At 49.6% G+C, this 142,799-nt stretch overlaps 1 protein-coding gene across 1 annotated transcript; it reads left to right on the top strand.

The window, feature by feature from the left end:
- Positions 1 to 46,554: 46,554 nt before the first annotated feature.
- Positions 46,555 to 129,510, top strand: RTN4R (reticulon 4 receptor). The gene is made up of 2 exons (XM_074844062.1): positions 46,555 to 46,815; positions 127,470 to 129,510. The coding sequence occupies exons 1-2, from the start codon at positions 46,794 to 46,796 to the stop codon at positions 128,897 to 128,899; spliced, it is 1,452 nt and encodes a 483-aa protein (XP_074700163.1). The 5' UTR covers positions 46,555 to 46,793; the 3' UTR covers positions 128,900 to 129,510.
- The last annotated feature ends 13,289 nt before the right edge of the window (positions 129,511 to 142,799 follow it).

The following is a 142,799-nucleotide window of genomic DNA, read 5'->3' as shown; positions in this document are numbered from 1 at the left end:
TGGGAACACAGTCTTGTACGGCTCCTCTCTTTTCTTCAGATTTTCTTCCTCTGCCCTAATTCCTTCCTCTCCCTCTTATCTTTTCCTTATTTCTCTCTGTGTAGCGAGATGCTGGCTTACCTGGGTGTAATTGCATCTTTTACAGTATTGCTGGAAGTACTCAACTGATGAGCCCACTGAAAGGGTTAAGCAACTTCATGGGTGATGTAAGTTTGCCAGTTCGCAGAAGAATGGATCATTGAATGTACTGAAACCATGTTCCTCCAACAGTGACTTGCAATTTGATCTCTCACCGGAGACATATTTTCTGGTTTGCTGTTCTTTTTGGCCATGTTAATGTATTTTGAGCCTTGTTTTTCCTTATAGAAAGCAGAATCAAATTCCAGACATGACAGCACCTTAGCCTAGTATCATTCAATTGATTTATTCCCCCACCCCAGAAAGCACAGTTATTACTTTCTTTAATAATGTCAAAAAAGCTCTCAGACAAGGGACCTTTCTCTATTAAGCTTTTCTATTGCTAAAGAAAAGTGAGTAAGAGATGCTGTTACAAGGGAAGACTTACTTAATACATTGCAAATGCTTTAACTACTCTTCCTTACCCGTCCCCGCTCCCTGAACTCCTCATTAAAGTTTACATAGGCTCTTGATGGTGCTCATTGCCCTGACTGCTGAGAGCCCCACAAAAAGTCCCAGTCTGGACTGTGGCACGGTCTTATTTGTACTCAGTGGTGCTTAGATCCCAATTACTCCATCAGGAGAAGTTTGTAGGAAGCAAAGACCCTGGAGAGGGCATGGGAAAGGTTTCAGTAGCCAAGGGAAATCAGCAAGTGTAGCAGGACTGTGGCAGAGAGGCAGGACAGAAAAGAGAAGGTGGGACAGAATGGCTGAGGAAGAATCAGGAGCCATAGGAAGGTGCATGGCCACCAGATGAAGTTATCTGGGAGTGGGGATTTCTAGGTCTTCCCACCCCTGAGTTCTCAGATAGCTGCATTCAGTGGCCTTCTGAACTTCTTTCCATTTCCTCAAAGAGCAGCCCTTGAGCAGACTAGAAAAGTCACCCCATGTCCCTCAGCTTCTTCTTACTGTCTTCTTCATCCTAGCCTGGACTAGCAGGACTGTCTGATTGCTCTCACACCTGATGCTTAGCCAGCCCTGCAAACATGTCCTCTGGAAATCATGACGTATGAGCATCCCTGCCAGAGATCAGTCACTGTGTTCCTGTCGGTAATACCACAGGCTGAGAGCAGGGCTGGTGTCTTTTGTGTGTGAATCTTCTCAGAAGATGAAAAACCAAAGGAGGGGGATTTATTAAATGAGCAATGGATAAGGGCTTCAGATTGATCTGTCACAGGCAGGAGTGAAACTGATAGAACTGGCCACGCTGCACCAGGGAGCAGATTGTGGTGCCTTTGCTGCGTTTCCTCATCCTGCCACAGCTCCCCAACTCAGCCACCCCGTGTCCCAGGTCCCCCTGCTCATCCCTTCGACACAGCTCATCTGGCAAGGTCAGGACCAGTTCCCATGTTTTGTGGGGACTATGGGTGTGTTTAGCTGGTAGACCTGCACTTTCTCAGGGACAAATTCTCTTTTGCTTGTCCACCTGCCACACTACACCTCCAATTGTTGTGTCTTCCCTCTGAAATGGTCTCACTTTGAGTTAAATGAGCAGCCATGTCAGGGAGGAAGCAAGGCAGTGGGTCTCTTGGTCCAAGATTTTGGGACACCTGGGGTAAAGGGGCAGCATGAGCTCCCAACCCTGCTCTAAGAAATAATTGCAAAATATTTTTTTTCTGCAGTCTCTCCGGTGCTTACTTCAAGGGAAGAAAGAAGCCCAAGGAGAGGGCAGAGCCTTCAGATAGACACCTTGGCTTGCCCCTCACCAATATGTAACTATGATGTAAATGGTTCATGTCTCTTGACCTGGGACAAACATGGTGATCACAGGCCACATAAAAGAAGACTATTATTGCAATGTACCAAGACTCCAAGTCCCTCACAGTCTCCATTGCTTTTCTTTCCTCCCTGGAGGATGTGAGGAAAGAAAATCAATTGAGACAATGTCACTACAGGGACCAGGCCTTTATTTCCTCCAAGGACAATACACAGGTCTCTGCAGGTTGCCTCACGACAAGATAGGTGTAGAGGAGACCAGCAGCAGACCTCCTCTCTGAGGAACTGCTGATTTTTTCCCCAGAGATTGATGCTGAGTCCAATTTCTCAAGCTGGACTGGTGCCTGGCCTTGGAGGTCTCTGGTGTTGCTCAGCTAGTCACTCTCTTCCAGCAGCTCTACTACCTGTTTCCTCAGCAATTCCACCATCAGGCATGCTCCAGACTGAATGTCATCTCTATCCCGGCCATCAGTGGCAGGAAAATACAGACCAGAACCTTAGAAAATCCATGCAAGGTTCTGGGAAGAGACAGGCAGGTCTGGGATCCCACCTTGGCATACCTTGCATGCTAAAGGTACATGGGATCTTTCTGAAGCCCCCAAGGGACCATACCTTCTCTTCTCCCCTTCCTCCTACTTAATGTCCCCCGTAGTAGGGACTGGTTGGGATTTCCTACAGCCCTTTCAGGCAGCTCAGGCAGGAGGATGAGCAGCTACATCCCCACCTCTCCATAAGGTACAGAAAGAGAAATCACAGCCTTCTGCACGTGTACACCAGAGACCTGCTGCAGCCAGGAGTCAAACATCGTTAGCATTATTGCACATTAGAGACGGTAATTTTCTATCAGAAAAGGTATTGCACCCAACATGAGGTAATTTATTTTGGATCTTGTTATGATGGATAAAGATGAATTAATCACCATGCTGGAAGTTAGTGGTTGCCTAGGGACCCATGATCATGACCTGATTATATTTAATATAGGCAAAGAGAGAACAGTCCCAACCAATTCTATATATCTATAGACACACACACTCACATGGTGCTTTAAAAAGACTCATTTCCCAAAGCTGGGGAAAATTATGAGTGGAATTAATTTGGAGGGAAATTTTAATCAAAAAAAATGTGAATGAAGATGGGAAGTTCTTTAATGAGAGCTTATTAGGTCATAATTTCACCTCAAAGAAAGAAGATAATTTTGCCTAAAGTCCACACTGATTTAGTGGCAAAATGAAGGAGGCTGTTAGAAATAAAAATGCAACATGGAAAGAGTGGAGAAAGGGAAAGAATCATGATTGCTGGTATGAATTGCAGCAGGGAAAGGTAGGAAATTGATAAGAAGAACTGAAGACCACAAAAAAAGTCCATGGCTGGCAGGTTGGTGAACAATAAGAAGTTTCTGAAGTTGTGTACTGGGTTTGTGTGGCAAAGTTTTGGCAGTGGTGGGGCTACAGGGGTGGCTTCTGTAAGAAGCTACTAGAAGCTTCCCCCATGTCCGATGGAGCCAATGCTAGCCGGCTCCAAGACCGACTTGTTGCTGGCCAAGGCCAAGCCCATCAGTGACAGTGGTAGCACCTCTGGGATAATGTATTTAAGAAAAGGGAAGAAAAAAACCTGTGCAACTGCAGCTGGAGAGAGGAGTGAGAATATGTGAGAGAAACAGCCCTGCAGACACCAAGGCCAGTGAAGGAGGAGGGGCAAGAGGTGCTCCAGGTGCTGGAGCAGAGATTCCCCTGCAGCCCGTGGTGCAGCCCATGGTGAGGCAGCTGTGCCCTGCACCCAGGGAGGTCCATGGTGGAGCAGATCTCCACCTGCAGACCGTGGAGGACCCCACACCAGAGCAGGGGGATGCCCAAAGGACATTGTAACCCTGTGGGAAGCCTGTGCTGGAGCAGGCTCCTGGCAGGACCTGTGGCCCCACAGGGGACCCACGCTGGAGCAGCCTGTGCCTGAAGGACTGCACCCCTGGAAGGGACCACACTGGAGCAGTTCATGAAGAACTGTAGCCTGTGGGAAGGACTCACATTGAAGAAGCTTGTGGAGGACTGTCTCTTGTGGGAGGCACCCCATGCCGGAGCAGAGGAAGAGTGTGAGGAGTCCTCCCCTGAGGACAAAGGAACGGCAGAGACAACGGGTGATGGACTGACTGCAACCCCCATTCCCTGTCCCTCTGTGCTGCTGGCAGGAAGGAGGTAGAGAAAATTGGGAATAAAGGAGACTGGGAAGAAGGGAGGGGTTTTAAGAAGTGAAGGTGTTTTAAGATTTAGGTTTGATTCTCATTATCCTACTCTGGTAATAAATTAAACTAATTTCCCCAAGTCTTTTTTGCTTGTGATGTTGAGTGATCTCTCCCTGTCCTTATCTCGGCCCACAAGCCTTTTGTTGTATTTTCTCTCCCCTGTCAGCTGAGGAGGAGGAGTGATAGAGTGGCTTTGGTGGGCACCTGGCATCAAGTCAGGGTCAACCCACCACAAGTAGTTTGGGAAGATGGGAAACCACAAGCAAAAGTAGGGTCTTTCCTTAAAGGAGCCATTTCAACCTGTAACTGGTAATGCAGCAAAGCAGAGCTCAGTCAACAGGATGCCTCTTCACAGGAGTCCCACACAAGCTGCCTTGAGAGGTCTTGGCCCAGTGGTGGTAACTTTTCACTGGACCTAGCAAACAAGAGCATCCTGGACATGTGGTGAATGTTCATGCTGGACAGCCAGGAAAGCAAAGCAAAGTTACAAAGGGGACTCCAGGCCAGCAACTTCACTTCCAATGGAAATAATGGAGATGACCACATGGGATCTGAGTGCTCAAGGAATAGAGATAAAACCATATCCATAACTTGTTCTTGGTGAAGACACAGGCTTAATTGATGAGTAGGGCTTCACTTAGAAGTGGCATAAGCCAACACTGCTGCTAAAACAGTCAGTCCTGCCTACCCCATACCAGCCTGTATGTTGCAGGCTAGTGGCATCCTTTCACTGTTGACACCAGGATTTGAGGCAAACTGGGCCAGTGAACTCACACTGCATGAAGCTGACCTGAGAGCTACAGCTGAATGGTTTGTTTTAAGCCAGTTTAATTTCCCAGCCCCGAAAACTGCCATTTATTTATTTATTTATTTACTTATTATTTTCCAGGAGTAGAACTTAGGTACATGATCTTAGTCTGTTTCTCAAACTGAGAGGCTTTGACATTTTCTTGGGTGTTTGATTTACTGTCACAGAGTATTCTGTTTAAAAAGTAGCTCTACAGGCAGCAGAAATGATCATGCTTGGTTTCCTGTGGCTGCCTCCTGTGTGTTTCCTCATGTGTCTAGCAATTTTGTTGAAAAGAAACCTTTCTCAGCAGAGCACTAATTTGGGTCTCTTTCCTCTAGCCTGGTTACATTCATGGTATTCGTAAGAACACGGTATCTCTGAGAGCTCTGCCTCTCAGCTGAACTTGACGGAAGGTGGCAACAGTGAGATACCACATAATTCCTGCTTCTTTAGGAAATCTGGCTGAAATTAACACCAAACTGCATCAGTCAAGCACCTGATAAATGGACTAAGAACTGGCTAACAGATCTCACAAAAAGAGTTCCTGGAAAATCAGACTTTCTGCAGATCATGATATGGATCAGTCCTTATTCAACAGTTTCCCTCAAGATCTGGGGGCAAATAAAAACTATTTCCAGGTAGGTGGATGACAAAGACTGTCCAAGAAATAGGCCACATTAGGATCAGTACAGGGTGATGAGAACTTCTTATTGTTTGTACCTTATAAAGAATAAACGTGTTTTACTGTGGCCAAAGTTCCCAGTAGCCAAGAGATCAGATCAGCCCACTGCACCTTGGAAGGGTGGTGGTGGGCTGATGGTGAAGATGTCATGCCAGAGAGCTCCCATGTTCATGGCCAAGCGATGAAGGATGCTCAGGGGGACCAGGGAGGACACATCTTCTCTGCCTATGCCACTGGGGATACTGGAACTGAAATACCCTCTTCTGGTGCCCTGTTCTGACAACCATGTGCCCTTTGGTGGGTAACAGGATGCATAAACCTGCCTCAAGCCCTCAGGGAGTTATGGTATCAAGAACACTTCTGATTCCTGCTTGCTCTATTTGGTTGGTTGTAATGACATATTTGGACATCATCTACATTTCTGTGCTTGCCAGAGTGGCAGCACCATTTGTACCAGGGACACTTCCCAGCTGGTGTACCACAGTAGTTTCAGGCTACGGTCCTGTAAAACAAGGAGCCTCACCCAGCACTTCTGCCAATTCCTTCTTCTCATACCCTGTACATGGTCTCATTCAGTCAACTGACCCATCACAAAGTCTCTTATCTATTTTATTAGTATCTCCTCTGTGCTGAAGGCAAACTTTTTCTGCTTCCATTCTGCCAATCTGCAAGTTTCTAACCACTCAGGGCTTGTGCAACCACATGTCTTTTCCTTCGTGCCCTCCTGAAATGGCTCATCTCCCTCCTACAGTCAAACCACCATGAGCCATGGGACATGACAGAAGCCTGGTTCTTCAGCTGTTTGTATTCTATAGATAATCGCCAACCCTTACATGCTGGGATCTACATGGTTTATCATGCTCCTGCCAGAGACATGTGGATCAGGTAATTCCTGACAGGTCCAACCACTGCCTTTCCCTCCAGGAGCCTGTGAACTGGTGCCATGTGGCTATCAGATTGCTGCCAGCTCTGGCAGCAGCCATGGGTAGCCTGTGACAGCCAGGTCAGAATCCTCACTGCTGGACCATTGCTAGTGAGGAGAGACCAGGATTGGAGCAGGTGAGTGCTGGCAGGGCAAAGGGTGTGTGGCAGAGGAGCAGTGTTGGAGAATGGTGAGACAAGGTCTAAAACACACACCTTGATTATTGTGTCCAGTTTTGGGCACCTCAATACGAGAGAGATCTCAAGGTGCTGGAGCGAGTGCAGAGGAGGGCAATGAGGCTGGTGAAGGGCCTGGAGAATAAATCTGTGAGGAGCGATTGAAAGAGCTGGGACTGTTCAGTGTGAGGAGGAGAAGGGGAGGGGAGACCTCATCACTCTCTACAGCTCCCTGAAAGGACGTTGTGGAGAGGTTGGTGCTGGTCTCTTCTCACAGGTGATTAGTGACAGAACAAGAGGGAACGGCTTTAAACTGCAACAGGGGAGGTTCAGACTGGACATTAGGAAAAAATTTTTCACAGAAAGAGTGGTCAGAGAGTGGAATAGGCTGCCCAGGCAGGGGGTGGAGTCACCATCCCTGGGTGTGTTTAAGGGTCGTTTAGATGAGACGTTGGGGGATGTGGTGTAGGGGAGAACTTTGTAGAGTAGTGCTGAGGGTTGGACTCGATGATCCCAAGGGTCTTTTCCAATCTGAATGATTCTGTGTGATTCTGTGATTCTATGAAAACCACTGCCAGCAAGTACAACTGACTCTGTGTGCTGTGGACATGGGGGTACATGCAAGCAAAGGTGTGAGCCACCAAGTCTTGGTACCCTGGGTACCAGGTGGTTTGGTACCTGGGGAGGGGCATGGGGTGGGAAGGTCATTACTGCAGTGGGGCTCAAGAATGATGCTTTTTCCCGGTGAGGTTTATTCCTTTGTATCATGCTGGTGGTAGAAGGTGAAGGTCAGGCACCCAGCAGGACCACAGCATGATTTAACCCTCTGGGCAAGGGATCGTCACTCTGCTCCACTTTCCCACTAATTCCATCTTGGCCCCAGGGGAGGGGGACAATCTTTGTTGGGGGGATTTCCTGAGAGTTGCAGCAGACAGTCTCCTTCTCTGCCAACTGCCTCTCCTGGGGTTTGGGTAGCCTCAACACCTCAATTCATCCTCCCACTAGAGCCCACAGTCCCGATCTCAGAGAATGGATACTCTGCCTCCTTTCCCTTCCAGGGCTGACGAGGACAAGCTGTGGTGGTAGCACTGCCCAGCTCTGGGAAGGGCAATTAGGGAGGCATGGGGTGAAAATAAAGGCACAATCGAGAAAAGATAAACCAGTGGAAGCAAGATGGGAACTAGTAGCAAATACTCACAGCCTGTTTTTGTACTGGATACACTAAATCACAGTCCTGTCACAGTCTCAGTGTATCAGTCAACCACCCCAATGATGTTCATCCTTCCCATGATGGGAAGTGGAGTGTGGGACAGGGATACTCAAAGAGGAGATGTTTTGATCCCGCCCCAGCTTTTCAGTGGAGCCATGATTTCTGCTGGAGTGTTTCCAGGCACTTACTGCAGGAAACCCTGGGAGTTCCTGCACACAACCAACTCTAGGCCTGCCCTGCAAACACTGGTGTTTCCATGCTCCGTAAGCAGCAGCCCCAGGATGTTTCAAGGCAAACAGTGCTTCATTCATGACCTTGTTGGCTTGAGCCAACAACTTTCTCCCTCTACCAGCTGCAGCATGGGCTCTGTTGCCAGCCCTGGGCACAGACCCAGATCAGTCATTCAGAGCCAATTTATTCTAGAAGTGAGAGAAAGGCACAGGGAGGAGTTAGGTTGGAGCTCAGAGAGCTGAAAAATGCTTGAGATGACCCTGTTCTCAGCTCATGCTGTGGGTTGAGTGGGGAAGGGGCAAGGGCTGTGCCAAGGGTGGAGTTTTCCCAAAGCACATTAGTGACTTGTGCTGAGCAGAGGTGGTGGAAACTTAGTCCTTGCAGCCAAAGCTGCAACCTGCTATGATGTCCAGGGTGAGACATGGGAGTTCCTGGGAGAGATGAGAGCCCTGGGTGCAGCCTGTACATTTACTGGGCCAGCCAGTCACACTCATCTTGGCTGATGCATTCAAGCACACAACTGGATGCTCGTGGACTCAACACAAAGGGCTCTCCTGTCCAGTCTGGACCCATTCACTTCCAGATGTGGGCGTCTGGAATGACCCAGAGAAGCTAAGTCGCAAGCTAAGTCCCAAAACTGGTTGAGACTAATCCCAAAACTGGTTGAGACTAATCCCAAAGGTTCTGAAACCATCTCCAGACTGCCAGGTTCATTCAGCAGATGGTGATCATAGCCACTGACTAAGCAGGAGCAGCAGAGCTGGTCAGGTTGGGGTTGTTCCTGGCAGTTCTGCAATATTATCTTAGTCAATAGCTGACAAGATGCTACGGGCTGTGAATTGCCAATACAACATTAATGAGTATGTCAAAAAACACAGGGCTGAATTATTCAAAGTGTGTGGCTGGAGAGACAGCACCCAAGATGTGCAGATACCCACCTGCACCAGGACAGCTTGAGAGATGTTAGGGCTCAGTCCTGGCAGCTGGAGAACAGACCTCAGGGGACAAACCTCATAATTCTCCCAGAGCTCAGGATCTGCCTGCCTCCTCCAGGCTACTCTTACGCATAAAGTGTCATTATGGACAAAAGGGAAGACACCATACATATGCAGCTAAGTCCGGTTAATGTTTTGTCAATCTAATAGTCCAAGTCATCTAATTCATACAGAAAACCCTATTTAGTAATGTAATCAAAATTGTTATACAAAAAACTCCCAATGACTGTCCTTTTCTCTGGTGCTGTGCTCACCGTTTCAATGTCCCTCTGGGTCTATGTGTACTTAACCTGGCCCCGGGTGCCAAGCTTTCTCAGGCAGAGAGGTGGTGGGGAGTCACAGAGATCCACCAGCATCCTCAGTCCTTTGCTGGGAGAAGTCTGAAGTTCCTGATGGGGTTTCTTCTGCCTCAATTTGGGAAACTCCAGTGTTATTCTTTTACGTTCCCTTTTCATCAACTCCCAGCTAAAGTTTGAAAGCTGCACAGTAGCCTCCCACAGCCCCACTTAACATGAAGGGCTCTTTTCATTATGCACAACAACCTGGATTCGTTATACAATTAACATATGCAGTGCGCACAGAGCTTAGCTAGAACAGTGATACTTCCTTAATTGTTAGGCAGTTGTTAAAACAAGCTAAAAGCAGCTCAGACCAAGGCAAGACCAGACCAGTCCTGAGACTCCACTCCGTCAGGTCAATAAAGCACCTTTGGCTTTCAGCTAGGAATGACAAAAATGATATATACTGGGCTACACTGCCATCACGATCAAAGGCACATGCATGTTACTATGACCTGGCTGCTAAATTTCATACCACAAATAGAGTAACGCTTTTCAGCCTGAGGTTATCCGGAGTGCCTATTTGCTGGTGTTATATACCCCATACTGCCATGGGCTGCCTGTGTTTCCCTGCAGGCACAGGACGAGGGTGATCAGCACCAGGTCAGGACAGGATGCTGCTGAGCCCATTTTCCTGACCAGTACAGGAGTGGTGGGCAGGGATCTATGCTCTTCTGGTTGCACCAGGTGCTGGCAGGCTGCTGGGCACAAAGATGCAGGTGTGAGATGTGCACCTTTTTCTGTCTTCCCATCTCCACACCTTTCTTTCAGAAATTACCTATAAGTCAATCTTGGCTCCCTGCTCAAATAGTTAATGCTCACTTCAAACACTTTTTTTTTTTTTTTTAAATTGTACAATGCTCCACATCTCTTATGTGATAATCTCCAGTTCGTTTTCACCCCTCACTGAAGACCATTCACCTCTCCCTTTGACGTATTAGAAAGACTGTCTTATAAAAGCTTGCACCTTGTATCCTGAATAATCCTCTCCAGCAAAACATCCCAACCCATCTGTGAGCAATGGGCTTCAGCATGACACAGGAGAGCTCAGACTACACCAGTCCTGAGGGCAATTCCTACTGAAGAGGCCCCTCATATTCCTGATTGTTCATACCAGGGCATGAGTTTCAGAGGGGAGATAGAGGTTGCAGAATAAGCTCATTTCATGTCAGCATGGCAATCTCTGAGTCATCCCACTCATTGTTGTCACCTGAAGACATTCACCTACAAGCTCTGTTAGCTCAAGAGCTCTCAGGGATGCTCTGAGTGAGGTGAGTGAAGGGATGCACTTCCATTTCACCATGCTGCATTTGAACAGGCCACGGTACCGTGTCTGTGCAGCTGCTCTGTTGAGCTGCTCAAGGTCTTCTTCAGATGCTGGTGGCATTGGTTCACCATGTGTCCTGGCAAGTAGAGCTGGCAGACAGCATCAGGGGCAGAGGAGGGGGGCAGATGAGGAAGCCCACCGCGTGTCCTTGTGAACAAGTCGCAGATGGGGAGTGCATCAGCTCACCACTCTGCTGCTCTACCTCCACACTGTGCTCAGCCAAGCTCACACTGTGGCTGTGCCAGGCTGGGGTCTACCTCAGCTCTGACAGGTCCTGTCCTGAACCGCTCCCTGACAAGGCTCGGGCAGAGGGGGAGATGGGGGACTGCACAGCTGGCCACTGAGGGCCAACAATTTCATTTTTCCAAGACTTAATTCCAGCTTCTTGGATGCTGAGGTGAGTGTGTGGATGTGCTTCTTGATTTAATTCCTTCCACAACCTCTTCTTGGAGATCAAGCACACTATCCCACTAAAAAATAATATGCACCAGCAACATATCAGAAACACTTTCAGGGAAGACACTGTGGATGGTGGCTTTGAGACAAGCCTGTCTATAGCTCATTATCTGATTGCAATGAATGTGGGCAGCAGAGCACTGAGACACTCCACAGCTCCCTCACCAACTCCCAGCATTCAAAACACTTGACTCAGGTCTTAGAAAACATTATGCTGTCCAAAAATAATGAGATTTTAAAAATTAATAAACTCCAGCTCTGTTTATTTGCCTTCTATTTTTTGGAGCTGTTAGGAATCATGTTTCCAGCTTTTCTCTGCAGTCACAAGTTTGGCTCTGATATGATTTTCATTCAAGACCAAGTGTCTCATGTAATCCCCTGACTCTTGCAGCTGGGGCTGTAAGAAAAATAACATCTCTCTGAGGACTGAATCATCAGAGCTGCCAACCCTGGTCAATCTTTTCAGGTTGGTAAAGTAAGGATGGGGATACTCTTAAAAACACTAATGATTTTGACTTGGGAACCAGTGAATTACTTTACCTGTAAATGCTTCACCTCTGGATTTCATGATCCTTCCTGTGACACAGGAGTCGTCTTCTGTTCCTCAGCAAAATTCCAGGGCATGCCTCCTCATGGTGGGAATGGTTCAGAGCATGAGCACTGTACCGACTTGCTGAGCGGTGTTTGAAGCTCTCATGGGGATGTCAGGAGGACCTGGCTGGTCCCACCTACCTGCTGGTGCCATAGCTGTCCTTGCAGAGAGGGAACTGGCTTCTCTGCCTGGATGGCAAAGCATGGTAATCTGTGCTGGCTTCTTTGCTGTGATGTAGGGCTTGGGCTGGGTAGGTGCTTGGGAACAGCCCAAACAATCACAGATACATGAAGCTTGACGAATTTCAGCAAGTTCAAACATTTGCCCAGAACATCAAATTCACGCTCGTTGTTTGTCCTTTGCTCTTTTTCCACTGACAGTTCATTTTCTCACCATGCCAGTAATGCTGCTGTAAAAACTCTGTATTTCCCCAAAGAAGCAGGGCAGGACTGGCTCCATAGCTGTCCTTCTGGTTGCCCTTATGTCATGCGTTGTGTCCAGATCCAATATCTTCCAGAGTGTGCACCAACTCAAATGATGTAATTTAGTCGTGTGCTTCTCATTCAGCCCCACATAAGACAGATTTGCTGAAAAGACCAACAAGAGAATGGATATTTTTTTCTGAAAGCTTAGGAAAATGAGATCAAGGGCTTGATATTCTTCAGTGATAAATTTGTGTGGGCTGACACTCCCCAGTGTCCAGCTCTCTTTGTTTATAGTCAAGAAACAAACCGGCTTGGGGAAAGGAGAGAGGCTGTTTCTGTCATTGGAGAGCCCTGCTTTTCTGAGGTGTTAATAAGGGTGTCCAGCAAGGCTTCAGGGCTCCTGTCCAGCGAGAGGACCACTGCAGACATGCACATTCCCTGGGAGCAGGTCTGACTCATCCTGGTCTGGATCAATTCCACAATCTCTCTGCAGTCACTAGAGGAGAGACCTTAAAGAAAAGGATCTTCAGTAAATGTGAACATTTGTGCACATATTGGTTTCCCATTTTGTATCCCTGACAAACTGCGCAACTGAGGTTTGATCCATGCTTTCATTGCATGAAGTAATTTTTATTCATCTTTTACTTTGCCACACTGTCAGAAAAAATTCCAGGTAATACAGATTCCCACATGGCAGCCTGTCCCTCTGGGAGAACAAAACCCCGACATCAGATAGACTGACTGACTTTCAAGGAGCCTGGCAACCCATTGCAAGGCAGGCAGCTCTCCAGAGCTGGAGCACTCGGTCTGGGGACTTCTGCAAAGTGGTGTTGGAAAACCAAGGGTTTATAAACTCCCTAAATCTTGCTCCTTTACACTGAGGCCAGCTGTGGTGGATGAGCAATGGTCAGCCTCTCACCAGCTGACAGGCACCTTGCAGAAGGATAGGAAACACTCATAAAAAAAGCAGCTGAATCTTCAGTGGGTGCACCTCTGGGCATCAGCAGGTTGGAGGGCAGAGTTCATGCAGACAGCTTCCCTACCGTATGCTGCAGCACACAATGTAGGAACAGGTAAATGTCTTTCAGATCAATGTTGCACATGAAAAACCCTGCAATTTATATCACTGCTCAAGTCACAGTCTTAGAGGCCATATAGGTACATAGGTATACAATACATAAATATATATATGCACACCATAAATTATATATAAGTCTAAATAATAACTGTATTTCAGATTTATGTTTTTTCAGTGAGGGTGGAAAAAAACTTTCCCTTCACCTTCTTGATCAAGGAAGTGAGGAGGGACCCTGTGCAGCACAGCCACTTTCACTCAATAATGAGCATAGTGTATGGGGCAAGACCAGGCTAGCACTGCACACAGGACGCTGCGTAGGTCTCAGCTGGCAGCTTGGGGTATAAAAAAGCAGGATTCAGTGTGCTGGATTTTGACCTGACAGGACTGATTTGTCTCTGTCCTAGCATGTCCCCCCACACACCACAGACCTATGCAAGCTTTTCCTATTCCCTTCAATGCTGACCATTCTTTAGGTGAAGAAACTGAGGGTACACAAGAGCAATATGCTGACACCGGGCAAGGTGAAATAATTATTGCTTAGTTATTTAGATAGGTCTTCTTTTTGAGACTGTTGGGGGAAGGGGAAGCAGCTTTTTTTAGTCTTTTTTTTTGTTCCCACCAGCATTTTTTTTGGGTATTTTTCATGTGTTTTTATTCATTTAGGTAAGGGGGGTTTGATATTTTTCTGTTTTGTCTTTCTTCTCCCACATCTCACATGTTTTGGTTGATAGATTTATCTGTCTGTCTGTCCATCTACCTCTTCTTTTATCTCTATTTTTCTATCTGTTTTGTTTTTCTTAAATGTAGATTGTTGTTTCTGTTTTCTTCCAGTATCATCTAGATGTTTCTCCAGCTAACTGCTTCTGTTGGCTGTTTCCCAGTTGTTGGGTCCCTCATTAAAAGGGCTTGCACCAGTGGTCTGTAACTGCAGGGAGAGGCTGATGCCTCTCCAGGGGACTGGGGGCGACGGTGGGCTCCCAAGTGGGAGGCGAACGCCAGTTGAGATGCTGATTTGGCAGATGAAGGAGCTGTAGGGGCAAGGAGCAGACTGCACTTGCAGGGAGGATGAACATAAGAGTGACAGGGTCTGCAGAGGTCTTGAAGAGACAAAAAAGCTTGAACTCTGTGATGCAAAGGAGGAGGGACAGCAAAAAATGGGTCTAGAAGGACTTCTGGATGAAGACTTCCATGATGGGAGAGACTGGACACTTGTGACTTCGGGCAGCATGATGTTTCTCTTCTTGCTGATCTGTGTTAGCAAATTGGTGCAGACCCTTCCATAGCCAAGGAAGGGGACCAAGCCCCGTGAAGGCAGGTTTCAGCCAGACCTGAACAAAGCATTAGGAGCAGGAGGCAGCAGCTGGTGCTGGTCATCACAGGTTCCCTCCTGTGCAGGATGGAAGCACATATCTTCTGACCTGAGCTACGACACAAGGGGTTTGTAGATTGCCAGTGACCTGGATCTTGGATGTTCTGGAGATGCTGCTGAGGATTTTTTGGCCTTCAGACTGTTATGCCTTGTTGCATATCAGGATGAACACAATGCTGCTGCCAAGGCATACCTGTAAGAAATCAAGAATGACTGTAGGGCTGCAGGGATGAGAGAAGGATTTAGAAGCCCAGATATTGTTGTCTTCAATCCTGCAAGGGAAACCAGAAAGACTTGGGTAGGAAAGGACTCACCCCATGAATTAACACTTGGCTGGTGTCATAGGCAGTGTTTTGGCTCATATGTGTCCCTCTGTGGTGAGCAAGGACTGCTGAGCAAGGGTGGGATCTACCTGAAAAAGTGGGACAAGATCATTTTTACCAACAGGCTTACCAAGCTGGTGAGGAGGAGGTTTAAACTGAGTATGCAGTGGGATGGTGATAACAGCTGGGAGTTGAGTAAGAGTTGTCTGGGACAAGTTCTTAACACAACTTCTTGGATGCACAAAGCAGACATAATGCCCTCCTGGATGTGCTACTCAAACAAAGAAGAGCTGACTGGATAATGATATCGGTATTGCTTGCAGTGACCACAGGATAGGGGAAGTCTGGGGAGGAGAGCAGACTTCTGGCTTTTCAGGGAACAGATAGGTGGGATCGCATGGGTGATCTGTTACTCTCTGAAAGGTGAAGTATCTGGAAAACTGGCAGGTGTTTCAGGACTATTTCCCACAAGCATGAGAACAATTCTTTCCAACATTCAAGAAAGATTAGTTTGGCTAAAGGGAACTCTTTACTGAACTTCAACATAAGAAGGACACATTAACAAGGTGGAAGGGATGGGAAACGCTACACAGGAGGAATACAGAAACATGGTTCCAGCATGCAGGTAGGGTGTTAGGAAACTTAAGGGATGTCAAGCATTACTGTTAAAAGGGAGGGAATAAATAAGGGTTGTGTGGGTACGCTGCTGGACAGGATGGGTGTATATGAGGCTGATGAAATCAATGTCTCCTTTGCATCTGTTTCTACTGACAAGGTCTCCCCGACCTTTGCACTTAGAGAAGGGGTTCAAAGAGAACAAATGCCAGTAGTGGGAAGGGGATCAAGTCAGGGATGTCTTGAGAAATCTCAACCCACTGGAGTCTATGGGACAATGGTGCCAGGGTGCTCAGAGAGACAGCTAATGACAATGTCAGACTGTCTTCTACCTTCTTTAAAAGATGAAGGAGATCACAGGAAGTCCCCAACAACTGTAGAAAGCCTATTGTCACAGCCAGTCTCAGAAGAGAGGGTGAAGGGGGACCCAGGAACTGCAGGCTGGTCAGATTCACTTTGATCCCTGGGACAAGCAAAGCAGGTTGTGTAGAAGGTGGCAGGGCCTGGTGAAGCTTGCACCAGCTGCTTTCGTCTCTGATCTGAGCCATATCTTCCAAAACTCACGTTAAGGAGGTGGGGGAGGACTGAAGAAGGGCAGTGTAGAGACAGAAGTAAGAGGGGGTAAATGGCGTCACTGGCTCAGCCTGGCTTTGATATCAGAAAGAAGAAAGAACAAAGTACAAAGCCTTCAGTTTATAAGTACATATGATATCTCTAGGTGATGAAAAAGAACCATCTGGGATTTGTCAGAAACAAATAATTTCAAATCAAACCAATTCTTTTGACAGTAACTGGCCCAGTGGATAAAGAGAAGCAATAGATGTGAAATATATTGACTTTAAGGCTTTTAACACAGTGCAGCAGGATGTTCTCTGAGCAAATTGGGGAAATATACTCTAGATTTCTTAAGATGAAGGGGGTGCAAGTAGGTGAAGGGCTGATCTCAGACAGCTCCTGACAAGCTCTCTGTCAAATCAGGACGGTTGTTCAGATAGGTCTGTCCTGAGACTGATCATCTTTTGAGTTTTGACTCCTGATTTACAGGACAGAATTGAGAGGATGCTTCCACCCCAGTCAATAACGAATTCATCCCAGCTGGAGTGAACGGCAGAATCAAAACTAGACTATGATAAAATGCAGAAATGGTCTGAAAACAGTTTCCAAAAGGGGTGGGGGTTATGGAGAGGATGGAGCCAAACTCTTCCCAGAGGTGCATAGTGAGAATTAAGATACATTGGGCATGAGCTGTCACTGGGAAAATTCCCACTGAACATAAGGAAAATATTTCTCATCTTCAGGACCAGGGAGATGGGGAGGATCTCCATTCCTGGAAATTTTTAAAACACACCTGGGTGAGGCACTGAGAAACCTGGTCCAGGTTTAGAGTTAGACCTGCTTGGAGCAGAAGAGGCAAGTAGAGACCTACAGAGGTCCCTTGCAACCTGAATCTTTCTATTAGGCTGTGACAGTGGCTTAGATGGTTGTTTCCCAGTATCAGCCATTTTGAGCCAAAATACCACACAAACACAGAGTCATCTAGGTTGGAAAAGACCTTGAAGATCATCTAGTCCAACCATAACTGATTGAAGTTCTGAGAAACTCAGGGGAGAAAGAGAAGATGGGATGTGTAAAAGCCAAAGAAACTTCAGAGAAGCTAAGAGAGAAAAAACCAGTGCACCTGGAAAGGGACAATCCCTCAGTCCAAGCTGATTGGCTGCAGGTTTTAATTTCCATCCCAATGGCTGTGATCCATGTCACTGCTCTTTAACTGACCTTATACAACATGTCTATAGCACCCCTCATTTGGAAGGCAGTGGGTGACTGTAAATGAATTTGTTAACCCATTAGGAGACATTTTCTAGGCCACTGTTCCTGGTTTTCACACCTGTGACTTTTTAAGCTCTTTGGCCTATTTGCATGAGAAATATCATAAAGGTTTTTGAGATGCCCAGCTGTAGCCCTAGATTCCTCTTTTCTCAGGCTGTACATGGCTGCATAGCAAAAATTCTCTCCCCAGTTCTGCTGGGGATTAAGCAAAGAAATGATCAGTAATGGACAGGTATCTTTCAGGTATCTTTTTTTTTTCCTCAGTGCCCAGGATTGTCCACAGGGACAATTTAAGAGGAGAGAGGGCTCCTCGATGGGCTGGACCACAGGCAGCAGCTGGCGTTGGAAAGGCTTCCTGGATAGCTCCTTTGGACACAGGACGTTGTGATGTGACATCTGTGCAAGGTGACCTCAGAGATTAGGTTAGTGAAACACAGACTGAACAAGCTGCATTTGTCTTTGGTCTAGAGAGCACGAGAGAGGCTCTGGAGATGGGATAAATGGGCTGAGGGGGACGTAGGATGTGGTGGGTGAGTCTTGTGTTCAACACATTAGACATGGCAGATCTGGATGGGCAGCCAGACCTGCTCCTCCCAGTGCTCTACGTGCCACCACCATATTTTTGTTAATATTTGCCCGAAGTAGAGGGCATATAAATTCCTGGTCAGCTCTCATGAGAGAAAGTAATCTACATTAGGACACAAGGACACCTGGCACTGCAGGGCATGCCATCTTTTAGTAGTAGGATTGGACATTAATGCTCGAGTCTATGACATCACTGAGTTGATGTCAGAGTCAGGCTGTCTGTGATCTCCTTGACCCCCTCATGTGGAGGGCTGACATAAAGGAGCAACTGCTCTGACATGCCCTCCCAAGTGGCAAATAGCCTTGATCCCTTCAGGAACCCATCCTTCCTTCCCACTCTGTACATGGGGCTCCAGGTAGCCGTTATAGACTGCCTGCCCCATCAGTTAACACATCCCTATTGAAGGTCTTTGCTCTTTATCATCTTCTGTCTTGCATTTGCCTAAAAGGACAATAGATAGTGAACTCACCAAGTCTCAAGTCAAATCCTGGCTGATGGCTTATCTCCATTTCTTCCCCCCACTTAACAGCAGTGAGACAAATCCTAGACTTGCACAGCATCTCCCATATTCTCTAAGAGCAGCAGAGATGCAGCACGACTCCATAGCCAGCATGGTCTGAGGCGAGTTTGTGCAACATGCCCCTCACTAGTACTCTCTCAAAGACAGCTCAGCTGGGCCAGAGTATAGCAGCATTTGTTTCCGAACTGCAGATTACAAAAGAGTCTTAGGAAGGCTTTGCTATGGGAGTTTTTCTAAAGCTTTCGTATTCTGCTCAAGTGGTGCTTTTCTCCGAGCAGATCAAGCTTCCCCCCACCCCCAAAAAAAAAAAAAAAAAAAAGGAAAGGAAAGGTCAAGCCAAGCCTCTGCGCACATGAGATCCCTGAAAGAGCCGGTTTCATTGTGCAGCTCAAATGTTGCATTTGCCTGACTAAGACACAACTGCTGCTGCCGGCCTTTTGCACCGGTCCCAGGAGCTTACAGAGGATTGTCACTAAGGGCAGGTGCTGTAAGAGAGCCCAAAGTCCTTGAAAGGAGCATTTCACCAGGGCTGCAGACCAGCAGACACCTCCTTTGCCTTAATTGCTTAATTAATACTCTGCGCAGGCATCCAGCAGCATGAAAGCAAGCAGGTGTGAGGTTGTGAGCCGCCCTGCAGAGCTACTTCCCATTAACATTCACTTGGCTTTCTGCAGCGGGAAGCAAAAGAGCAGGGCAGATAAAGCATAATTAAAGGGCCATTCATTCAAATGTTACATTTCCATCTACTTGAGTGCTATCAGGAAGGCTCTGGTCTGGTGCGGGGTGCCAGTGATTTGATTAAATTTTCAGCTGTGCCTGCATGGACACGCCGGCAGGGACTGAGTCTGGGAATGATGCTGACCAGGATGGCTGGGTCCCGGGGTGTCCCAGTAAGTGCTGGGACTTGGACAGTGTGGGAGCAGCCTCCTCCAAACCAGCCACAGAGGGGGAATTAGGGAACTTGGGCAGGAAATGTGCATTTAGAGGGGGAAGTTTAAGATGATTTTGTTCATAGGTGGACAAAAGCTGCAGCTGGGCTTCATCCCTAATGAAATCAGTGTTGATGAGAGGAGTCACGACAGCAGCCTGGCTGTGCACAAGCTCCTTGCCTGAGCTGGAGCTGTGGTGGGCAGCGTGAGCTCCCCAGCTCTCCCTTGGCTGCCTGCTCAGCACAGGGTCCTTTGTGGGGATGGTGAGGGGGCACCCTGTCTCTGCGCAGAGCATCACAGTGATGCCGGAGGGGGCTGATAAAATAAGGGAGTACACACCAGGGTGGGGTTGTCTCTACTGCTGACTCGCACATATGCACCCCACAAGCCTGGCAAAGAGAGGGGTGCAACACCCCCATCCACCACAGGGCAGAGAGGGGGCTGGCTGCTGGCCCACTCTGTCATGCCCCTGCAGTCCGTTCATGCTGCCTGCTGGCCCAATTTCACCTCTCATAAGTAAGCTCCAGAAATGCCTGCTGATTGCTGTTGCTGAAATAACTGTGGGCATCGCAGTGTCCTGGTGGCATCAGGCCCTGGGTTGCTGGAAAGCAAGTCTGAATTTCTCTGGAGTTGATCTGTCAGGGCATGTTCATGCTGACTGTGTGCCATGTGTTCTTTCAGATGTGATGGCTCTTGCTCAGGGTCATAGCCTAGAAGACATCTTTGTGGACACAGGTGGCAACTGCCAGTGAATCTTCCCAGCTATCAAATTGGAAAGAGGTCCGAAAACAAGCAGGCACCTGCATGACTGTGTCAGGAGGCAGAAGAGCTGCAGTTGTTAATGTTTTCTGCTGAATAAAAGACACTGTGGGAGTTTTCCTACTTACAGAACATGTTTTCCCACCTACAGGCTAAATCGCAGAGATGCAGGCAATGACACATTACTCCCTTGAGTCTCTGCTGCTCCAAGAGAAGGAGCCCCATGCAGAGCTGGGTTAGCAGGAAACACCCTGTTGGCTTCTACCCTGCTGTCATCCTCAAGAGAGACAATTTCTGCTTGGAAGTGGCAGAAAGGCATTGGGTCTCTGCCCTGGAGCTGTCTGCCATGGGAAAATGATGCCTGTCTTTTCCATTCCCCACCTTCTGGGGACCAGAGTGCCCCAGAACTGCCACTGGAGAATCTGTGTGTACAAGCCTCCAGGAGGAGATGGGCAGCTTTCTTCTCCCTGCCCACAGAGATAGCTGCTTGTGAGTCAGAACCCCAACTAAAACTGATGGGACTGGGAGTCCACTGCCAACAGCAAGGAAAATCAACCTCTTTCTTGACAGGGGTCAAGACTGTGCTGCTTGCCCGCTCTCAAAAGGGGCTGGGATGGGGCAGACTTTGAGAAGCATAGAAAAAGACCCCCAAAACTCTGTTTTGAAAACATTTTCCATTGATGCTTTGTCTCATGAAACCTTGTTTAGTCGCGCCTGTCTACTGTGGGAGCACTGGATGGACAATGGAGATTTTCTTGGAGCTACCAAAGCTGTTGAGACCTTCAGCAGCATGGGCTGTCCTGCTTTCTGCTCCAAGCACAAGGCACGTTTCTGTGCTTCAGTCCCTCTGAGGAAGGCGTACACATAGCCTGGAAGGGCAGACAGTTTCTCCTTGAAATACCAGGCTGCACACACTTCTGCTTTGGGACAGGATGACAAGACCAAACCTGATGCATTTCACATTGCTTAGTGCACTGCTGGAAGGCACACAGTCATGGTGGGAAGGTTTAGGATCCAACAGAAACCAGACACAATGGCTGCAGTGCCATTTCACAGCTTCAGCCACTTCTAGTTGCAGCAGCCAAGCAGAGAAAGACAGAACAGCGAGTTTCTGTTTTGAAAAGGTGGGGAGTGCTTCCATTCCTTCCTCAGCACGGGCCCATTAGCATAAGGCTAGGACTGAGGCAGCCTTCACAGAACACTGTCAAAGGGAGGAATAAAACAAACAGGCACTGTCTGAAATCCAGGTTGCCCGCCTGCAGTGGTGGGGGGTTTCCACAGGTGTTTGCAGATCCATAAGTTACATCTTCTCACACACGCGCACAAATGCACACAGAGATCAAACGCTCCCAAAGACCCATCAGGCAGCTTTGCAGTCACTTTAATCGCCATCTAGGACTGGGAATCCCAGTTGCTGTAAAATGAGAAGAAAACAAATCAAAACCTTTGAAGGAAGAGGGGAGGGGGTGGCAGCGAGACAGAGAGTGGCAGCTCGCACAAATGGTATCTCAGAGCTCACATCATATCTCGCCTGCAGAATTGGCCTCTTGCAGCAAAGCAGATGGTTGTGCTTTGCTTTTGGACATGCTGGGGGAATAGGTAACCTGGGGCTAGACTGGGGGTACTGGTTCATCCCTCACTTGCGGTCATGCTTTCATTGATAACTTCATTTTGGTGATGACCAGCAAGGTGCTTGGACAGCTCCTGCACCGTACCAGCTCCAGCACCCACTGCAGGGAAACACTTCCCGTGACCCCCCTCCATGTCCCTCAATCCAACTCAGGGAAGATGTTGGAGCCTGACTGCAGAGGAAGGCGTGTTGATGCCAGTGAGCAGCTATATGGTGCAGAGGCACTTTAAGCTTTGCAAAGGCTTGCCAGCTTCCAGGAAAGTCTTGGGATCATAACGCGAAAGACATGCCAAGGGGTATTCACCAATACCAATGCCTTGTTGAGGATGTGAGCACCTGCTGAGGATGAGCTGGTGCCTCAAAACACTTCTACGTGTAGAAACATATTTCGTTCAAGGACAGAGAAGAGAAGAAAGGTGCAGAGGGGAATGGGACCATTTTCAAAAGCATCTAACTCCCATTGCTCTAGGTGAAAAGCTTTATTGATGGTCTCACATCTAGCAGGTCAGTGTTCTGCAGAGCCCTCGGACCACAGACAAAATATGTGGTGGTGGCTTTAGATGGTGAAGAGTCTGGGTGTCATCTCCAGAGCTAGCTGAACTTCTGCCAAAGTTTGCTGGTTCTCTCATGTCCAACTTTCACTCAAACCAGCTGGCTTCTCTCTGGGTCTCTTCCCTGCTAAACTCTCCAGTCTTATGTCTTGGAAATGTCATATTAAGGACAAACATCCCCTGGTGCTGGTACAGAAGAAAGTCAGCACAGCCACATTGGGTAGCTGTGAGCTCAGAGCAGCATAAAACCCCCAGGCCTGTGATCCAGTTGCAGAGTGCTCGTGGCCACATGTTTGTTCCTCTCTGGATGGACAAACACTCACACTTCTGCTCCCTCCTTTGACTGTTGCCTTTGGATCTGAGGCAGCAGGTGAGCATGATCAAAGCCCTCTCCTCATGTTTGGGAGCAGGTGGGGATCAACCCTCCAAGGTACACACCAGCATGGTGATCTCCATCAGTGCCTCCTGATTCACAGACCTGAATTCTAGGCAAATTGGTAACAGATGTAGCAGAGAGAAAATATCCCTCCTCTCTCTTGTCAGCCTTTCCACCTCCCCTGTCCTGTCACCGAATATCACAGCAGCCTCCTTTTTTTTGCCCCCTGCATTCCCCACCACCTCTGCTTTGCCTCTTCCATTGCCCCTGTGCAGACTCAGGAGCACTGTATAGACACCATGTAGACCTGGGACCTGCCCTGCCAGTAATACTTGAAGAAAACAAATACCAAATCTTTACAAATTCTCTGTCTTCATGAAGGAGAAAAATGAGTACGTGCAATGCTCTTTCCTCCTGTTTCCTAAGTCCAGCTGCATCATATTGATTGAAGCCATGACCCTCCCACCCCGAACACCACTTATAATAAATGCACAAGTGCTTCAAGTGTAAACGTATTCCCTCGAAGACCAAAGCTCTCAACTCGCTCAAGTGATCCCCAAATAAAAAGCATCACAATAATGGGATGGATGAGTTTGCATCAGGCACAGTCAGCTTCGTAATGAACACCCAGGGAAGCATGAGCATGTTAAACAGTGCTTGCTTATGCTATATGGGGTCACTATTACATGCCCTTCATTATCAGAAAGTTGTAACAGGCAGATGCCTCTGCCTAGTGTGAATTAGGAAAAAAAAGCCATGACATTTATGCTTCTCACGACACTATCATTTGCTACCTAAAGAAGCATTCTTTCAGCAAGAACTTATAAAAATAATGAGCAGGTGACTCTCCTTCCAATTTCTTGACATTTATTCTGAATGTCCTTAACTGCCTCATTTCCCAGAGTGCTGACGGTAGCACTCACCTGTTCCAAGCGGGTGTATTTCTGTAGCTTTTCTTCCCAGGATCAGACATCCTATGGAAACCCTCCAAGAATTAATCTGAATGGGCCAAAAATTTCTGTTTTGCATTACAAAATGGCTGTGAGCACCCAATGTACTGAGTCTAGCCAGGAGGGAAAGGTTAATGCCAGAGACACCTGAGGGATTTAATGGTGAAAAGTGACTTGGCTTTAAAGCCTGGGTTTTCAGCAACGTTTAGGTTTGGTTTTGCAGAACATCATACTGTAGATGGCCAAGACAGAGAACCTCCAGCAACATCATTCTCTTTCTACACCCGCTACCAACACTCAACACAGCCTGGCAACTGCATGGCCTCCAAACCCTGTCTTTGCTCTTGTATTGTGGCAGTCATTGACACAAGACCTTAATCACTGGCAATGTGCTCTTGCTATTCCCACAGTGTCCCTAGGACCTTCCTCTTGTCTTTAAGTGGAGCCAGATGTCACACAGCTTGTTCAACTGACCCCGAAGGGAGTTCTCAAGTGAGACTATCCTCTTCAGCCACCCTACTGCCCTGCTCGGCAGGGCTTCATTTAATCTTCCTCCCCACAAGCACTTGCCCTGGACTAGTTTCTTGCTGGATTATATATCAGATCATGTCTCCAAATTCACTGACTGTTGCCCCCTAGGCAGTGACAGTGAATGACTTGGGTCCCTAAGAAGATTCTTCCTGGTGGTGGAATCAGCTCAGATCCCTGTTGATGTCAATGAACCTCTACTGCTATTATACACAGAGGAGTCACCCTAAAATACACTTTTGCGGTAGCCACCCAAGTCCCAGATGTGCAAACTCTGAAGTGCTTTCCAGCCTGCAGGACTGCCGAGGCTGTTTGCCAGGTGGGTGCATTAAAACTTCCAACCCAAGAACTCACCCCAAGACATTGGGCTGACTCACCATCAGATATTCCTATGAAAGCCTGGGCCACTCTCAGACCTGCTTCAAGCTCACTCCAACCCACTTCACCATCATGGCTCACCCTAAACCTTAATGCTCCCTGAACTGAGCCCAAAGCTTCCCCATCCTGCTCCCCCAGGAGAGCTCAGATCCAGATCCTCTGCGGTCAGTCTACTGCTGCCCATCCTCTGCTAACTTCAAACTCATGTCCTGTACTGCTGCCCCTGAGTGCTCATGCTCAGTCATGCCCCAGACCACATCTCCTAGATAATCATAATCTATTCCTTGCTGAATTCTCTCTTTACACTGCAGCTTAGTGAACTGCCCTGGAGTGCTCATGCCAGGATGATCCCCACAGATCGCTTTTAAATTTTTTTTTTTAAAAAATGCTCTCCCCACCCCATCAAGTACATTTGGGTCCCTCTGAGTGAGAAGAGCTCAGCAGCCTCAGCACAGAGCTGGCCTAAGGGGAGAGAAAGCTGAGAAGAGGAAATTAAACATGATAAGAAATAGAAAGAAAAGGAGGAAAGGAGGAGATAGACTTGTCAGCCTGAAAGCTGAATCAGCGACAACACAGCAGAGGAACAGGAAATATTAAAAGAAGGAAAAACCAAGAAGAAATGCAAAAGGGGAACAAAGTAATTTGTGAAACATTTTTTAAAAAAGATCAATTGACAATGACGAAAATTTAGAAAATAATGCAAGAGAATAGGAAATATAAATAATGAAACACAAAGCAGTGCTTTGCAGTTGAGAGTCATGAGGTATCTCTGAAACTTGTTTTCTGGAGGCCAGAGTTTATCTTTTCAATCACGTTTGTCTCTGCTTCTTGAGTGGCTTCAGTGCTCAAAATTTTCTATTTCCACAGCAAACACTGACAACATCACAGAGAAGGGATCTCCATCTTCCTCCTTCTGCCCTTCCTATACTATGTGGGAACAAGAGGAAAGTGGTGCAGCTTTAGGAGATGTTTGCTGTATTATATTAGATGATGAGGAACAACAGCAATGAAAATGTTCTGTGTCAATTTTCTCTTGGGTTTGCACAGACGCAGCAGGTGTTTGATTTTAGAAATTATGGATTTTCCTTTCTCTCCTCATTCCCTGGACAAATAGTACAGGGCGGTCAGTGTACTCTGTAGGTGGGTGGGTGTGCAACCCTGGGGTGAGGTGGATGTGAAGGTCCTTCCAAGTTCTGGCAGGGTGCTGGTCACTCTTCTCCAGTGACCAGGATTCCTGTGTCGACCCAAATCCTGTGTCCTGTTGACAGAGAACATCTTTGTTCCCCGAAACCAGAGTTAACCACATGGGAAATGTTTTTTCTAATGTCTCTGGGGGATGGTTGCCCTTCTCTGGTGCTCCTCAGCCCAGTTCTCATGGATTGAGCTGCTTTGCTGTATGTGGCTGCTGACAGTCCAGCAAATTGACCGGCTGCTCAGCTGGCCATGCTGCTCCCTAACAAGAAATGTGGGTGTTTAGCTGTTTCAGTGTCATTTGTTTCACTTTGGTCGCTGCCAGGCTCGGTCACGTAGCGGGATCCCTCCCAGGGAGGAGCAGGGCAAATCGGGTGGCCCTGCCAGAGTGTAGGGACTCCAGTTTGCATCAGAATTTCCAAACTTACTATATGCTTGTAAAAATGAAATAGTCCTCTAGTGCTTACACACCTGTTTTTTGTCAAGTTTAACATTGTCCTGAATATTTCATTAGTATTTAGGATAGTAGGATTAGTAGGATCGATTTGCTGTGGAATCTACCTTCAGATGCTTGCACAGAGATAGAAGATGCATAGATTTTCATAGGTAAATCCCATTTTTCTTTGCTACTTGTCAGAATACCAAGGGGTTTTCTGTCTCGCCTGTGAAAGCCTGGGCAACCTGAGAGCTCAAAAATTATTATTTAAAAAAAAAAGTCCTCAAAAATGAGGAAACTGACTTAAAAATCATAAGATTTTTTTCAGAGACTGTTCCAAATATCCTTGAATTTTACAGATTTTTTTTTCTTCTGTCCTCTTTTCCTCCTTCCTTTCCTGTGACTGAGCCCTGCCCAGCCTTGAAGAAAAATAAAGCAACTCCCCAGTAGCCAAAAACATTTGTAAATTTAACTCCAAGCTGTTTGGACTATTTGTAGGACTTTTATTGACCCTCCTGATGGCAGCAACCAGGGCCCCTGAAACAGAAAATGAGCAGTGTGTCTGCACCACGCACCAGCTGGGGACTAGCTTCTGCGTAAGCCTGTGGAGGTCCTGAGTCCATCTGGGATGATGAGGCCAGAACGTAAAAGCTTCCTATTTGGAGACCATCCTGGATGCTGCTCAGCTCCCCTCTTGCCAGACAACTGGTTGCTTTGTCTTACATCTAAGAAGTCCCCTAAGTGCAAGAGATGGGGCTGGGCCTATATTTACAAATTTGTTTCAGTTAATATTGGTTCAATTAGCTTTAAACACAGAGGTTTGGGTTTTTTTCTGTCATTTTATGAATTTTCAATGATATTTCCAGTGGCATAGTTTGCTCACAACCCTGTTAAATACTGGCAGGCGTCTGGGGCAACGTAGTCAGTGCTTCTTTCTCCTGAACTGCGCAGTAAACAGCCCATTAGAGTCACAGCTCAAATCAGTGCAAGGGAAAATCCTTCCAATGCTTGCTATGCCAGCCTTGGGCACTTGCTCAGGTGACAGCCAGCAGATGATGCCTGCTGGCAACAAGGGTGCCAGCCTCTGAGCAGGGCTATTTCAGAGGAGCCTGAGGGTCACCCAGGAGAGCAGGACACCCCAGCAGAGAAGACACGTCCCCTCGGCTCCTTGCTCTGTCCCCTGCAGACTGACTGCTCTGCTCTCCGCTGCTGTCTCAGCCCAGCCAGGTGCTTCCCCCTCCTTGGGTGCCTGGTCTGAGCTGGATGGGTACGTGCTGTCCATGTCTGACAAACAACAGTGGTGGTAGCACCGGCTTTTCTTGGCTTTGACTCTTCCTGAAGCTCTCTGCTCCTAGCACCAAGCCGTCAGATGCCAGCTGTCCAAAGGGCCCTCAAAATCATGTGCTCAGGTGGAGGCGATCCTTGCTTTTGCTCATTTGGGGCTCTGCCTTTGCCTCCTGCCATTAGAACATTCGACAGCCAGGTCTTCAGGGTTTTAATCCTTGTTCTACAGACCAAACCACCAGAAGTTTTAGAAGACAGGTGAGATACAGGTGGCATCCCTTGATTCCAGTCTCTGGAACTGCCCCAAACCCGCTGCTGTTCCTGCTATGTGCTCTGGATGCTGCTGGAGACTCTGAGTGACCTCACCTGATTTGGCTGGGTGGTTTATTCTCAGAGCCATCCTGGTCCCTCCTTTTCCCCTGCTCAGGATGTCGCAGCTGGTCTGCAACTGTGGTGCAGAATTGATTGCCAGTGCAGGGCTGGTGCCTGGTGAAGGGGGGAGACGAGTAGGGAAAGGGAGGATGCTTTCCTATCTGGGAATCCAGTCTCACAAGGCATCCCTGAAACGCAGAAGGGAAAATGCAGACATCTGATCCACTGCTGGTGGAAATGATAGCACAGGAGAAGCCTTTAGACAATGGGGTGTGCAGAGACACTCTTCTGCTGGGCACCGTGGGGAGAGACAAGCCTCTGGTCAGAGAAGGTTAAAAACCACATACATGGAGATCCCAGAGCAGTTTCTAACCTCTCTCCACTCCAGTGGAGGGACCATGCTGTACTGGGAACTGCTCTTCCATGGAAAGATGATCAGCTATTGTAGGCAAATTAAATCCGTTAATCCCTTAAATGTTTCCAGTTTTTATTGCAACATGCCGTGTAGTAAATGTGTGCAATTTAGATCCCCAGTGAGCTTCTCTTTGTCAGTACCAGGGGTGATGCTGCAAGTGAAATGCAGATGCCCAGTGTGACAACGACTCAGCTGCTGTGACCCAGAGAGGACATGCCGCGTGGTGCTGTCAAACCTACGAGCCAGCATGTGAACGGCACATGGCACTGTAACACATTTTGCACCATTGCATGTGACGTGAGATTGTGGTTAAGCGTAGAGAGTTTGTAGCTACAGATTAGATTAAGATTATCTGTAAAGACTTTTTTACATATGTTTTCCCTTGTGCCAGACAGCTGTGGGCAAAAGCCTCACTAAGTCTGCTTATCCTCTCTAACAGCTGTTTGTGCCAGTGTGCTGCTTCTGCCACTCGGTGTATCTATGGCAGTTCGTTCTCTCTGCTCAAGTCGTTGTTCCCTGGGCACGGCTGCTCAGAGCATTTGCCTTCCCACATTTCAGCTCCAACTGAAGTGAGCAGAGCCTCCTGCTGAGCTTTCACTGCTTTCATGACCTTAAGTACTCTCTCATGGTCTTGAACTCCAGGTGCACTCTGGATGAGTTGGGTCCTGGGTGTCACTCTGCAACCTGACTCTGAAGGGAATTGATAGGAGATATCCTGTGCTGCGCTGTGAATGCTCATGTTGAGTTGGTTACCTCTTGTCTCTTGCTTTGGTGATTGGCCGTCTCTTCAACTAAGTTTGTCATGATTTCTTGGTGATGCTTTATTAGTTCGTAAACAGCTGCTTCAAATAAAAAAAAAATGCTGAATGCTTGGGATTAGACCAACCAGTTTTTGGGTGGTGGTGGTGAGTTATGTTCTGGTTTAAATATCAGGGGAAAGAAGAGTAATTCTGACATACAAAAGGTAAGTAAGACTACTTTCCCTAGCCAAATTCCTATACCCATTTCTCTTTCCTGAAGCAGCTGAGAACTCTCCAGAGGAATCACAAGCTCTTGTTAAAAAAAAAAACAGGTGACTTTGTCCAGTCCTTGCCCAGCAAGTCCCGAGCCTGGAGTTCTCCTTAGGCAGCATAGCCTTGAAGGAAAGGTGGTTTTCGTCCCAAGGATTCTCAACATGAGCTGTCTATGAGGATCAGAAGAGCAGCAGAAACATGGGTGATGGTACCATGCTGGGAATGGGGTGCCACCAGGAGCCTTGGGGTGCTACCAGCTCCAGTGCCCTGCCCAGAGGCAGTTCACCAGGAGGGCTTTGGGCAGGCCAGCACAGGGCTAAGCAGCCTGCAGCAATACACCCTCCTTGGCTCCTCTCTCCCAGCCTGCTTGTTCTCTGGTCTGCTGCATGGGAAATGTACCTTTTAATAGCTAAGAAGCCTTGTTGACTCTCTGCCCAAAACTTCAGTGAAAGAGGCTCTATCTTTCCACTATACCATCTTTGATAAATCAATACTGTCTAGGCATTGGAGATCCTGGGTAAATGAAGCACTAATTATTAATTTAATAGTCAGAATAAAAATCTCTCAGGTCATAAAAGAGTAAAGGCCACTCCCCCTCAACGGTGAACACAGCAGTAAGTAGAAAGATAGATAGATTGATAGAGTTAATAGATCATTGAAGAGCTGTACCATCTTAACAGATTTTTCTGAAAAGGCTGAAGGCGCCTCTCAGCTCTTTCTGTGCTTTGGGTACTGTCTGCATTTGGTTTCTTAGATCCAGCATCTTCCTTGTGAAGCAAAAATTTATTGCGAGGGAGAACGTTAACAGCAAAAGTTCAAGTACTATAGTCAAAATCTGTTTCCTCTCTTCTTGGAAAGCCCATGCAAAAAAATACACACACACGTAGAAATAAAGCTAAGAAATACACCACTTGGAGACAGAAAATTAAAGTTAAAAGCTGTGGTTGCTCTGCATCTTAATCTAGATGCCCTGGCTAAGGTTTCCTTTTCCATTAGTGCATTATTTAGCAGCTAAAACGTAATAGAGGATGTAAGCTGCAATGCCTAACACAGCCTCAGAGAGGCCCTTTCTGGTAGCAGTTACAGCACTGTGCATACAGACCTGCCACCTGGAGAGCTTACTCCAGATTTAATGAATCACCAAGAAATAAGGGCACGCCTGTGCATGCGTTAGAGATTTTGAACATATGAATGAGGTGGGAACGGAGAGGCCAGACCTACACGGGTATTTTGGCTGTGTAAGATCTTAGCTACAGATGGTACAAAACCCCTGGTGGAATCAAATCAGCATTGTCTGTCTGTCCTTCCTGTGTCTGAAACTCCCCCCGTAGAAGAAACTCATCCTGCTGGCACCTGAGGTCCTTCTGAGGTCCTTCTCATACACCTGTAGGAGTTTCAATAAGGCCAAATGCCGGGTGCTGCACTTGGGTCACAACAACCCCCAGCAGCGCTACAGGCTTGGGGAGCAGTGGCTGGAGAGCTGCCAGTCAGAGAGGGACCTGGGGGTGTTGATTGACAGCTGGCTGAACAGGAGCCAGCAGTGTGCCCAGGTGGCCAAGAAGGCCAATGGCATCCTGGCTTGTATCAGCACTAGCGTGGCCAGCAGGGACAGGGAAGGGATCTTGCCCCTGTGCTCAGCACTGGTGAGGCCGCCCCTCGATGAGTGGGTTCAGTTTTGGGCCCCTCACTCCAAAAAGGCCATTGAATGACTCGAGCGTGTCCAGAGAAGGGCAACGGAGCTGGTGCAGGGTCTGGAGCACATGTCGTACGAGGAGCGGCTGAGGGAACTGGGGGGGTCTAGTATGGAGAAGAGGAGGCTGAGGGGAGACCTCATCGCCCTCTACAGCTGTCTGAAAGGAGGGTGCAGAGAGCTGGGGATGAGTCTTTTGAACCAAGTGATAGGACAAGAGGGAATGGCCTCAAGTTGCGCCAGGGAAGGTTTAGGCTAGATATTAGGAAGTATTTCTTCACAAAATGTGTTGTTAGGCATTGGAATGGGCTGCCCAGGGAGGTGGTGGAGTCCCCATCCCTGGAGGTGTTCAAGACGTGGGTTGACATAGCGCTGAGGGATCTGGTGTAGCTAGGATCTGTCAATGTTAGATTAATGGTTGGACTAGATGATCTTCAAGGTCCTTTCCAACCTAGATGATTCTGTGATTCTCTCCATGCTGTTTCCCTTAGGAGCCGAGGGCTTCTGGAAAATGATCCCAGAGGAAAGTAACACTTGCCAATCAGGAGAACAAATAACAGTGCTTGGACATGTCCTCTCCGTGCTCACCTGGAAGCACCACAAACAGCGTCCATCCCTACATGCTCCATCTAGCACCCTAACTGTGACTGTAGAGGAAGACTAGAGCCCCTGAACTTGTTTTTTGGCACTCGGTAGCTTCCCGGCCAGCCCAAGAGCATCAGTGTTCCTGCAACGTCTAGATGTGCTGGTAAACTGAGCCACCAAAGCAAGACTGTCTGCACAACGGCTTTTCAGAGAGGAGGCACTACTGAGCTCTACACCCAGGAGGTGAAAGGCACCGAGAGCTCTTCCTTTGCGTATTTATCCCCTGAAACCTCTGTTCCCTCTCCTCTGGGCTTCAGGACTGCCTGGGCTCTCCCAGCACTGTCAGGCAAAAGAAACAGCACTGGCTGCAGTTGTGGATATTGATGTGTGCCTATATTCATAGCTCCATAAAGCTATTTTATAGTGATATAATAACCCTAAATATGGGACGTATTGGCAACAGAGAGTTAGCAATTCTAAGTGGACTATCCATAGTGAAATAAATGCCTCCCAGTTATCAATAGAGGAGCTTGATGGAGTCAAGTAAACAGCCGCTTTTCAATATCTCTCTGTTGCAGATTCACAAGGTATCAATATATCTATTGGAGTCCTTTGTGAGTAAGACATAAATCTGGGTGTTTGTTTCCTGGGAACAAATGCTTTATTATTAGCAAATTGTAAAGCAGGGTCTAGGCACTTTGCTAACAAGTGCACGATCTGCAATTCTAATGGCATTTCATCTCCCATCTCACATACAGACGCACGCACACACATACGCCCCTCCAGTAAACACCTCCGTGGGAGTGATTAGTATCTCCTGATGACTGATAGCCAAGCTTTCTCCTCCTGCTTACACTGCCAGTTCAGCTGCTGAAAATAAGATCTGCAATTGCTCCAGGCCTGGCAAAGGAGCACACGAAAGAGCTGGGCAACACTTTCCACGCACAGAGTGGCAGCGGAACGTTTTGACATCTTGCCAGTTTTTCTGAAAAAGGAAGGGAAAAAAAATCCATTTTCATCAGTCCTTTTCTGCGTGTTGTTATTAAAAGTGAATGTTTTTCAGGACCTGTGAGCCAAACAGGCTGCTCATCACCCATGTGGTACAGAGAACAGACAAAGCCTGGCTGCGAGGTGGCTGCAGACATCCCTCAGGGCTCTGCAAATGCCCAGGTTAACAGAGACCACTTGCATTACCTGCCCTGCAGTCTGGACACCCAGACCAGCCTGCCTAGGGAACCCCACTGGGTGATACTCCCCATCTGGGTGGTAACCACCATGAGTTGCAGCAGTTTTGTGAACTTCTCCCAGCCCCTCTCATCTTTCACATGTGCTTTCATCTCTGCCTGAGCCCTGTTTCAAAACGGACCAACCAGAGGCAACAGGCAAACCCACTCCATCCTTCTTACCTCCCTGTAAAGTGGAACTGGCCCAGGAGGCTGCCACAAGATCCTGACAGTGGATGCTGAGGGAGATCCCCTCTCCTGGTTTTCTATTTTCCCAAGGCATCACCATTCCTGGTCTGGGGAGCAACCCAGCGGTGAGCTGTGCAGCAGCTCATCAGATACTCTATGCCATTTAAAGGGGAAAAAAATGCTCTTGTGACCATGAGTTGAAGGGCTGGTGGGATGATATTCAGTCTGACATGAAAAGACTCTCCTGTCCTCCTGGAGATCATCTTCCCTCTCCAGCGACGTGCTGGCTGCGGGGCTGTCATTTCAGGGATACTTCAGAAGTGTGGTTTGCAAAGCTCTAATATTCACAGCAGCTCCTTGGGAGCACTGCAGAAAGGCACCTACCACCCACTCCTCTCGGAGAACAGCAAACACATCCAGATATTTGCAAGCTACATTTGTAATGCTTTGAAACAGCTTTTAAAGTAGATTTTGGTAAACCTATGAGTGATCTTCCTCACTCTGAAACTATTTTATATATTTCCGAGCACATTATCACACATACACAGCCCTTCAGAGATGGCTTCTCCATTGCTTTAGCATGACATCAAGTTTTCTGTGTGATTCACAGACCCTCTGGAGCCTGAGGAAGAGAGCAGCCCCAAGGTCTGTCCAGACATCAAAGGTCCTTCCACACCCAAGAAGTGGGACAAGAACTTCCCAGCCTGCAGTTTTCCAGTGCACATGACTGACAGCCCTTCTCCACAAGGCATCTGTTAGGCCAGATCAGAGATGCCTGCCATGAAAACAGGAAGATAGAGGAGTGTTCACATGAGGCCTTCCCCTTATTCTTTGGTGGCAACTCAGCCAGGGTTAGTATAGGCAAGACAACCAACAAGACACACAGACCAGCTGCTGGGGGACCTGCTTAGTCCTATGGACCTGTTGTCTTCCAGTTTTGATGTGATTAACTGCACAAGAGGAGATGGATGGGATGCATCCTCATACGGGCTCCTTCATGGATACGATTACTGTTCTTGGCTGCTTGCAGCTACGGGACTGCAGCAGAGGTGAAAACGGAACCAAGTACCACAAAAGGCAGAGGCAGGACTGTGAAGTGTGGGAAAGGCATTATGATGAGTGCATTAGCCAAAGGGGCCAGATGGAACAACCTGAGGAGGAGGAACAAGGAACCAGCAGTGAGTCCTGCCCTGCTCCCAGGGCACTGGGCAATAGCAGGGGTAAGACCTCCATCACCATGGTCCCCCATGTGTCCAGTTACAAGGGCTTGTGCCCCAAGGGCAGCTCCTCTCACCAGATGCGATGTGCAGGAGCAGAGGTAGCTCATCTCCCCACCACCCAGGGAAGGAGCTTCCTTCTGTGCTGAAATGCTGAGGCTTTCCACAGAGGCTGTCCCTTCCCTCACTGCTCTCCTCTGCATGCCAGCATCTGCAGGGGTGGCCAGGGGCTGACAGGGGCTGGTCTCCTCCACACCTACCCTGTTCCTGCACTGTTCCCTGAGCATTACTCCTGCTCGCTGTCAGAGATGCAGCTCTGGCCGTGGACAGCCTTGGCACCATGCTTCCTCCGCTCCACACCAATTCATGGGGAAGGCCCCTTCAGCTGTGCCCATCATCCCAGAGATGCCCAGGACAGCAGCGCATTTTTAACACTGCCTTCTGCCTCCAGCCCGTCTACTGCTTGTGCCCAAGCCAAAGCTGTAAATATGCCAAAAGCGGTTATTTCCACCAGACTGTGGGCAAAGCCCCTTTTCCTCAAGGTACCACTCATGGAGAAAAGAAGCCAAACTCACAACTCCTGCAGCATGAAGATGCTCAGGGGTCTCTTGGTGGCACCTGCAGCTGCCTCTCAGCCTTGTGCCCTGTGGCTGATGCTTTACCTGATGTATCCAACATCGCATGGGTCAACACACACACACGGTCTGTGCCAGGCACCTGGCAGCACCATGCCAAGCTACTGAAAATGCTGCGTTTGTTTGAAGGAACAGAGGCAAACAGCGGAGCAGAAAGCAATGTCATCCCCTCATCCTGCTGTCCCTTCCGCTCCGGGAAGGCCTAATGCAATTCCTCTTCTCACCGCACAGATGGCGTTAAGCCGTGCTCTGCAGTTTGCTGTGTACCAGTGCTGAGCAGCACGCTCGCGCGTGCATGGGTTTGTAAGGCCAGATATATATACATATATAAATACATATCTGAAAATGTTGTGTTTTGATAGTGATCAGCTATTGGTGACTTGAGTGATTTCTCTCTGTTTCATGCTCAGCTCTGTTATGCTTAAGATTCACTTCACCACTGTGACCATCATCTCCTGCCTCACCTCTCTCCTTTATAGTCCCTAATAAGGGCACTATCATTTGTACCTCCGTACCCTGCTTGAGATAAGTGCAGAGATGTATCTCGCCTTTGTGTTACTCAAACAATGTGCCCGCATTGATGCTCTCTTGCTTCCTCTGGGGCAGCATGGTCGGATTACCAACACCCTGCCAGGCTCAATTTTCTCTGCCAGCTCCCCCCAGGTCTGGCCCGCTGTTTCCTTGAAACTTGTCCTGTACTTTACTTTGAATGCAGCAGGGAGTCAGAATTACGCCCACTGTTCCCTTCTATTCTTGGCCCTCCGCTTCCCTCACCTCCCAACCAAAATCTGTTCGCCTTCTGAAAATGGCTTATATTTTCTGACTGCGAGAAAGCATCTCTCCCACAGGGGTTGCGGTGCCATTGGCTGTCACACTTCAGAGCCGAGCAGCCTGGGGCAGGGGTCTGCCCCCTTCCCCTCCCTGACCCCTCTCTCCAGCCATGCTCAAGTGGCAAGTGGCTGATCTGCCCTGTGGCAGCAGGTTTTGTGGCTCCTCCAAGCACTGTTTGTTGCATTTATTGCTTGTTTTATGCCAGCATTGCTAAATTTACTGGAGACATCACTGGGAATTATTGGTGTGTCCGTATTTTTCTCCTTTAATGCTTGTGATTGCTGGGTGAGGCGGAACATGCTATTTGTCCCCTTTCCAAACAACGTCTCTGTCGAATCAACAAGAACAGATTATTCATCTGCTGCAGGAGGCTAATTGCAAACAATCGTAAAACAAAATATTATTTCATTGCAAAGTAATGGACAGCACTGTCTCTGTACCATATGGCACCCTAGTTCAAACACGGCCTGGTCTGGCCACCTGAACACGGCCCTTGTGCAAGCACTCTTCCACTTGCTTTAGGGGTATTGATCTAATGGGACATTTTCCTCAGCAAGGCAGCAGCAGAGAGCCATTATTCACAGCCCAAGGAGAGCACCTGCAATGTCAGAGCAGGGCGACTTACATCTGAGGAAAAGCGAGAAGCCCCAAGCTCACACTAAGGCACAGCTGTAACACCTGCACCAGCTCCCCAGAGCTTCTGAACCTCTGCCTGCAGCATGGGAAATTGTGAGGTGCTCTCTGGTGTTTTGAGATCCCTGGAACAAAACCCAGGTGGAAAAAAACCCAAATCAGCATCCTTGACTTGACCGTTTTACAATCGTTAGCCAAGGGGTGGCACAAACATCAGCACCCAGGAGTCAGGGCAAGGAGGAATATCATGGAGGCAGCTGTGGGGACCCTTCAGTTCAAAAACGTTGTGGCAGGGTTTTGCTGGAGATTTGTGTATCTCTTGCTCACCACATCCTCCAGCGTTCATGGTTGGACCTCACCTCTTATGATGCACTGTGGCATTTACCCTTGATGAGTGGCTAGCATGGTGTGCGTGTCCCTGCGTGTCTCCACCTGGTCAAGAACTGGTCAGCACGGCCTCAAGGAGTCCTGGTTTTATAGGAGATGGGAACAAGAGACATCGGGCTCACAATTCTTACAGCCGCTGATAGGTCTCTAAATCTAGCAGCTGGTTTCCAGATAGTCAAATTTTCAATGAGAAGAACTGATTTCCATGGGACGCTGAGTCTTCCCACAGAGAAGCATTATGTTTACCTCCAGCCTTCTGTCTCTTCCTGAAAACCACTTTCTTTAGGAAACTACGTGGGCACTTCATTTTTCCTGGGGACACACTATGTAAGAACAGGCTTTTAGTCATATCTCCATCCTCTTAACTGAAATATGAAAGGGTGGGTGACTGAGTGGCCACCAGATCAGTGGGGTTCACGAGGTGGTCTAACCCAGGAGGTCTTCTAGGCTCAGGCCACTGCCAAGACCACCACCCCCCTCTCACTATACATGGCAGTCTTTTTTGCCAAAAGCTCACTTCCATGGGTTCTTCTCACCACTTCCTACTTTACTCCTGTGAATCAGGTGCCCAAATGTTCACCTGCCTTTTGTCAACAGAGCAAAGCCATTGCCCTGACAGCAACATTTGTAAAGTCTTCATTAAGAGCTGGTTGAGCAACATTGCCAGCATTTTCTTTGGGTTATTTCTTAAAGCTGACATGGTCTTTGTAAAGCCTCAATAGTTTCATCACACATCTCCCTGAAAAATCATTGTGGTCCAGAGCAGCAATAATGCAACAGTAATCCTGTGGCTTGGTGATTAGTGTTAGCTGTGCTGTAAGACAGACAGCTCCAAAAGACCAAACACTGGCATTTGGGGAGATCATGGTAGTTTGGGACAATAATTGCCAAAATGGATCAAGAACAAATCCACCAGATTTGAGCTCAACGTTCAAGTATTACTGAATATAGAGCAAGTTTTAGGACAGAAAATAAGGTGTGAGAAAGTCCAACTTGCCACAGATTCTCTCCAGGTGATGTCTGGGGTCACATTTAATCTAAAACCTTCTTATATTGTGAGAAATACATTGTTGGCATGATCAGGGATGGAAAATTCTGCTCTGAATTTTGCACTTCCATATATCAGCTCAACATCCCCCACACTATGCTTTCAGGTAAACATGCACAAGAATTTTAATTGTTTAATTCTAAGAAAAGAAGACAATAGTGCCTCACACATTTCTGTGAAACACCTTAACACATTCCAGTCCAGTCTGCTCATTTACATGTTGAGGTTTGAAGACTTGTGACTGCACTACGGTTTTTAGAAAACAAAAGAGCCAGACTGTAGCATCTGGAGATCCATGGGGCACCAACAGCCAAAATCACAAAGCTGATCTGACCCAGCTGAAGGTCCTGCATAGGAGGACCCATACACAGCTCAAGCCACTTCAGAGGGAGCAAACTTTGCAGATGACTGAACAAATAATCACTGCCATATCCCAGATTCCTATCTTGCACCTTCCTCCAGCTCCATATGTTTCTCTTTACCATGTACAGTTTTTCTGCTCTTTAGCCAGTTTCTCATGCATCAAGCCATGCCAAGTCCTACACTCATCAGAAAGAGTGCATGGGCATGGGACACTGAATCCCTCACATCATTCAGACACAGCCTGCTCATAGTCCCCATCATCTAGACTGCCCGAGTTCAGTAGTGTTCATCCAGTCAGATGTGCCCTCAGGAAACCTCAAGCTACTCTTAGGGAACTCATTTTTCTTGAGGGCCAACTTCGTCTCCTAAGAAGATTTCCAAAGGATGGCTGGGCGCAGTTCCTGGTTCATCACACAGGTGGGCTCCAGCATCCAGCTCACATGCCCTTATTCAGGAATGCCATGTCATGACAGGGCACATCTGTATGTCCCACATGTTTTGGTCCAGCTGGCAGGTCTCCCTTGCCTCCAGCCTGCGCTGCTCCTCTATCCCTTAGCTGTGTGCTCTCTGTTCCCTCCCATTCCGCATCCCACCTCTGTTCGGGTTCCTGCTCCAGGGTGGTTCCCTTTCCTCCATCTCTCTCTGATGATGGCAGCAGAGAGAGGGGAAGAATCCAATTTTTGGCCTGAAATAGCCTTACCTTCACTGTCTTTGGACAACCCATGCAGCTGGTTCATATTTGGTAATAAATCCACATCAGTTGGGAGTGTTGGCCAAGTGGTGATAGGACACCCTTATCTGCCTCACTGTCATTGTGCCTGCCCCCAACACAGCACTGCTTAAGGTATAGGAGCGTCCCTGGAAATCTCTGCAGGCTCTGGAGGGTTTCAAGTTAAGACATGAGCTAGGAGAGTAATCTGAAATGAATAATTTATTTTGGTGAATTTTCCTTCCCTCTGTTTACAGATTGTCTAGGAGCAGATTGCAGCTTTCGCACCTCAATTCATTATTGGAAACTATTTGCAGATAGTTCCTGGTCTGCAACTCATTTGCTAACTCTGTTGGGAGTACTGCAGATCTGAAATCAGAGCTGTTTTGATTGGTCATGTGGTACTGCCATGCTCTCATTCCTCCATGAGATATATGTGACGTTCAGAATCAGGCTGTAAGGGCAGATGCTCCTAGTCACGAATTAGATGTTCATTTTCTGCCAGCGCTCTCCAGTAGCCCTTCTGCATGTCCCTACAACTGCCCCTGCCAGGACATCCATCAACATTAAGAGAGTAGGAGTCAGCCTTAAAACATAAATGAGTAACCCTTTCTCATCTTAAACTGGAAAACAAACAAACAAACAAACAAACAAAACCCAAACCAATTAGGAGAAACCATCTCTCAGTAACTCAAGGCAGAGAACCAATATGCAGCAACGTCCATCCAGGATTGGCACCATCACAGTGGAGACACTGTTGGCTTGGAGGAAAACAAAAAGCTGACCCTTTTAAGGATCACATGAGCTACAGCCCACGCCACCAGTATGCGGTACCTGGGAACTGCAGAGCTCCTGAAAGGCAGAACTGTGAGCAGTTACAGGACCTGGAAGGTGACCCCAACTGAATCATACTGGTGTGGTTGTGATGGAGCGGCCATTCTTCAACTGCTTCTCTCAGGAGTCTTCTCACTCCTTGGGCACTGACTGTGTCCTGGTGGTCTAGGGATAGCCACGGAGTATATGCAGGATCTGGTCACCAAGTCTTACTTGAAGGGGCACAGGGAGGGATTTCCACTCCAAATACCTGCTTGTTTTGGATGCTTTATTCTTCTGGAGGTTTGGCATTCACACGGCTGTGGATGAGAGCTGCTGGAGAGCAGCAGTGCAGAAAGGGAGAGGCCATGACTCTGTTGGGCTCCTCTGGACCAGGTCACTGGGTGGGCCTGCGAGATGCACAGCCATGCCAGTTCAACCCAGCCCTCATTCACTCTGCGGGCAACGCATATGGAGTGCACAGGTGTCCCCTGGTTCAGCTCCATGGAGGAGAAGGTTTTACCCTTGGTCCATGTTTGGACTTTTGCTCCCCTTCTACCCACTCCCCTTGGCACTCTCTGCACACGCTGATGAGAATCCTCCACCCTCATACGGTCCATGCAGTCATGAATCCTATCCAGTCCATCATTTGGAAGGAAAAAAACCCATTCTGCCCAGAAATCCAGGGGACCAACCTACTCGAGCCTCTGATAAGGCCAGACACTCAGGATGTGGAGACATTCTCAGCAGAGCCTACAAGTACCCCAATCCACCATGTAGGACCCTACTCTGAATCAAGAATCTGGCCAGGAAGTCACTGAATAAACCTCTTAGGGATTTGTGTTCCTTCTTCAAAGTCCACTTAGCATTTTTGCCTGTTCCTCGTTGCTTCACAGTCAGTGCAGAGCGAGCTCAGGGCAGCTCCATGCAACGTGCGAGCTCTCATCCAGCTAAGTTCCCCTAAGGCTTGAAACAAAGCAGCTTTCTGCAAGAGATGCCTGAATAAATCTGTGGCCCCTCCTGCATGGCCCTATGATGCTCTGAAGGATTCTTGGCGCATCCCAATCTCAGCAGCACCGCCAGGACCAGGTGGGAACCTTTTACTGCATGACGAGAGGGGATTAATGTGTCAGGCTGAAGCGAGTGCTGAGATGATTTGCAGGAATAACTCGTCCAAGCCGACCCTATTGCTCAGACAGAAGAGGCCTGAAATCTGAGAGAAATCACGAAGTAGAAGCTATGAGGCTCATAATTCACCTTCCTGGGAGAGGTAGCATCCGTGGGGAATCACTGGCTGTGCAGGGGGTGGATGCACTGAAAGAGGGGAAGCTTTTCTCACTCTGACTTCCCCATCCAGGCTCTGCAAGGCTCTGGCGCAGTTTTTCATGGCAATAGGAGCAAAACAGCACATAAGAACAACACAGATATGCAGTGCCTTTTCCTGAACTGACGCAATATGGTAATGAGCTGAGACAGTTGACAGAGATGGAGTGTTGTGCCCGCTATAGGGGGTGGATGGTTCAAGCCAGGCAAAGCTCACGCCAGGGCCCAGGACTCAATCAGCATGTCTCTGGCGTGACATCTCTCACTGCAAAGGAGTCTAGGAGTGGCCAGCCATGCTTCAGTCTTCTGGTTACTGGGCTCTCCCTGCAGTGTGCTGTTTGCTCATACAGCCATCGGAGGCATTCTGGTACCCAGGACACATTGCTCAGTGGGGTATCCTACTGCAGGAAACAAATCAGACCTAATGTGTAACCTGGGACTGTTTATATATATGTATGGCTCTATACATATGTATATGTGCTCATACATATATATATATATATTTGTTGTGCAGGTGGGATGATCCAATATTCCATTCTTGGTAGTCTAGTCTGCTGGAAGAGTCACTCTGTCAGCACACACCTTATCTGCCCACTGGTGTGCATCAGTTCAAATCTCAGAAGTGGAGCGGTAACTACACTGAGCATCTGGATAAAGCGTGTCAGCACAGTTCATCCTCATGTGTGCAAATCTGGCCAAGGAGCCTTAATGATGTAGAGCCTCCCTGTGCCTCCATGTTTGGCAGTCTGCGGGGTATGTGTTTCAGCTGCAGAAAATGTCCAGGAGAGAGCCATGATCTATGTGCCCTTCATATAAGACATCAGGTAGATGATATAATACATAAACTATGTCAATAGTCCCAGTGTTGGTGGGTCCGGGGAGCCCTTTCAAATTGGTATTTGAGAGTCTGATCTGCTGTCTGCCTATGCCTGTCCTCAGAGCAGATGAAAACTACTTCAAGACAAGGTCTTCCTGGATGTCCACAAGGATGACTTGTCCAGGGGTTCAAGGGGATCCTTATCTAGTGGAGAAGGTAATATTCCCTGACCTGCTGATTGCCCATGCTGCGTTATGCACCATGTGCTCATGGCTGTTCCTGTCTCCTGCAAGCACAGGCAGACACACCTAGGCACAACACCAGACAAACTGGCCTTTTATTGCCCTTTTTCTGCTTCCTTGTTCCTCCAAGAGATGTTTTCAGGTGCTCACATCCACATCAGACACAGGACAGGTGCAGCCACAAGGCAGTGGGGAAGAAATGTAAAAAGCCATTACTGGATCAGCGCAAGGGTAAAAGCCACACTTTATTTAATATTGGGATTCAGGAATCAACTCCATTAGGTCCTATTCAAAAAAAGAGGTGGGTGTGAGCATGGCAAAGGGCAATGGCTTCCCATTTTACGTGCCCTCTCTATTTCTTCACATGCACCTTTCTTCCACCTTCTCCTCAGCACCCTTAGACCCAGGAATGTGCCCTAAACACATGTTAGAGCCGCTCTGCTCACAAACAGAGGTTAAAGAGAGCAAGTGAACGGCTGACACTTTGCAAACAAGACTCGCAATCCAAAGGAAGAGAATTGATCTAAGTGTGATTAAGCATTAGGTAAAGACGAACATGTAATTATCCAGTCAAAGCAAGGTGTCTCTTGATCTCGGTGAATGCTGGCTCCTTGCCAAGCTGCAAACGAGCTGCACAGAATTACTCGTGCTGTAACTGCAAGCCACCTTAGTTCCCCTAGGAGATCTCCTGCTTGGGAGACTCCTTCTCCTTTACGCAGTCCTTGCTAGGCAACGCTTAGACATCTTGGGAAATGGAGAGCGCAAATGTCCAACATGCAGGCACGGAGGGAGAGTCAGGCTCCTGTACCTTGTAACATGAGCTCGGAAAGCAAGTTGGCATCATACTGCACTTTGCATACCAAGGTCACAGCCACCATGTTACTTCATCGTGACCTGTGTGTAACAAACTGTTGAGTCTCAAACCAGCCCAAAGCGGTTCAGGAATCTGCAAGAAAAGTCAGCTGCAGCCCTCTACAGATGTGCTTTCTCCATTTCAAGATTAACCTTTCAGAAATGTCAGCCAAACAGCCACATGCAGCCAGCTGCCTTCCTGGTAGAACATGTAATTTTCGGCCTTGTGACTATAGCTTCAGTTAACTCCTTCATTGCTCGTGTTCACCTTCCAGCCCTCTCCCAGACAATTCCAGCTCCAGGGTCCTTTTATCTGCAGCGATCTTGATGCTCTGCACGTAGGTGACCTCTCTCTCCTGATGGACCACTTGGGATGGCAAAGTCAGAGGGCACTATTGAAACATGAGTGCTTGAAGGTGTGTTTAAAAGCAAGGAGCAGCATATTCCTAACCTGTGGTACCTGGACTGTCACTGCAGAAATAGCAGGGCAGGGTAGGATCATGCTCCCTCCCCAGAAGATGTCCACAAATCAACAACAAGGCACGCTGCCAGCAGATTGCATAGATTTCTCCTTGTCTCTTCCTCAGACCTCACTTTTCTATTATCCCTGACACCCCCAGACATCCCTTCTGTTCCTTCAGAGCAGACCTGCCACAGACTGGCCCAAGCACCCAAAGGACACAGCTGTGTTGAAGGCCACAGTCCCATCTGAGGGTCCCAGCCTTTGGCCTCGTGGGCACAGTGCTCCCTCAGCAGCATGTTCATTAAGTGCTGCCTTGGGCTGTGTGTAGTAGGACTCACAGAGAAGAAAGGGGCCGTACGATGCCCAGCTGTAGTATGTGCAGGTAGGGCAGGGGTGCAGCACACACTGGTTAGGGTGTGGGCATGGATACAGAAGGGGCAGGGATACAGCTGGAGATCGCCCTTATGCACAGCAAGTAGAGGGAACAGCGCATGCAAGGCAAAAGGAGTAGGGAAGGTAAGTGTATGCCTAAGCTGGGATGCAATTCAGGTATGCAGGCTAGAGGTGTAGGAAGGAAGAGAACTAGGAAACATCCCTGCACCCTTGCACTCTGGAGGGGCAGAAAGAGAGTGCTCAGAGGGCCAGGCAGCCCCCTGCCCTCCCCAGGTGTCATCTCCCATCTCCAGGGGAATGGAGGAGAGAGGCTCAAGACATTAGGACCATTTTAGAGGGTGTCTGGGTGGCTACAGTTCTCCTGGATCATTTTTAGGTGGGATTTCAAAAGCTAGAAAACTGCAAGTGAAAACTAGCAGGAGAAGTGGGAACTGGAACGGTTGGTGGCTGAGGAGTCTGATGTAGGCACACTGTCTGCTCTGCAAGGTTTGCAAGGCAAGGTAACAAGGTGATGCATAATTGGGCAGGCTTATTTGCGCTCCTCTTTGTGATCTGAACCCAAAGAGCTTAGCTGAGAAGAAGACTGTACCCCACAGCCCTCATAACTCCTCCTTTATGCTTCTTCCCCAGCCTGGCTCCTGGTGCCACGCCTCTGAGCCAAGCTCTGGAGGCAGCTGCCCCCAGACTCTCCACACACCTAGTCCTGGCACCAGCACTGGTGCATGGGCATTCCTCAAAGCACATCCTGCTTCCAGCTGCTTCTCAGCAAGTTCCCAAAATGCAGGCCTTGAAAGAGGAGTACTACTGCATATGAGAACGTGGCTGCATTTGGCAGGCTTTGCCCTGTCCTGGGAAAAGCCAGATTCATCTTTATTCTGATGGTGGTGCTGAAGGTCCTGAAAGATCTGCAGGTGAGGTAGGTCCTGCTCTGACTCCCAGATCCCAACTTGGGGCCCATTCCAGAGCTTTGCCAGTCACAGTCCTCCTGCTCTGGTCCTGGAAGCCCTGCATCCCAGCATGCGCTGCTTCTATTGACCTGCCCATATATCCTGATGGCAACCTTTCCCCTGCTTTGCTCTTAACACTTTGGTTGCAGATAAAATGTCAGCAAAAGATATCTAGAAGACATCTGGAAGCCATACCTCCCCAGCACCTTTGGACAGCTGAGGCTGGCTGCATAATTAAAGCCACGCTTGGTAAACTACCTCCATCTGGCTCAAATGTCCAGTTAGTTCTTCCTTTGGTTGTACTTTTTTTTTTTTTTTTTTTTTCCCCATAGATGATTGTGGTGTCAGCATGAAGTACCGCACAGATCTTTGGGTGAGATGAGATGGATTACTGTACACAGGAGAAACAGTTTCCTGGCTCATCTTGGAACAATGCCTACACAGAAAGATGCAAACTGGGTAGGCCTTCAGGAGACGTGGTTATGGCACGAGCCCTGAGCGCGAGCTGCTTTAGAGATGGACAATATTAGGGTGACAAGCTGTAAGAGAGGAATGAATATTCAACAGCATACATATACCTCTGTGCACATCGATAGATACACATTCACGTATCTGGTCGTGCTTTGAAACCTGTCACTAGCAGGGACAGAGCCCCCATGTCTTCATGTTCAAGATATTCTGCTTTTCTCTGGCACCATCCTTCCCTCCTCCTTTCCCCACCGAGCAAATGAGTTCACTTAATAAAAATTCGTCTTTCTGCTTCCCAGGACAACTGCAGATGGGAGCCGCCTATGCAGCAGGCACTTGTCCGCTCCAGGACAGGGAAGGAGGGAAGCCTGCAGGAGGGCTGAGGAGGATGGGAAAGCCAGCTGCACCCTGCCTCATCTAGCGCCAGTGTAAACCTCCTGCTTTTTGGGTAAACTGAGGTAAGCTGTTGTCCTTCCTGTACACAGGAGAGTGATCCCAAAAGAGCAGGGATGTGGCGAGAGGGCTCAGACACGCCGGAGGGGAGGAAGAGCTCTCCTTTTCGGACTCTCCCCAAGGGCCTGTCTTTACCCTCCGGGGGAGGCAGCAGCTCCGCACCCGCAGCAGCAGCACGGCCTGGCCTGGCCAGCGCCGCGGGGAGGGGTGATGCTGCGCCTGCAGGGCTCTCCCGCCGCCTCCCCAGAGCGCAGCCCGGCTCCAGGGGACCGCAGCGGGGGAAAGACCGTCCGCCGAGCCCCCCAGCGCTCCGCTGCCTCCCGGCGGGACTGCCCGGGGCCGGCACCCCCGGGGACCCCGGGCCGGGCCGTGCGGGCGCGGCTGCGGCGGGAGGCGGCGGGGAGCGGGCCGGGGCGTCCCTCTCCGCGGCTTCCTTTAGGTGGCACCTCTCCTCCAGGAATGAGCCGCCCGCAGCCGCCCGGCCCCTCGCAGCCCTGCCCGGGCCGCGGCCGCGCACCGCGGGGGCTCCGCCGCGGAGCCGCCGCCGTCGGAGCGGCCCCTGCGCGCTCCGTCTGCCCCCGGAGCGGCCCCTCCCTCCCTCCATCCCGTGCCCGTCTCCCCCGTCCTCCCTCTCACTCCTCCAGCCAGTAAATCCGATCTAGGCTGATTCCTCTCACGTCAAACCACATGATCCCATAAAACATTCATCGCCTCTCCATCCCTGCGCCCCGCTCGCTCGCTCCCGGGATACAGTGCAGCAGGCTCCGCGCTCCCCGCCGCCGCCGCCGGCTCTGCCGCCGCGGGATCCGCCGCAGCCCCGGCCCCGTGCGTGCGGCGGGCGGGAGGGAGGAAGGAAGGACGGAGGGAGGAGGCAGGCAGGCAGGCAGGCAGGCAGGGAGGGGGAGCCTCGCCTGGATGCTGACTCCAGCTCGGGGGCTGCTCATTCCCCCGATGAGCGAGGGCGCCGGCACAGGGAGAGCCCCCTCCCCGTGCGCCGCCGCTGCGCGCTCGGGCTGAAGTTTTGTACGAGGATCTGCCCCGCTTTCGCAAGGATTGTACCGCGGCCGCTCGACTTTGCGCCTCCAGACGTGCCTTCCCCGACCCCTAAGATGAAGAGGGCGATAGCTGAAGGTACGTGCGTCCCCGTCGGCGTCCCCGTCCCCTCCCCCGCCGGGGCTCCCCCGCTCCCCGGGGGGCGGCAGGGCAGGGCGAGGCGGCCACGTCCCCAACTTCGTACCGCACCGGGAACTTCCCTCGCTGCAACTTTTTTTCTTTTTTTTTTTTTTTTTTTGTTTTCCCTCTTCTCTCCCCGCGGAGTCGGCGGGAGCGGCCAGGTCCCGCCGCGGGGGAGAGGGGCCGGACCCGGGGGGGCCGGGCCGGGCTGGGCTGGCGGGGTACGGCGGGAGCCGGGCGCTCGGCCCGGGAGAAGCGGCGGGGAGGGCGCGGGGGGAGCGGGAGCGGCGCGTCTGCAGGAGCGGAGGAGAGGCGAGGCCGGAGGGGAGCGAGCACCGGGCTGCGCCCCGGCACGGCTCCAGCCGCGGAGCAAGGCGGCGGGATGGGAGAGCAGCGGGATGAGCCCCCCCCTCCAGCCCCAGCCCCGCGAGGTGGGATGGAGGGGGGGTGTGGTACGGTCGGCCGCCCCCTGCCTCGGCTCGGCCTTGGGGCGCCCGGGCTCCCCCCGAAGTTGGAGCAGGCAAAGTGCCGCCGGGGGGGAGCGGCATCCCGCGCTCTCCAGCCCGCACCCCGCGGGGGCACGGAGCCGCTGCCCCGGCGGAGGGGGCCGTAACGGCAGCGCCCGCGGGCCGGGAGAGGGGATGGTGCCGGCGGGGGAGCAGCGGCTCCGCTCCCCGAGCCCGGCCGAGGAGCCGCGGGCCGCGCCGGGCCCGGCCGCCTGCGGGTGCCCCAGGCCGGGGAAGTTTGCGGAGGCTCCGGGCGCCCCGGAGGGACGGAGATTACCGGGGTGCGGCGGGGGTGCCCCGCAGCGCCCCTCCCTCAGGGGCTCCCCGGCATCGTCTCAGCCCGGTGTCCTTTAGCCAGTGGCCGGGATGAGCTGGGGGCGCAGGGGGGGACCCCCACGTCAGCTCGCCCCGCCGGGGGAGAGGCACACAGCATGCGGCGAGGCCGGCCCGGCCCGGCCGGATCCTCGGGCTGAAAATAGCCCTTTTTCGTCCGCTTTGGCAGCCCTGGCCATAGTCTTTGCTTCCCGGCGTGGAGGGGCTGGAGCTGCGCCCCGCGGTACGGTCGTGGCTTGGCCCCTTTGAAACCCGAAATAAAGACCTACATTCAGAGGAACACATGCTCTCTCACGCTGCAGGTTCAGACCACTTGGAGAAGCATGTGTCACCCAGGTGTGATTGCTGGAAACCCAGCCCACCGGTTGCGATTTTTAACTCGAGTGATCAACCCATTGTAGGAGTCCACTGCTGTCCAGGCTGCTGGTCGAGGCATGCGGAGCCTCCTGCTGAACGGAGGCTCTTCCCATGTGTGCCATCGCCAGCTTGCTTCCTGTTCCCATCAGTGACACAAATAGAATATTTTCTTTTTTTTTTTCTTTATTTCGGAGGGCAGTCTGGCTGATTTATTTATGGTGATCAAAGGACATACCCAAGCCCTGATCCAAACGGGCACACCGCCTCCTCTAGAGAGTTGGTATCATTTTTAAATCTGAAATGGCCAATTTATTCCTGTTTGGGAAACACCTTGGGAGCAGGTTGCAGCGTTAGCTTCTCCTGCGGGCCCTTAGGGGATACTGATATTTCTGCATCCATTTGCTGTCTGCTACACCGTAGCCTGGTGCATGAGCTACCCTCTGATTTGAACCCGGTGGTTGTGTGGTTGTGCACCACCAAGGCGGTGGTGTGGGCTGTCTGGGCACCGTGATGCTGTAGGACGGCTGTCAGCTGTGCAGAGCCGTGTCCAGGTGTTGGGTGTGGTACAGGCACCCAGGGTAGCCTCTCCCCCGCCGTTCGCCATCCTGCTGCAGCACAGCACTTTCTCTACACTGTGACATTTCCGGCTGCTACCAGCGTAATGGGAAGCAACACAGAAGATAATGAAATATAAAAACTGTGTGACAATGGCTTTATTTATAGAACAAGGTTTTGAGGGGTCTGGGTTTGAATTATTTTTTTTTTTTCTGCAGTTTGTGAATTGCTCCTGTGAGAGGCTGGGTAGCTTGGATTGCTGGTAGGAGTGACTGTAAAGTCCTTGTGAACCTTGGGAGATTATGATTAGATGAGTGACCATCCTGCTGTATCTGGACTACATTTCCCACCGTGGGCTGCCAGGATACTTCAAGTGCCTTGTAAGCCAGAAATAGCCACCAGGGACAGTTTGACAGGCAGAGCTTTTGCCTGGTGTTCTCAGCACTTACTGCCTTATTAACACAATTTATTTGTATTGAAGGAGGTCTTTCTGTGCTTGTTCTAAAATTTATTTTTTTAAAAAAACAAACACAAACCCCTGTAATATGAGGACCTACACCAACCTCAGAGACTACTTATGCACTGATGTGAGAGCATCTCTTTCTGAGAGAAAACACCATTCATCATTGTATTATTTTATATTTCCTTTCTCTATAATATTCATTTTTTGAAAGGGGCCGCAGTATTTCCTGGGCTTGGTCCCCACTTCCCCACCAGGCAGCACACACCTCAGACCTATATTCGGTGGGACCATCAAAGGGGGTGTTTAAAGAGGTTTTCTAAAGAGGGATATCAGGGCAAAAAGGTGGAGGTGCCATTGCACTGCTCCATGGCTGGGCGTTGTATCAGTGCAGATGTCGTTGTGTCCCTGCTGGTTCTGTGATGTTTTCCCCACTAAGAGCGCTAGAGAAGGCTGGTCCAGGAAATAAGTTAATTAGAAGAGGCGAGAAAGCTGCTGCTGCTCTCTCCGCTGCTGTGGCTTGTGGGCAGCACGTGCCTGTGCTGCTCACCACCCGCACAGGGAGCATGGCAGTCTCATCTCAACAAGCCAGGTCCTTCATTAATTACCTCCATCCCGTGTTCAGATGCTCTGGGCTTCGCTCGAGTAAAAACCTCCCGGGAGCCTTCATAAGTGCCAAGGAGTTGGTGGTGGGAAGGAGCAAGGGGAGGAAGGGGACAGTTTGCTACACAGCTGAGATGCCTCCCTCTGCTTTCGTCTGCTACATGCCCTGCTCAGGGGGCTTGGAAAGAGAGGGCAGGGGAATGGTTGTCTGACCGTCCTCTTGGTCTGGTGGCTCACCGTGGAGTTGGAACCTGGGGGTACACAACTCGCATCCGCACAAATATCTTGATAACTCAGTGACAATCAGTAATGAAGGCCTTGTGCTGTCTGATCTTCTGGCACCAGCGATGACTTTGGCCATTAAAGCCTTCCAAAGGAATAAGCAAAACCTGCAAAATCCAGCAGCACCTATGTGAATTTTCTGCCACCTTCAGCTTGGAAGCAAGTGAGGGAGACTGTGAGATGGGGGCAGGGAAGGGGAAGGATGCTCCAAAGGCCAGCTCTCAGGCATGCTGCTATGCACCCTGCATGCACAGTGATGCTGGCTGTGGGGAACTGTTGCCTGTGCTGGAAAGCACACTGTCTTCCTTCCCTTCCCATCCTTTGGAGTCTTGAGGCAGAGGGAAAATCAGTTGAGCCAGAGCCTCGGCACAAAGCAGGACAAGGAATACTGCAAAGAGCTGAGCTCTAATCTCTGCTCCGAGCCTGCACACGGCTGCTGTGCCACTTGCTCACACAGCTCAGCCCCGCCGTGCTGCAGGGTGCATCCCGCTGGAGAGGCTGGAGCTGCAGTCCCAGTGCAGGATTCACCCTGCGCATCCAGCTGGAGGCGGAACCGAAGGAAGAAGAAAGGAGATGGTCTCATTAGGTGTGCATTCTCTTCCCCTTGGATTTGCAATGCTTTCTGCTGCTGTCATCTTCATTAAGACATATCTCTGAGTGCCAAGCTCTTCTTTTGATGTTCCTAAAGGGTTTTTTTTTTTTTATGCAGGAGGCGTGCAAACGGTGGAATAGGAGTATCCTCTGCCACTGCAAAGAGGTGTCGTAAGAGGCAGCATCACAGTATGGTGCCTGCAAGGCTTGGGAGTTGCACTAGGGCCTCTCCCTCCTGTCCAGGCAGAAAGCTTTGTGTTGTGTCCTAGAGCCAGATGGCTCGCTCTGGGATTTGTGAGTAACGGGGTTTCAGGACTTCTTCATCACAGACACACACAGAGGTGTGGAAGTGAGGAGGGAAGCTTGGGATCTACAAAGCCCAGCCTCTCCTTCCCTTTCATGCTTGTGATTGCAACTCCTGGAGTTTTCCAGAGACTGAGGGAAAAGGAGACAATTGTACTGAAAAGTCATAATCAGCTAAAAGAAGCAAAAGGGTGGATCCTTCCATGTTTGCCCAGAGATGCCGAAGCAATTCATACAGACTTCGCTAAAATGTGCAAACTCACCTCAGCCTGCACTGGTGTCTGACTGCGGCTATCGGGACACACAGCAGTGTGAGTTTTGGGTGGCTGATTATCCATCATGGTGGCGTTCAGTGACCATACGTAGACTCAGAGCAGAGGGGCGTCAGAGTGACCCAGGTATTTGCTCTGGTGTGTGTGCAGCATGCATGCAAAGGCCCTGCCTGTATGTAAGGCAGAACACATCTGCATGTGGTGTTGCACAGACTCTGTCCGTATTTGCTTTGCTTTCAGAGAGCTCCTGGACGTCAGGGCTTCTGGAGTCTGGTCTTGGCCCTGCTTCTGACTTCTCTGTATCCTTGACCAGCTCAATGAAGCTTTCTGTGATTTAGTTGTAGCTTTTCCAGCTCAAATGCTGTGAGAGTGATGCTGAGTTATCTCCCAGGCGACCCAGCATATGCTTAAAGGTCAGTCCGGAGCTAAAATGTGGAGGTCTGTGCAATTGCCAATCACTTCTTCAGCAGTGACACGGTGTCAGGTGAGAACAACCAGGGTGTTGCTGCATCAGCAGCAGGTTTGTCTCTCTGGTCTGGCCTGCCTTCCTTACAACCTTTGCTTAGATCTGATGAATAGTACCAGCAGGTTTTACAGTATTTATTGTCCCTCTCAAGTCTCTGCTCCTGAAATCAGGGGATTAGAAAAGTACTTGAGTACTATTTTGTAGCCTTTGTGGTTGTCAAGAAAAGCAGAGGCATTACACAAGGATGTGCAAAACACTGCGGAAGTTGGAAGCAGAAAAGTAGTCCAATGCTGTGATTTTTAGAACAGTTTATTGGTAGCTCAGTCGTATGAGACATCAGCCTGATGACTGGCAAGTAGCGGGCTGCAACCCTTCTCCCCCAGACAGCCAGCAATGCTCGGGTCTTCTCTGCGTGGGTCAGGTAAGGCAGGGGTTACAGAATATTTGCATTTATAAAGTCATAGAACAGTTTGGAAGAGACATCTGGAGGTATCTAATCAACCTCCTGCTCAAAGCACAGCTAATTTCAAAGCTAGGTCAGGTTGCTCAGGGGTTTGTCCTGTCAAGGATGGATGTCATCTCCAAGGATGGAGATACCCTCCATAGTTCAGACTTCTTGGCCTGTCTGGCCAAGGATGCTCAAGCCCCTTGCCACCTGGCCCAGGTCAGGACCGTGAGTGGCCCGTGTCCCTTTGGTGTGGTCAGGGTACCCTTGTCTGTCACTAGGCATGGCAGCGGTGGAGCAGGAGTGATGGTACATGTAGTGCCTGGGTCTGTGCTCCATGGGAGTAAGTGGTTGTCCCTGTGAGCTCAGGAGCAGGTGTTAAGGGAGATACTAAGGAGGACCTGAGAGTGGGGGTCACAGCCAGGGTCCCTGGCAGGGACGCTCAGGAAGGCAGCAGACACTTCTAGGCAATTCTGTCTTGTGTCCATGTGTTTTCTTTTCTGACTGCATTTGGGGATGAAGCCCTTGGATGTATTTTCTGTATACTGGTTACAGCTCTCCCAGCCTGGCGTCCCACATCAGCGTTAGTTGAAGTGGAGTTTCCCAGAAACTCTTTAGTCCTCAAATGCACCCAATGCTCGAAGCCTTTTCTGGAAACCATGCAGTGGCAGAGACCTCTCTGAGGTTTAGCATGGCCAAATCCCAGAATCCTGGAGGTGCTGGTGGGAAGGGCCCCACTGGAGGGTCCAGCCTCACAGCCTGAGCAGGGCTATTGCTAACGTCAGATCAGGTCTGCTGTGGCTTTCTCTAGCCAAGCTTTGACATCTTGAATGATGGAGGCTTGCTGGCCTTTCCCAGTGCTGGACCTGATTAAAAAGCTTTTCCGAATGTCTGAACTGAACCTCCCAAACTGCAGTTCTTGCTGTGTCATCTGGTCTCACAAAGGTGTGTTTGGCTCCGTCATCCTTAAAACTGCCTTTGAGTAGCTGTAGGCTGCACTTAGATTACCCCTTCACCTCCCCTTTGCCAGGCCCAACCATCCCATCTCCCTCTATCAGACCTTGTAGAACATAGGATGTAGGCTTCTGACCATCTAGCTCACCCTCCACTGGACCTTTTTGGTTTCCCCACAATTATTTTGGACTCAGGGGCACAGTGTTGGAGGTGCAGCCTCCCCAGTCCTGAGCAGAGAGGGATGATAACTTTCCTCACTCTGCTGTTCCTCTTAGCACAGCCCAGGATGTAGTTGCTGTGTTCACAGTAAGAGCAACCATTTGCTATGTTCACCTTGGTCATTTCCCGAACGGTCCCAAGGCTGTTTACAACAGACTGCTGCTCACAGTTTGCAGGCTGGTACTGACACATGGGGTTATTCTGCCCCACGTGCAGGACTTTATGCACTTGTACCAAGTGAGTACTTCTTAATACTGTTTCTGTTTCATTCAAAAAGCTTGGGCATTTTGGCAAACCGATGCCTACCTGCATGAGAATTTGTTTCTTTGCTGCACTGAAGTGTTATTTAGCAGTGGGTCAAAAGCATCTGAAGAAGTCCAGGGTTCCCATCCTGCACTTGGCTTCTCCAAATCACCCTGCTGAGTGGTTGTTCCCCACGCTGGTTCCCAAGGTCCAGCCCAGGCAGCTAAGGAGAAGCTAGTCCTTGACGTGGGTTGCCTTCTTCCTGCCACCATCAACATCCTTAGGTGATCAAAGCCCTTTTGCCAAATGATACTTGTTTTGCTGTTTACTTCCTGGAGTTGACTCAGAAAAACTTTCTTGTCCTGCATTTCTGTACTTTATCCAAGCAGGTCTCCATGAAAGTCTGGAGAGTCTTTATTGTCAGCTATGCTTTGATCCCCATCCACAGCTGCAATTCCACACGGAGATGAAAAAAAGGCCCAGAGAAAGCAAATGCAAATACACCAGTAGAGTGAGGTTCACTGCCTGGATGGGAGTTTCCAGCCCGTCACAGCTTTGCTCTGTCTCCTGGGAGTTCGACACATTCCCTCAGATGGCTCTTTGAATCTTGTTGCCTTTTTAACAGTTGTGCTTTCTTTTATCTCTCTGTGTTGCACCTTCCTCTGGAAACAAAGGAATGTTTGCATTCAAATTTGATGCTTTCTTTTCATCCCTGAGTGCACGGGATAATTATAGTGCCTTGCATGGCCTTGTACTAATTGATCAGTTATTAGTGATAATTATAATCTACATGATGGTTTAGGAAGAAGGGGCACTTCTTTGGTGGAACTGATGCTCTTGGATAACAGTTTAGAATTGCTTGCTCATGTGTCAGATCATCTCCTGTGTGCTGCTCATTGGTGAAATGGGTTAATTTTTTTTTTTTTTTTTTTTTGTTAAGAACAAATCTTTTGCAAGAACCATCTGGCTGCTAAATTCTTCTCCTGAAGCTGTGCAGTTTGCTGGGAGTTCATTTGCGTCTTTAGATACTAAAGAGAAAGTAAAAGTGACTGATTAGTCTAAGACTGGGACCATTCACGTCAAAGTGACAGATTTTGTGAGCTGGATTTGGGAAAGTGTTTAAAACTGGTGTGTTTTCATTAAATTTTGAAGACTGTGGGCAGAACTATGCTCTTGGCACTCCAGCACAGCTCTCAACTCTGCACCCTGCGTCGTTATGTCAGAGTGAATTGTGTGGCTGTTAAAATTTGTGTGCGCTTGTTTGATGACTTTAAATATTGATTTTAATTGTGTGTCTTTCTTAAGGCTGTGAGTGATGATCAGAGCCACGTACAATACCCCATGTGCATAACACAGCAACGTGCGCGGGGAAGAGATGTGAACACAGTCTGACTCAAGCAGGAGGGAGGAGGGAGAGGAAAGGAAAAAATCTTTGGAGGCCCCAGATTCAGCTGTCCCTGCTCCCAGGCACCACAGGGGGCTTTGCCAGACATGCCATCAGCTGGTGGGCAAGTTGGGAATTCAGAAGCCTTTTGCGAGTGCTGGTGTCAGGCTGTGAAGGCAACACACCCTCCTCTGACAAAAGGCGTCTTTTGAAATCCTAAGAGCAAATACTGAGTTTGTTAACATTGTATTTGTCTCTGCAGAGAAAAATGATCATGTGAAAGCCACCGGGACGTTTAGGACTTGCGCATCTCCCGTGTCATCAGCATGTTTTGAGGGGCGGTGGGAGGGTGCAGCGCGAGCAGCTGGGGGGCAAAGCCCTCTCCCTGGGCACAGGTCCCTTCCCAAGCACACACGTCCAGCGTGGATCTGGCTGTGATTAATGCTTTCCATGGCCGTGCAAACATGGTTAGCGTTGGCTTTACACTAGAGGGCTGTCTGTCCCTTTCCCTTCAGAGAAAAGGCGTGAGTCTGTGCGCTGGGAATGCTCTCGTGGCTCACAGCATCCACGCAATTTGACAGCGGCCGGTTTTGTCAGGTGGGTAATGCGATGCGGGCTCGTATTTACTGCTCACCACCTCTCTTCATGCTGTGCAAGAACATCTGTGTCCTGGTCTGGAGGGCACTTTGAAGCAGCTTCTCTCGGGTGAAGTGAAGTCTCTCTGGTTTTATCACCAGGCACTCTGTCCTCCTGCACAGGTCAGCAGCCTTTTTGCAAGAACCAGCAGGCTTCAAACTGGTAGTAGTCTTCCCCTCCTGTTTGTTCAGGCCACTTTTGCTGTCAGGAGTAATAGCACCGAGTATTAGGGCAGGGGCTCGCTTTGTGTTTCCAAGAGCATGGCATTTTCTGCTGCTGCCCCGTGCTTGTGAGGAGCTGCAACCCTGAACAATTGCACATCCAGTTCTGCTGTGGAGTGCACCCAGGCAGGGGGTGCCTTGGAGATCGCTACCCTGGGGGCAGGAGGAGGGTGTTTAGTGTCCTAGGGCTCAAAGGGATTTAGCAGCTTTCCTTCCATAAGCTCAGGTGGGACGGCTTCCTCTGGCTCTTCTGGCAATAGCAGGGCTGGGACCTTTGTGGGGACCCTGGCCACCATGCAGGCCAATTGCTTTGGGTCCACGCAGGCACTCGTATCGCAGGTTTGTTTAAATCTTTCCCCGCTCACCTTTGTCTAGACTGGCTTTAGCTCAGGTGAAGATGAAAACTAGCTGAGGTTTGCCTCTGCCTAACAAACTGAGTTTGAATTCAGACCTTTCCTTAAAGCAGTACGGCTGCCTGGCGAGATGCAAACACAAGCCCCTCAGTGACTTCCGAGGGCACTGTGCCAGCTGCGTTCGGGGCATTTGTTTCCGTTCCTGGATGCCTGTGCAGTCAACGTTTGGCTTGGTTTGGGCAGAAGCGATGTTAATTGAGAGCAGCCAAGTCCCTTGGCCTTTGCTAACAAGGGTCTGCTTCAGCGAGCAGGGCTGGAGGTGGGGGGGATGCGGTGAGGTGGCCGGGAGCCAGCAAAGGGGAGGCACTGGTGGGAGGGCGAGTGGTGCTGGGAGGCACTGGTGGGAGGGAGAGTGGTGCTGGCATGCTCTGAGGCTGCATCCTGCACACACTAAAGTGCAGACATCAGTTCTTTGTCAGCAGCTGATTTATCAAGTCCAGGGACTTCTCTCCCTCCCTCTTTTCTCAATTTGCAGCTAATATATCCTGAAGGGAGGGGGGAATTAATAATCGTAATTACAGCAGCTCACAGTCCTGAGCGGTAGCATTAACCACATGTGTAGTGATGGATGGTGGGAGACTACTCTGCCACGAGGAAGCTGGATGTGGAGATGGCCTGTTGGACCTACTCTCCATCCACCACCACCCATGGGCTGGGACAGCAGCTGCTGCCAGATGTGAGGCAGGAGGGGGATCGGCAGCGGGAGCAGACTGAGATCTGCTGTGACCTGAACTCAGGGCAGGGATGTCGCTGGGCTGAGCATCAGAAAGGAGCCCGTTTGCTGCTCAGGTATCAGCTGCTGCGGGCAGGCATTGCCTTGCTGTCTCTGCTCCTGGCCCGGTCACCTGCTGCAGGAGCGGGGAGCCGCAGGCAGGCAGGAGGGCATTGCCTGACTCCTGATGTCAAGCATCTGCCTTGCTTTTTTGCTCTGGCCCTGCTCCTCTGTCTAACACTCCTCTGCAGACCTTGCCCTGGGGTCTCCGTGGAGCATGTAAAGGTCTGCAGAGCAGCCCAGCTCTTTCCAGAGACCAACAGCAGTGCATGACCAGTATGGGATTTCGGTGTGAGAAGGCAACGTGCTGGTGCTGCCTTTCCCCACCCCGTTGTGTGGGATGTCCCCATGTGCCCAGCCAGGCTGGTGTTCAGGGCAGTTCGGGAGGTCCGTGGGGAGCTGCCCAGGCTGTGCTGGTGGGCTGCATCACTCCACCCCAGCCCCTGCTCCCCCCACATTTGCACTCCTCTGTGGAGACCAGCAGCTGCCAAATCCCTCACTTGGCTAGTTCAGTTTCAATCCACAAAATTAATTTTAGACCCTCTGGGTGAGACAGCAAAGGGATTCTGCCAGCCAAGCCTGTCTGTGCATTATGGGGGTGTAAGCTCTTGCAGGCTTTGACATGTCATCTTTAAACCTCAATTTCTGACATCATGCAGTGAAGTGAGACTTCAGCTGGAGCCTGGAGGCAGAGCCTGGCCAAGGGCCTGTGTCTTGAACCAAAGACTGGAAGAGGCACCATCTTTGGCTTTGGTGTTACCCACAAGACCTGGTCTTTTTAGCAAGAGCCGGTTCGATCACAACACAATTTTTGCTGCTGGGGCACTGACTGTGCTCTGAGGGAAACGTGGTGTCTAGAAATCAGTCAGTGGTTATTTAAACAGCGTCCCCAAGTCAGTGAGCACTACTCCGATTTTCTCAAAGCTGCACGCTCTCCTGTGTGCTGCGGAGGGTGGTCCCGAGCCCTGGGAAGAGGCTGTGTGTGGGGCTGGGGTTGCTGCTGGCGCTGGAGCCATGTGCCTGCCCGGGCTCTGCTTTCCTGCTCGACCAGTGGTGTTGTGCCTGAATAATGGGCCCTTTTTCTCCCAGGTTGGAAGAGAGCACCGAGGGAGCAGCACAGCCAAAGAGAGACGTTTATATGAGTGGCACAATAAATGAATCTGAGCTGCCTCCTGGGAACCAGCCCAGAAGAGACTGACTTTACTTGGCCATGGCTTTCCAGTGGGAAATGCTCTTCTTTTGCTGTATTTATTTTTGGCTTTCCTAATGTTTTGCTAGGCTTACAATTAATCCTAAGCTTCTGGGTGGCCAGCTGGGCTGTGGGGACAAAGTCTTCTTCAAAGCAGTTTGCTTGGTCATTTCCTGAGGACCTTGGATTGACTAGGAGATTGGGAGAGCCTGACCTGGGTCCACGTGGGGCATGTGCACACTCTGCTTTTGGTGGAGAAGAGGTATCTGTGGCTGCAGCCTGCATGGGGAAGGGGGTGAAGAAGCCCCTTGGCACTCTCCCATCAGATGGACAGGGAATTTGCTCTCCCCTGGGAGAGGTGGCAGCCGATATGTTGCTGCTGGGAGCCAGCTCGTGGGAAAGGGACCAACTGTGTGTCACTGCGTGCATGAGTTGGTGGCAAGTTGGCACAGTGCGTGTTACATGGGTGTTAGAGCTGGGCTTGCCCCGCACCCAGGTGCACCTGGCATGTTTCTGTTGTCATGAGGATCCCCCAGAACAGGCTTTGCCTGCTCCAGCCTTGCCTCCTAGCATTATGTGAAATGTCTTGGGATTGCACCGTGATGGATGGGCTGCAGGACTGGCAGGCATTGAGAGGAGCTGTGCTGGGCTCCTCGGGATTCCCTGCACTGCGGGGTCTCTGCCTTCGGTGCTGGAGGGGGATCCCAACCCTCTGATGTATTCGGTGCCTGCCTTTTGAGCTTGTTTTATTGGCAAACACCCAGTGGGTGCCAGCCAAAGCAGCTCTCTGTGCTGTGGATTCGTTTTCCTGCCCGCACCCTCTTCCCTCCTTTGCTGCAGCTGAGATGGACCCTCTGGAAATGCTTGAGCTGTGTTGGTTTTGGCTGGGTTTCTGAGCCTTTCAAGCTTGCTCCTCTCTTCCTAAAATGAAGGTTTCACTGCTGCTCATCTGAGCATGACTCCCTTGCCATGCCCGTTTGTGCCCTGTTTCCTGCTCATAAAGCCACCCTGTAAGGCATGGGCTCAGTGGGGCTCAATGACTGCTGATGTCAAAACTCCTAAAAAACTCATTGTGACGAGTTTGGGGGTTGCTCCACTCGCTGTGTGCCAGTGGGAGACGGGTGTAGCTGAGCTTAGGCATCTGCTGCTGTCTGCTGCAATGCAGACAACGTACAGGCCAGTGAGTAGAGCACAGGGTCGACTGGCCGGGGCACGAGGTCCAGCTCTCCTGGTGACCTGCTGTCAGGCAAATGATTTAGCATGTGACATACAGAGGCCACGGGCCAGCAGCTCCCACCACCCCTGTGTGTGACTGAGGCACACAGCCCCTCCTGATAAATCCTCATCAGCATATTGTCATCCTTCTGTCCGGAGAGGAGGGTGAGAGTCCTTATGCCTGCCTCCCCCCTGCCTGTCCCCACATCCCCAGTGTTCAGAAGAGACTGAGTGCAGACTGAACATCCCCAGGGGAGGAGATTGGGCAAACTGGTGGCTGGCAATACTGCAGGTACTGGGTCCTGTTGCTCCGAACCTGGGGAATGCAGTGCTGGACTGCTCAAAAAGATGTGCAAGCTCTCTCTGCACGCAGGACTGGGGCAGAGCGGCATTTACTGCTCTCTCTAAAACTGAGAGATCCTGTGAATTAAAGGAATGAGCCTGACACTTGGCACCGGGAGACGTGGGAAGTGATAATGGGAGAGAGGGCTATAATGGCACAGGAATCTCTCAGTATGATGGGAGCTAAATGACGCGGCAAGGAAAATTGCACCTTGTTGTGAGTGTCAAAATTGACAGAGAGGAAAAGGAGATGAACAGTGTTTGCAAGTGCACCCCAACAGCTCCTGTAAAAGAGCCTTGACCCACCTTTGGCTCAGGCTGGAGCCAGTCTGCCAGAGGGGCTCTCATAATCCCCAGCTCCCTGCTCCTGCTTCCCCCAAACCTCTCATGCTTGGGAAGGATGAGGTGAAGGGCAAGATCAGTCGTTCAGGCCAAGTGCACACCCATGCAGCCTTGCAGGGGCCCTCCAGGCCTTTCTGGATCGTGAGGCTGAATGCATGGCTCTGAGAGCAAAATCCCCATCGCAGAGTGTGGATGTGCCTGGGTGCATGATGGATGTGGGGCTCTATGAGGCCGTGCTTGTGTTTGGACAAGCAAGCAGGGCATGGTGAGGGCTACATGAGGAGCTACCTTTGTTTCTGTCTTGGGACAGGGGTAAAAGTGGTCATGGGGTGAGCACATGGCTTGTGAAGAGGAAGGTACTGCAGCTTGTTTGTCACCCAAGAGAGACAAGAAAATCAGAGACACAGAACAAAAATAGTTAAACAAATGGCTATGCTGGACACGGGCTAATGACAGGCTGCGCCAAGCATCTGGGCAGCGGCCAGCATTGCTGTCTCTTGCAGGGGCTGAGCCCTGTGTGATCTGATGGTTTTGGAGCTGATGGGGCAAGAGGCTCAGCACTGAGAAAAGCATAGCAGTGCTCGCTCTTCCTACCTGTGTGCTGGCCTCCAGGAGAGCTGGGAGCTTGGGGCACATGTCGGTGTGGGGCTCTGGCAGCCAGAATGGGAGCATGTATGAAGGGGGATAAAAACTGGATGAAGAGAAAATGGAAGGTTTGTATGTAAATCAGTGGTGCCTCTTCCCTTGGAGAATCATGGCTCCTTCCACACCCCCTTCTCTCCAAAAAGACCTAAATTACTGAGGACACAAAGAGAGTTTGACAAGAAGGGAGCTCAAAGTGGCTGGAGCTACTTGATGCAAAGGGAGACGGAAAAGATGGGCCAATGTATAGGAGAAAGCACGGTGACAAATGGCACAGGGAGGATAGCTTGGCTGTTGCTTCTGGTGCAACAGCCAGATGGCAACACGCTGAAAAGCGTAGGAGGAGAGTGTTTCACTAGCAGGAGAGTCCTCAGGACCTTCATCCCACAGGGTCCTGCTGAAAGTCTATGAAAGGGGCAGCAAGGGCCACATATTTATATTTTCAGGAAAACATCCAGCAACGCCAGCCTGCAGGCTCTCCCACTTCTGGCAGGGATGGAGAGAACTGAGGCTACAAGACAGCTCTGCTGCCTGCAGGGATGCAAAGAGGGGACATCACCAGCGCCCACCAGAGTAGCTCCTTCTGGAAAACCAGCAGCTGGTGCCACCAGCCTCGGCACTGCCCCTCTTTTTTCCTCACCCAACAGTTCTGGGTGGGGGTGCGTCTTCATGACCTGCTCCCTCTCAAGCATTGTCCCCTTGGTTTCTTGCTGCAGAGGAGCTTGCTAAGGAGATGAGAGAGTGGGTTATTCTTCAAAGCACAACACAAACATCTGGAAGAGCGGAAACAAATCTTGGGAAACAAAAGGTGGTAGATAAGGGTGAATATTGAATAACCATGTAGCAATGGTGGATATGCATTGCTCAGCGTTACCGAAGGACTGATGGAAGGAACAGCATTGCTGAGCTCGGGAACTGGCGCTGCAGGGTGGTCCTGTGCCCACACTTCAGTGGAGACCCTCTGTTTCTCTCACCATGTGTGCTGTCGAAGAGTTTCTCCCTGTATTTTAGTAGTTTGTGGCTGAGCCTGAGCCCTCTCCCACTGAGAGCCCTCCCTGACTGCTGCTTTGCTTCTGCTTAGCTGAAACCAACCTTTCCCTGTTGGGTGATTCACTCACGGCTTGTTCATTTGAGTTTGTAACAGTCCTTCTGCACACACTATGAAGAGTATTTAATGTGCAGCATTTTTCTGAGCCTGTAGCCTTTGGAGCTTTTTGTGGAGACTCTTTGTGGCCTCCCTGGACACATTATTGGAGTGATACAGTCCCAGGCACACTGTTGAAAGCAGATGTCATGCTAGTTAATACAGAAGTGCCTCCATTGCTTCTTCTCAGGATGCATCCAGTCCTGGCTGTTCCTCAGATGGGGTAACAGAGGTAATGCTGGCTTCCTCTTCAGTGCCCTGGGCTACTCTACGGATACATGGCCAAAACTTCGTCCCCTCCACTGCTTGTGGTCTTTTGGTTTGCTCCCTCTCAGAACTAAAGGCCACTGTGGAAAAGTTGCATGGTGCCACTTGAAAGGGTCCCTCAGCCCTGGTGGGCACAGGGTGTTTGTGCTCCCTGTGCAGCATGTTGGCAGCAGTTCATCCCAAACAACTGTCTGGCTCTTCAGAGCAGCACCAGGAAATATGCAAATTTAACCTTTGAATTTACTGTGCTCTTCTTTTCCTGGGAAATGTCACTCAGGGCATCAAGCTGGGATTGCCGGGTCTCGAAAGGGGAGTGGGCATCAGTGACATATGCTCTGTCTCTGGGGATGGATCCGGCCGGCCTGCAGCATGGGGAGCTGGGTCCTTCAGGGAGTCTTTAGGTGTTCCCTGTGAGCCAGGAGCTCCCGTGCTCTGGAGGTGCTGGGAGTTCACGTGCTCTGTCTTGCTGTCAGCAGAAGCCGCCCCGAACCAATGTGATGTGATGGGTGGAACATGTTTCGGTGCCTTGAGCTGGCTCCTGAGTGACGTAAGGAGGATTATGTCCCCATCACTGGGTGTTGGGCGGGGAAGCTGTCAGCAGTGACACATCTCACAGCAGTGAGAGCAGCTCGTGGGAGCCAGCGCCAGTGGCGGAGAGGGCTCCTCTGCCTCAAGGGAGGGGAGCGGTTGCAGGGTGGGATCTAGAAGGTGCTGCTGTGGCAGGAGAGAGCTCCCTGTTCAGTTGAATGTGCAGCAGACAAAGAGCTGAAGGGAATCTCAGCTGTCAAAGCTAGCAGTGACTGATAGGACTGTCCTAGCTCAGACCACAGACTAAGATGAAGGGTTGAGTTTACAAGCTGCCCCTGGGACGTACCTATAGAGCAAAAAAAAGGTGTGATTACAGTGCGGGCAGGAGTGACTGTGCAAAGAAGATGGATTTCAGCACAGGTGAAAAACCAAAGATTGTATCAACATCCCTGTAGGGCTTTGCCCTGGTTTCTGGACCATCCGTGCCAAAGCCTTTCCTGCCACTTCAGCTCTGTTGCTTTTATGAGCTCCTGCCAGGGTGGATATGCCTATCTCTGCAGCATTTCCACCACACCTATGTGAGCTGTGCCAGCTTCAGGTGTGGCTTCGGGGAGGCAGAATACACCTGAAGAACACTGTGAATGGCTCTGGTTGTGTGGCCCTGGTGCAGAGTCTTCCCTGCAGCTTTTTGCAGAGTTATTACAGTTGCTGGTACAGATCTATCTTTGTTTAGGACAAATGCTTCAGGGTCAGCAGAGCAGGAACTCTCAAAGAACAAGCCAAGGTGTGCAGCTGGGCTCTCCTCCAGGACCCTCCAATAACAGCCAGCGTGGGCAGCTCCAGGCTAGCAAGACCCTGAAATAACAGAGCAGAGTGCAGCCTGCCTTCACAAGCATCCCTAAAAATAGCAAGGCAGGATGTCCATGTGATGGGTTTCAATAGGAAAATAGATTCATTTCCCAGCTCCCAGAGGGGTTTTTGGAAACAGCAGAGAGTAAATAAGGGTTTTGAAAGTGATGACAAATACCTTGGAGGTGTCCTTCCAAGCAGCCTTAACTGTTTGAAATTACACTCACATCTCCAATGGCTCTGAGAAGGGGAGTGTGAGGCCCTGAAGATCTCCAGATCTACTGTGCTCTTATTTGCTTGGCTGCTAATTAAGGGAATGTCGAAGCTCTGCTATGTATTCTGCAACTCTCTGTAAATTCAGATAAAAGCTATTACAAATCCATCACAAGGTGTATTAAAATCTCCTAATTAATAAACAATAAACACAGCAGTCTCTGGGGGAAGGGCTGTGAGCACTGGAGAGGAATGCAGGACAGGGATGGACACCAAGTGGCGGAGGTGGGGAGGATGCTGCCCACTCAGTCCTCATCCCCCAGGAGCAAGGCAGTGCAGCAAAAGGAGTCGTGGCAGGCTCCGCACAAGAAAGGTGCTGGTCTCAGCTGATAGTTGAGGGCTCGAACTACTGCCAGAGCCCTTGGTTTTGCCAGATGTTTCCCTGTGGCTGCTTGGGGACTGAAAAAGCATCACAGTCTTTGTCTCGGCAGTGTGGGTGGACAGATGAGAGCGATGCAGGGATGGGTTTCCCTGTCCTGTGCAACTTGAGAGCGTATGGCCAATGGCAGGTGTCACCCAAGGGACACTGGCTCAAGCCGTTGTGGCAAGAAGAGGGCCCTGTACCAGACATCGCCAGGAGAGACAGCCCGCCCCAAGGCTACGCAGGCGTTCTGGACTGCAAGATGCTGGATTATTTACACAGAGAAGAATGGCTCCAAATGGAGATGGGGATTAGAGTGTTACCACCTCACAGCAAACGGTTTGCGTGGAGCATGCTTCCGACCCCACTGGCTAACTGGGATCTGAACTGGCCCAAAGCCTGGATGAGTGCCTTGACCACTGGGGCAACTTTGGACTTTGAATGCTTCTTGACCAGAAGTACCTTCCTGGTCTAGAGACACACCTTGCTGATCAAGTTTTCTTGAAACTAGCACTAATATATGGAGCTTCCACCATATTCACATTTTCTGATGCAAAATTGCCTCTCAGGAAGGGAGTCCTCACATGCCCAAAGAAGAAGGACGCTGGGGTTTGAGCTGAAGGGGTGGTTAATATGCAAATACAAGAAGGAGATGGGTTCCTGCATGGGCAGCTGAAGTTCCGAGTTGTCCCTGGAAAGCTATGCAGAGAATTGCCCTATTGCAGACTGAACAGTTCAAGGAAATCCCATGGGTTGTTCTTTCAGGGGACTTAGGTCCTGAGAACAGGGGCTTTATCATCTGCTTCTCCTCTGTGAGCTGGCAAGGAAGGTCTGACAGGCTTTCTGAGTGACATGGAGCAGTTTCCTCTCCTTTGTCTCCAAATCTTTTTGCAAGAGCTCACTGAGGAATATTTCCATTTGAGGAAGCATTTCCTCTCCCAGATCTGGATGCTGTGCTGGTGTCATCCACTTCTGTGATAAGCTGCATGCAGGGACATAACATTTCAATTCACATTACTATGCCTGCACCTTGGGGAGAAGTGTCAGACCAAGACAGACCTACTCCTCTGCCCCTCTTCTCCATGTTGTTCTTCTACCAGGCAGGTTGGGCTTTTCTGGTCTCCACTGTCTTTAGGACATCAAGGACAATCCTAAGAGGGACATAGCATTACTACTGAGTGGGAGTGAAGCCAGAAAAAGGAGGTAGCCTGCTTTTACTAAAGCTATCTCAATTCATGTGTTGGCACTGATGGTGCAGTTTCTTCAGGAGCAAGAAGGCAGTTGTGTCCCTTGCTTGGTGGGTTCAGAGGTCTGAATGTCCCTGACAAGGTTTATTACTTGGCTGATCCTGATAATGTGACGTTTGAGCCCATTGTGAAGCATGCCTTGTCCAAACTGCCCTTCACTCCCTGCAGTACTCCCAATTTATGTCAGTTGAGGGTTGATGAGGCGATGTGTATGACAAGCGTCTGGGTGCTGTGCTCACAAATCAGCAGGGCTAAAGGAGAACTCGCCAGGCAAAGATGCAAAATCTAAATAATCCTCAGATAGCATCTTAAAGCCCTGACAGGCTCCAGACAGGTGGTTTCTATAACAGACTCTATTCTCCACCTGCCCTGGGGCAGAAATACTGATCTGTCTTCTGCTAGCTGTGCTGGCAGACTGTTCAGCCCCTCATAAACCCATTGTGTTCCTCAATGTCCCTTCCTGGCACCTGCGCTGTCTCCTGACCATTCCCTGTCCTGGGTGAGCACGTGTCACGCTGCCAGGTCTCCTGGCTCTGTGGCGCCTTGCAGGGCAGCTCTGGCAGCTGCGAGTTTGTCCCTTAGGGACAGGGGTTGGGACCTTGGAGTCTAGCCTGAAAATAGCAAAATGCATACAATTGCTGTGTCTCTGTAAAAAGATACTGTCTGGTTTCAGGCTTCACTGTCTAGATGGAGAGCGGGCAGGTTGGAAAGGAGCAGGGGGGTTGTGCCGTGATGGCACTCACATGTACCTCTCCAGCTGTGCAGACTCAGCCATCTCCAGCTGTTCCGAGGCAGCTGTGCAATGTGCTAAGTGGCCATGACCCTTATCCCCAGCAAGGGGACCCTAGGGGGTCACCCCAGCCCACCTCCGTGGGTACCTATGCTAAAGGTTTCCAGCCACCACTATCTATTGTAACTCTCTTTCCAGGAAGGGTGACAGGTTCAGTTTCAGTGACCCAAGACTGGGGCACCTGCTCTGCTTGAAAGCTGTGCCGTGGCCTCGATGCACCCACAGCATCATCAAAGGGCTGGATGGCGGGTGGCAGAGGGCTTTGTGTAGGGGCTGCACGTGCCAACGGGTCTTTCACAGGTTACTGACCAGGTTAAAGCACTCCAGCATGTCTGTCCTGGCACTACGTAATGCTCCCATGCTGTCTGCCCTGCTAAGAAATTACTTCAGCAGGCTATGGCACACCAGGCATTTGGGAACAACTCTTGCTCCAGCTGCATCCCAGGGGATGTTAGAGGACTGCTGGGGCAGCAGAGCTGCATTGTCAAACCTGGGGCAGAGGAGGATGCACGGGCTGGAGTGGAGAGCGTGGGGCTCTGCCTGGAGAGCTTTGCCTCCTAGACGTGCCTCAGGCTGGCAGGAGGGGCTGGAAGTCCTCTAGAGCAAGGGGAGGAGAGCCAGGCCCTGTGCAGGGCCAGATGCTCTCCATCCCATGTGCTTTTCACTCCAGGCTGGCTAAAAAGTTTGCATAGAAGGTGGGTGGCCCTCCATGCACCCTCGGAGGTGGCCCTGCCACCAGGGCAGCCTGTACAAGCCGAGATGGTTTCTTGGGCGTGCGTCCAACACCAGAAGCTGTGGGCTGCAGGGACGAAGGGGTGTCTGTCCCTGTTCCCGTTTTCCTCATGCTGCTTTGCTTGGCTCCGGAGATATCTGCTTCTCCACGTCTGCCGTGTGATATCTGATCTGTGTGTAATGTCTGCAGGTCCCCTGCTGTCTGAGGAGAGATGGGGCTGCTTAGTTAAAACCACAAACGCTAATTACTTATCCTTATGGCACTGCTAAGATCACGTTCGTCTGAATTGCCATAGACCTCTCTTTCATCTCCAGAGACAAGGGACCTCAGTGGTGGCTAAACTACATATGAGTCAATCCCGTCCTGGGGGAGAGCGGGGTAACCAGTGTGCAGTCGGGGAGATGGTGGCTGGAGCTGGGTTTGGGTCACGCATCTGGGGGTGCTTGCAGGCACCCTGCCCCTGGGTCATGCCTGGGAGGAGAGCGGGGTGCTGTGTCTGCTGTCGTGCTTGTGAGCTGGCAGTGTTTGGCCAGCAGTGAAGGAATAGCAAAAGCATCATGGATGGATTAATTCTTTCAGCATTCACCTGAGGAAGAAGAAATGAGGGGGAAGCCAACTCCTCCGCATCTGTGCAGAGGCACCTTTGCAGTGAGCTCGGCTGCAAAGTTCTCGTAAGCACAGTGTCCTGCAGTGCAGGTATGGGCACATTTGTGACTTCCCTGGCACAGCCCACGTGTGCACAGCAGGACTGACAGGTCTCCCCTATCTGACAGTACGTTGCGGTTGTGTGCATCCGGAGCTGGAAGACATTTTGGGTGAGAGCTGCAACTACAGCAGAGCTGCCTGTGCTCTGGGGTACAGGCATTTCTTCCAAAATTCGTTCAGGAGCAAACATGTGAGCTGCTTGTGCACATGTCTAACTGCAGCTGTAAAGGAAAGCAACAGAGATTTCAAATGGCACTGCCTGTTTTACCATTTCAGGAAGAAGTGTGTCTTATTATAATTGCCTTGCTTATTTGGAAGAAAAAACCCACTGTAGTTACTAGAAATTCAATATAGAAATTACTAGTTACTACCCTCTGTAGACTAATTTTGAGGGTAGAAGAAGAATGAGGAATTTAATGCACAGTATAATGAATGTCAATCTTCTCTCTTAATGAATAGGAATCACAGTTTGCTGCACATTGTAGGGAAATGAAAAGCATCCAAAGTTCAATTCACTTTTTTCTTTTTTTTTCTTTCTTTCTTTCTTTTTTTTCCTTTCTGAGAGAACTAATACGGTGCACAGCAGATGGGTACATTCATTTGTGAACGCTAAGGATTTTTATCTCTCACTGTACAAGTCAAGGTTTTCCTTCAAGTGAGCTTTGTAAAATTTCCTATACAAGCTGAGGCATAATGCCGTTTACAGAGCTGGATCCTTGAGAGCAAAGTGTGTTTTTTTTTTTTCCCTCCCTCCTGTAGCAAATCATCCAGACAATTAAAAGCAGAGATGACCCAGCTTGTGCTTGATATATGTTTGCTATTCTCAGCCAGGGCTTTGCTTGCTGGATTCGCAGAGGAGTGTGTGTATGTGTGTGTGTGAGACTCTGGTGCAATGAGGTCCCTCGGAAGGGACACAAAACCCCATCCTAGGGCTGCACATGAAAGCGGTACCTCTGCCTGCTTTCTTGGTTGCTTCCCTTGCCAGCAGGAACCCCCCATTGTGAGCCAAAGGATGACTTTGCAGCAAGAGCTTTAAATTTGAAAAGGCCAACGATGTAGTTAGCATGGGACAGTCTCATTCCTGGCTGAGGAGGCTGTGCAGGAATTCGTGTTTTATAGCAAGGAGAGGGTGGACTCCTTAGCACGGCCCAACTCCAGGGTCCACAGGGCCTTGATCTGAGAGAGGTTGCTTTGCTTGTGTGATGCAGGGTCTCTGGAGGAGCAGAGCATCTCGATCTCACAAGGAGGAGGGTGTCAGTGGAGCAGCAGAGCCTGTGCCAGGAACCCTTCCTAGTCCCTGTCCCACTGGCGCTGTTCCTTGGCAGCTTTGTCACTGTGGGAGAACGACTCTTCGGTGTGATTCAAGGGACCTACTGGAAATTGCTGAGCTCTTGACTGGTCTCAGTTAAGCCAGGCTGGACATCATGCCTTTCTCTATGGCTGCATTAGTATCTTAGCTAGCTTGGAGACAGTTTTAGGACACCTTGCTGCAGGCAGCCCATGGCTAGAGGCCAGCAGCTGGGTGTTGTGTCTGGCAGCATGAGGCTTGGTGGACATCTCTGGTGGTGGGGCCAAGGCCCTCAAATCCTCTGGCTGATACAGCTGGGATGGCCAAGCAGGTCTTGTTTGTCAGTCTTCCTAAACAATGGTGGCTCATTGCTATTGTTCCCCTAGCTTGTTAAAAGTTATCCCCTGAGCCTGAATGGCCTTCAGACCATGACTGGCTTATCAGATTTCTCCTTGCATCTCTCGGGGTTTTGAAGTCATAGCGCTTGTCTGCATGGGAGAACCATGCTCACCTGAGGACCAAGCCAAGCCCCAGCCTGGCCTGGAGGGATGTTGGTGGAGAGTGTCCCATGGCCACAGACCCATATTACAGCTAAGGTGATCCACTGACTAAGAGCTGCAGAAAGGACCTGCACCTGCCCTGAGCCGGTCCATCTTGCTGCACTCTGTATTTTCTTCTAGTTCCCTGAGCTGAACTGCCTCAATGCTCTCAGGAAGGAGCTTTATGAGGAACAGCACTCTCAGATGACCCATCTGTCAGCCCTGCAGATGGGACAGTGCATGCTGAGCCTCTCTGAGGGTTGTGGTTTGGCAGGTGGGACCATGTTATGGTTGGACTAGATGATCTTCAAGGTCTTTTCCAACCTGGATGATTCTGTGATGCTGTGATTCTATGTTCCTGCCTGTACCCCTGCCCTGAGCCTGGCAGTGCAGCCTGTGGTGGACCAGACTGGGCCAATGTTGCCAGTGCAATCCACCTGCTAGAGCAGTGTAACTCTGCACACTGAGACCTTTCTGGGGGAAAACCCAGACCTTGTGGAGCAGTGCCTATGGAGAGTCCGGGACAGGGGCTTATGAGAAGGGTACTCTGAAGACTGTGGTTCAGGTCCTCTGCTCGATCCGTTCTCCACTGGACGATGTGCAGATCTTCCTCTCTCCTGCATGGACAGCAGTTCATGTGGGTATGGCTCTGTGATGTGGATTGCTTCTTGCACACTGTGAATTCATGCTGCTGAAGATGGTTTTAAGGCATGTGCTATGCGCTGTGGTCAGAAGGTGGAAGGTCTGAAATGGTCTTTAACTCCATGAAGGTCTGTTCCACCACATTCCACGGTGTCTCTGTCTCCTGCACATTTTGTGACCCCCTTCAGGCTTGAGCAAAGACAGAACTAAATCTTTTTTCTGGAGCTAATTCTGCCCATCTTCTGCTCAAAGCCTGTGATTTCCTTGCTGTGTCCAGGCAGCTGCTCTGTGGCCTGAATCTGTTGGACTCAGTAGTGAGGGGAAGGAGGCTTTGGGGTGTATGTGGGGGTTGGGGGTTACAGGGCTACTACACAGAACGGCCTCCCCCTGCAGGTACCAGCACCCAAGGCTCAGGCGTGAGAGGGTGTGGGATGTATGGTGCAACGGGGGGGAGGGGGATTTTGAGGAGCACCTGGGGGACAGAGCTGAGGGCTTGGCCCCATCAACGCAGGAGTGAGTCCCAGGAAACATCCCTGGGAAGAGATGTGCCAGCAGAGCCTGGTGTGCCCTCCATGCGAGCCTGGCATCCAGATACAGACCTCAGAGGAGCAGTTGCCTTGCAGGGGCCATGGTAGCCCCTGTGGCCACTGCTTTGGAAGGTGGAGGAGGGGAAAGGCAGCTCTCCCCCAGGCAGAGGTGCTCTGGCATAGGTCTAGAAAGGTTCCTTGCTAATGTGGTCCCGGGGATCCGGAAGGTGTTTTTCTGTCTGTTTTCTCTCATGTGCAAATGCAAACTCCAGCTGAGCAGATGACGGCTCTGTGCCAGAGGAGTTTAGAGTTCCACTGTTTTAAAATATTTATTAATGTGAAGATGTAGTTAGCACTTAAGCTGAGGCAATACAGTAGAAGTCTTTTTGTTGGAATGGAAGTTAGTGATGCTGAAAAGCCATTAAGCTGTAAATATAAACTATATTAAGTGCTCAGTAGCAACCTTAAATATCCCTTTGTTGGTTGCTTTCCTTCTGCAAGGCTGAGTGTCTGTTGAGGGGATTACTCACTGCTATCGCTCCACGGCATGCCCAGCTCTGCCCGATAGCTTTAAGAGGGACGTGAAGAGCTTTGCAGGCGAGATTTCCTGAGCAGCACAGCTCAGTGCTTGCCTTTCAGCGGCTGATTATTCCACAGCCGATCGGATGCTCGCAGGGACTGTGAGCGGGGCAAGATGGCAGAGCAGCTCTGCTCCACCTGGAGAGGCTGTGCTGGGATCCCGTGGTCACCTGCAAGGGCTGGGCTCACAAACCACAGCCTGGTGCCTCTTTTCTCTCTCCTTGGTCTCTGGTAAGTTGCAGAAGCTGATTCTTTGCCCTCAGGTCTGGCAGGTCCAGGTCTGGATTCCCACCTTGTCGTGGAGGCACCAGCGCCTGGACAAGATGAGTCCTGGCAGAAGGGTGGCTCTGAGTGACATGCTGTGCTGCCTGGATGAGAGCTGCCTGTGGACATGACTCACAGCCTTCCTCATCCAGCCCCCGCTGAGGAACTCCTTCCCATCCAGATGGGCTCTTTGCCTAGTACGGGATCAGCCCTAATCCTCTCGTCCTTGCAGATCAGTCAGAAGAGATGGGCTTTTCTCAGCAAGTGCTGCCAGCGCTGAAAGAGAGTGTCAGCGAGTCCCTTGTAATCGCATCGCCTCCTCTCCATCCTTCCATGCAGGCTGCTCACGGGGAGAGTGATAAGGGGAGGAATGGGGTGGTGCTGGCCATCCTCGATGGTCTGTGGGTCATGGCTGTGCTCCCCAAGTGCCTGCTCAGCACAGGGCTGAGCAGAGCAGTAGAAGCTCTTGTTATGAACCCTTCTGCTTGTCCAGTGCCCTACTGCAGTGTGTTGTGGTTTGAACTTGCCTGGCAGCCAGACACCACACAGCCGCTTGCTCACCCTCCCCACACCGCCCAGGGCGTGAGGAAGAGAATTGGAGGGGTAAAGGAAGACTCATAGGTTGAGATAAAAACAGTTCAATAATTGGAATAAAATAATAACAATAATAGAAAGTACAAATGAGTAATGCACAATGCAATTGCTCACCTCCTGCCGGCTGATACCCAGCCCATTCCTGGCTAGCGATCCCGAAAAACCAAGATCCCACAATCGCAATCCTGGAAGCAAGAGAGAACCCCCTCCCTCCTGGTCGCCCCTCTTTTACATACTGAGCATGACATGACATGATATGGAATATTGCATTGGCTATTTTGGGTCCGGTGCTCTGGCTGCACTCCCTCCCAGCTCCTTGTGCACCTGTACGTGGACAGGACATGAGCAGTTGGAGAGCCCTTGATCTCTTAGCAACAACCATAAACCTCAGTGTATTATCAGAATTCTTCTTATACCAAATCCCACACTGAATCCAAAACACAGCACTAGTCTAGCTACTAAGAAGACAAATTAACTCTATCCCAGTTGAAACCAGGACACAGTGCCAGCCTGGCTCTGCTGCTCGGAGGTTAACAAAGCTTGTAATCTCTGCCTGAACAAAGTCTCGGCTCTTCCTTAGACCTGTATGTCTTGACATGCTGAATCCCAGTAGCTAGTTTGGGGTGGATTATCCCAACCAAAAGAGCTGTCTGGGCAGCCTTCTCTGCACCCTTCACAGCCCCACTCCCCGGACCCTCTGGCACCCTGCAAAGCAAAGGGAGGCAGTCTGGCCATGCAGAACCTGCCTGCATCCACTGTTTGGCCATGTCCTTCTGTGCTACAGCCCAACAGTGGCACTTGATTTAGTAAACTCCCTTTACCCAGGAGAGCTCGTATTTTAATCTTTAAAACCAAGCTGCATAAAGATTGCAAAAATAAGAAACCTGTGTTCTGGCTGCTGAGAGCATGGAGCTGTGTGGATTTCTTAAGCAATTAGATTTACATAGTAGAGTAACTAGATTGTACAAATTTAAAGAGCACCTGGAATATGCAGGCATATTCTGAAATTTCTAATCTCATATTTTCAGCCCTAGACCATTAATCTGTCACATTTCTTGACTCTATTTCTTTTCTATCCATACTGCTTCAGAGTTGGGGTATCCCTGGTAAATGCAGCTCTTCTACGTTCACCTTTAGCTCCTGTTGTGTTGGGTGCTCCTCCCCCATGCCATGGCCATGAGTGTCTCTCCACTTCCGATTCTGTGCTCAGTACCACGGGGTTTTTTGAGGAGAATAGAGCATAGCTTCTCAGCATAGCTTGTCACTTTGTCTCCACCTTGCTGGGAAGCAGTTCTGCAGCAGCACTGGGACAGATGCTTGGGGATGGGAGCACCATCAGCAGAGACAGCACAGACCTTCCTGGGGAGAGGGGGTGCAGCCTCATGACACCATCACGCATGGAGCTGGTGTTCTGGGAGGGGGGGCATGGGCTGGGTGGGCAATAGGAGGGAAAAGCAGGTGAGGGTGGGTAGGTCACTGCAGAACCCACATCGCAGAAACCTCTGGCAAAATCCATTTGCTTACATCCTGCCATCTCTGCTGCCATGCTGCTCCATGGCTGAATGTCATCACTGTGCGTGCAGCCGTGTCTTCAAGTTGTGCACCCTCCCATGCCCTTCTGAGCTCTCTGAACACCCTGCTGACCTCAGGGTATCGTAAGTAATGGTGGGTGCTTCCCCTGACAATTGCAAATGCCCAGCTGGGCCGGGCTCTGTGCATGGTCTGCTTCCTCTCCTTTGCACTGGTCCCTGTGTAGCAGCTGCCCGCTGCCAGCAGCATCCGACTGGGATGATGCTGCAGAGCTCCGCCACCCCCAGCCTCCTGCCCAGCCAGCCCAGCCCTCACTTCTTTATTCTTCCTGTCCCCAGCTAGCTCTTGCCTGCCAGCCCCGGCTGCTGACTTGCCCCCAGGACATGCTGGAACATGTAATGCCCTTTCTGCTGGGCAACTGCTTCTGGTGTACTGGCCCCTTCCCTGCTACTCCTGTCTGTGCTTACCCTTAAGCTGCTTTCCCAGGTCAGGCGGACAGCAGTGATATTTCTGCTTGCTCTTCCTGAGCAGGAGGATGCTCTATGCCTATGCAGAGGTCTGTGAGCATGAGCTGACTTCAGGAACCAGAACTGTTGGTTATTCTTGACTATTTAAAGCCTGAGATGCAGCCAGTGGGATCTGGCCCCTGAGCCTTGGGAGAATTGGGGGGAACACCTGGATGTTTTCCGCTCTCCCCAGTGTGGTGGTAGTGGCTGTGGTTGTCTCACCTTCATGGGGGCCCTTTCCTGCCCTGAGTTAGAAATTCCTTGTTGTCAAGCAGTTGTAAATGGCCCAGCTGTATGAATGCTGCTGCTCTGAAGGCTCAACAGGCTGCATAGACTGCTCTGGCAGGCTGATACCCTTGGGACAGCTTGCATTTATTTGTGCTATTGCAGGTTTTCTCCCCACTGCTTGCCTATGGATTGGGGTGTTAAAGGGGAGATTTTTCTGTTTACCCATCACAAAAGCATCTCCCCCAGCTCTCCAGACAGATCCTTGTGATCTCGCTTGGGGTTGCAGATGCCTGGATCTGTTAGAAGCAATAGCTGGTGTAGTTTTGTGCATTGCTTGCAGGAAATCAGTTGGCTCTCTGTTCAGTAGTAGACTTTATTCTAGCAAAGTAAAGGGCTGAAGTCATTGTTGTAACATTGGAGACTGTTTGCCAGGAGATAATAAAACAAACATGAATCATATTTATTGCTAAGCCACGTGCCTTTTTTCTCCTGTGCCTTTGATAGCTGGACAAGTTGGCATTCTCATCCCTTTTCCACCAAGCTACAGCAGCTGCCCTGGGAGGTTTTGCCATCGTAGCAGTGCAGTCCAGCTCCTGCCAGCCACAGGGGCTGCCTCCATACCCCTTTCCCCAGATTAGTCCAGCTCTTTTCGATAGGGATTATGTCTGTAGGAGCACTGGGCATGATGGGGGTCTGACTTTGGTCTCGGACTCTGGCTGCTTGTAAAATGCTGATGGTATTAAACAAGGAGTCCTTGTCAATGAGGAAGGGAGTTGAAACCCTGCTCAGCTTCATCTAAAATAGGTCACAGGTTGAAATGATCATGCAGTGTCCCTGCCAGGCATTTCTGAGAAAAGCCTTATGCGGTAGCTCTCGATTAAGGGATCTTCAGAACGCTTTGTCTCTTTTTTGGTTCTCTGCTGGGGAAGGAGAAAGGTGCTAGCCTGGAGGTTTGGCTGCAGCCCTGTACTTCTGGAGGCTCTGGGGAAACAAGGACATATGAGGGGCAGCAGGTCCAGGAGGCCATGCCACACATCCCACCCTCCACGATGCATCCAGAGGCCCCTGTGGGCTCACGATCTTTCCAGCCCTCTGCGATGCAGCTTCTTTCAGCCTCAGCTGAAATGGCATCCACCTCTGAGAGCTCAATTGAAATCCAGATAGAGGGAAAGGGGGAAAAAAAAATGACTTGTTTGTGTTTGCCTGTGCACATAATCCAGGCTCCTTGGCTGCTTTAAACTCCTGGCCTAGGTTAGTAAAAGATAGATTATTTTCATGTGGAATTGTTTGGGAATAGACAGGTCTGGGATGTTAATTTGCTCATTGTTGTTGCTGAAAGAACCAAGGCATTTTGGAGCCTGGTTGCTCTGTGAGCAAGGCAGGTAGGTTTGTTGTTTTGTTTTCAAAATAAAGTTGGAGGAATCTACTTTACAGAGCAAAATGAGCAAGAATGGAAGAAAAGATGTGAATGCTATCTCTGGAGAGCTTCAAAAGTCTGAGCACCTCTGAGATGCTTTAGAAATTCAGAGATGACCCTGCTCACTTTGTTTAAAAAAATAAAAAATAAATAAAATACCCCTGCCTGCCCATCTGTGGCATTCTTTGTGAGGACTTCTGAAAGACTCTGAAATGCACTGGCTGCTGAATAAATTATAAACACGCTTCCTCTAGTAGAGCGCCTGTTTCAGGCTGCATATCCAAAAGCAAATTAAATACTCTTCGGTGTAATTTCAAATGGAGCTGTTTGCTTCATTTTGAAGATTGTGTATTCAAATTATTTGTCTTTTTCTCAGGCTACTCAGAAGGGGGCTATCTCTGGCTGAGAGCCTGGATGCGGAGCGGGCTGGAGGGAGATGCAGGTGTGAGCTGGGTGCATCGCCGAGCGCTGAGCGGGGAGCGCTTCGCTCCCGCCTCAGGCTGCCCGTCTTGGGAGAGGGCTCAGGAGGCAAATGTTTAAATCATGCTTCTTTTTAAAGCAAGGAGAGCCCAGATCCCATGCCTGGGCTGTGGGAGGGTTCCCTTGTGCTTCTCTTGCAAAGCAGGGATGGAGCACAGAGGTGCTCTGGGTCTCCTCTGAGCAGGGATTTTGCTGTAGGGAGCCAGATCTCTTAAACAAGCTCTTCTTGGCTGCTGTGCTTTGAGAGCAGCCTGGAAATGGCTCATCAAAGAATTAGGCAGGCCTTGCCAGAGTGGTTCACGAGGAACCTCACCGAAGGGATGTTTCGCAGGCCAGTGCTGTCTCAGTGACAAAAAATCCCTGGGATGTGACACTCAGAAACAGGGGTGATGCTGTTGCTGTGCCTGCTCAGGGCCCCGGGCCTCCCAGAGCTCTGTGGGGAGATGATGCTCCAGCTCTGTGAGTTTGCTGAGCATCGGGCAGTGGTGCCGTACACCAGCAGAGCTTCAGCACTGGCACATCTGAGCTGCATGTGAGGCCTTCTGGGAGCCCAGGAGTGTGAAATACATGGAGAAAAGTGGGTCCAGGGCTGCTCTAACTGCTCTAATTCTCCACAGGAGACAGCAGAAGCAATCGCTGAACACTTATACATTAAGTTATGTAAAGATATAATAGCACTTTATGTTGTAGAGCAATCCAAACTGCACTTCATCACCCCTTCTGCTGGCTCCCTGCCTGCAAACTGGACACATGATGTGTCAGTTCTGCCTGTGTCTGTCCCCAGTGTGAGTTATCAGCTTGATTTTAGAAAAGGCTTTAAGTATATTTGAAACATAAAGTGGAACAGAATCCCCCTGTATCTTCTCCATGAGCAGAGTCCAGTCAGAAATATTACAGATTGATCAGTATTTTATCTGGGAAGGAGGATGGCTCCTTAACATCATTAAGTGGTGACCTTTAAAACTCATATTCTCCTGCCAGCCAGATCAGGCAATGGATGGAGCAGAGACGGATGGCAGCGGTGGGGAATAAAATCAATTGTTTGCTGAGATCAGTGCGTGTGTGTTTTCAGTGGTGTGGAGGTCCCTGGGCCACTGTTCACCGTCTCTTTCTGCACATTTCTTTTTTACAGCAGAATAAATTCTGTTTGGTACCCAAGATGAATTTTCAGAGTCATATGTCATGTTTTACAAGGGGCTGACAGCACAAATTGGGGGAGAATAATGGTGCCCAGCCCTAACTCACCTCAATGACTTTATTAGATTTCTCATCCAGAAGCAGATGAGCAGGCTGGGTTTTTGGGAGTGTTTTTTGTTGCGAAGCTGATTTTCTTAGTTTCAACTTTAAATTTTGGTGTGAGTTAATGCTAGCCCAGATTAGGCTGTGAGACACGCTGGGTGGCAGCACTGGAGCCAGGGGTGAGGCTGCTCATCAGGGGGCATGCAGTGGCTTTACACCAGGCTGATCCTGTTCTAGGTCTTGGTCCTGTCCTCTTCACCTCTCTTGCCACCTGCCCATAGCTTCAAAAACAGAAGATGTCAATCCCATGTGGATCTGGGCAGGTTTGCCTTGAACCCTCTGAGTTTATGGCAGCCCATGGCAGCGTGGCGATGGGAATCTGATCTGTCATGCCCTGCATGTGGTCTTGTGTGTTTTAAGGTCATGCACATACATTGCTGGTGCTGTGGAAACAAGACCTTCTCAAGGCAGAAAGCTGGATCATGGCTGGCAAGTGTTGCCCCATGTGGCACAGGCCCATGGCAATGTCTTCACGCTCTTGGCTGTCATCTTCCAGCTCCTGCATACTCCATGGCTACAAGCTGATGGCGGGTCCAGCCGCCACGGATGGCAGTGCAGTGCTGTCAGACACAGGACAGCCATGTGCCACAGCCACCCCATAGTCCGGCAGGTATTTGTCACCCGTGCTTTTGCAGACAGTCTGGCACTCCAGCTGCCTGCAGATGTATGGGTTGTTGCTCTTGCCCGAGTTGGTTTTGCTGCATCCTGGGAGGCCTCATGCAGCTGAAACCTGCATCTCCACTGGGGCAGCAACTTCAGACACATTGCAGCGCAGCCCCCTGACCATGTGTCTGCACCCCTCTGCTCCCCCCGCACCTGGCAAGTCCAGCCTCCCAGGTGGGCAAATAACCTTACATGCCATGTGCTTGGAGGACTCAGTTTGCTGTGTTCCCACAGACTTGGGCTCATGTAATAATTACTCGAGCATGTCCAAAGAAGGGCAACAAAGCTGGTGCAGGGTCTGGAGCACAGGTCTGATGGGAAGCAGCTGAGGGAACTGGGGGGTCTAGTATGGAGAAGAGGAGGCTGAGGGGAGACCTCATGGCCCTCTACAACTCCCTGAAAGGAGGGTGCAGAGAGGGGGGATGAGCCTCTTTAACCAAGTAGTAAGTGATAGGACAAGAGGGAATGACCTCAAGTTGCGCCAGGGCAGGTTTAGACTGGATATTAGGAAGCGTTTCTTTCCAGAACGGGTAGTCAGGCGTTGGAATGGGCTGCCCAGGGAGGTGGTGGAGTCCCCATCCCTGGAGGGGTTCAAGAGGCGGGTTGACCCAGCGCTGAGGGATCTGGTGGAGTTGAGAACAGTCAGTGTGAGGCTCATGGTTGGACTGGATGATCTTCAAGGTCTTTTCCAACCAAGATGATTCTGTGATTCTGTGTAGGTTGAGGTGGGCTCTGTAAAGTGGGTCCAGCTTGCGCGCTGCTGCCCACAACTTGTGTCAGTGCCTGGCAGGAGGAGAGATGCCCCAGGAGAAGCAAAGAGCAAAAGGAAGGAGGTGAAAATCTTGTGTAGAAGGGATGTAACTCTGTGAGGCGTTTCTGCTGCCCCAGGGCAGTGGGTGACTGGTGGATCCTGTTCCCCTGGGGCTGCGGTCAGGTTACTCCTGCCAGCAGCCTGGAGCTGGAGCCGGGAAGGTAAATCTGTTTGGTCTCTCTGTTTCCATTTCAGTTGCCTGCAACCCCTGGGCTCCCAGCGCAGCTTGGAGCATGTGTGTGGGGAGCAGGGATGCCATTTGGGATGTGGGGGTGGAGAGGGGGATGAGACAGGGCAGAGTGAGCTCGAGCAGTCTTGGTGGAGTGAGGGTCAGCTCTGGGGCCGGATCCTGGGCACAGACACATGGCATAAGGCCACAGCGACCCACTTCCATCTGCTGGAGGAGGGCAGGAACAGGCTCTGTGCTAGCCCAGAGATGTCTCCGCTCCTGCCAAGACACAATGCAGAGTCATTACAGGGTAACGTGCTTTCAAAGATGAGCAGGGAAGTGCTGCATCTTTTTTACCGCCCTCTTCTTTGACCTCGGAGAGGCGATGCTGAGGACTTGGAGCTCATTCCCATGCATTCAGTGCAGCAGCAGTTTGTTGTTCGACAGCAAGACAGTTGCTCATCCAAACCAGAGGCACGGGGACAGCGGCAGAGGAGCTGCATCACAAGGAAGGGTGACGGGTCCTAGGGACAGTGGGAGTGACACAGAGACCAGCCTTGGTCTCCCGTCCCACTGACAGAAGTTGAGATTTTCTCCAAGCCCTGAGCAAATACAGCAGTTGGCATGGCTGCTTTGTGCCCCTGAGCTGGGGTGTGTTTGCTCCCTGTCCCAGAGCCTTGGTTCCCCAGGAAAGTGAGGACACAGTACCTGTGTCTTCAGTGAGGATCTGCCTGACTTTGGGATGTCTTTGCAGAGCTCAGACAGCCCTTAAAGCAGAAGGTTACCTTAATTTATAGTCCCTGGATTTATGGGAGGTATATATCAAGGGAGAGTGTAATAGCTTTCATGTGGCCCATCAGCAGAGGGGGGACCATCCTGAAGTCGCTGGGAGCAGGGACAGCTGCGGGATCATTCACTGGTGTAGCTGCTTTAACTCTTTCACTTCAGGAACAGGGAACAGACAGTCCTGCCACTGCTTCACAGTGGTGTTGCAGCTTGCTCCATGCACTGCTTGCAATCAGATGCTGAATCTGTGCGGGGAGGAAGCTGGGGGTGGTATCCAAAGCCCCTTGGCTTCTGGCAGTTGATGGGAAACTTAAGCAGCAGAGATTTCCCAAAGCTCATCCAACACAGCATGTGGGGCCAGAGATCTCACGTTTCCCACCAGACTCCCTGCCCTGCCTGGGGGGACCTTCCTGCAGATGCCCTGTCCCATGCACACCCTTTTTCCATGCTCATGCCCCCTACCATGGGCATGTTTGGCCTTCCTGTCCCTACATCCATACCCACAGCTGGTACTGCTGTTGCTGGGCTCTCTCTGCCCCTTGGCCCAGCACTGGGGACCTGCCCCAAGCTGTCCGTTCAGCCAGTATCATTTCTTGGTGCTCCTACCTCTGAAAATGGCTTCAGTGTCCCTTGGTGTGTCTGACAGGCAGAAAGCTGAAAGGGCAAGTCAGCTCCTGTTCGCTTCCCATAGCTCTTCTAAGCAGCCAGCGAACCTTTAGGAGGGTGGGGATGGAGCTGTGGGGTCTGATCTCTGCTGCACAAGCCCTTTCCTCCTCCCTGTTCCATGATGCAGTGCCTCATTCCCCCCATCCAGAGCTGCCCTGGGTGATGCCCTGGCTGTGGAGGTGCCCTGGCAGGAGAGAGCTGAGCTGGTGGTGGGTGGAATCACTCTGGCTCTGTTTGCTTTGCTTAGCAGGAACACAGTCCTGGGTGTCAGCCTCATCCAACATGCACCAGATATTCACAGCTGGAAGTTTTTCTGGGAGCTGGGGACCACAGCAGCTACTGGCTGCAGCAGCGACGTCCCAACAGGGGTGCTGGACGAGTCCTGAGCAGCACAGGGGCAAGAAAGGCTCCTCTGGGTTCAGTGTCTGGCAGTGCTGAGGCTGGGAGAGTTGTGTGGACTGAGCTGGTCTGGCACAGACTGTATTCCCTGCAGAGGAACCAGCAGAATAACTCCTTTTTTGACTCATTCCTGAGGCTGCAGGCAGGGCCCAAAGCAGCTGATGGGTGCTGAGGCACTGGAAGGAGCAGGGGAAGGGAAGGGTGAGAGTGTGTGTGGATGTAAGCGGGGTCGCAGACACTGGGTGCTGCATCCATCAGCATCACCCATGCAAGACAGAGCACATGAGCCTTCCTCACACATCCCAGAAAGCATAAATGGCTGAAGCATCTCAGCTCTCTGAGCCTTTGCTCTCACTGTGCAGACTCCTGAAATCAGGAGGAATCATTTGGGTTTTCTTCATTGTCCCAGCAGGGCAGGCTGAGCCCTTTGCAATTCAGCAACCCCACCAACTGGAGCTGCACTTCTAGAGCTGCTTTGCTGTGGGCGTAGGAGGATGATGGTTTCAAAGCTGCTATTCCTGGGGCCCAGGCTCTTGCGTCCTTCCTCCTCCTCTGCAGTCTCTGTGTGGAAGTGGCTGTTGCCCACTCTAGAAGCTGGCATTGCTGCTAGAAGATGTTCTGCTTCTTTATCAGTTCAAGATCTTCAGCAGTTACCAAAACTTCTCTTTAAAAATTCATGCTGTTCTGTATCATGTTAAATATTTATTCTTAAGGAACAATGCGTTCCCCCCTCCCCCATTCTGCTATGATATCTATTTTGCATATGAGCTGATTAATAATTAAGCGTCTACATTTTATTTTGACTAACAGATGTGCTCTAGCCAATTGGATGCCTGTTGTGTTCTGCTGAGCTGTGAATTCACCTTCCCTCTCCACACCGAGGGATCCTCTCTGGTCATGTCTTGGAGCTCTCCTGCACTGGGAATCCAAGCTGGCCACGGCCAGTCCTGGACCCCCTTCATATCTGTAATGGTGCGGAGCCCGCGCTCAGCTGGCTGCGGAGAAGACTGTAGGATCACCCCTTCCCTTTACACCCATCAGGAAGCCAGTGTGGTTTCTTCAGCCCCAGCTGTGTTTTCTCCCTGCCTTGTAACTTTGCTGTCTTCAGGTAAAGACAATGCACATTTTCTGATGGAGGGGTCTCCCCTAGGCTGGAACAGTAAAAAGTTGGTGTTGATCTGGCTGGGCAGTCAGGATGGCGCATGGCAGCGGTGAATCCCTGGGTGCCAACTTTCATCCCTGCTGAAGCAGGAAACAGGGGAAGAAATGGGGTGTCCCGGGGCAAAGTCAACTGTGTCCCAGCTGGTTCTGAGCACAGAGCTGCTGCTGAGCTGCTGAAGCTCCATGACAAACGTTGGGTGGTGGCATGAGGTCTCAGAGGACAGTTTCCTCCTATGCAGCTTTGAGCTCCTGTGGCCCCTTCTGGGAAAGCCACTGCTTAAGCTGAAACACAGACTGCCTAAATGATTCCTGGTGTGGAAGGAGAGACCTGTGTCCTTGAAACAGGGACCTGGCCTGGTGATACAAACACAGCTGCTTAGTCCCTCAGCCCCACTGGCTGCACTCTTCTTTGGATGGGATCAGTAAGTCCAGCTCCCTAATGGAGCTCTGTGCAAGAGCGAAGCACGGTGTCTACAGCTTAGTGGGACCGGGCACACAGCAACTGGACCTCAGCAAACCTGTGTGGGTGCTGAGTGTGCTCCTCCCGACAGGGATGGGGCCCTTCCCCTGTAAATCCAGCTCCAGTAGACAAGGGGTAACTGGAGAAAAAGACCTCTCAGCAACCTGGGACCCCGTACTGCTGTATGGGCAACTGATGGCAATGCTACTCTGACACGGCTAAGCTCAGGAACAAGGGCTGAGGAAAGAGCTGACACAAGGGCAAACTGTACCCTAGGATAATAAGGAATTAATCCTGCTAAGAAAACTGGATTACTATTCAGGAGAGATGCTGAAAAAACATCATTTGTATTCTGTTGGAGATTTCAATGTTAGTCCCCCCTTCTCCCTGCCCCAGATTTCCCAAGGAAGAACAAAAATAACTCTTAAGTTTTCCCATGGAAATTCAATCCTGGCTGCTTTTCAAGCATGGGAGCATCTTGTTTTCTGCAATTTCCAAGCAGAGTAATATATATTCTTTTCACCAATAAAAATGAAGCTACAGGATCCATTTTGGAATAGATGTTTGAGCGTTCAGGAAACAAGGAAATTAAAGCAAATTGTATTGAGGTGTTTGTTTGGGGAGCTCTGTCAAAATAGATGTGATTCCTCATTGTAGTCCTTTTCAGGAGTGCTGCATTTTCTAAATGCTCTGTCAAAAGCATCTCAGCTGGCTCTACCCTTTAGACTGGAATTACAAAATGAAGAAACTGTGCAAGACTGAGATTTACTAAAGCATTTGGTGCAGATTCATATGGAATCTTTGTCTCAGACTGAGTTTTAACAGCCTGGGTTGTAAGCACTGTCATAAAGAGCAAAGATTGCCTGGGGGGTTGTAAACAGAGGGCGACTATGGATAATGGCAGAGCACGGAGTGGGGTGCTGAGGCAGTGCGTGGGGTACAGGGGACACACACAGCAATTGGTGTTTCTTATTTAACAGCTTCATTAGTGAGCTGGAGGCAGGCACACGCAGCATGGTAATGAAAGGCGCAGATGGTGCTAAGCTGGGGGGTGTTGCAAACAACAGTTCAGTGTGCGATGCAGAGCACCCGGGAGAGGCTGGAAAATCAGGCACAATAGGGAGACGCTCAGCTCACCAGCAAATGGCCCAGGACAAAGATGGCCAAGGGCAAAGACGGCAATGAAACAGCAGTGAAGACCAAGGGAAGAGTGTGCTCAGGAGGTTAGGTGGCAGGATTCATTTACCATGTGGTGCATATGCTGCAAAACCCTCCTTCCCTCCTTGAGCAGCGGGGAGGCTGTGTGCATCTCTGTCACTTTGTCTCGCTGGCCACACATCGTTTCAGAATTTCAGCAAAATCCTGTAAACCTGGGAGCAGAGAGGGTGGCGAGAGTGAGCAGGCTCTGGGGAGAAGTAGCTGTGTGCTGTTTGCATTGCTGGGGCTTGCTGTCTGCCCCTGCGTGAGGATGCGTGTTATAATCTGCTTTTAGGAGGGGAAGGGACCAAGAACATGAAGCCCCACCTTGAAAGGGCCAGTTTTGGTGGTGTCAGGCACTGACAGTAATACATACAGGGCTGTAGGATCATCTTGAGGACCCAGAGCTGGGACCTCTAATGAAAGAGCTGCAAGTGTTAGGTACAGCCTGGGCCTGCTGTGCTGGAGGGACTGGCTGCCACATCCCTCGCATTTGTCAAACAAGGCGGTTTCCTGGGAGGCTTTGTTGAAAGAGAGATGGTGCATGGGGCCAGCAGTGGAGTGCCCTAGACATGCCGTGAGAGCACGGGAAATACTTGCAAAGGCAGGTCCAGAGCCTTGCCTGCCTCTGTGCCAAGGCTGTGTGCATCAGCAAATACTCTCTGAGGGGGCAAGATCTTGTGTTTCCCATTGGTAAGGCTCAGGAGCAGGGATGTGAAAGATGCACTGCAGGCCGGTACAGCCCTTTGGCCCTGGTACACCTGTGAGATTGGGTGTGGAAATGCAGCTTGTGTTTTGGACCTTCTGGCTTTGAAGGCATCAGTAGATGGAGGAGCTGCTGTTTCCCTCCACTGATCGTGGTTGTGGTTGATCACTGTGACTCATCTCATTTCTGATTTGAATTCTCTGGCTGTAACCTTAAGCCACTGGATCTTGCTTTGCCATCCTCAGCTAGATTAAAGAGCCTTTGAGTACCCTGTAGTTTTCTTCCCTGAAAGTGCTTAGGTGCTGTTATCAGGTCACCTCTTGTAGCTTCTCTTTAGAGGAGAGAGATATCATATGTCTTCAACCTCACACCATTTTTCCTGGCTGTTGGTATCATTTTAGTCTCTTCTTTACAACTGGGTCCCCTCTTCAGGCTTGTGCCTTTCTCTAAACTCACTTGGGATGGTTTTGCACTGGAGCAATACTGTAATCCTGTCTTCCTTTTGTTGCACTATGGGCCAGTTCCCTTCTGGACTCGCAGGCGGCCACTGATGTGTGATCACGCTTATTGCTGGCATTCAGTCCCAGCACTGTGACTTGAGCTATGACGCTGACTGGACGCTGCATTTTGCGGAGCAGTTACTGTTTTCGGACATGCCCTGGCAGACTCGCAGACCTGGGAAGCAGGAAGAATGGGATCTCGTGTGTTTGGACACGGGCAATGAAGTTTTGTTTTACTTTATTCCTCTCTGTGTGAAGCTGTTTGGCCTTGTGCCAGCAACTCAACTCTCCTCTCTTGTGCCTCGACAGCAGCAGTTTCTCTCCCCTCTCCCCTCTCCCTCCGTCCTCTGCATTTTTCAGCTGTTCAGTGCCAGTGCAGGGGATGCAGGGGGCTTTTGACTTTGTTTTCTCCCAGCCTGGAAGGAGGCAATGCCTGTTGCCTCCACTCTCTCACTGGAGAGCTCAAGCTGTAGCAAATGCCCGGGCCCAGACGTTAAATAGAGGTCAAAATGGTCAAAACAAAGGTGAACTGGCTTTACTCATGCAAGCCCTTTCCCTTCCAGCACAGTTGTACAACTGCCCCAAGGCTGCAGGAGTTCACAGTTTTGGCTCAAGGTTCATTCAAGGACACTAATGCCGGGGGGCAGAGGCAGGGCTTGGGCTCAATCCCAGTTCCCTGCACCAAGGACTGACTCCCAACCCCTCTGAGATGCAAAGGTCGTGAACTTGCTGTGTTCCCCAGAGACAAGCCGGTACCCAGCCTGTTTGTGAGGGCTGGAGGGAGCTGCATCCGGATGCATCCTGGGTGAAGAGAGGGAAATGTCATTCTCCTGGAGGAGTCAGAAATGCAGGCTCAGCTGGAGAAAGAAGACATGCCAGCACCCTAGACCACCCAAGAGGGCTGGAGACCATGGTGAAACCAGGGAACTACTTGCGCAGCCCAAGTGGGTAGGCAATGACCCTGCAAGCTGGCACTGTGCATCCCTAATAGTCCTGCTGGGCTGCATCTGCTCTCAGCAGCCCAGCATCCCAGCTCGTTTTCCTACTGACAAAGGCGACTGAGGCTAGGATAGTGAGATAACATGCCAATGGCAAGGGAGAGTATGGCACCAAGACTTGGACCAGTATTGACCTGAGACCTGTCTCCAACTTACAGGGACCAGGGGTTGCCCTGGTGCATGCTCAGCCACCTGCTGCTCCCTCTCAAGCCAGACATCACTCCTCAGTTTTGCTTTCAGAGCATGGCTGCCCATTTCTCTGCCATGTGGGTTGCAACCAGGATCAGATTGGTGGGTTAGCAGGTCCCCCTATTTTGTTCCATCATTGGGAGCTGTGGTAGGTCCAGGAAAAATTCCCAGGAGCCTGCTGGACATGGTTATCCTGGGATGCTGAGCTAGAACCATCAGAGTCCTCCAGCAGGCCTGCCTTCAGGGCAGTGACAGTTTTAATTGTGAGTTTTAAGTCTGAGGGGAAAATAGATGGTGCCTAAATTGCAGGGACAGAGTAGGAACTGCAGGTGTGTGTGCACAGTAGGCACGCATGGCGTGTAGCAAAGGCAGGTGTACATGTGCACAGAAATTTCTCCCTCTTCTTTCCCTGCCCTGCAAATCTGTCTAGTGGAAATCCCTTTGGTTCTGCTGAATTCCTCCTCCTTTGTTCACACTGAACTCTGTGAGTTTTGCAGAAATACTCCCTTTCACTGCAAAAACACAGGCAAAGTGAAAATCAGCATTTTCTTAGCACTCGTGGCAGGGAGAAAACATATGAGCGGGGCTGGGGGTGGACCAGGAACCTTGCTAACAGAGGTCAGCACCTCTTCTTTGGCTCAGGACCCTTTCCTGAGATTGCAGACACTGCCCGTGGCAGCCTTCAGTGGGTGGATGGCTGTTCCTTGGGCTCCCAGGACAGGCAGGACCCTTGCATGTGACCTGACCTGGGGTTCTGCCTGACCCTGCCTCTGCTGCTCTTGTCCTCACCAGTCCCTGGCACAGGCTGGGCTGTGGTTCCCTGCCTGCGAGGGGTGAGCAGAGGCATGGGGGTGCAGAGGCGATGGCTTTGCAGGTGTCTGAATGAAGACAAAACTTGGGCAGGTGGGCAGCAGACAGAATGGGCTCAGATCCTACAAAACGTCCATCCTGGGAGGGATGGCACCCACACACCCATGGTCCACCCACAGGAGCCTGGTCCTGCCATCCTCCTATGCTGAGCTTCTTGGTGTCTGTTTCCTTCCTAAGGTATATGGTGATTCTCAGCTTCACATGCCCTGTTGTCCGTGTCCCTGAGTGAATGGTCTCACGCTGAGCTCTCCCTGTTGTCCCCATCAGCAGGGAGAGCAGCAGTGGGTACAGGTACCAACCATGTCATCGCTGTTGCAGGAAGCAGGAATGAGCCTGAGCTCAGCTGGAGGGAGCTCAGGTCCATATTTCCCTTAGCCAGGAGGTTGTTCCTACTCCAGCTGACAGCAGGGACTTACACTTGGGTCTGCACAGTACCTCCAAGCAGGCACTGCTTGTTCTCCTCCTCTTCCATGCTTGGCCATGCTTTCTGCAAGAGTTCCCCTCTCCACAGGTCCTGCAACACCCGTTTCAGGCATTTCCATGGGTTTCAGGCGAAGCAGGGCAGGGCTACACTGGCAGCAAAGCTCTCCTAGACAATGTATAAGGCAGCTAATAACTCCTTCCTCTCCTATTCTCTGTGCCAAGCTTGTCTCCTGGGAAAGTCCCCTCTTTAAATAGCAGGCTGAGTGTTTTTACATTGCAGAGTGGTTTTGCAAAGAATTGCATCAAGGACTCTTAGTGCTTGACCTTTCCCATCTTGCTGCAATCTCTGAGTGTGAGGCTCAGGCTGTGAAGTGGCTGGAAATGCCACCGACCCCACGCAGCCTGTTCTCCTCGGCAGACACCAGAGCTGCAGCTGCCTCCAGAGCGACCTGCCTTGGCATCCGCAACTGGTGCTTGTGACGGGGCTGGCGGAGACCTGGGCCACCCTTTGCATAGATGGTGCTGGTGAAAAGTGGTGTGCCCTCTGAGAGGGCTGTCAGACCACAGCCTCCACACGTGGTTCCTGCTACGTGTGTCATGCCTGTGCTGCTTCTGCTCTGGGGCATGATAGGGCTAGCTGGGGCCTGCTCCTCTTCCAAGTTTTGCACCTGTAAGTTCCTCTGGCTGAACTCAGTTGAGCCAAGTGGCACCAGAAATGCAGACAGTGAGAGCTGGAGGAAGCGGAAGGCACCCTAGATCTGCACAAGAGCAGACCTGAGGGTCTCCAGACTGGAGGGGAAGGTCACAGCACCATGCAGAAGATAGATAAGCTGTGCGTGGGTCAGGCTTCCTTCCCAGGAGGCGAGAGGGGCAGTCAGCAGGGTCGTTTGCCTGCAGAGGGTCTAGTACAGAGCTGTGGGTCCCATGCCCACCGTGGCTCCCCCAACCCCAGCTCAGATACCTACGTTTGCCTGTTGGAGTGGCTCATGGCCGCCAAGGCCCATGCAGAAGGAGACACCTGAGTGGAAAGGGCTCTTCAGACTGGTCGGCGAAGTTTAAGTAAGGGTTGGTGTCAGGAAGCAGCTGGAGCTAAAGCACATGTTGTTTAACAGGAACAGGAACTAACTGCTGTGCCAAGGGGGGTGGCGAGTCTGGTGTCACTGGTTCAGCTGACAGATTTTGCATCTCCCTCTTGATCAGCTGTGAGCTTGAAGCAGAATTAAATCCAGGTAGTCCTATTGCCTCTGCAATGCAGGAGGTCAGAGAACATGGTTATCTATCTCCTAAGGCTTTCCAGCCAGTGACCATGGACCAGGCAGAGATGCTACCTTAGGGGCAGATTTATTCTCCCTTGTAGTGGTTCAAACCCAGAGGGCAACTGAGCACCACACAGCCACTCACTCACTCCTTCCCCCTCAGGGATGGGGAGGAGAAAATAAAGCAAAAGGCTCAGAGATTGAGACAAGGACAGGGAGGGATGACACACCCATTATGGTCACAGGCAAAAGGCAGACTGCTTTGGGGAATAAAAAGAACACCAATTTAATTTGAACACTACCACCACTTAATTTACCAGTCAAACAGATCAGGACAGTGAGACGTACAACCACATCTTAAAAACACCTTCCTCTCACCCCTCCTTTCTTCCTGGGCTCAGCTTTGCTCCCGGTTTCTCTCCCTTCTCCCCACCAGCAGTGCAGTGTGGCAGAGGATGGGGTTTGCTGGTGAGCTCATCGCATGTTGTCTCTGCTGCTCCTTCCTCCTCAGGGGGAGGGGTCCTCATGCTCTCCCCCTGCTCCATCATGGGCTCTCTCCCACGGGAGACAGTCCTCCATGAACTTCTCTGACGTGGGTCCTTCCCACTGGCTGCAGCTCTTCCTGAACTGCTCCAGTGTGGATCCCTGCTGTGGGGTGCAGAGACAGGCTGCTCCAGCACGGGCTGACCTCAGAGTCCCGGCCTTCCGCAGGCGCAGCCCCCCACTCCAGTGTGGGGTCCTCCACGGGCTGCAGGAGGGCATCTGCTCCAGCAGACCTCCCCCTCCTCCTTTCTTCAACTGACCTCAGTGTTTGCATAGGTATTTCCCTCACAACCCCTCCTCTCAACTCCAATGCCTCCTCTCAGGTTCCAGTTCTTAAATACGTTATCGCAGAGGTGCAGCCACCATCGCTAATTGTCTCGGCCTTGGCCAGAGACTTTCACTTGGGCCACAACAACCCCTAGCAGCACTACAGGCTTGGGGAGGAGTGGCTGGAGAGCTGCCAGTCAGAGAGGGACCTGGGGGTGTTGATTGACAGCCGGCTGAACAGGAGCCAGCAGTGTGCCCAGGTGGCCGAGAAGGCCAATGGCATCCTGGCTTGTATCAGCACTAGCGTGGCCAGCAGGGACAGGGAAGGGATCTTACCCCTGTACTCGGCACTGGTGAGGCCGCCCCTCGATGAGTGGGTTCAGTTTTGGGCCCCTCACTCCAAAAAGGCCATTGAATGACTCGAGCGTGTCCAGAGAAGGGCAACGGAGCTGGTGCAGGGTCTGGAGCACAGGTCTGATGGGGAGCGGCTGAGGGAACTGGGGGGGTTTAGTCTGGAGAAGAGGAGGCTGAGGGGAGACCTCATCGCCCTCTACAACTCCCTGAAAGGAGGGTGCAGAGAGGGGGGATGAGTCTCTTGAGCCAAGGAACAAGCGCCAGGACAAGAGGGAATGGCCTCAAGCTGCGCCAGGGCAGGGTCAGACTGGCTCTTAGGAAGGATTTCTTTGCAGAAGGGGTTGTTGGGCGTTGGAATGGGCTGCCCAGGGCAGGGGGGGAGTCGCCATCCCTGGAGGTGTTCAAGAGTCGGGTTGACCCAGCGCTGAGGGATCTGGTGGAGTTGAGAACGGTCAGTGTGAGGTTCATGGTTGGACTGGAGGAGCTTCAAGGTCTTTTCCAACCGAGATGATTCTGTGATTCTGTGATTCAGAGCCAGGTCCAACTTGGCGTCAGAAGAGCTTTGAGAAACTTCTTACAGGAGCCACCTCTGTAGCCCCCTCGCCCAAAAACCAAAAGCCCCACCATAGAGACACAAACCCAACACATCCCTTCAGGTCCCTGACCTGTCTCCTGTGTGGCCAGACGCCCCTGCTCATCCCATGGCACACACAGTTCTTGGAGATTAGTGACCAGGCTTGTGGGCTCTGTCCCTTGCCCTGCATAGGATCTCAGTGGACTGCATGGGTTGAGAGGAGGAAAATCGTCGATGAAGACAGGTACAATGCCCCCAACACTGTTCCTGACTGGCTAGAGAAGGGTCTGGTGGTGTGAACAAGCACAGATCTGCTTCAAACCCAGCTTGGCAGAGCCAATGTGTGTGAAATGTCAATGGCTGAGCTGTGGCCAGGGGCTGTTATGAGCAGAGAAACCAGGGTAAGCACAAAGCAATTGGGAAAAAAAAAAAAAGATGTTTTTAAAATTTAAATTAGTTTTATTTCTTTTCATATTGCGAGTTTGCATTTTCTTTTCGTCTTACAGGCTTGTGCTACTAAAGTGCTTGTTTTGTGCTTGTTTCTTTAATTAGTTTCTTAGCAGTTTCCCAGCTTTTCTATAGAGACCTTTTCTTCTGAAGAAGTTTATTTCTTAGGGTTAGTCCTTAAAATGCTCATCCATACTGAAAAGCAGTGCCAAAGCCTAAGGAAAAACATTACTGTAGGAGTGATACAGATGCATTTGCTGAGCAACAAACTCCACTTTCTGATGCACTGAGGAGTCTCCCAGTGGAAGAGCCAAGGGGCTTTGGTCTGACCATATCCCATCATCAGAGTTTGCAGGTTGAATTTGTTGGAACTTTGGCTCCTCAGGTAGTTAAATGCTTTAGAAAAGCCTTCCTAATTCCCTGCGGCTGGGACTATGAGGCTAATTTTATACTGCTTTGTTTGGAAATGTCAACCTGTGTGTATGAGAATTTTACAGCAACTTTGTTCGTGCATGGAAAACTGAGATCACTTTTTAATGTTAACAAGGAATCAATTTGGTTTGAATTTGTAAAGATTTTATGCCACTAAGAGAGAAGATTTTTAAATATGTATATAATAAGCCTATGGTATGTCCATGTTTTGAATAATCCATATCTTTCTTGTCGCCCTGCCTCAAAGAAGATGCTCTAGTAAAGGAAAAGCTTGTGAGAATGGCAGCCAAGATAATCAGAGGTATAAAATAGGTCTCGGATGGCGAAGGACCCACATAGAGGTTTTTACACTTTTGGAGACCTTTTACACGAAGTTCTCCAAAGCAGTGAGTGGGGCAGGGCAGATGAGCAGAGAGTAAATAGTCGCTATTTTTAACACTGGTAGCACTCAGTAAAATGGTGAGGCCGGAGTCTCATGGCACATCTGTCACTTCTGGAAATCTTTGCCCCAGGATGCTGTGGGAGACGAAAGAGAGCGTGAGTTTAAAGAGAGGAAAGCAAACTGCCTTTCTGGGGTCCATTGGTGGCCATAAAGTGGATGGTTTGTGTGCAATGTCTATTTTGGAAGTCTCCAAACTGCTGACTATTACCATTGACAGTGTGTCAGGGGAAGGGCTATCATACTCCTGCCCTGCTTCACCTACTCTTACCTAAGTGGAGGCTGCTGACTGTGTCAGAGACAGGATGAAAGCCCTGATGATCTTTGTTCTGGTTCAATATGCCAGTTCTTGTATAAAAAAAGAATTTTAAAAAGGGTTCACAGGAGCAGCTAAGACCCAGATTCAGAGCTGCTTAAGTGTTGCAGAAGCAGGGATTTAACTTTTAGAAGTTTGAGATTTCTTTCTGTGTCTCATCTCTGTCTTTTTTGAAACAGTTTTCTAAAATTACAGTAAAGCATCCCACGGATGTTTTTTTTTCTCTGGTTGGTTTATTCTGTGTGTGTGTGCGCGTGAGTGTGTGTGCGTGAAAATCCACGGTACATTGGTGCTAACTGCTTCATTTTGAAAGACAGACCACGCAGCTGCTTGGTAAAACGTATCTAAATCACACAGCAAACATAAGTAGCGTAAAACATTGCAGATGTTCTGAAACGGTATGAATTATTTTTAAACAAAAGCTCCCAAATAATAGTCATATTGGCTTTCCTAGTTTGTTTTGCTCTGATCTATCAGATGGAAGCTTTGCTGTGAGTGTAATGGGAACATCTTGCCTTCTCCAAGCTAGCGCTGAGCTGGAGGGCCCTGGCTATCTCCTCCCAAGGATGGTTCTCTGTAGTCAGGACATCTGATGTTACTAGTCCACAAATGGAGGATGGTGACAAGTGTCTGCCCCAGCTTTCCAGACTCTCACTGTGTGTGCTGTGGTGGGAGTCGCTCTGGCTGGACCACCAGGCACCTTTAGCAAGATGCTGTCACCATGGGACCACCGTCCTGTGTGTTCCAGCTTGGCCTGAAGATCACACCTACCTCTTGGCAGGGTTGAAAGAATGAAAATAAGTTTGGCTAATTTCACCTAAGTCAAAGGGATCCTCCTAATGACAGCCTTTATACACCTGCTACAAAAAGTTGACAGAACATAACACGTCGATAAAGCCAACCAGCAAACCCAGCTCCACTCCCAGCTCTCAATCTGGATGACTGTCTCTGGCCTCTTCTCCACTACCGCCACCCCTCCTAGCATGTCCTCTTGGACAAAATGAGCATGGAGACACCAGATGCCTGTTTAGGCTGGCAGACTGCTCATATGTGCCCTTGGCAGGGGGAAGCACAGAGCTCAAATGCAGGATCCAAAGATGTCTTGGGGACTCTGGAATCATTTCCATCCACATCACAGACCCCATCTCAAGGATCTTTTTATTCTACTGCTGTTGGAGATTCCTTATATTGGGGTCTTGCTGCAAGCCTTTGAGCATCTGCAGGCCTGCTAACAAAATGCTCTTAAGCTGATTTGAAAACAAATCTCTTTGATGAACAAAAAGCGACCCTCAAGTGCTGATTTTCTACCCTTTACCTTTTCTTGCAAGAGGTAATTGAACTGCAGTCATAAGAACATATTGTAACAGTTTGCAGATTACACTCTGTAGGAGGTCCTTGGTGTCCTCTCACAGTTTGAGATCAGTTTTCCCTCTCCTTACCAGCACACCTTGCAACAGGAACCTTTTCACTACTTCACAAAGAACTTACAATAAGAGTATTTCAGAAATCATTGTTTCTTCAATATTTATGACAACCTTGGAATTCAAATTAAGTTGCAACAAACTAGCACACAGGTGGTTACTTTGTTATTACACAATTTCTAAATTACCTGCCTGGAACCCTTATTTTTCATGGTTTAGTAGTCCCCTTATTGCAGAGCTCTGATGTTGCCTTATAGCTCTGTACTTCACCACTCACCCTGAATTTACTTCAACCCATTTCATTAGTCCCTCCAGCAGGAATGGGAGTTGTCCTCCTGACCTTGCCTTGCCACAGTTTGAGCAGGAAGATGTCATGCTGATCTCTCCGAGGTTTCTGACCCAGGTCAGCAAATAGCTTGACATCTCCAACACCCTGGAGTGCCCCAGGATTAAGTAACTAGGCTACAACAGTCAGTGAAGTCTGTTATTTGGATCCAAAGGGTCATGGGCTTTAGGATATGTTTATAGATATCTGTATAAGTAATCTCAGGGAGTTCTTGGTCTAGACATCACCTTAATCCGCAGGCCCAGCAAAGCCTGGTATGGATGTTGTGCCTTGCTCTCACCTCCTTTGTTAGCAGGTACCACCTTGCTACAAGACCCGCAGGGTTCTCTTTCTTGTCCCCAGATGCTCCAGGTTGGGCGTGAGCAATTCCTTCAGGGCTTCCTGAGGTGTCACTTACAAACGGAGATGGCATCCTCTGATGCCAGTGTTTGCATTCCCCAAACCAGTCTCCCATCATGATGCTTATGACTCATACTAGGTTGAGAGGTGTGTTAAAAGATGGTTACCTACTCTGTCCGTGCAGTGACCTACATGTGCCAGTCCTTTGCAGAGGCCCAGCCTATCATTCTCCAAAGCAAAGAGTAAAACAGCAGCTGTTATGCTTAGCACAAAACTAAAGCAAGAAAAAACTGTTTGTAGCACCAAAACTTTGCTGCTTTCTAGGTTTCTCTTTGGCAGCTGGAATGGCCCACAAAACAGATCTTCAAGATTTAATTCAGCCTGTGGCTTGAGCATGATCTCTGTAGCTTGTCCTGCAGCCCTTCCCCTTCTCCAGGAGCCAGTGGCACATTTACTGCAAGTCATCTGCCACCCCTGTGTGCATCTCAGCATGGACCAAATTCCAGCTAGTGGATGTGGTGGAGTTGTTGTCCAGGCAGGAGCCACGTCTTGACTGTTCGTTATTTCTTGAGCATTTGTTGTATCAGGTAGTGTGGAGAAAGAGCAGCTGTAATGTTCCCCCATCCCCAGTCCCACCGTGTGCCCTGCCGACCCTGGGAGAGAGCCAGCTCTTCCCTGTGCTTCTGTGGATGTTGGGTGCACGGTCTCTCCTGGGTTTGCAACATGGGTGGACGTCTCCCGAACAAGAGCTCTGAACACCTCCTTCTGCTCTTGGTCAAGGTGGGATAACATTTTTTCACTCCCCCATGCTCACACAGGAGATTACTGACACATTTGTACGTGCTGTGTCACCTCCCAAACACTGCTTGCTTTCTGCAGTGCCAGAGCATTACAAAGCATGCACATCAGCATGCGGGCTGGGGTCGCCACCCCAGGCTGCTTTCAGGGGTGCTGTGGTGTCACAGGTTTACCCTTTCCCATTACCCTTGAGCAAAACCCCCTTGGGATGCCTGAAGGCTCATCTGCCAAGTAGCTTCATGTCCCACCTCAGAGTCCCTCCCTGTAACGTTAGCGTGGGGAATGCAAGGATGTGGACCCCAGGGATGGTGGGGCAGCCCCTCGCAGCAGGAAGAGGGAGCTCCCTGCAAGGCAGCAGAAGCCGAGGGGCTGCATTCTCCTCTCTGCTGGTGTACCTCGCTGTGGAGAAGGCACACTCCCCATGTGCATGCTGCCAAAGCCATCCTCCTGGCACTGAACCTCGTCCTTGGATGTGAATGGCTCAGCACAATGCGCAGGCATCGCAGCACCCAGCTTGCTGTGTTGCACAGGCTCCTGGGAGAACAGCATCAATACTAGGCGAATATTAATACTAACAGGAGGAGGCAGAACCATTGTTTACCCTGCTTTTGTTAATCAGTTTGTTTCCATTCGTGATCCCAAAATGAAATTAAAAGGCTCTGTTTACATTGCTGAATTATCATCTGCTCCAGCAGGTAAAGCACTTTGGCAGAGAATTAATGGAGCCACGGACAGATTTGTGTCAAAAATATGTGCATATTTTCCCACCAAAGGATTTGTTTGAAATGAGTTGGAATCTCATGCCTTTGTGTTTAAATAAAACATCATCCACCAGCCACCCACACATGCTGCTGGGATGCTGTGGCCCTGAAACAAGTTCACCTTTAAAATAGCTGAGTTGAAGGCTTTTCCCGTGCTAGATTCAAAGGTGAATTTCCAAGACCAAAGATGGCCTTGGAGGGTAGCTTAAGGATTCAGAATTTGCTTGAAGGAAAAATCCAGTCCTGATGCCAAAGAAAGACAAGAGAGTGTGCACAGGGCTTCAGTTTGTCCTCAAGAGCTTGTGCTAAATTGTGCTTGGGGTGGGGGGGGAGGGCGGGTATTTCTGTCTCAACAGCAAGAGCCAAATTATCTTCTCTGATGCCGCAGTGCAACCCAGCACAGAATGGGGCTCTTGCACCTGCCTCAGAAGGCTGAAAAATCCAATTCTGATCATTTTTGCTCCAGCAGCACTAAATTTATAACCCAGCACAAAGAAGACAAGTTCTAAAAACCAATTTAGCAAAAAATGGCCTTTGCAACTAAAAATTAATGCTTCAAACGGCCTAAATGAAGCTTGAAAATAGCTTTTTTTCTGCTCCAGCCGATGATTCACGTGCCTATTTGCAAACAATTCAAATGCAGTAAATTGAGAGGAAATATAAATCAGGTTCCTAAGTGAAGCTGCATAAATCCAATAAATGATTGATGAGAGAATCCTGTTTTAAGACGCTGCTGTCTGTCTCCAGTGCTGAGGCAGAAAATAATGGTGCCTTCACCTCTTTGGGCCGTGCTGAATGAAGCGAGTTTGCACCAACCTCTGATCTCCACTCAAGGTCAGATGCAGCTTTCTCTCTCTACCTGGCCAAGCTGCCCAAAAAGAGAACTGCAAAATAAGGCTGTGCTCACCCAAGGACCTGGCAGAGATCGTTATGGTCTCTCCCCCAGGGAGGAGGAGGGGAATGGACTCACCAGCTGTGCTGCAGAAGAGCCAGAGCTTGCAGTGTGACCCTTCAAAGGGTCACAAAGAAGCGTGGACCCGGTGCTGCAGTGCATCAAAGGCATGGCTTAAGCCAGCCAGGAGCCATGTGTCCCTACCTGGTTTCAGGGGAAAGGAGCTGTTGCATCTGACAAATGCTGTGGCTCTGTAGTAGGACCATGCTATACTCCTCTGCCCTTGTGGCAGGTCTGGGGCTGGATGTGCCCTGGTGAGAAGTTCTTGGCCCCTTTGTGCTCTCTGCTGCTCTCGGCACATGAGGATGTGTGTCCTGCTGGCACAGAGGAGGTCTCAGCTCTGCTCTTGAGCACAACTGCATGGCAAGGGCAGCTGTAAGGGTGGCTGGAGTTGACGCGTTCCCAAAGCTGATGACTGTCAGATGAATGGGAGCACAGAGACCTGAAGACATACCCAAAATTCTACCCAAGAATTACCCAAATCCAACCAAGGCTGCTGCATGCTGCAAGCTGTCACAGGGCTGCTGGCGCAGTGCAGTATCCAAACCTTTCACAGAATCACAGAATCATCTAGGTTGGAAAAGACCTTGAAGATCCTCCAGTCCAACCATCAGCCTGACATTGACAGTTCCCAACTCCACCAGATCCCTCAGCGCTGGGTCAACGCGACTCTTCAACCCCTCCAGGGATGGGGACTCCCCCCCTGCCCTGGGCAGCCCATTCCAACGCCTAAAACTTTGCTTGGAGGTGCACTGTATGTGGGAGCTGTTCGCCCAGAAGAGGATTGTGGCTAGAACATGTTTCTCAGATGTAGTTCTTGGTCTTCATTCCTTGTTCTCCACGCAACCAGCAGCTCCAGTGACTGTGCCTGGGGTGCTGGGAGGTGTGTGCTCTTCCCTGGCTCTGTTCCTTGCATGGAGCCCCCCGTGCAATGTGCAGGGCAGGCAACCAGCAGACCCCACACCTCTAAGACACCAGTTGATGACCTGGTGACTGATGTGAGCACTGAGCCTCCAGTGAGTGATGAGTCTTTAACACACCAGCAGCTCAGTTAGCAAACCCCTAAGGGAAGACTGTCTGATAAACAGAGACCTGGGTACCCGGTCCAGCTGCCAGCGTCCTGCCTCCAGCACAGAGCTGCTGCCAGAATATCCCAAGTCCCCTGAAGGGCTGGTTGCCTGTCCTGCTTGGATTGGACAGCTCTGCAGGCATTTGCAGACCAGGTTGTGTCACACGCTGCTGATGCAGCCCTGAGGGCTGACAGTCACGAGCAGCTTTTTTAATCCACAGAGTGATGGGTACGTTGGGAATGGGACAAACCTCATACAAGTTTCTCTGCAGCCCTAGGATACTTCTGGGGTGCCACCTTTCCCATCTCTTCTGGGGATGGAGAACCTGAGAAACAGTGGGCTCCTGGGGACCATGTGGTGCTGGGCTGTGCCTTGCTATTCCTGCTTTGAGCTGTGTCAGCTTGGGTTGTAGCAGAGCAGATCACCCCTGAATAGACCTTGCATTTCACCTCAGTCATTACCCTCATCCTGCCCCACCATCAGGCTGACAAAAATGTGAGGGGAGAGAATGGTTTGCTTAGGGAGGCAGCAGTGCAGCCAGCAACATGATGCTCTGGCTGTCAAGGTGGTGGGAAGAACCTGAGCAAAACCCAGAGCCTTGTTGTTCCCTGCTTTGCGTTGGGACTGGGAGGTTCAACCACTTTTTTCTGCACCTGACAGGTCAAGACAGCTGCCACCAGCTCCTGCTTCCAGGCAGCTTGGCATAAATCAGCATCAGTGGAACGAAGTGGCTTGTCTCCGCTCCAGGTTGTCCCTGTTTGGATTTGGCTCTGACACAGTTTTTATGAAAAATATATTTTGTGAGAAAATGGATTTTCAATCAGACCAGGCATTTCTGCATAAAATATTGTTTGCATTGACATTTTCCCTTTTTTTTTTTTTCAGTGATACAGTTCCCTTCCTTTCTTCTCCCACCCTCTTCCAAAGAGACAAGCACAAAAATAATTCAGAAGCAGTGTTAATTTTTCAGTGAAAATGTCTGGGTTTGGATAACAGAGGACTGCATATTTTTAGAGAAAATCAAATATTTTTCATCAAAACTGAGGAAAAGTCAGTTTTCAGAAATGAAACCAACAACTGTTAATGTAGTGGGGAAATTAGAACTATCTGGTGAATAGTTTGCAAAGAGAAATTGGGGTCTGTAACTGGCCAGCCTGCAGCACAGGAGGAGGATGCTGTGTCCCACCCAGCCCCTCGGCCCTACAGCCCTGGCCATGCAGAGCCACGGGGGAGGAGGTGACAAGTGTCAGTGGCCTTGGGTCCTTCTTGCTTATGGCCAAAAGCCCAAGACGCCCTTCTCCATGGCAGGATTCGCTGCAACCATCCTGCTGCTCTCAGCAGGCTGTGCCCGCTCCTCTCGATCCTAATGAGGCTGGATCAGGCACCAAATTAATCTACGCCAGTGACAAACAGCGTGTGGGGCAGAGGAATGAGGAGGCAGCGTCTGGGGTCTCAGAGGACGCCTGCTCTGTCCTGGAGCTGATTTCCACGCACCCCATGTGGGCTACCTGCTGCTGGGGAGATTGCCAGCCCTCGGCGCCCTAGATTTGGCTTCTTTCTGCCCTATTTCTGCCTGGCCCCCATTGACAGGCCAGGGAAGACTTGGCTTTCCAAAAGCTCCATGTGACAAAAGTCTCTTACAAAGGCAAAGGCTTTGCTTCATCAAGCCATGATGTACTTGCCCAGGCACAAGTGAGCATCCCTCAGCAGGCAACTGCGGGTCCTCCATCCTTTGGGGCTTGGCCCCACTGATGCAGGGCTCAGGGCTGGCGTGGGGGAGCCCAGCGCCTGGGCTGTGGCCACGAGACAGTGACAGAGGACCAAGCAGCAGTTTCTGAGACATGCAGAAGAAAGTGTCCCGCATTCCCACCCACGTGTTTTGGGGCGCAGAGACTGCATCTCCCCACACAACTCTTTGCCTCTATCACAGCTGAGCTAATCAGTGAGGAGAGTCTTCTGGAGATCCCCAGCTGTCCTTGCTGAGGTTGTCTGATGTTAACTCATTCTCTGTGATCCCACAGCAGCCCTAAACTGGCTATTCATTCCCGCTCCCTGAGCTGGCTCATCCTGGAAGCAAAGGTGCTGGTGCAAGAGAGGGGCTGGGGCCAAGGCTGCGTAGGTTCAGGTGAAGCTGTCAAGGCACTGCTCTCCATCCACTGCAGGGGGGATCCTGCTGGCTGCCCTCTAAAGGAGCAGAGCTGGCTCCAGAGGGACCTCAGGAGATTCACCCTGCCAGCTGTGGCTGACAGCTGGCTAGGCACGCGGCCTTGGGAAATTCTTGCTATTTTCCAGCTCTTGCTCTTTTGCAGGACTAGCAGAATTTCTCAGTGTAGAGACATTTGTCAATTTGCATAATTAAAGCACTGCAAACTCATCCAGATTCACAGATCCCTGCGCTGGCTCCCCTGAGACTCACCACTTCTCTCCCATGAATTATTTATTGGCAGCACTGTTTCAAACGGGCCCCTTTGTCTGCTGCGTTTGCTCCAGATTTCATCTCTCCAAGGCGGAGATGATGCCGTGGTCCTCTGAGGCAGAGCGTGGGGAAGGGAACAACTCCATTTGCCACAGCCTTTCCTTTTACTCTGCCCATCAGGTGAGAAGAAGGGAACTCCCTTGAAACTGTGGGGCTGCCTGTCGAGAGCCAGCTGAAGGAAATGACTGTGCAGGCAGCGGAGATTCCTGCGGAGCTGCCTGTAGCGGGGCAGCTGCAGTGTAGAGCCAGGGCTGTGGTCTCTGCACCGCTTCATGCCTCCGGGTGCATCGTCAGCAGGGGCTTGGGGTGCCTGGGGCCTCTGCTCCTGTGCTCTTGCCCACATATCCCTGCGTGGGACTTTGCATGGGACAGGCTGCAAATCCTCTCCAGCCCTACGTGCTGTGGGGAAGCAAAGGGGCAGTTTGTGAGCACTTACACTGCAGCCGGGCACCCCGAGCTCCCCTGTGTGCTCCTGGGCTGCTTTGCCTCTAGTGAGAGCACCCACTAACTGGCTCACTTGCCAGAAACCACATTTCCCTGGTTCAGGCACACAAAAAATAACAGATAACACAAGAGAGAAAGCCAGAGAGACAGAGGAGGGCAGGAGTAAGTGGTAAGCACATAGAGACCTCGCTCATATTTGCAGTCTCTCCCTGCTGGAGTTGAGTGTGTGCTTGTAAATCCCACATCAGAGGAATACAAATATTTGTGCTGCAGAAACGCTTCTGATGAAGTCCTGGAGCTTCCCTTCTCAACTCCTTTTAGTCTTTCAGAGGCCTGTTTGGTTCTGGGTCTGGGGGAGCCCTGCAGACGGCGTGGCTGTGGCGGGCAAACCCCTGAACACCTGAATGCTGCAGCTCCTTCCTCGTCCCATGGTGGCGATGGCTCCGTGCTGGCAGCACCCACAGCACCAGGAGCTCAGCACTGTGCTGGCAGCACCCACAGCACCAGGAGCTCAGCACTGGCCAGCAAAGATGGGCAAGGATGCAGCTGCTTTCCCTGCATCTCTCAGCAATGTCTGCAGAGCAGAGTGGGGCTGAAGCAAGAATGAAATCAAAATGTAGAGGTCCCAGTGCTGAGTAAATCCGAGTGAGTCCAGGTGTCAGCTGCCGCATACAGCTTTGCTAAACAGTGGTGCAAAATGATCTGAGGGTGGAACACACAAGCGTGGGATGATGTTGGGGCAAGGAGTGGTCCAGTGAGACCAGCGCTGTGCTTTCCAGTCTGATATGCCAGACTGACCTATTACCCTGGACCTGGACCTGGCGAGGGAGTTTGCAGTTGCAAATTCAGCCCTAAAAAAGTTGCACTCTGCCAAAATTACAGATGCCTGTGCAGTTCTCATCCTCTCCCCAGCCATGAATATGCATGTACAGAAACATGGCTTTTAATAACATAAGCACTTGCTATTCGATCTCCTGGAGCTGTGCCAGCCCCGAGGCTGCCATGGGAGGGAAAGGCAGTGGTGGGGGCTGAACTGGGAGCACTGGGGTTGGTGCCAGGTGGGAGGTTCGTGGTGCCTTGCTATCGTGGGCCCTTCTGCTGCCCACTGAGGAGGGCTGGGGTCTCCTGCTGATGCTGGTGGTGGGCTTCATTGGATGTACAGCTGAAGGCTTTGTACTGGGAGGCTGGAGCGTTTATTCCAGAGAGCTCTGGCTCTTGCTGTGCTCATCAAAAGGTGTGATCACGCCTGCAGCGGTGAGGCCCCCGTGTGTAATTTTCAGCTCCTATCCCCTTCGTTAAATCAGACGAGGCGAGAAATGGTACAATGCAGTTGGGGGCTATTGTGAAAAACCTCTGCAAAGGATTTTCACAGTGTGATTGAAGCTAGGATATTCATCTGGGCTTCTTAGTTTATATTTTTATTTATTTTTTTTTTCCTGGAGACGGCTGTTGCTGATGTATTATTTATACAGCAGGAAATTAGACTCTGAGGACTCAAGTAGTCTTCAAATAAGCTTCCTAATTCTGTCAATTAAGAATGCACAGGCTGCTGGGTCTCTGGCTTGGGGAGAGCCGCAGAGGAGTGAAAGCTGCCCCTGGTCATTGCTCTGATGTGCTGCATTGACAGCACACTACAGACATTGCAGCTGGAGGAAGAAGATCTGGTCCCAAAATCAAACACGTGAGATGCTGGGAGCATTATATAGAGCAGCTCGTGCTGATTTCAATGGGAAAAATAACTTTCCTGTGCTCTGGCAGGGGAATACTGAAGCCCTGAACGTGTGGTCTCTCATTGCTATGTTCTGTAATGAAATCTGGTGCTTTTCATTGCTATTAACAAATGGCTGCCAAAGCTGGGAGCCCACTGTTATGAGTTAGGAGTCATTTACTCTCTAATTAATGCAGTAATTCTTCATGTGCTCCTGGTGTAGTTCTAGAGCAAATGAGTTGACCTGTAATTAATACATAAAAGAGCATCTTCCCTCCTTTACCACCTTTCCTTAACCAACGGGCTTTTGTAAATGGGTTTGGAAGTCTCCCAGGCCGTGGAAGAGGGGCACAGGGCTGCAGGACGGGCTGTTCTCACTTCCCACAGGAGAGAGAATGTCACGGGGTAGAGGAAAGGAGGAAGCAGACTGTCCCCAAAATGCAGCTGGGCATGGGGTCGCACCACGCGCTGCCGGCACCAAGCTGGGAAACAGAGTGTTCCCTTCTACCTGAAAAACGCTCAGCCCCGCTCTGTGACTGAAGATGTTCATTTTGTAGCCAGGAAAAAGCAACGGGGGGGGGGGGGTTGAGGTGATGCTTGCCAGCACATTTACAAATGCCTTGGTGCATTTTCTGCACAAGGATGTCAGGCGCAGGAAGAGTTGAACGCTTGTCCTCCCCTTAGTGATGTTATGAGAAAGGTGAGACCTCTCAGAGGACAACCCTTTTGTCCCCTCCTGTCTTTTATGGGCTGGACAACGTCCCTTCTACTGCCCCACGAGCACTCTGTGCTCTCCAGCTGAGGGAAGGAGGTTTATGGCTGCAGCAAGGTTTTTCTTTTTTTCTTTTCTACGAATTTTAATGTCCACTGCAAATGCAGATCTCTCCATCTGGAGGAGGAATAAATGCCTGCACTGTCTGCTCTGCATAGACGTGATAACTCATTCTGGAGGACAGGGACACATCACTCTGTGCAGCACTTGTGCGAGTCCTGCTGAAGGGCTCTGGGGACAGGATTGCCACTACAGGCGAACACCCTGACTGCTCTGGCTCAGGGCTGCATGGATCCCTCTTCTCCTGGGGTGCCAAGGACCAGTTCAGAGAAGGGCTGATCCTATGGGCTCCTGGGAGCGTGGGTCTGGCCCCTGTGCAGGCAAAGATGCCCCCACCACCCTCCAGCTCTTCCCAGTCCCCAAAGCCTTGCAGATGACACCACAGTGACTGCCTTGCGCACCGCCTGTGTGAAGTGAGCTGTAGTTCTCTAGTCACAGAGAAGAGAAATAATTTCTCTTGCTTTCTGTAACCTTTATGGCCTTGGCAATGTATCTCTCCGACTCTCCTTTGTCAGCTAAAAAAGTTTTCCCTCCCAGTGTTCTGTAACACCACCCCTTTGTTGAAAACACTAGCTTCTGGGAGCATGGGTTTAATTTTTAAAGTGGTTTATAATCATGATGAGTGTGGAAAACAATAAAATAACTCACCCATTTGGCTTCACATAGCAGAACCACAAATCAGCGAATCCACAGCACTGATTATCTATAAGAAATGCCATATGCTGTTTTAGTGCCTGTGTATTGCATGGACTTGTGCATGGAGAGCTGGATGTGGAGAGTGTCCTTTCCACCATTCTCCACGCAGCCGTGCAGCCAGAGCCCAAAACATGGGCACGTCCCTGCGCGACCCCCTTCGCATGAGAAGCAGAGATGCTGGAGGGTGTATGTGGCCCGTGCGCTACTTTCAGGGTTGCTGTAGGATTGTAGAGCGCTGATGGCCCAGTCTCAGCTTCCATGGGAGCATGGAGCATGACTGCCATCAGGCAGGGTGGTGCAGAGAACTGAGAATAGCTCTAAGGAGGGTGCCCCACCCTTCTTAACCCATGGGCTCTCATCTTTTTTGGCCTTGGCAATGCCCAACCCCTGCCCAGGTGCTTTCCAGAATCTGGCTCTTGATCCCATGTATCCCTGTCCCTTGCTTTCTGTTTTCCTGCCTGCCAGTGGACGCAGCACTATTGGTCATGTCCATCTCATGTCCACTGGCTGTCCCTCTGTCTCGTCCTCCTGTGCCTGCGGTTCAGGTTACAGTGCATTCAATTTGGTTTTGCCCTTGTGCTGGTTTCTACCGCTGCTTCTCAGCAATGCACATGGGCCAAGAGCAGCATCTCCTCCCTCTGTGCACAGTGTGACCCACCGCTGACCCTCAGATACTGCAAGAAACCAACAAACCGATAAATAGGGAGCAAGACTCAGCTCTGACTCGCAGAGGCTTCAACTCATGTATTGAGTTAGAGAGAAAAGCTGCCAGCAGGCACTCACTAGCAGGCTATTTCTGCTTTGAAGATGCTCATGAAATATAAACCACACGTGGCATTAGACTTCTCCCTGTCCTTCATGTTTATGGGGGAATAAATGCTTTTCTTTTCAGCTCTAGTGAATGCAGGGCCGAGCCTCTCCATCTGAAAACACTGGGTTTGCTATGGAAACCAGTCCCTGTTATGACAGCTCTCCAGTCCTCGTCCAGGGAGGACTCAGAGACAAGGCTCCTGGGCTGGAAACAATGAACACAAGAGAGACACCGATCCTCTTCTGCACATTGTTGGGGCAGGAGTGGAGTGAGTAACTCCCTGCTTGGCTGGCCTTTCTCTCATTTTGGGAGGGCAGTAATGGAGAGGGGGACTCAATGCAGGGAAGGAAGCACAGCAGAAAACTCCCTATTCTGCTCATTTCTAAACTGATCCTTTTCTTCCTTGCTATTCCTATTCTCTTATTTTTCAGTCCTTGCAGATAGGAACATATAGAAATATAAGCCACAGTGTTTTAAAGAGGCAGCACACTTACTTACAAAACAAGGATATATATGGTTAAAAGTTTGCACTCTGATGGATTATTCCTGCTTTTCTACTTCTTGGCAGGAGACAGAGCTTTGCAGGGACCTGCCAGCCAGCTCCTGGGGATGACTGTGCTCTGCAGCAGGCTGTGATTGAGAATGAAGAACAGGACAGTCCTGGAGGGCACTTGCATCTCATTCTCAGACATCTCTGTCACAGGCATGATGCTCAGCAGAGATGCTGTGCAATGATCAGGAACAGACGAAGCCATGGGGGGGTTGCCTACACGCATTACTGGGCCCCTGCCTCTGCTTCCAAGACTGTCCATAGCCAAGCAGCTATCTGCAGAGCCAGGAGACATCAGAGACAAGGGTCTAGCAGCAAGGCATCTTTTGGAGCAAAGCCTACTACGCTCAGGGTCCACACAAGTTCTCACTGTAGGTCCTTGCAGGAGGTGTCACTTCAAAAAAAGACAGATCAGCCCAGTATGGATGTATATGTCTGATCTGGTCGTCCAGTGACATTTATTTGACCAAACGTGAATGTCTACATCTAAGCAAGTCATCTTTGCACTCTTTACAGTCAGTGGAGTTCAGAGCATGATGTTTCTCTTTCTAAACTCCTGTACTTTCTCAGATGAATTGTGTCCCAGAGTCTGTAGCACAGACCCCCCTCTCCCAAGTTAGAATAGTGAAGTGCAACTGCAGACATCTCTGGGATCTGTGGCACACAGCAAATCCATGCTTGCATCAGAGCTGGCCCTTAAAGAGGGGGAAACAGGGTTTTGTAAGATTTATGGCTGCCATAATCATCTCCAGGATCATCTCCAGGACCCTTTCTGGGGGGTTTCTGGCCTTCACATCCTCCACAGTAACCCTCCAGCCAGTCCCCAACATTGCTGCTGCAGTCAGGAGAGCCTCTGCTGCTTCTGCAGCTGTCACCAGGTCTGTAAATCACTGTACCCCCTCCTGCCTGCCTGCCCTCCCCAGGAGTACTTAAATCAACTCTAAATGAGCTCTTTAAGGAAATGTAGGCAATCAGTGGTGAATTATTGCAAGGCACAAGGGTTTTCTTAGAAGTGACGAACACTTATGGGTCATCTGGACTGTAGAAGGCACAGCCCTTTAAATCAAAACCCACAGGTCGGACTAAGCGACGCCTCTGCTGCGCTTCCTTGAGCAGAGTCTGCGCTGGCAGGTTGTCAGCATCTTCCTCCCCGCTGTCCTTTCAAACCATCCTCTTCAAGACAATCCCTGTGTGTTCTGCTCCCTCTTTTCAAACTTGCTTTTGCTAACTGTTTTTCATTCTGAAGACAGTGTGTACTCAGGCTTCCACTGGTTTTGAGACCTTCTCGAGCTCTTTCCATAAACCCTGCTTGGAGCCACAGGGAGGCCGGCTAAAATCAGAAGATCATCAAAAATGGTACCCTGTTGCTCAGGAAAGGGTTGTCACTCTCTTCGAGGGGGTACTGTGATTTGTGAGTCTGTCATCGATCCTTTCCTCATATACCATGTTTGCAAACAGCAGCTACAAACCTCAGCTTTGAATAGGGAAGGAAATTCTCAGAGAACACACAGTTTGGAACTTTTCATTTACCTCCTTCTTTCTGAGGTCTGGGGAGATAGATGAGTTAGCACTGTCATCTTCTTTGCCAGAAGAATAAAATTGGCATTAGAAAGAAAGCTGTGATTAACTCTTGAATCTTCAAAAAAATTGCTAAATATCTTAAGATCAGTGATGAAATCCTGAAAATTAGCAAGTCCTGCAGCACATGAGTGCCCACACATCTCCCTGCCTTTGATGGACAGGCTGAGGCTCAGGTGGGACTTCTGCCCCTTGCCCCTCCCCGCCCCCCTTGCCTCTTCTAAACTGTACAAGCGAGGGGGGCAATGGGATCAGAGCAGCCTACGTTTAACGTGAAGACAAGACATTCATCATCAACCTGATCTGCTAATTTCTGTGTTGTGCAGTGGTAGCGAGGGACAGCTCTATAATCTCACTCAGGGAAGTCATTGTGTGGGTCAAACTCTGTCAAGGAAGCTACGGGTAATGTTTTGACTTCCTTCTTTGAATCCTCCTAGTTTAAAAGAATTTCAGAGTTCTCTCTTGCTTTGTCTGTAATGTTAGTGGCAAGGAAGTTGTTATCCCTCCCCCAAAACATTTTACCTGCAGACGAGAGCTGTTTTGGTTTCTGAGTGAGGCTGGGGCATTATCGTGTGCAGAAAGTGGAGCAAGGACTGGAGTTTAGCACGGGGGAGAGGTTGCAGTAGCAGTCATAGTGCACAGTTGTCTGGCAGAGTTTTGGAAAACGATGTCTTAGGAGAAAAGGATGGCAAACTCTTGGTGACCTCCATCTCTTCGAAGCCTGACAAGTTTTCACTCAAGCATTCATTAATTATTTCTCAACACAAAGCCTGCCATGTTTGGTGCCTAACCTTGAAGATACTTCTCTGTCTCTGGACACTCTACCAACGCCAACTCCCCCGCCTGCAGTGTGCTGAGCCATACGACCCCACTGTATAATAGGGCAGAGCAGCTATACCCACTGCTTAGGGGATGTGGCATCCATGTGTTGCAGTCTAGGAGCTTCTTAGTCATTCAGTGAACATGAAAATTCCTGAAGTTAGTGAATCTCATAACTTTCTTCAGTCCTGGGTACGGGAGGATACGTTCCCATGGCACAGTGACATGCAGGGCTGCAGCACCCCAGCTGCTGTTGGGTATTTGAGGTGTTCTTGTGCAGGATGCTCCTCTGCCCGACAGCTCTGACTGCAAGTGCAGCCATAAATGAGCTTCGTCACCTCTGTCAATCCCACCGACACTCACCTGCAGCTGTGGGCTTGGGATACCTCTGAAAATCATGCCAGTGAGGAATGAACTCCAAATAATTCATGGTAGCTTGAGGGTGAAGCCTGCCTATGCTTCTGCCATCAGGAGTGAAAGACAGATTTAGGAGCCAAGACTGAGTCAGAAAGCCCGGTGGTCCGTGTTGCCTGACTTCCTGGCTTTCAGTGGCCATCCCCAAGTGATGTACTATTGTTGTGGGGGGCGGAGTGGTGCTCAGCAGTTTCTGCCTCTCAGCCCAGGTGCAGCCAGTAGGACAAGGATCCTGAAGGAGCAAGCAGAAGACAGCATGAGCTTATGGCCTGAGCACACAGCAGGCGGGGGGAGCCCTTTTTCCTCATCCCTCCTCAGTGGAGTGTTTCTGATTTTTTAATTCCCAGATGCGTGATGTCCAATACAAAAGCAGTCCTCTGAGAAGGGATTGAAATAGACCTTCTCCTTTCTGCTCTCTGTCCCAGTCTCGGGTTCATCTCCTGACTCGTTCTTTGTAAGCTTTTGTTGTATTTGTCATGGCAGGCCCATGCTCAACACATTTCATTTTTCAGTCCTTCCTGCTAAGGATCCAGCCCTTCAGTCTGCTTATCAGTTCCTCTTGAATCCACTTGGATGTGGTTATGATCTGGAGAGTCCATATGCCTGAAGTTTCCTCCCTTTCTCTGGAGTCTCCCACCAACCATTCAGATGTTGCTCAGTGATGCACAAGTGTACCTTTAAGCTCGCGAATTTGCCAGTGAGGTGCAGGTAGACACATGCAAGTTACACAGAGCACCAGGTCTATGAAGGAACCTCTCCTTGTGCTGTGATGCCTCTATGTCATCATCATCATTATGAATTGATGCCACTGGTGTCTTTTGCTAGAAACTGATGATTTTTAACCTGCACATGGGATCTACCAGCACTGCTCCCAGGATATGTGTGCCTTGGACCAGCCCTGAGTAGTTGCTGAGGAATGGCTCCTCTCTGGTCAGATGTGCAAGGCCACTACTTTGCTGTGGGAGCTCACAAGTTTTCAGAGCCTGCCCAGTCTAGACAGTCTGTGTGAAAAGCAACATCTTGTGACACTATAATGAGAGCTTCAGCTTCAGCTGATCGGCTTAAGAGTGATGTTCTTAGCTGTTATACACAGGTGCTTTGCTTTCCACCCTTTTAAATAGACTTTCCATTTTCCTAGGATCTCTCATGCTCTGTCCATTAACTCACTGTTGTTAAAGGTGTCTAAAAACACATAGTACTCTTTATATGCAAGAATATCTTAATTTACTCCTTCATTTTTGCTTAGGCAGGCAGCCTGTCAACATCTGCTTTTGCTTGGAAAGTGTTGTGTTTGGCCACCCTCTATAACTCAGTTATTCCAGAGTCCAGACTGGCATACCAGTGCTGTGAATGTGGACTTGGTTGTTTCCAGTCAGCCTGGATTTCTGGAGCTGATGTAAACTCTTCTTGTAGTCTAAAGTTGTTTTCTCTTTCTAATGTCAGAGTCACTGGAGAGGCCATGCTCTAAAATGTCAGACTATTTGTACTTTCTTTTGGGGATAACGGGTCAGTGACTTCATCTGAAGTTCAGCTCTGACCGTTTCTCTTAAAGGTTGGTCCTTCTTGATGTCGCGTTGGTGCATTCATTAGTTCAAATGTAATGCAAATATGATTTGAAATGTTCTTAACAATCTTAGACAAAGCTATGATACCTTTCCTCAACTTTGCGTGGTATTTCAGATAGTCCACAGAGACACGGTGATTGATGGTAAATGTACACTGATGTCCAGCTGAGCTGTTACAAGAAGGGTGGGTGAAGCAAATGCAGAAGAGCCAGAGGTGGTGATGTGCCCCTTTAGAGGATGTGTCACTGGTGTGGAAGGCCAGATGAGATCTTCTGCTCCATCAAAGCCAATTCAGTATGTTCTTCAGTACCACACATTGTCAGTATTTTCCACATCCACCAACACAGAACTAAACTGAAGCCTTTTGGTCTATCCCTATTATCCTGAGGGTTTCTTCTCTCAGATTAGGTAGTTTATAACTAGCTCATAAGTTAAAAATACTGATTTCATGCCTCTTGTATTTCATTTGTCTCCTCTGCTGAATTGCTTGTCTCTGGTTGTGATCTGATCAGTGGTTCCACAATCTGTATTCAAATGAGTGGTCTGCAGCTGACAACCATTTATTTATATATATGTTTATTCTTTTACATCAGTACCCTGTATCACCCATTTATTAATTTCTGCAAGGCCGTGCAAGTCTCAGATGCACCAAAGCTTACAAGCACCGTAGCAGAAACCTTATGTGCCCCTTGTTGCAAATGCTTTTCAATTCTCTCTTTCTCGTTTAGATTTTCTTCTCAGTCTCTTGTAAATGTCTTTCAGCCGTGGGCTTCCCTCCTATTGTTGGGGTTATCAGGAGTGGTTGAACTCCCCTCCAGGCGTGAGGGCTCCCGTTGTTCTGGAAGCTGTGGCACTGCTCCTCCCGACATGCAGAAATTATTTTGCCAGCATTAGACAAATTGCTTTGGTTTTGTGCATTAATGCTACTATCAAGCCTTAATTTTTTTTTTCAGAGATTGCTTTGTTGCCTTTTCTCTGTTCTTCATTAGCTGTTTTAAGTAGTCAGACTTCCACATTTGCCTTGAGTACCTTCTCCCTCTTTTTTGAAGTGACTCCCTTTAGAAATGGTTATAAGTACACTTAGTCTTCCTCTTTCTCAAAGAGTTTTGTCTCACATTTGCTTTCCCTCTGGAGAGAAATTTCACGTGTGGCACGGGACCTGACTTTCATCGCTGATATTTCAGAGCCCACTCGGACTGCAGCTGGTTTAAGCTGGCAGATTTCAGTGAAGTTCTGACTCATGTGTGGAACAGAGATAGGGGGAGGACTTTTATTACCATCTGTCATGGCCTGGGAGTATTTATACCTCCAAAAGGTGATATTTTGATGTCCTTTTTTTCTCCAAACATTTTTAACTGAAAAATTTATTTTTGTGGAGTACCAGCTGTCCTTCTCTTTCCTTGTGTAAGGTTGACAAAAAGGAGGCCCAATGACATTGACCTGTGGTGCTGTGCTGGTCTGAGTGATGGTTTTACATCCGGATGCTTCTAATGCAGAAATTGAGCTGGGACTATTTTGCCAAAACTTTGGTTGTATTTTTTTTTTCAGCTCTTTGCAAGCAACCTGCCTTAGGGTTGACCTGGCTTGTGTTTGGTTCACCGTCTCTCTGCGGCTCTGTCTTCATGTGGGTACCAACCCGACTACATGGGGCAGCCTGCCATTGCACAGCTCATTTCCAAGGTTCAAACTGAAAATAGAGAGGATGGACATGTTTTCCCCTGTGGTCTTTCCATATCTCCTTGTTGATGAACCTTGCTGTCAGGTCTGGTAGTGCAGTTGCTCCTCCTTCAGCTCAGTTAATTTGCTGTGCTACACGGCTTCCTCCTGTATTTTTATGGGATTCTGCAGCCCTTAGGACACACAATTAAGATATTTCAACCTGTGCACAGAGCTGGTCCTCTAAGTTCACCTGTGGATAATGCTCTTTCTCTTGCCATTTCCATAAGTTTCTTGGTGTTTTGGTTAAGCAAGAACATCAGAACCTAAGAGCTGTTGTAACAGCGATCAATAATAACAATTGTATTCTTTCTGATAGTCTCTAGGAGCCCCAGGCAAGAACTAACATTTGGCAATGCAAGCACAGAGCAAAAATTCACTCCCAGGTAAACCACCTTCCCTTCACTCATTATCAGCCATCATCTTGCAGCTCTCTGGCAGCTCCTCAGATATGGCTCTTTTATCTATAGTCTTTCCCCTTCACACTGAGCAGTTAGAAGCTCATCATTTTCCCCAGAAGTAGCTGCTTTTTTCTAGCCTATATCAATCTGCCATTTTTTTTCCACAACCCTCCCTGTCATTTATCTCTCCCCACTAATACTGAAAGCTTCTCCAGCTCAGTAGGGGCAAATTTAATTAACCTGCTATTTTCTCCCATTCTCATCTACATCATTAATGAGAATGCCTAATGAGTCTGGGTCTAATAGTGGTCCCAATGGCCTATCACAGCACAAGTCCTCCTCTCGATATATCAGCCAGTTAACATTACGCTTCAATTGGGATCTTTAAGCCAGCAGTAGTCATTCTTCCAATCCAGCGTGAATTGCTGTTTCATGTAAAGTGTCAGGTGTATGTTGGTGGATGCTGTAGTGTGTGTCGTCCATCTGCCTGCCTTGCCCAGACAACTGGAGATGAAGGTGCAGATGAACTCTACCTCAAGTCAGGCACTGGGGGGGATACAACAACCAGGTCTCTCACCACATTGGGCTTATGGGTGAAATGGTTATACACCAGTGGGCACCCCTGCAAGCCTCTCCATAGTCAGTTGGCCAGACAAACCCCTGCATGCTGAGGCCCATCAACACCTGGAGTTAGAAGTATGCACCCTCACACTGGTAGGTGACAAGAAAATTTCCGTGCCATTGGCTTTGTGGGCAGCTGAGATGAGTTTGGGAACTGCTCCTGGGGAGGATTGCCACTGCAAGAGCTACCCTTGTCCCAGCAACAGGTCACTGTTGCCTTTTGACTCATCTGCCTGCTCTCTGGACAGCCAGAGATGAGGGGATGCTGCGCTGTGAGAACTGGCCAGAGTCCCAGGGAAGATGAACAGGAGGGTTGAACTTGTTTAATTTCAATTCAGGCAGCGATTTTGAACAAACCCAGCCATCAGACACTGCCACCCCTTACCCCGTCACAGGAAACCCCAGAGGGACCTTCCAAATCTAGGATTAGCCAGTTCCCTGATAATAGCCTCTGGGCACCAGCAACTAACATGAGGGCTAAGGCATGCGTCACCTTCAGCAGGATTTAAACACGTAAGAGGAGAGGAGAAAGAAATAGCTGCTGGATTTTAACATTAGCAAATGTCAAACCATACATTTGGGAGTGGAAAAAACATAAGGTGACCTCTAGTCTGCTGGGAAAAGAGCTGGAATATTTTGATAATAAAGGGGATTTAGGGGTTCAGAAAGCATTACCTTAAGGATGAGGGACACATGGTGGCTTCAGCAAAGTATGCTATCACCTAGGAAGAATAAAGATCCAGAAGGTATTTTATCAATGCAAGACATATGTGAAGCCACCAGCTGAACCCAGCAGTGCCCATGGGTGGAGACACAGGGAGCATGGACGGCTCTGGGGCAAGACACAGACCTCCCCAGAGCCAGACCCTGCCGAAGTACAAAACAGTGAGTGAAGGGAAGCACAAGGCTTTGCTCAGGACAGAGGAAGGCTTAGGTTTGTGGCAGTGTGAAGAAGAAAACCTACTCTGTGGTGATGACTAAGAGAGGGTTGCAGGCAGGAGATGCTGTGTATACACATCAGCAGAGACCAGGATAAAAGTGGTGCAAAGTCAAGGAAGAGATTGCCCTCCTTTGGAAACAACACAGGCTTGGTCCTTGAAGCACTGGGAGGACACCCTTCCTTGTGGTGAGGGGACATTTTATCAGTCAGTGCAGAATTTGTCCACAATTTCCTTTGCTGTGAACCTGATTTACTCTGTGTGCTGGGTGCTTGGTAGTGCTTGGTGTGTCAAGCTGCTGCTGCTTGTTAAATGATGCTACTGCATGGTGCTGGTTTGGCCAAGCTGTCCAACAAAGGAAGCTGTTTAGTCTGTTTCCCCAGCAAAAGGTGGGGGTGAAGGGGGTGTCGCCCCAAATAACATCTTAGAAGGAAAATAGCAAGGCAGAGGTCAAGGGTGGTGGAGCAGAAATGGCAGCATCTAAATCCTGAGTGGAAGTAGGTTTTCATGAGAATGTAAGTAGCAATGCAGGAGCCTTTCTGACTCTGTAATCAAGGTGAGATTGTCCGAGTTTGCTTAACGCTACATCTCTGAAAAAGTCCCTAGGGGAGGGAAGGCAGAGGCAGAGGCACCAGAAGAAGAGGACAATCTTTATTTCCTAGCTTTGAAGTATTCATGGTTTCCCTGGCCTCATTCCCCACACAAGGCTGGGGGGGGTTTCCTGAGCTGAGATGGTTTGCCGGGCAGTTTTTGTGAAGTTTTGGTTTTGGGAGGTGAGAGTACTGCAGAGGTTTGTACACCAAGGCTGGCACAATGCACACTTTTTTGAAACGTGTTGTCTGGATAGTGCCTGCTAGAACCGGCAGGGTTTGTTTTCCTTGTCCTTGCTCCTGACAGAAGTTGCACAAGCTATTTCCCCAGAGAAAGGAGGAGAGTTTGCTTGCACTTTGGCAGCGAAAAGAGAGCAGGGGAAAATAAGGAGTCATTTTTTTCTGCCTTAAAATCCACAAGATTTACTCTTCTCTTTCCTTGGCTTGCAACAAGTGTGAGAAATCATGAAGAAAGTAACAGTGAATATGTTGGGATGAGCTTTTTCCAGGCTGTGGGAGATGGGATATTCTGCTGGTAAATGCATATATTTCCTATCAGGTGCTGTTATGGTGCCTGATATTATTACTCTTAACCTCAAGGGTATCCTGCAGGATTGAGTTTCCCAGGTGCATTTTGGTGATTCTGATGTATTTCTATTCATAATTTGACCAATTTCTTCCTTTTTTCACTTCAGTTAATTCCTTTGATGACATGATTCATATTTCCCCCAAATCAGCAGTTGGTCCTTGGTCTCCCTCCCAGTGCTGAAGGAGGTGAATTAAACAAATAAAGATGACAAATGAAATGGGAAAAAAGTTCACTTAGTATCATGAAATATTAAAAGCCACTTAGTATTAGGAGAAATTAGTCCTGCTGCACTAAAACTGCTCTGCATGGAATGACTGAACTGCAGAGTGTGAAGTCTGTGTCCCTGTGGAGATTTGCAGGTCCTGGCTATAGGATGAAGATTGCCTTCAGTAAGCTTCATGGTTTGGTCCTTTTAATTAAGTAATATGCTTCAGGGGCTGATGTGATGCTACAACATCCCTTTCTCAGACAAGGCCAGCAGTGGGACAGCCCGCTGTGGTAGAGTAAGGAAAGGTGCTTGGTCTGACAGGGCAGTGGTAGAGTGACATGAATACCCAGTCCTGGACAAAAACAAGTCTCAAAGAGTCAGTGCCAAGGAAATCTTTTGTTTTCTCTGAAATGATCCTGAGTGCTTAAGCAACTTGCCTGTGAAGTAGCATCTCTGGAGGGGGATACCCAGCTGAGGTGAGCCACCATCCATCAGGAGTGTTTATGGAGAGTGACAGTAATCTGGCTGCGGATGGATGTGCAAACCTCTTCCTAAGGATTGTGCATGGGAGCACTGTCAAAATTATCTGACAAGGTCCCAGTCCTAATTCCTTATAAATATGAGAAAACTAGGGGAGTCCCAGAGGCAGGGAAGGCCAGTGCCCACCACTGGATTAAAGCAGCAAGTGGGAAATCCCCGGAGGTAAGGAGAAGCTGGTCAGTTCGATCTCGGTGCTGTGGCGGAAAGTGGAAATGTTGACATAGCTAAAGATCAAAGGCGTAGAAATACCATTAATTTCAACTGGTAGATTTCCCAGAAAGTATTCTTAAACCCAGTCGAGTTCTCATTTTTTTCTGGTATTGTTTTTAAAGCTATTGCTGTCACTATTATTTATTAATCATATTGCCACAATGCCAGCAAGCCCCAGGCATGGACTAATGTCCTGGTGTATTAGATGCGGACAAAAGAAACGCCAGTCTCTGCTCATGTATCTGGATTTTAATAATATATTTAGACTTATGTCAGGCACTTGATTTACTTGGTCGAAAATATACTCTCTATTGAATCAATGGACAGTTATTAAATGGATTAAGAAACAAGCAGCTAAAAGCTCTCAAAATGCAATTGTTGTTGGAGGATCGTCGCCGAACATGCTGCTTGCACAGTAGCTTTGCAGGATTCAGCTTTCACCCTGGTGCATTTCACTATTTTCATGAATGATCTGGAAAATATATATAAATTAGTTGCCCGTAAAGTTTGCAGCTGACTCAAATTTTGCCATGATAAATAATGATGAAGGCAAGTCTCTAATGCAGAGAAATTGCAATTGCTTGGTAGACTGGCAACAGTGAAACAACATGAATTTTAATACAGCTAAATGCTCGGTCATCCATCTCCGAGCGCAGAATGTAGGCCACTCCGTCAGGCTGGGAGACTGCCTGCTTGAGGGCAGCGACTCTAAAATTGATTTAAGGGCCATATTGGATAACAGGTGATTATGAACATTTAATGCCCTATAGTGGTGAAATGGATGAACGTGATCTCTGGATAAAGAGGGGAATCCGAAGTCTGAATAGGGAGTTTTTATCCACCTTGATTAAAAAGCAGGGAGGTGCTATAATCTACTGTAGCTGTTATGAGAACTAAAAGCTGGAAGTTGAACTGAGGGCTTTCGGCATGGAAATCTGGTGCAAATTCCTGGTGATATACTATGGGGTCTCTGAACTCAGGGTGAAAATCTCTTGTAAGCGATGTGGGTAGCTCAGCCAGGCTTCAGTGAGGCTCAAGCCTTGCCTCAGCTGCAGGCTGGGATCCTTTCCCATTCCTCGCTTCCCGATTTCCACGCAAACAGGAAGGTGTATCATTAACATCCTATTGTATTCTTGTTTAACTTGGCTTCACAGAGTCCACACATCTCAGAGAAATATGTTTATAGAGTTGTGGGTGTTGTGTTTCTTATCTGGCGAAAGTGAATGAGAGAGCTGCAGAAGGGCAGGCAAGCGTGTCTAATGCTGAAACTGCAAAGGAGGCAAAGCCGGCACCCGATAAAGACAGCGGCAGTTGAATTTGCACACTTATTAAAAATCAGTCCCAGCTTTTATCTGGGAATGAAAGAATGAGCCATGTGAACGTAGCAGGGATGCATGCCAGGGAGCTGGGAGGGATGCCAAGAGAGACGGGGAAAAGGAAGCAGAGCGGGGAGCATGGCTGGTCTGGGCTTCTCTCCCACCGCATGGATGGAGGGGCCAGCTGAGAAATGCCCTTTCTGTAAGGCAGCTCCATGGTAGAGACCTTACATTTCATTGCATGGCTCTGCTACTCCACCGTGCAAGGTGACAACTTCTGGGGTGATGTGGAAAGCTCTGGTCATCCAGGCTCAGGAAGGAGAGCATCAAGTTGTGAGCAGGGTAGAGAAATATGATCTTCAGTCACCTGTGTCTGCTCTCGTGTTTTGATTTCTAGTTGTTCTTTGAAAAAGTGGTTGTGTCTAAAGTTGAATTTAAAATGCCCTGTCCTACTTGTGTTGCCCAGGGCATTAGCTCCCAAGCTGTTTCTTCATCTGCGTCCATGCAGACAATGAAACTGAGGTCATGGGAAATTTTTGGAGCAACTTTTCCTTCCAGGCTCTTTCTTAGACTTCATTCCTCCATTATCTGCAGATGCTGGGTCTGTAAGCAAAAAGCTGAGATAAGTGTAATTTTAGAGGAAAACCGAGAAAAATGCTGCATAGTGCAATGGGGCACTTCCAGTGCCGAAGGTGTGGGGGTGGGATTTGCAGCTGCCAGGTGGGGTGCAGTCCCAGATGGCTGGGGGAGAGCAGGTGTAAATGCCATCTGGAGCTTTACCTCTTCTCTCTGTGAGTCACTCGCACACAGTGCTTTCACCAGTGCCAGGTTTGGATACGCAGGAAACTCTGCTTCTTAGTAATATTGTTTTGAAGCATTCCTGAGATACTTTGGGCTCCACGGGAGATCTAAGTCATCTCAGGAACCAGAGTTTACTTCCTTTGGACACCTGTTTGTCCCTGATTTTTTACAAATATGGCACAAATAATACTGACTTCTGTATGAGCTAGTTGTGATTCACAATGCATATTTTCTCACTTCATTCTTCACAGTATGAGGATTGAATGGTGGCAATATAATAGATGATCCTGTTCATGCAATGTGCTGGATGCAGCCCATCTGGATAAGATGGAAATGAGGATTATGACCACTTATGATGCCCTCACCCACCGTCCTGGGGACCAGTCACAGCTTCGTTTGGTCTGCTTTCTTAGGCAACCTGGGATCTGCTAGGATTTACTGGGCTGGGTATGGATTTTAGTCATATGACACTTTGTAAAAGGCAGTCTGGCAGGGATAGCTAGGATAATACCATGGCCATTGGTGGCTGTGACTTGGAGAAAATGCAGATGTATGTTTCTCCCAGGTGATGAGGAAGGAGCCCACTTCCTCTTCGTCTGCCTGTCCTCAGTCGGGCCAAGCTCAGCTCTGCAGTAAGTGCCTCATTGCGGCTCTGGGTAGTTGATTAGGATCACAGTAGTTATTCAGAATGGTCATCCAAGGTGAATTCATGGCAGGTGGATTTGGAGAGTTCAACTGGTAGCTGCAGGTTTCATGGGTGTCTCTATACCCTTGTTCTGCTGGCTCTCCTGCGGCAAGCCTACAGCCTTCCTGCCCATCCTCTTCCTCTTCCCTCCTTCATGCTCATTTTTCCCAGGAATGCCACAGGTGTTCAAATGCTTGTTCCACACCACGTGCTTTCACCTTCCCTTTGCGCACTGGGCATTTTCTGCCCAGACTTCCTTGCCTTTCATCTGACTTCCACATCAGATTTGCCTTGGACTTCTGCCTTTGTCACAGACTGTCCCCTGCATTGGATATCTGCAGAGATTTTTGCCTCTCCTCCAGCTATTGCCGTTGTATTTGGTAACTGGCACAGTATCATGTCAAACTCACCTGCTCAGAGCCAGATCCCTACAAATCCCATGTGCTCTACTGAGTCTGATGCTGAGGTTGGCTTGAGGGAAGCTGTGGTGCAGGGACTTTCGTGGTGTCACACCGGTGGAGGGGACACTAAAGAGGGCCAGGAGCAAGGCAATGCTGAAACTTTGCATTATGTCTTTAGGAGAGCTGAACATGGCCATGGTTATTCCAGCATTAAGCACCTATACATGATCACATCCTGAAAGGGGACATAATTCTGCATACAGTGGGAAAATCAGCTCGCCTATGAGGAAGAAAAAGGGAATACTGGGAGAGTTTGGATGGGCCAGCAGCATTTGGGACCTACACTATCTGCATGGGAAGCACCAGGACTGAATGGTATAAACACACATAAGAGACCTTTTCTACTGGAATTCTCCATGTTTTTACTTTAAGGTCATAAGCTTTTCCCTTTAAAAGGTTATAAGCTTTTCCCTTCCAGATGTGCGATAGATAGATGGAAACAGGACAGATGGAAAACGCACAGATTTATTACATTTTACACAAGAACAGCTGAGAATTCTGCCTCTGCTGATAGAATTGGCAGGGAATTAGTCCATCAGGTGAGGTGGCAGAGCACAGAGCTGGCAAGAGCACTCATTGAAGAATGGCCTAGGATATCCATAGGATTTTCCTATGCCTATCCATAGGAAACAGTGATAACTAGGTCAGCTTTTTAAAGCCTAAGAGAATAACCTCATATCAAAGATGTGAGCAAAGTTTATTCCTCTTTTTATGTAAACCATTTTAAGGAGCATCTTTAACCTGTGTTGATAGGTAGGGATTACCAAGCCCTTATTTCTGTGAACTCCTGCTGCAGCTTGGCTGCTGGATCAGGAAGATGTCACTGCTTACAACCATTTTACATTTTAAGATTTGGGCACAACTGTGAACTATGATAATATTTCTGCTTGAAGGAAAGTGGATATTTGGGCACATGATTTGTTGCAGCGAGGGGTTTCACGGTAAAATTCATAACCACAGACTAGATGGCAGATGCAATTCAGCATTTATAAATACGAAGTAATGTACACTGGCAAACAGCCCAGACCCTTACCTAAACAAACACAATGATGGGCTCTAAATGAGCTATTGCCACTCAGCAAAGTGATCTTGGGGACTTTGTGGAGGGCTCTCTGAAAAGCTCAGCTTGATTTTGAATGATGGCAGGCAGAGTGCAGGAGCTGTAAGGGACAGAGCAGAACATCTAAACCTCTGCAAAAGTCCATGCTGCAGTTGCATCCCAAGTATCATCCTCTCAACCTTACAGTGAGGAGGACCTGGAAAAGCTGCAAAGTACAGCAAAAATGTCTGGATCAGCATTCATACAATGACCTAGGGCTTGGAGAAAACCTGAGAGAGTGGAAAGAAGGTTTCATAGTCAAGGAGATGGGGAAATTCTGCCTCAGGCAGGCCCTGGGCCACTATTTGCCTGGGGCTCGGAGAAGATGCTAGGGCAATGCTCACACCATTTAATATTGACTTTCCATCCACATCTGCTCCTGACCATGGTGTCAGACCAGCCCAGATGAGCCCTCGTCTGACACCGTGCAGCTCTTCTCACGTTCTTGTGTTATAAAAAGGGCTTTTCTCTTTCTCATTTCCTGGCCTCACCAGGCATTACTAGGCTATAATAATTGATATTAGTGTTATTGCTATACAGGGACCTAATGAATCCTGCATTTAACTCCCTTGATATTTTCCCCTATGAAGGTTTCTTGTGACCTTTTCTTTGAGACTCTTTCACACCTCCGTGGCTTGCAGCAAGCCTTTGAAATTCAGCAGGAGGAAAACCCTCTGGCTAGAGAAAAGAATTTTTTTTTTTTTTTTTTGCTCCTCATCAAATTCGTATTCAAATTGTCTGAAATACAAACTGCTAACTATCACCTTTTCCTTTCTCTCCCTGATGTTGCTGAGGGAAATGCTGGCAAACCACCAAAAGTATAACCTTGCCCAAACGTTGTTAGACTAAACTGACACTGCTGCCAAAATGCTGGGAGTGCTGGAGAGCCCCTGGCAGGGACGGGGAGCACCGCTGGCCCGGAGCTGCTTTGGCACATGCACGTGAATGGATGGAGCTGCCCTGGTTAAGGTTTGTGCTGCACTCAGCTCACGTAAAGAGTCGTGTAGCTCAGCCCTAAGCAGCGGTGAAGAATCAGCATTCAAACCCCTCTGGAGATTTGTGAGGATGGATTCTAAGAATTGCCCATGATATAAGTCGCTTTTACCTTCTTCCCTTAAAAATATCCCTGCAATATTAAGTCCAAAAATCGCATTAAGGGAGTATGATTTAGGTGGAAAAGATGAACACCTCGAAGTTAGGAAATGGCACATCTGTTGCCTCCATCCCCTGCCTGGATGCATTACGGAAATGACCTTTCATTTCTGACCACATATGATATTTTTTCTGCTGAAATCCTGTCTCAGTCAGGGTAGAGGCTGGATATACCAAAGATCAGGACTGAGGCTGTACTGCCAAAGGGAGTGAAAAACACCACAGTCCCAAAGGTTAATGGATCTGAATGCAGCCCCAGAGCATGTGGAATCAGAGACTGTACCTATAGAAGTTAGGGGTGGGCTTCAGGTGCCTAAACATTGCTGCCTGCTGCAACTTATATCACACTCATCTCCAGCTGCTGGAAGAGCACAGGTCTCCTAGAGGAGCTGTGTCAAACCTGCCAGCGCTCATCTTGACATCTCAGACCCTCAAGGGTGTCTAAAACGGAAATAGCTGCCTATTTTTAGGCAGCTGGGATTTGGCATCGGAACAAGGTGTAGGTGTTTTGGTGTGAACTGGGACTGAGCTCCAGCAGCGGCCCATGGAGATAGAGCTGACCCAGTCAGCCAGACCTGGAGAGCAATTCAGCCCCTCGGCGCAGACATGGAGCTGCGGTCAGCTCGCTCGCTCCAGTGACCCCACTGACTGTTCACCTCGAGAGGGGTGCATGATGCCCCAACATCCCCACGGAGCTGCAGATACACCACAGGACCTGCAGCAGCCCCAAAATTTTCTGCTGCAGCTGGCTGCCTGAGGATGCTTGCACGGCAGTGGGCACCTTTGTGCTGAGAGCCGCTCTGTTTGTACACATGCCGGGTCCTCAGTTCCCCAGAGCTGTAACACTGGTTGCTTCTCCCAGGTGGTTGTGTGGTGGCAAAGCGTTGCCCCTCTCCTTCTCACCCTAAAGCCACTCCAGCTGCACCATCATGCACCGTCCTTCCTCTCCACAGTGGAGCGAGGGAGGAGACAGCAGAAGCAAAGGAAACTCCAGCCTGAGGTGGGACTAGTCCAAACCAATTCTCCTTCCTCATTCACATCTCAATTCACCTTCAACTTGAAATTCATAAAAGTGCTGCCCTCTTCCTTTTGGCACACACACTCTCACACACACAGACCCACCTTTGGCCACAGGACAAAGCACGAGACACTGAAGCTGCTTTGCAGAGTGTCTTTCAAAGACATGTGCTGAATTTCAAACAATATCCATTCAGAACAGGGAATTAAGCAGCTATAGTGTCTCCATACTATAAACAAAGGCAAAATGCTGTGTGCATCAGCAAAAGGCTTTGTATTGTAAAGTACTCCCTTTATGTCCAACCAGGAGAGAATTCAAATGATTATTGACCCTCCACTGTAGGAAAGCCGCATTATAATATCTCCAAATCAATAGAGACGAGTGCAGAGCAGCAGAGAAAGGCCGTGGCTCTGCAAACTGCAGAAAATTGCATTTTGCTTTGGCCTCTTAAAAAGTTTGCAAAGCATCTATTAGAGGCCCCCAGAGCCTTTTCTTTCTAATTGCCATGTTTGACAATGCGATCGCACAGGGGACTAGCGGAAAGACAGATAATGGACCCACTTTAATTGCTTCCCAGTTCCATGAGTCATAACACTTCTGAGATGGCAAAGGGGAAGTGCGGCAGTTTGACTGAAGGAGGTTTCTGGCTTTTAAGAAAGCTCTGGAGGAACACATGCTAAACTCAGAGCCAAAGTCTTGGAGGGATTGAAGGTTCCAGGTACTGGATTTTCTTTCATCTTTTGCTTTTGACTGGAACTATCTAGTTAAGTTTTAATCATGTTCTGGAAAGGGTAGGAATGGCTTCTTGCCTAAGAGATGAGGGAATGGATGTCACGCCAAGACCCTTTTTCTCAGGGATGGTCACTGAGATTGAGTCCTGCAGGTGGAAGAGTCCAGCAGGTTGTGGAGGGTCCAGGGTCAGCGGTGGTGCTGGGAGCACACTCCGGATGGTCAGGTTGAGGGAAGCATGCTGTAGTTCCCCAATGGGAGCTGGGCTTGGCACATATTTCTGGAAATGGGCACATAGTGACCTTCTCACGTCCCTCCTCCCTGTGACATTGGTGAATATCTCCTGTACTTCTGGCCTAAGGTCAGGGTGCGTTTTTCCTGGAAAAGGAAGGAGCCCACAGCCAGAGCTGAACCCAGCACTCCAGGAAAACAAACGATGGCACTTGCCTGTGCCAGTCAGGCTGTGGAGTAGCTGGGCTCTTTCTGCCCATGTCCTCTGGATTCCTGTCATCTGTCCTCAACCAGATGACATTTCTGCTCAGGGCAGCACCCACTGGGACCCCTCAGCATCATGGATACTTAGTGCCTCACAAGAGGAGCAGAAGCCCATGACACTCACACTATTCCTGGCAAGTTTTAAGCTGTGTCTGTATGATTTTTGCCTAGCCACCCTCTGAAGGTCTTCATCCTTCCCCTCTGCTTTGTGCCAAGGGAAGTGAGCTGCAGCGTGGTGTACAGGCTCTGGGCACTGCCAGGATATGTCCCAGCTTCTCTGGGGATGGACTGGTTTGTCTGGGTGCTGCCTTCACCTCAGCTGGACAAGCACGAGGCTCAGTGAGGTGATGCTCCACACCATGCCATGGTGCCTGGCTCAGCATAGAGGGACTTAGGCTTGTGCTTTGTGTTGTGACATTGGCCCCAAAACAGATGCCTGTTTCCAAATGATGGGCTCCAGCCCCAGAGGCACAGGGCAGTGATACCATTGGCCTGTCTCGATCTTACAGGACTTGGTGTAGAGTAAGGTATTACCTGAAAATATGGGGAAGGCAGGAACAAGCTCTGCTGTGCTTCAAACCATCCTAAAACTGTGTTAACGTGGCTTGATGCCAGGTCTTAGCAACCTTCCTGTCCCAGGAACCTGCCTTGTGCTCATCCCTGTCCTGAAGTGGTGACTTGACACACGGTCAGAAAAAGCAAGGTAATATTTGCCTGGAATTGGACAGATAAAACTACCCTGTTGCAAGGTCTGGATGGCTCATGGCACTTGGTGGCCACCATGGTCTGGGACACACTGAGCACAAGGCACAGTTACTGGTTATACACCAGTGACAGAGAAGCTCCTTGGAGAAGTAGGGGAGGCCAAGGCATGGTCCCTCCGGTCTCTGCCACAGCACCAGTCTGGCTCAGGAAGAAAGGGTCACCTTGACTTCCCAAGGCTGGGTGTGGACTGCACCCACTCCTGCACTTGCTTCAGGCCCTGCGCTGGCCGGGGACCCTCTGGCGCCTGCTGGGTGCTGAGCTTTGCCATGGATCAGTCAGACATGGTTGAGCTGCACGGCGGGAAGCTAACTGGAAAAAAGCTTTGGGGGATGATTGACAGTAACTGTCTCCTGTGGAAGGAGCTAATCCGAGCAGCTCATGAACACCAGGTCCCTAATTAAAGCACACAGGCTAGCCCTGCCTGTAATTAATTTCCCTGTGCTGCTCCAGTGGCAGCCAGCTCTCAGTGCCACTGACTCACAGCTCCCGGCAGCCGCAGAGGCATAGGCAGCGGGAGAAGAAAAGTGGTGGTTCAGAGTGCAGCAGGATTTGCCCCTTCCCTCCTGCTCCTCTGTGCTGGGGAGAAGACATGGCGTTCCTCCAGCTCTGCACACACCCAGGAACTGGGACAGGACCTTGCTGCCCGGCCCCGGCAGTTCTCTCCTTAGGAAAGGGCTGGTGGTTCGTGCTCAGGGCACAAGCGGATCAAGTGATCCAGAGGGTGGAGGAGCATGGCTGTTGGGAGGGGGTGGCACAAGGCAGGGTGGTATTCATATGCATGGTTTGTTCTCTCCCGGCTGCTTCATGTTCTCTCTTCCTCTCCTCATGTATACATATATTTATTATGCACTTGCTTCCCCTGTCTGGAGCTGGAACAGGAGTGTTGTCATTGTGATTCCTCTCCCATAGGAATGGTTCTTTGCTTTCACTCTGCTGTGAGCGTGTCACATATTTATAAAGCATGTGGGATGCACCTGGGTTGTGGTTGGATTTTCCCTGAGTAGTTTGTAGCCCCTGCGGTATTACCAAGGCAGGGAGGAGCAGCTGGGAAGAGCCGTGGAGCCTGCAGTGGTGTCTGCAGTCCAAGTGCTGTTTTGCTGGAGCGGGTGGTGTTGCATAGAGAGGTGAATCCCATTGCTCCAGTGCCATCCCGGCTCCCATTATCTGGATCAGGAAACTGAAGAAAGATGCTCCAGAAAGTCCTGTTTCTCTGGCTACAGGTTTTCATTATCAGCTGGAGAGGAATTGCACTGGTCAGAGAGTTGCCAGCATTGTTTTAATTTCCCAGGAGGCTCCTCTTGGTGTGACATGTCTGCAGCAGGGGATTTCAGTTGTCTCGTGTTACTTTGCTCCATACAATGGGACGTGATATGTCAAAACATGACAAGCCAACCAGAATGTGTCATAATACTGTACTCAACACGCTGCCTTCCAGGGATGCTCAGCAGCTAATAATATCAGGCTCAAATTATCTCTGCATGCTGAGCTGTTATTTTTTCTCCCATGTGGACTATGATATATAGGAGTCTCCTGCCTATATTGGACTGTTGGATCATCACAGATTTATTAGCTGCACATGGTGAATTATTTTGACTAGACTGAAACTCAGGCCTGGGATCCCAGCCTCTTATTGCTGAAAAGTGACTTTCCCACCTTAGCTTCTCCAATACCTTTGTTATTGCTCCAGTAAACAGTCTGGTGAGATTTCCATGTGATTTAATTCTTTATCATTGGGGTTTGAAGTTGCTACTTCGATGCAGAGATGATGTGATTTCATTAGCAACGCGATTGCCTTTCAGGCTTTTCTGTGAGATGCAGCCGCTGTCTCCAAGATTTGGCCCCACGGGAGCCAGTGTGCTGCACCGTGCACACGTGGCTGGATGCAACCAGGCTCTCTCCAGTCTCCCCAGTTTATCCCATTCTTCATTGTCCTTCTCTGCCTGACTTTTTGAACTCTGCTATTTTATCTTAAGGTGTACTGAGACATCAACATGCCTGAACAATATTTTCAGTTTTTCAAGGAAGAAAAAAACCTCCCACAACAGGGAAGAGGGAAAGCTGCTGTTGTCCCTGGGCTGGAGATCCGCAGCAATGGGGAGGACCATGTCTTTTTGCCAGAGGTGCTGTGATGAGCTGGGAAGGAGACACACGTGTCTCTGTTCGCACGTGGTATTTCACAAACAGAGTCTCCCGCTGCTACAGTTGCTGCCCATTCATTTTAGCTCCCCTATGGGGTTTAGAGGAAGCAATCTAATTACTTGCTGCTAATTGCTGGTGAAGCACTCTGAAACTGCCTCTCTTCCCTGCCTTCCCCACCATGAGTAGGAAACAGCAGGTCTCTCTGCAGGTCTCTCAGCTGGAGATTCACACTGACCCTCCCTTCCAGGTCCCCTTTCAGAAGATGATGCTGGCTGCAGAGCCTCTGCCCATCCCTGCCCATCCCGGCCCTTTCCCAGCAGCCCAGCTGGGGCTGGTGAATTTGGTGAATCAAAATGCTTCTTTGTGTTTCCTGTGCAGCCCAGCTCATGGGGAAGTGGGTGGTCATCACCATGAAAAAAAATGTTCCTCTCAGGGGCTCTTCAACCCCAGTGGGCTGCCTGCACACTTGGGACAGATGAAACCTACTTCTGCTTTGCAAACTGAGGAATCCCTGAATCAGGCATTGCACGTGATTTCCTCCAACAACAGCACTGCCCTCTGTGGAAACACATGCTGTGTCCTCCTCTTCTTCGGTGGCTGCACAGATTCAAAGGGGAAAAGGGGAGAGAGGAAGGAAAGCAAGAATATGTGGTGTAAAGGTTTGATCAAGAGAAGGAAACGATGCTCTTGGCCCTGAGATCTCTACAGGCAGGTCTGACCTGTAAGTTATTCTGGCAATCCCTCACAGTTATTTCTTACAGGAATACCAGATCAGTCAGAAGTTGTTCATGGAACGTCACAAAAGCCACAACTCCATCTTACATTTTGAGTGCAGTCTGGGGACACTTGCTTGTTTTGGAGAGTTGTTCAATGATCCCAAAGAGCAAGGAGCTGGTGGCACTGCTGGAATGGGGTGGAGAGTTGCCTAGTACAACCCTGTGGCTGCAGGCATCAGCCTTAGCAGGGCAGATGCTTTCTCATAGCCTGAATTGTGCTAAATGAGCCTGTGGCAGAGACAAATGGTCCCCCAGAAGACATCCCCTTTGCTCAGAGGTAAGCTCTTTGGAACAGGGCTTATGTTAGATGTGCATTCAGGACCCACGATGCAAATAAATAATAATGATCACTCTCTTTCACCACCAAAGTCTCCCATGTATGAAAGGCTGAGGAGGTGCTCAAACTTTGTCACTGCAAGTATATATTGATTTTAGCTATTGTCTTGAGTGGTAGAGCATTTTTAATTCTGCATTTTAATTGTTTGGCTCCCCTGGCATATGTTGTTTGTGGTTAGTGGCAACACACTTAGAAGGGTGATTTTCAGGCTCATCTATTAGTTGCAAAGAAAAGTGCTCTCCCATGACTCTGGCTAATCTGCATACTATTTTTGTTATCCTTTAGGAAGGAAACTGCTGATTTTGGTGCTTTGCTTGAACATCCAGTCAGAAGTGGAGTCTTGCCCCGGGGCGTGTGTATGCTACAGTGAACCGAAGATTACAATAAGTTGTCAGCAGCAAGGACTGACAGCAATCCCCAGTGAGATACCCATCCAGAGCCAGCGCATCTTCTTGCACAACAACAAGATAACCCTTGTGAGGTCCACCAGCTTCACCTCCTGCCGCAACATGACAATTCTTTGGATCCACTCCAACAACATCAGCCTCATTGAGCCTGGAGCCTTCTATGGGCTCAACAAACTGGAGGAGTTAGATCTCAGTGACAACACGAACCTGAAATCTATCAACCCTGTCACCTTCCGGGGTCTTGTACACCTCCACACCTTACACCTGGATCGCTGTGGGCTCCTGGAGCTCTCCACAGGGCTTTTTCGAGGGTTGTTCTCCTTGCAATATCTCTACCTTCAGGATAATAAGCTACAGAACCTGCTGGATGACACCTTCATAGATCTCGCAAACCTCACCTACCTGTTTTTGCATGGTAACAAAATCAAGAGCCTGTCAGAGAACGTCTTTCGGGGGCTAATCAACCTTGACCGGCTGCTTCTGCACCAGAACAGAGTCAGCCTGGTTCACCGCCGGTCTTTTCACGACCTTGGGAAAGTGATGACCTTGTATCTGTTTAACAACAACCTGACCGTGCTCACGGGGGAAACCATGGCTCCCCTGGTGTCCCTTCAGTACCTGCGCTTGAATGGCAACCAGTGGATCTGTGACTGCCAGGCTCGGTCTCTCTGGAATTGGTTTAAGCAGTTTAAAGGATCATCTTCAGAGCTAGAGTGCCACCTTCCCCCGCGCTTGGCAGGGAGAGACCTCAAAAGGCTGCAGAGCTCTGACTTGGAAGGATGCGTCGACTCCTTCAACCAGATACGAACAAGCGTTTTTAGCACTAAGACCAGATCTGGTAAACTGCCAACTGGGGTCCCCCCTCTTGGTTCCCATGATGGCTCCTCAAAATGCTGCCAGCCAGAAACGGATAAGTCTTTTATTTATGAAGCTAAAGGCAAGGCAGGCCCTTCTTCCCACAGCAGCCGGCCATCCTCCAACAACCCTCTCAAGGATAAGGAGAACATGTCCAAAACCAAGTATGTTGAGACAGACCCTTCCAAAAATGGCAGCAACAAGCAGATAAATGATTCCCCCTTTGGGACCTTCCCCAGCATTGTAAACCCTCCATTGACCAAGTTGAAACCAGAATTTCTAGAGCCTATTGAACCTTCCACAGTCCCAACCAAAAAGAGACAGGGCTGCTCAAAAAAGAACAAATCAAAGGCCCAGTGCCGCCTCACCCAGCAAGGAAACAGCTCCACGTTACAGCTCAGCCTAAGCCTTTTGATCCCCCCCTTGGTGTGGAGCTTACTGTTATTCTGCTAAAATTAACTCTTTTCCTGGGTTGATGACACTTTAATACTAGACTTTTGCTGACCTCCATAAATGTTGCAAACAAAAGCAAAACTACCATCCACCCTGAGAAAGCTTTGTTACACAAAAGTTAACTGGATGCCTTTATAAAAAAAAAACAAAAAACCCCAACAAAAAAGACAAACACCAAGATGTACATAATTTATTTGTCCTGAAACCTGTGAATTATACCTTTGGTCTTCGGAACTGCACTTGCCCACAAAGCAGCTTTTGCTACAGCAGATGGTAAAGAAATACGGTTTATTTACAGGAAAAAAAAAAAAAAAAGTGTAAGAAATGCTCCGAAAAGAATGTCTAAAATCTGTTTGTAACTTGACATCACACTGAACAATATTGCAGGTTCCCATTCGCAGAGGTAATGAATTTGATGCTGTTTTAATCCTATGTTTATGAATATTGCAGTTTTTCCGTATTCATTCCATCACACCATGTTTACGGGCAGCATTTGTTAAAGAATGCTACCTTTTCCTTCACAAGATTGCAGTATATATAGATATGCATTTTATTTTACTTGTGTACAAGTATACAAAAAGAATATAAAATAAAGATTTCTTTTTCCTAAATGGTTGTCATCTGCAAGGGGTCAAGTACACTAAACAGCTAAAAAGCTGAAAAATTTGAAGGATGTTGAGTAATCCATGATCTGAAGGCAGGGCGAGCATTTAACACGACAGTAATAAATAAGACATACCCGGCATGCTTATGCAATCTTTAACTGGTGCCATCAAAGAGTTTTCTTGCATGAAACATGTTCTGTTAATGCTCCTGTTTCCCTTCGAAATGTCCCACGCATTTGCCCAAAATCACTCGTATTTCAGGACGCTCAGAATAGCAGGAAATATTAACCCAGCCCCTTGGAGCTGAGGACACCAGGTTGCAGGTAGAGGAACCTTAGTAAGCAATCCCAAGAAGTGGAGCGGGACCATTTTTCTTCTTACGTGCACAAATAACTAGACTCAGCTCTGTGATTAATGAATCAGAAGGTAGTTCCAGAGTGGAGCAGCACTCAGGCTTGGGTTGATGCAATAGGGTGTATCTCCCCAAACAGGCAGCTCCTGGCCTTGCAGCTCAGGCTGGCTGTGCTGGAGAGCTGGTGGCCATTCCTGGCTGTGCCACCAGTGCTTCATGGAATCACTGTGCAAGTGACTTCATCTTCCGCATGACCCCTGTCTTTGAAATCAGGGTGTTATGAGAATAAAACCATTGATGCCTGAGTGCCCTCACACAGTGGGCCATAAAGCACTGGCCTGGATCTAGCTGTGTACTCCTTGTACTGCAGAGAGCTGCCCTGTGCACTCTGCATGTACTCCAGGTCATGGCAGGTTGTGCAGAGAGTTTGCCAGGAGGTTTTCTTTATCAAACTATAGATTTTCTTCTCTGCTCCTGTCTTTAGTTGAGGTATTGAGGTCCATGCATGCAAGACCAGCCTGTCACATGCAGGTGGCCTCTAGTGTGGGCCAGAGAAGAGCAAGAGCACTCTATGTGTGCAAGCCAAGCTTAGGGTCTCCAGGCTCTACCAGGCACCATTGGGGTTCACAGCACTGGGACTGGTGCTCAGCTTCACAGAAGAACCACATGTGGAGGAGGGTCGGACCATTGCAAGCCAGGAGTGAAGGACACGAGCAGGGCCATGACTTAGTGTCAGCTTTGTTCTAGGCTTGATGGTTCATGAGGAGGGAACAGCAACCATGGGAAGAAGCAGGAGAGGATGCTTGGATGGCTTACGTCCCAGAGAAACTGTGATGCTGGGCAGCCAGCATGGCAGTATCTGAGGCCCACCTGCAACAACTTCATGGGGTGTTGCTGGGTACTTTCTAGCTCTGCCACATCCAGTTTCCACCTGTGTGAATGACGGAGAGGGCAATGCCCAAACTGTTGCATTTGTGATCTGTGTCCTCCAAATCTACCACTGGGGCTGCCAAAAAGCTGTGGCATAGACCCTTACTAGCGAACAGCTCACTCTTGGCACTGAGATGGGGACTGATCTGTCAGTACCAGCTGTGTCACTGGGCAGGAGATGCTGTGCAGCATGGCCCTGGGATCCCAGCAGATCTGACTGCTGCCATCCCAGCTCCATGACCAGCATCAGCCTCTGCAGAGGAGCCAGGCATGTTTCAGTGCAAATACATTGTCATACCCAAAGGATGAAGCAAGAAGTCCGTGCCCTGTGCTGGGATTCCTAAGTGCCTTGGTAAGCTAGACAGCCTTGACAGTCCTGATGCCTTGATGCATGTCCAGTTTGTGTGCATACTCATCCACACACACAGGTGAGTGATCAGTACCATCTGCTTTCTGCCATACTTGCTAGGATTTGTCCCATCCGTGCCAGTGCTGAAGGGTTTTCTGAGGTCCTGGATGCCCAAAGCAGGCCCTGTCATCTCCAACTCAGCATCATTCAAACTCTTGAGGGATTCAAACCTGCACCTGAAGCTGAAGCACAGCAGCAGAGAGCAGCTCAGCCTGGCTTGGCCACAGGGTCAGCACCAGTCCAAAGCCCATCCAAAAGCCAGAAGGAGAATTGCTGGATGCTGTGACAGGCTGCTGTGGAAACTCCTGCTTTGATCATAGTCCCAGGGTACACTGCGTGTCTCCTTTGCACAGTAGTTGGTGAGTCTTGTGGTCAAAATTCTTGGCCCAGTGCCCAGAGCTCTATGGGCATGAGGAAACCAGATGAGGTGGTAAAAAACAGGATGGACCTGGGGGAAAAAAAAAAAAAAAAAAAAAAGAACAGCTGCATGTTGTGGCATTTCCCAGTAGCAACTAAATGGGCCCTGAACAGATCTGAGATCTGGGCTTGTCCATGCCTAAATCAGTATCACAGGGAGTTTGGCTTTGATGCTTCCTGTGGTTAACACAAAGCAGACTAGTGCATTACTGTCACTTATCCTGAAGGGACTAGGACTTGCTTTATGCCAGTTCAGTGACACTCTTCCTGCTTTCTAGAGCTTGACTCTGCTGTGCTTTCAGTGGCTCCTAGGACTACATGTTGGCCAAAAGCCCAGAAGAGTCCCTTGTGCTAATTTCCTAGATTTCCTGCTGTCCAGATGCCAATTTCTGTGTTTACAGGCATTAGAGGCCATTTGAATGACAAATTATTGAAGAAGGGGATGCAGTGGACAGCAGGAACACCTGCAGGAGTTTGAAAGAGGCAGAGGGTGAACTCTGGTATTGGTGAGGGTAGGAAGGGTTTTAGGACCTCAAAGGAAGGCAGTTTTGCTTCTGCTTTGTGCTTTGCTGGAGTTGGCACAAGTCTTCCAGATATTTCTAGACCTATTTTACACTCAGATGTCACGGAGTTAAATAGGATTTACCCAGCAGGGCTCAGGACCTTGTTGACTGTTCCCCATCTGATGATACTTTCTCTCTCTTCCTTTTTCGCTGTGCAAGTCACAGTCATTTTTCCGCTCACGTCCTTGATGCTAGAAGTGAAATCAAGTAAACAAAGTCAACTGTGAGGACCCAGAACAGCTCTGGATGGATGAGATTCCAGACTGTCCTGGGAAGAATGGACTCCCCATCACAGAGCACAGAGCTGCACAACTCAGCACGTAGTGTGCCCTATGCATAGCCACCATGCAGACCCTTGATAATGCAGTGTCCACTACTGAAGATGCAATAAAAACACAGGCCTTCAAGCAGTGGTGGAAAAACATTGCGTTCATGCTTGCTTCTCTGACAGCATTCGCCTCCACAGATTCACACTTATCCTTTGCTGCCAGCTCCACACTTGTCCTTGCAACAAGCAAGAACAGTACCAAAAAAGAAACACTTTTTCCAGGTTTTCAGGTGCACCTGTAAGCACCGCCAGGCTCCAAGGTAGACAAGGAGACTATTATGCCCTCTCCTTGTCATGGTAACGTGTGAAGTGTATTTATCCTCTTCCCTCTCCCTCTATCTTCCCATCCTCCTGCAGAGAGCAGGGAGATGGGGTTGTACCTCTGCCTATGGATGGGGAAGTGGAGTCCAAAAACATGTGCCCCCAGGTGATGATTTGTCCCATCCTAAATGAGGTGCCTGACACAGGCATGGTGAGCCTCACTCCAGGGGTCCCCATCTCTGTCTACCATGCTGCCAAGTTGCAATATCTGACATGGACACGTTTTATGTAAAAGTAATTTCATCAATCTGGTTTTGAAAGCTTTCTTTTTCTTTCTTAATGAGTAACTGTGATTCACTGAGATCAAAACTTTATACAGGGATGCTGTGGCTTTGACACCATTTCCATCAGCAAGACCTTTTTGGTCAAAGCCAGGAAGGAAGAGAGGGGAAATGCAGTGTGAAAGAAGCCCCACTAATGGCCTGGTTCATAAGAATCCCTAGATGTTGTCTGGAAAGGACTAGATGCGTGTAGCTCAAGCAGTTCTAGTGTAAGCTGTGGTCTCCTGAGGATTCCTCACTTCCCCTGATCAGAGCCCCTCAAGCTTTCAAAAGATGAACAATCTGGGTCTGTGCATTGAAAGTCCCTCACAGGTCTAAACCTCATTGCTAAAGCTGCTGAATCAGCCTTGCTGGAAACACGTCATCAGATGACCAGGAGAGGCTGGGAGCAGGACGTGACCAGCCAAAGCTGACCATGGACAGGCACTGGACCTTGGTAGTTTTGTTCCCTGCACGCTGTGCACAGCAGATTGCATTCACAACAGTGCTTCAGGAACAGTCATTTTGCTGCATGCAGGGGATCCAGAGTGCAATGCCCTGGAGGAGACATGCTCAGGCAGGGCACTTGGCTTCAGACCGTAGGAGTCTACAGTTGCCTCGAATGTGTTTGTGGCAGCTGTTTTCATCCCTTCTTGTGCCTCTTTCACTGGATGTGAGAGGACATGTAAGTTGTCTTGGCTTCTCCTGCCCTTCCCCTGAGATAGGGGGTCCTGCTGGTCCTCCAGACAGCAGCACTGTGACTCTCCAACTGCTGAAAAATGTTACTCAGGTCCCCAAACTGAAATCATCTTAAATATCTGGGGCTTCTTAATGAAGGTCATCTGAGTTCTACTTAGCTGCATGCTGGGTTTGGAGACCATGTTTCCAAGCTTTTCTCATCTGTGGCTGAAGTCTCCCCACCACTCTGGGTTGGGGAACCGTCAGAGAAACACCAAATCTCACAAGACTCAGGACAGAGCTGAGAGCTGGCAATGCTGTGTCAGGGACCAGAACCTGCTCCTGGCAGTAGTGCCTGCAGATACCTCTCTGTGAGAACAAGTAGCTGCTTGTAACCCTGGCCCTGGGCTGCAGGCAGATGGCATCTCTGCCCCAGCCTTCCCCAGTAGCTCATAGAAAATCATGGGGCAAATGCCCGGCTGCCTGTCACTCCACAGGGCTGAGGTCTCTGCTTCTAAACAGGATCTCCTACAGCTTGTGAGCAAGCGGTGTTTCCACATCTCTCTGCTCTGACACGGCAGAGCTGCTGAGTTTTGCTACAAACAAACATGACACATAGAAATAACAAAGGCTGGAAGGTTTTCAAATTCAAAGATGTTTCTGGATTAGTTCCCTATCATGAGACAGTGAGGGAGAAGAGCTATTGCCGTTCTGCCTCCTTCTCAAAATCAGAAAAAGATTAAAAAACCCAGAGTCATTGAGAGATGTGGTGGGCAGGAGAACAGAGAACAAGCAAGAGAGGCAACGTTTTCTTAGGGCTAATATTGGACTACAGTATCATGATTGCTGATGGGAAGCTCTGCAGATAGCATGAACTCTGGGTACAACCATGGTGAGGACAAGGAATCTGTGAAATTATGCAGAGATCTTTCCTATAAAGCCAAGCCCAAACATGTGAATCTGTGAATCTGGCTAGGGACAGAAACACTAATTAGAGACCCTTTGATTTGTGCCATAACTAGGGCATCGCATGGGGAAATGCTGAGGCAGGTGAGACTTAATGGAATTGCTTCCCAGGGCACCTATAAATAGGGATAATGGAGACTTGGCAAAGAAAGGCATGATGAAAATAAAGGCATACGCTGCCCACTCACTAAACGATGAGGCACTTCAAATCTTGAAATGACCCACCTTCAGTACAGTTTGGGAGGCTTGTTCTAGGTCAGCAGGTACTAAAAAGGCCCAGCTGTCATCAAGCATAAAAACAGTAATGTCTTTTGGGATGAAATCATAGCTTTTGATAGGCTGTCGCACTCCACATGGCACCAACACAGGCGCGCTAGCTGGGATGAGTCACGGGCTGGGCTTCTTCACAGCGTTTCAATTGTGGGTGGCTCCATCTGCAGTGGTTTGCTTGTGTCAGTGTCCATCTGCAGTGGTTTATTTGTGGGTCGGGTCTGTTGGCAGTAGTTTGCTCATGGCTCAGATCCTTTGTGGTAGCGTGGTTGTGACTGGATCCTACTTGCTTTTGTTGTTCTGTGGCTGATTTTGAGTATTAATGCTTGTATTTAAAGCAGAAGGGGAATGACAGCAAAATCTGGTATGAGGAGGGAGTGCTGGACTTTTCCATGTGAGTGGGTAGCTAACATTTTAAAACAGCGACGCTGCACCTATTGGCTGGTTGTGGTCAGTGGGGTTTAACCTGGCACACCTGCAACTCACTGCATGTGTGTCTGCTGCTGCCTGGGCTGTAAGATCCTGCTTTGCTTTCTGCACAAGCCTCTCCAGTGCAGTTTGATCCAGCACCTCTAGAGAAGGACCAGCAGCTTCACGGCACGGACAGCTGACGTGGCCCAAGAGCACAGCAGCATCTCTCACCAGGCCTGCTGTGTGAGCCCTCCCATCACCCCAACAGGCCAAGGATCCTGCCTGTTGCCCATGAGCAGAAGGGCATGTTGTGCACTGACGTGTCCACGCCTGGGAGGAGTGGCACAGCATCGTTCTTTTACAGCACCCACTATGGACAGTCCCCAAATGCACATGGAGTTGCCCCCCCCCCCCCCCCCCCCCCCAGACCCTCAGACATCATTGCCCTACCCTGTTTGAGGAACTCTGTGATGAGCCTCTGCGCCTTGGGATAAAGCAACAGAGACAGCTCTGGCTGAGCGGCAGTTTCCAGCAGTGTAAGACCTTGGGTGAGTCATTTAACCTCCTTCCCAGCGCCCGTCTGGGTGCGAAGGGGCTGGTGGTAGGACACTGTGCTGGGTCTTCACACACATCCAAGATTCTCCTTCAGCAGGAGAAAGGCAGTATTCTTGATTGTTTTTTGGTTTTGCTGAAGCAAAACCCTGGAGTGGGCTGACTGAAGACTCTTATTTAGCTGCACGATTGCTAAATAAGGGCAGAGCTGCTCTTTTCTCCCCTGGTATTTCCATTCAAACCGCAACAACAGCAGCAGCAGGAGCAGCCGCTCCCATGGAATATTTATAAGTTGTTTGCAGAAATGTCAAGAAGAGCCAGTGGTTGTATTAACACACTCTCAGAGCAGCAGTCTTGGAAAGTTTTCTTATGTGATTCTTAGTCAAAGTGCTTTATGTAATAGTTATAAGCGCTTACAAATCCCAGTGACATTTTCGTGTTTCTTGACAAACAGCCGTTCAGTGTCCTGACACTGAGACAGGAATCAATCACTTTTGCTCATTCATTAGCTGTCTCCATCCTCCCCTCCGCCCTGCAGTGAAATTAACACCAGGTTACCTGGAAGGCTTAGTCCCTTTCTGCATGACAATTAGAGACTGAGCTCAAACAAGATGCAGCAAGGCTGGAGAGCGGGCACGCTCCTCACCCAGCGATGTCAGACATGCGCGCTAATTTCAAGTTGACTTCAAGACGCTAGGACTAAATGTTCCCATTTGCTTTGGGCAGTAAAAGTTGAAATTTTAACAAGGTTTCTAAGCAAGATTATTAAATTCTGTATTTTGCTAAGTGCTTTTTTTTTTTTTTTTTCTCCTCGCTGGCCCTCCCTTGCTGCCAGACTTGCTGGGACTGTGGGGATGAGGCTGGTGGGGATGAAGGGTGTTGAAGGAAAGCAACTTGAAGTCTCCCAAACAAGGATTCATTTCTATGAGTTAGGTGTGGGTGTGGAAAATGCACTGGGACGTTTACTGTGTATGTTTTGAGGTTCTGTGTCATTTTTAGGAGTGTTTCCTGCAACGGCAGCTCACCAGAGGGGTTCAATACCAAGGCTCTCTGGACTCCATGTGGGTAAGTTCTTGCAGCGTTGTTGGCTTGGTTGTACCTGAGAGGTGCTTTTTCTTTGACCAGATTGTTCTTGGCCAACTTTTGTAACCTGGAGAAGTCAGGAATATTTAGGTGCAATCAGAGGAGCATTCAGCTTCTGATTTGTTTCCACCCTTGGAATATATTATTTATTTCTACCAGAGCTGTGGTCTTACAAGAAACTAAGAGATTATTTCCAGCCACTGGGTGAAACAGGGGCCATCCCAGAAGGCATGGGTGTTCGTGGGGAAAAAATCTGTTTCCTCCTGCCAGAGTGGCTTAATAGTTCTGGGAAGGAGAAAACCGTGACACACGAACATCCCATTTTCCCTTGTGTGTTTCTGTATCACTGGTGCAGCTCATACATCTTGCCAGGGCCCTGAGTTAACTAATACGTCCTGACCAGCCTTGTTTGGGGTCATCACCCAAACCGTGGGCCCAGGAGCTCTCTTTATGTTCAGCCTGGTGCCTGCAGTCCCTCTTGGAGCCATGCTGGTCTACAGTTCGGCCACAGTCCCTGCAGGGCCACAGAGCCCTGCTGCTCTGAACCCCAGCTGTAGGCTGATTTCATGGCTTGAACTTGGACCTGTAACCTCACTAGGGACCTGCTTGGTGACCACTGGACCTGGTCCTGACCTGTGAATTGACTTCCTGGCTTCACCTTGGACCTGTCTCATTGCTGTGGTATTGCGTTATGATGGCTGGACCTGGCCACCATCTCTTGGTCTTGTTTCCTCACTCAGGTCCTGTGGGACGGGCTGTGGCTGGTGGGCCCCCTTCCAGTCACAGGATCCTGTTCAGCTCCTGGCTTGCTTTGCCTGAGGGAGCAGCCCGGCTCTTGCTACTCCCTGACACATCTCATGAAATCATAAACCTTACAGACACCAGCTGTATGATGAGAAAGGGCCAGCAGAACAAAAGGCAACCCAGGTGGCCTGAAGCTTGTCTAAGGTATGACCCCAGCCTTCTGCAGAGCCACTAAATTTTTCTGCTTGAAAAACCTTTTGTGGGGCTGGAACAATGCATATATGTAATAAGGGATGTCTAGTCAGTCTTTATACTTTTCAGGTTCTTTCTGGTTTGCTTAAAAAAAATGAGGAGGAGGGTGGGCTCCAAACCATGTACTAAAGACTGGAAAGGAAGCATCCGGTGTGCCCAGGGGTTGTCATAGTGAAGATTAGTGACACATAATAATGATGAATTCAGAAACTTTCACCTTGATTTCCCTGCCTATTTGAGCTTTGAAGTGAGCCTCTAATATTATGTTAGCAGTTTATTGTGTGTGCTTCATTAAAAATACATCACAGACTTTTTTGAGCTAGAAGGGACGCAAATTAGGTCATCTAGTCCAGCCTCCCGCTGTTCTGCCAGGACTCTGATCTTGCTAATGACTCCAGCCCAGCCCTGGCAGGTGCTCGTCTGGCTGCCAATCGAAGCTGTCGTCTGACAGGGGGAACCAGGCTCCATCCGAGAGGATTTCACTTTTTTAAAACTTTCAGGCTTCTTGTTAAATGGGTTTTTATTTCATGTTCCAGTACACCCGCTTCACCAGTGCTTGTGCTGCAAGGAGAACAGCTTTGTCTCTTCTGATGTGTTGCAGCTCCCCTCCGTGCTTTGAGCTGGGCAGATTCAACCGCCGCCACCACCGCGGAGCAATGCCGGCATAGGCAGGCATGACACAGGAGCTGCTCACCGGTGGGAGGTCTTCTCGAACGCATCTCCACATGTGAAAGCACTTTGGTGCTCCAGGACCCTGGCTGCAGTGGTCTTTCCTTATGGTTTATCCCCAGCCCTTTTCCAGCTTTGCTTTCTCCCATACCTGTCCCCTGCTGTTCCCTTGGCCGCTTCTTTGGGATAGTGGTGCAGGCAAAGCTGTAAGCGTCAGCACTACTGAGGGAAGGTGAATTGTGTTGAGTTCTGCGATGCTAGAAATGTAGGGTTTGCCTCAAACTCTGTCAGTCTGAGCTGGAGGACACAAGGGTCTGAGAAACACTGGGGCAGACCTAAATGAAGATACTTGCATGTTGCCATCTTACTTTCCTTTTGGGATGACTATGGAGTGGTGCAGCTCTTGAGGTTTGTGGGACCTCAGCGTCACACAACTTGCTTCTAGGTTGCGCTACTGGTTACTCTGATCGAGTCCCTTGCAGCCTTGTGTCTTCCTGCCAAGGGAAAATTCAACAAAGCTGAGCTAAATGCTCCGTAGTGCTGGCTGATGTTCACCAGCATGGCTGGTCCCCATGTGAACTCAAGAACCAGCTCAGCTAACTCTATAGCCACGTGCATGGAAGAGCAATGAGAGCCGTCAACTCTATCAACTCTCCTGCGGGCAGCCCAGGAGCTCTGTGCACCAACTGCTGCACAACTGAGACAGACTGGAGCTGCCAGGTCCTCCCTGGTGTGGGTTTGTGCTGGCTCTCAGCAACTCGGGAAACACATCTGAGATGTGTCCTAGTAAGGAAGAGTCTGACCCAGCATTTGCTGCTCCTGGAACAAGTTGTTTGGCCAGGGTCAGCATGGTGTGGGCAGATCTCGGGGAGGAACAGCAACAAAAAGGCAGGGGAGGGACCAGTGAGTTTTGCCCTCAAAGACCATCATGCCACAGCATTGTTGTGCTCTGAACTGAGGTCTATGAACAGGGTTTTATCTTGTGGGGAGATCTGAGTACGTGCCTCCCCTGGAGCATAGGGACCCCTCACTCACTACCTGTGCAGCAGGACCCGGAAAGTCCAAGCAGCCTGAGCTGGCCTTCCCTGGACTTTGAGGCGAAAGAGACCGATTCCAGCTTGAAGATATTCCTGGGTTTTTCTCAGGCTCCGTGCATCCTCCAGGGTAAGGAAAGCACAGACCTTAATTAGCTGTAATGACTGTCTGTCTTGGGCTGGGGCCACAGGCCCTGGGCTGTGCAGTGCTTGGCAGAGTGCTGTGCTGAGCAGTCTAGCATGACCTAGAAAAACCTCTTAATGTGTTGTTCATTTTGAAAGGGGCAATGGTCTTATCTAATCACAAACCACATCCTTCAGCACCAGAGCCACTGCAGCCAAGTTAACTCAATTAGTAAATCACCATGCCGAGCTATTTAGAGACAGTTTTTAATGGCTCTAGCAACAGGAGGATAATAATATAGAAACAAAGTGCACTAATATGCTGTGATGGGATAACTGGCATCCCTTCCCACCCCTGCAGGGCCTTTGCAAAGTGGTGCTGTTATATGGGCCTTGCTCATTTCCATGGAGGCCCCCTCCCTAGACCCATTCCCTGGAGCTTCTTCTTTGTCATCTCTGCAGCCTCAGAGAAACTCACACATTTTCAAAGCATGCGAGTTTGAGAGGGTGTGTGGTGGGGTTTTTTTTCTTTTTTTGCTTTCCCTAAAAATCTTATTTTAAGTCTGTCCTCCCCCTCTTCCCTCCTCCAGGTCTGTTTTGCCTTGTGTTAGCCCACTTGAGATCTGGGCACCTGCACTCAGAGGTGCTGTCTCCTGTTTTGGGGGGGGCCTGCAGGCCACCTGGGATGACAAATGCAGGTGCTATGCTGGCTGTAGGAGGTTCACCAGGGAATGGGCATCAGTCCCTGGGAGGATGTTTGTACCCCGAGACCCAGGACCATGCTGCTGGGTGGGCAGGCTGTTATGTTAGGATTCCTGGGACTTCTTCCATCCTTTGCCACAACCTGCAACAGCAAAACCTAGCCAAAGCAGAGAGGTTAACAGTCATTAGCCCCCTGTGTCATAAGAGTTCTGAAGAGAGGCAGAGCTCCTCTGCAGTACTTCTCTTCCAGACCTCAGTCTCTCTAGGAAGAGCTCAGCCCTATATTGTCATTACTCATGTGAGAAATGGAGGCTTTGAGTGGGTAAAATGCCCCAGGTGGCCTTAAAGGGTGATAGCAGAGTTTGGACACAAACTACTGCATTTTCATCCAGGGCTCAAAAAATAATATGGCAGAGAATTTAAATCCTTAACTGAGCAATGATCAGCATCTTTCCCGAATAAGGCTGAAAACTGATATTCACTTATACACTGTTTCTTCTTTGCATTTAGTCTCATGTTTCACTAACAGTGGAATTTAGCGGGTCTGAGTCAATTTTGGAGACTCTCATTCCCCCCCACACAAGGTGGACAACTGTAGCTGTAAAGCCTGGCTTGAAGAGCGACCTTGGAGTAGGGTGGTGCTCAATCAAATGCTATAGAAATAGGAAGACCAGGGCTGCCTTCCCATGCAGTCTTGCTGCAGACTCCTTGCAAGCATGCCTTTGGATGATGCTAAATGATCTCATAGTTTTCCCACACAGACTCACCTCGTTCAACCTGGAGACCACCTGGCGTGGAACAACTGCTCTGTTCTCCTTTCCACAGGCACCACTGAATGGGTGACCTGTTCCTAATATAGCACTATAAATGGCCTGGTGCTTATTGCTATGGTATCTGAGTGCTTTCCAGCCAGTCCTGGACGTTTTCAAGACCATTGTAGAATAGGGAGCTTATTTTAACACCATTTGTAGGCAGCACTTTCCAGGTGCTTGGAGGGCAGGGCATTTGGAGAGCAGAATTTGGTGCTGCTGGCCTCTAATCCACTCAAAACACACATGGGATTTGGCTTGTCAGAGCAGCAAAACTGCAGAAAGTCGCTCCCAACCTCCACCCTGTTAGCAAACAAAACTTCTATGACTTGACTTCTCTGAGGATGCAACACAGGTTAAAAAAAACCCAACCAAAACTCCAGAAAAAACAAAAAAACCCCCAAAATTCTATTATTTTCCTTCCCAAACATTTAGCTAACCAGCAGCATTTTCCAGCCTTCTCTAATGAGAGTGGTATAAATGATGCCAACATGCAAATAATCTTTGAGGCATTAAGTGGCCAAAAGAGTTTGGACCTAACAGAAATGTCAGTGTTTTTCCACTTTTTTTTTTTTTTTCCTCAAGAGGGCTGAAAAGAGGAAAACTGTGTGTTCAACAAAAAAAAAATCTGTTAAACTGATTCTATTTCAGGTTTCTCTAGTGGAAGCAAAAGCTTGGAAATAGCAGCCTGTACTTAGGCACAGGTCCTTGAGCGAGTCAGACAGAGGCCATCTCCTCTCCCTCCCCAGTCCAGCCCCGGGAGCTCTGCTGAGCATGAGGAATGCAGGTCCGGTCCCTCCTCTGGTTCTGTCTCTCAAGAGAGCAATCTAGTCAGTGGCCAGCCAGGGGAGAAGGATGCTGGAGGCAAAGAAAGGTCCCAGGGCATCCCCTCTGCTCCTTCTCACACCGCATGTTGGGCTTGTTGTGAAACCCCTGTAATCCTCCCTACACGGGGGGGTCACTGTCCCTAGGCTACAGCATCATGCAAGATTTTTCCCCCATGGAAAATGCTGGCAGGCTTTGTTCCAGAGGGTGATCTCTGTGAGTCGGGACTAAACAAGCCCACCTGTACTTGGGGAATGCTGCAGCACTTTGTCCTAACCTTGCTTTTATGCAGAGCCAAGTGGTTGTGGCTTTCCCACAAGGTGCAAACATGGGTCTCACACCCGTATCCCACAATGATGCCACGTCTCACACTTGAGTCTCTGGTTCTGGGGTGCCAGTTCATTCCCCCGCACTCAGACCCCACACCCCTGCTTTCAGCATTTCCACGGCCACTGACTCATGGTGCACATCTCTGTCTTGAAGCTTTGAAAGCATTTTTGTGCCCAGTGTCACTCCCCAGGGCAGGTTGGAAAGCTCCTACCTCATAGAACCACAGAATGGTTTGGGTTGGGAGGGACCTTAAAGATCATCTAGTTC

The sequence above is a fragment of the Strix aluco genome, chromosome 18 (genome assembly GCF_031877795.1).
Source record: "Strix aluco isolate bStrAlu1 chromosome 18, bStrAlu1.hap1, whole genome shotgun sequence".
Classification (NCBI taxonomy): Eukaryota; Metazoa; Chordata; class Aves; order Strigiformes; family Strigidae; genus Strix; species Strix aluco.
The sequence above is the reverse complement of the archived record's forward strand: the minus strand, read 5'-3'. Positions and strand labels throughout refer to the sequence as shown.

What these genes read in the sequence shown, in the direction of transcription:
- RTN4R (XM_074844062.1), top strand. Translation starts at nt 46,794, where the DNA reads ATGAAGAGGGCGATAGCTGAAG. An exon ending in GAAGAGGGCGATAGCTGAAG is followed by an intron (nt 46,816 to 127,469) that starts GTACGTGCGTCC and finishes GTTATCCTTTAG; the next exon opens with GAAGGAAACTGCTGATTTTG.